At 36.4% G+C, this 144,179-nt stretch overlaps 5 protein-coding genes across 8 annotated transcripts; all 5 read left to right on the top strand.

The window, feature by feature from the left end:
* The first annotated feature begins 26,771 nt into the window (after positions 1 to 26,771).
* Positions 26,772 to 84,720, top strand: LOC132202199 (GATA-binding factor C-like). 3 transcript variants are annotated; one of them, XM_059628967.1, is made up of 6 exons: positions 26,772 to 26,906; positions 27,594 to 28,025; positions 42,456 to 43,013; positions 45,247 to 45,392; positions 64,079 to 64,213; positions 82,949 to 84,720. In XM_059628967.1, exons 2-6 carry the CDS (start codon positions 27,797 to 27,799, stop codon positions 83,372 to 83,374), a joined length of 1,494 nt encoding a protein of 497 aa, XP_059484950.1. In that variant the 5' UTR covers positions 26,772 to 26,906; positions 27,594 to 27,796; the 3' UTR covers positions 83,375 to 84,720. The 3 variants fall into 3 exon arrangements, with proteins under 3 accessions (XP_059484950.1, XP_059484949.1, XP_059484948.1); XM_059628966.1 differs by having other exon boundaries at positions 42,456 to 43,331; positions 64,088 to 64,213; XM_059628965.1 differs by having other exon boundaries at positions 42,456 to 43,331.
* Positions 84,721 to 109,571: 24,851 nt separating this feature from the next.
* On the top strand, positions 109,572 to 122,045 carry LOC132202272 (uncharacterized). 2 transcript variants are annotated; one of them, XM_059629081.1, is made up of 25 exons: positions 109,572 to 109,690; positions 110,696 to 110,723; positions 110,777 to 111,039; positions 111,093 to 111,264; positions 111,317 to 111,441; positions 111,869 to 111,904; positions 111,963 to 111,996; positions 112,159 to 112,223; positions 112,283 to 112,385; positions 112,446 to 112,678; positions 112,740 to 112,805; positions 112,858 to 112,909; positions 112,960 to 113,036; positions 113,084 to 113,180; positions 113,234 to 113,339; positions 113,419 to 113,542; positions 113,602 to 113,668; positions 113,720 to 113,805; positions 113,859 to 113,979; positions 114,032 to 114,138; positions 114,193 to 114,270; positions 114,325 to 114,358; positions 121,304 to 121,401; positions 121,461 to 121,572; positions 121,628 to 122,045. In XM_059629081.1, the coding sequence occupies exons 1-25, from the start codon at positions 109,628 to 109,630 to the stop codon at positions 121,864 to 121,866; spliced, it is 2,586 nt and encodes an 861-aa protein (XP_059485064.1). In that variant the 5' UTR covers positions 109,572 to 109,627; the 3' UTR covers positions 121,867 to 122,045. The 2 variants fall into 2 exon arrangements, with proteins under 2 accessions (XP_059485064.1, XP_059485063.1); XM_059629080.1 differs by lacking the exons at positions 121,304 to 121,401; positions 121,461 to 121,572; positions 121,628 to 122,045 and adding exons at positions 114,413 to 114,510; positions 114,572 to 114,683; positions 114,739 to 115,035.
* On the top strand, positions 116,411 to 119,151 carry LOC132202273 (mucin-2-like). The gene is made up of 8 exons (XM_059629082.1): positions 116,411 to 116,508; positions 117,502 to 117,529; positions 117,583 to 117,845; positions 117,899 to 118,264; positions 118,698 to 118,733; positions 118,792 to 118,825; positions 118,988 to 119,053; positions 119,113 to 119,151. The coding sequence occupies exons 1-8, from the start codon at positions 116,446 to 116,448 to the stop codon at positions 119,133 to 119,135; spliced, it is 879 nt and encodes a 292-aa protein (XP_059485065.1). The 5' UTR covers positions 116,411 to 116,445; the 3' UTR covers positions 119,136 to 119,151.
* A 14,544-nt stretch (positions 122,046 to 136,589) lies between the features above and the next one.
* LOC132202460 (adhesion G-protein coupled receptor G2-like) lies at positions 136,590 to 139,450 on the top strand. Its single transcript, XM_059629389.1, has 3 exons — positions 136,590 to 137,764; positions 137,814 to 138,013; positions 138,163 to 139,450. Exons 1-3 carry the CDS (start codon positions 137,040 to 137,042, stop codon positions 139,269 to 139,271), a joined length of 2,034 nt encoding a protein of 677 aa, XP_059485372.1. The 5' UTR covers positions 136,590 to 137,039; the 3' UTR covers positions 139,272 to 139,450.
* Positions 139,451 to 139,847: 397 nt separating this feature from the next.
* Positions 139,848 to 142,769, top strand: LOC132202449 (adhesion G-protein coupled receptor G4-like). Its single transcript, XM_059629373.1, has 3 exons — positions 139,848 to 140,973; positions 141,030 to 141,229; positions 141,377 to 142,769. Exons 1-3 carry the CDS (start codon positions 139,850 to 139,852, stop codon positions 142,480 to 142,482), a joined length of 2,430 nt encoding a protein of 809 aa, XP_059485356.1. The 5' UTR covers positions 139,848 to 139,849; the 3' UTR covers positions 142,483 to 142,769.
* The last annotated feature ends 1,410 nt before the right edge of the window (positions 142,770 to 144,179 follow it).

Below are 144,179 nucleotides of genomic sequence, written 5' to 3'. Positions count from 1 at the left end.
GTACAGCATTCAACCGACCCTTTTTTGGAGACAATTAAGGCCAAACCCCGCCTGCATGTCTGTGAAATCTCTTCCTTTCCATCGAATTTGGTAAGTTTGATTTGACACTTATACTGGAAGTAAAAGCATACATAGCTATTGTATTTGTGGTTTTGAAAAGATTTTTTTATTTTTTAAATATTAAGCTGATGAATTTTTCAATCTACATAGGACCAAACTGAGATCCTGTTGAAGGCGGTGTTGAGGAAAATGGGGCGAGCGGGTCCAGATGCCAAGGTCCGCTTTACATGTCTTCGACCAACCCTCCCTGCCACTGGAAGCGTCCTCCGGGGTATGCAGGGCTGCAGGCTTCAATAATTATGCACTTGTGGTTTTTTTTTCTCTCACAATTGAGACTTGAAAGTCTCTATTTAACCTGCAATTATTTCTGAAATCAATCAGAATATTAATAAACTTTATGAATTTCAGTGGCAGTCAATGGATCGCAGGAGTCAGAGCTGAATCAAAATTCAGCCCTGGACCAGCGGGACAGTTTTGGAGAAATCCACCAATCTGGCGGGCAAACCTGTCATCATCAGCAAGCAGCCAGAAGGCGGCCCTGGAAAGATTTTCGCCCTGGTCAAGACCAGTCAGCATGTGACCTTCTCTAAGGTAGGATTTTTAAGCAATTTCCATTTTATTACGGTGATCAAGTGAAGGGGTCTTTCCGCTGACGCTCCATACAATTATTGAACTGTGTGGAGATTATTTAAAGAAATATATTATTTTAAAATGGTAATTAAATTCAGCCATTGACCGTTATTGATGAAAACACAAATCAAACAAAGAACGTTAGATATTAGAAAATTACAAAAAAATCTCTCGGTTCAAGCAATTGAAATTAGCTAAAAATCAGTGGTACATAAATTCTGGAAATTTTACTCTTGGTGGAATTGTCGTCCAAAGCTCACACGATTTTCAATTTTCGTGCTCGAAAGTAAAGTGCTCTCGTATATAAAATATCAATACAGAGCGAGCACAACAGCTATAAAGTATCGACCTTAATGCCCACAAGCTGCTAATAATGAGTCATTCTTTTTCTGGTGTGCGTCCCTCTGCGCACACCGTATTGGCCAAAAAGCCTTAAAAGCCTTCGTGGAATTATTGACCGCCGCGTGCTCCGGCCAATATTATTATAGCACGCGGTGATTATTACCCAGCAGCACACTTAAGCGTGTGCTGCCGTTGCATGTCCGGCGGTAATATTGTCTAGTTGCTGTCTCACTCACTATGCTCCTACAAGAAGCTGCCACCGACCGACTAATTCCCTGAAGAAAGTGCCTGCGAGTCTTTTTAATGAAAGGTCCCAGCACTCGACAGCGCCCTGTCATTATTTGTACGCGGGAATTTATTTTTTCGGCGACCTCAGCTGGCGCCCTGAGCGACCTCGGAGGAGGCTTTATGGCTTTTCTCTGATGCGATGGCTCACCTGCCGAGCTGCGCGACCAGCACTTTTATTATATCTCATTATTAGACTCTGAGTGGGGGCGGAGTCAATTCATCACGTGATTGTGCACCGGCAACACGCGGCCGCCTCCCCCGACATTAATGACTTTCTGCTGTTTGTTTTATTCGGAACGATATTATTTTTGTGGCTGGCGAACGTCGAAAATTGGTCTTTCACGGCACCGTGACTTCGGGGAAAATCGAAGCTGTGAACAGACGAGCGTGCAGCGACCCGGCCCTGTATTATATATATATATAAAAAAAAAAAATTAAACAAGTCAATAATTGTCCAACAAAACTTTCTAAAATTCTTTCAGAATTAAGTAATATCCAATTATATAGAGAAAAAAAAGGAAAATCTTTTCCAGTATGACAGATAAAGACTTGTCAAGACCTTTTATTGTGAAATTTTGCGCTTTCTAGTGAAAGTTTGCTGTTGTAAAAGCCGAAAAAGTAAGGCTAAATTATTTTCTTAGATTGTGGTTAATACAAGTTTAAATAATGCATTTCATATTTTTAATTTATTAATTTTTACTTCATATTATGTTTGTATTTCAGAACTGTTAAAAACTATATTTATCTTTTCTTTATTTTTTTTTAATTATAATTTATAAATTATTGCACAATAATAACATTAATTTATATTTCAATATCACACTGTGCTGTTTCCATTTACATTAAGCACAAATATGTGTAAGAAAATTATATAAATAGTATTCGATTACATAAATCATGACACACAATTTTTTAAACGAACATTTTCCAGTCGTCTTATGGCTTTTTATTTAGTTGAAAAATAATAAACTTGCTGAATTTATTTGATTACTATTTACTAATGTTTGAGTATTAATTTGCTAATTTGCGACTGAAACATCTGCTTGTATAATACTGATTGCTCTCTTAGCATCCATTACTTATAGATCACGTAAATTTAAATTATATATTGCATACATATAAAACATTTATATCTGTTTTTAATGTGCACATGCATATTTTTCTTGCTCTATTTTTGACAAAAATAGACAAAAATGTGGTGTCACATAATTTCTAAATTTAATTCTATAAACATAGTTTAGTTGCAAATTTCATCCTTAATGCCAAGGCAGTTGCTCTAGCCAAGTTTTGCGCGTGTAAAACTCGCTTGCAAGCTTTGCCTGCAAACAGCTGCGCTCTAGTTCTTGGCAGCTCGCGTTTATAAAAATTTACTATGCTAGAAAATAAGTAGTATGCATAAAGTAGAGAGTCCATAAATATTTGCATAACGGGTTGTCACTCCGGGCGCATTATTTCCTCCTTTATCTTATCTCAAGTGCCAAAATAATTATCAATTTAGCCCTCTCATTTTATTTCCCGCTTAAGTGCATCAACTACTTAATTTGAATAAATATAGGAGAATAATCGACATTTGGTATTTTATATATAAGCGCTTCTATTATTCAAATTTAGAGAAGGAATGCTCTCTTTTGGAACAGGAAGTTGCCGGTCGGTGTCTTTAGAACACCCGGTTGATATCGACGAGAAACACAAAAGATCGGAGAGTGATATCAGGCCGCGCGTGCTGCCGAATACAAATAATAATAATCGTTTCCCTCTCTTCCTCCTTTTATTTTCGTGATAATTGGTAATAATTTTATTAATTTGCCTGCCGCTTGTTTGCGTTTTTTGATCAAGATTGCCAGCAGGATGAGAGGGCAGAGAGGATATTCAAATAATAAAATAATTGATGCCAATTTCTGCAGCGAGCCGATCGCAGCCGGAGATAGTTTAATTCACTTTTTGTGTCGTCCTCTTTGAAATACACAAGTCGTGCGTGAATACTCGGCGTTATTTTTGGGTTGAAATTTGGCAATCTTTAATAAAATTACGTTACGAAAGTGACTGTTGGCGGTGCACCTGCTGTTGATGACATACGGAAAGCTGATTCAGAGACACGAGAGATTTAGATGCAGATAATTGATTACACAAAATTCTGGAAATAGAAATTTTTGGAGTTGAAGTAGACGTTTCAAAATTTTTATTTAAATTCCAATCAAATCAAAGGCAGAACAGATCTTTTAGATTTAATCTGTGCCTGAATATCACGTTAAAATAAAATATTGTTTATTGTTTTTAATTATTAATGCAAATTAAATTTTTAAATTTCTTGTACGTTTTTTAATAGTATCATAATGAAAACTTTCTGCGATTAAAATACACATCGCAATTTTGAAAACAGAAAGTGTTTTGAATGAAGTTTGAAAAATTCTGGGTATTAAAATTGATAAAGAGATTTTCCACTGAACGCCATAGAAATAAAATTGAAGCCTAAAGAAAAGTGGCGCCAGACAGCACAAATACTTCAGGCAAATCCCATTTTTCCAGCAACTTGTCAAAAATTAGACCCAACAATGCGCGTGGCGTGAAAATAGCCGTGAAAAGGGTCTCAGGTCGTCCGTCTGGCTGCACTCAATTCAACCCTTTCTTTCCTCCCTCTCGCAGACAGACGCGGGATAAACATGTAAGACGCCAGGACATTGTCTGGTGGTCAGTCTTAGCCCCCGTGCATCAATGCACGTCACTCACCCGCGCCTTTTCTGATTTCTGCTTGACAAATGGCCAAACCCCTCAGAGTGCTGCTGCTTTTCCACTGTTTGGCCTCTCGAGCCTGTCAAAGCGAAGGTTTGAACCCTTTTCTGCTGCCACTCTCTTCATGAAATAATGCCGTTAAGCTGCTTGTCGAGGTGCCAATATTTATTATGGAATATAATCGAGAGCACTTTGTGCTGCAGACAAGATTTGTGCTTTTCGTGGAAACGATATCTGTCCCTCTTCTGGGAAGGATTGTTGAGAGAAATGTTTGTGTTTACACAAGACCTGCTCCATTGTACCTGTCAAATTTGCTCAACAACAGTTTTTATTATTTTACAATGAAATGCATTTAACGCTATTCATATTTTTATTCAATGGTAAGAAGCGTGGAAGTTTCTCTTTCAACAAGATTTAAAATTTGGTTACTTTCATTTAAATCAATTTATCACTTTGATGTTATGCAACCCGCACTTCAAATAAAAAAGTAACATTTTCGCGACTCAAACGTATTGCATCGTAGATATTTTTGGTTGCTAGACTTTCATTGATTGATTTGCAGGTCGAACAATCGAAATATCCGCCCCATGTTTGGCCCCGTTGAATAATTAATGGCTGCTTTATTTTCGAAAGCTGAATTCCAAATGAGACCGCGCCTTTAATTTCGGATAAATATTTAACGCGCCGCAAATGCGCGCTGCGTTCACTTTTCGGTTCGTAATATATTTTAACGTAGCACTTTTCTTGGCACTGACACTCAATTCCTCTCTGGCTGTGCCGCGGCGGCGGCGAGCGAGAAAACGCTCTTGACAGACAGACAGGCCGCGCGGTTAGCAAATGGACTCATTGTTCGTGGCTTTTGAAATATTCTGTCCATCACCGAGGTGTCTTTGTGCCGCAGACGTAATCAATAGCTGCTGATTGTAATCTCAACGCAAGTGTCATGGAAAACGGCGGCCGACATTTTTTATGTATTATTAATGAAATGCCTCTGCTTTCGACTTGAGCGTTTCTCATGCCTGCCGTGTTTTCCTTATTGGCGATTTTGAATAGGAAGTGAGGTGAGATTTAGAAAAAAGTCTATTATTCCAGTAATTATGATTGAACTATGCTAATATTATTTATAATAAATGGAAAAATGGCCAGTTCAAATCATTTTGAAATTGAATAAATAGTTACAATTTTTTTTAAAATTTTTGTATTTTTTATCTCTTGTTAATTTAAAAACTGCATGTCTGAATGGGCCTTAAAGCAAAAAGAAACAATTTTTGCATTAAAATGTTATTCACAGCATGCATGAGATTTTTGGTTATTTGGTTGCATACATGCATCAAATGAAAAATCATGCTGTTTTGTGAAGGAGAAGTGCGTCGATAAACTATAATGCACTAAAATGGCATATTTACAAATAAAATAAAATAATTGTACACCTTACTTTATTTTAAAATTTAAAATTTTAGTTTATTTTTTCCCTGAATTATTTGTTTTACAATAAAATTTATTAAATGTTATTTTATTTATATTTTTGATATAATATGATCAAAAACTCAAAGCACACAATACATTTTAAACATAAACAAGAAAAGTAAAAATAGTTTCCTAAAAATATAATGGATTTTTTGGATTTAAATTCAAAGGTAAACTCATATAATAAGAATCATTGATCTACTGATTATTAGGTGGCACGTTAGTCTTTACGAGCAGTTGAGTAAAAATGTTTCTTCTATATTATTAATATTTCGGCCAGAGTATGTAGAGTTCACTGAGATGAGGATATAGCCTGAAAATTTACTTGCTCTGCATATAAAATCACAATAATGCAGCCCAAAACGTTACTTATTATGAAATTTCTATAATTATTCTCAACGCTGTTTATAGAGCACAAAAAGCTGCGTCGCACACATAGAGGGCCAAAAAGCATCGTCAGCGCTATCACCAAAAATCAATCTTATCTGCATGTCAAGCGCACAATTAAATTCGTTCGTTTCAAAGGACCCCTTTTGCTTTACGGACGAGATTTTCAATTGTACAATTCATATGGGCTCTGCACGATTTTTTTTCGATTCTAGCCACCGCCGCTTTTGTGTGATGTCGCCGGGCGAAAAAAAAATATATATTTCTGTGTATTAATGTGCGCGCCTCCCACCCGGACAAACGTGCGCATAATAAAATCGTTTCCATCATTTAGCATTTAATGTGACGGGCGGCCGCGTTTTGTATTTTTCCATCTGTGTGCCATGACTACCGTTTGGCGCGCGGCGAATCGAGTTTGGCCCTTTCATTCGCGCACCGACAAATACAAACCGGAGAAGCAGTTTGAACTATGCGCAGAGGAGATTGATGTAAATTGATAAAAAGAGCTCCATTGTGATGAATTAATTTTTATATAACGAGAAGAGATATGTATCAATTAAATTATTATTAAATAAAATTGATTGCATTCAATAATTTTTGTATTGAAACTTCAGCTGTAGAAAATATTATTAAAAATGCAGAAATCATTATGAATTGTAAATTTCCGTCTTAAAATTATATTAAGGACTCCACGCAGTCTTATCAAGTCTTCACAACAATAGGAGCCAAGTTTTACGATTGTTGGAAGACAATTGGAAATTTAAATCTTAAATTAAAAAAATCTAATATTTTTAATTTATTATATTTTTTTTTGTTTATTTTCTCTCCCTTCAGAGCAAACTTAACATGAACTGTTTATAAAGTCTATATATTACAATGGCAGGCATAAAAATTAATCTATTGATTATGACGGAAAATGATTTTAAAAAGCTCATCATAATGATTTTTGTTGTTGCAACTTTTGCAACAGTTTAATTTGCTTTTATTAACTAACTTAATTAATGTGTGCCTCTATAAAATGTAAAATAAATTATATGGTGATGGAATTGAGCATCCATTTCAATTTCCCAAATCTGTTGATCAAAGATAACGTCTCATTAGCCACGGGTGAGCTTGTTTGTCATTCGCAGATCAAACCTTTTAAAAATAACGATAAAACGTGAGTCTTGGGACTTTCTTGTGCGTTTCTTTTTTTATACGATTCAAATCGAAATAAACGTACGATTATTCGCGAGCAGCTGCCGTGTGGCCTCCCGGGTCGAATCTGAACGCAATTCATTTAAATAAATTTCCTATTTCGCGGCTCGCAAGCATTAGTGCGCGGCGAATCTCTCTCTTTGCTCTTCTTTTCGCCGACGCGCGAGGTGTCAAAAATCGCCGGCTGCGATAAAAATATAATTCGAGCCCATCCATCTTTCACGCGGCTTATCAGAGTGTATCCGATAAAACCAACTTTTTCACGTGTGTGTTCGCCCCACGTAAAATATTTTTATATATCCTTTTTTTTTAAATTTTATTTCGACGGCGGATTTATATCTAATCTGGCATCTCCCATCCGCTGTGTTGTCTTATACACCCGAGAGCAGTTTACCAAATTAACGTTCATTATTAATAAAAATAATAAGCGCAGGCGGAAGTTCATGTCATAATTTCCGAAAGAGCGGCAGAATAAACAACTCCTACGGCTGGAAAACGCAGCGCACCAGCACGAATTTCGGCTCGAAAGACTGGCTATGAATGCTTCTGGGTGACTTTGAGCCTGACTCGGGTTGACATTGCGAGCGTCGTGCATTGCATTGTTTTGCCTCTTTGCACAACCGCACATGCCGCAGGTGAATTCGAGGTCACCCAGGCACAATTTCACATGAATCACTTGAATCAGTTTGGTTATTAACAAAATTTTCACGAACTTTAGGCAGCAGCTGCGGAGCAAATAATATTGTGAAACCAGAAAAAAATTATCCGATTAATTGTGAATTAAATACTCACTACATATATCAAAGTAGTATAATTTTCGCGTCTAAAATTAAACTGAAATAAATTGATCTCTTGTCAATAATGTAAAAGGAACAAAAGTTAAATTAAAAAATTAAAATTTATCCTCGAACTATTATTTTTTTTTTTTAAATGCTTTTTTTGTAGGCTATTTATTATTTTATTTTTTGTTACTTGCTGCTGTACAAATAACGATTGACAATAAAAAACCTATCGAAGAGGAAAAGCAAAGCAAAAAAAAAAAAAAAAAAAAAAATCAAACACTGAATTAATCTTTGGTTGAAAAATTTCTTCAACAAAATGAAATTATCAAATTTATTTTTTCATTTTCACTATTATCGACTATTATTTATCAATGAACTTAAATTTTCAACTTGCGGGCCTGTTTTGTCTGTCCTCAATTATCATAATTCATGAGTTTAACAGACAATTCGTCTCATTTATAAAAATTTTTTTCCAGGCCAGGTCTGCTATTAATTAAAAAAATTTCCCTGAAAAAGCGCCCATTTCTTTCTCTTGAAGTGAGTTTTTATAAATTATATGAAAATATATAGCATTAAAGACCATCAGTAAATTGAATAATTATATTAAATTCATAGTTTAATGTGCTTTTAATTAAAAGAATAATCCATGATTGGATAAATAAAAGGAATTGGGTTGAACTCAACAGTGCTTCAGGTTTAGTTGTTACATCAAAGAAATCAATTATATCATTTTATGTTCAATCAGAATATAGCAACAACAAAAATATTCTAACCGCCATAAATTGATGATGTAAAACTGACGCATGAAATTCAATTTCCAACCATGCCTGCTGTTTCTTATTTTTATTCCAAGCCCGATTCTAGCTGTGTTTGAGAGTACCGAGCAGGTGGTTTTGTACACACGGGTTTTATCTTAAGGTGCCTGGACAAAGTTGATAATTATTTTTCTCGCAGGGCCAATTGAGTTGGTACGACGCATCTCTCTCGTTTAATTCCCTACGCGGACGAGGTGTCTGACATGAAGGCATTTATTTAGTACGTACCGCGCTGCAGAGGGCCCGAGGCGAAAAATGCCATTAGCGGAGGTGAGGCCCAACACTAATTGGTGCGCACGTCATCCTCTGCTCTCCATCGGCGGGTCGGAGGTGCGATCGACCGAGGAAGGTGTGCCTTCAGAACAATTCGTCTGTCATTTCATTATCATAATCCCGCCGCCGAACGATGGTATTTCACTCAACTACAACATTTGATTCGATTCCATCTCGCGGGACTATAATGTTGAATTTCTGACGCAGACTCGCACACAATGAGATAGGAAATCGATTTCAATGGTTGGTTGGAAAAAAATAATTCATCCAATCGGACTGTCTGAGAGGGACAGCGATATTTGGAATTAGGATGATTTTTTACTCTCATTCTTGAGCAATTCTAGGAATTTTCCATTAAATATGGAGAGTTCAGGTTCATCCAGTGATGGGCGATCTCTAATTTTTTTAAGGTTGGAGATTTCTGTCAGAAAAACTGATTCCAGAATCTCCACTTCATTTTCGTTTCTTATTGTGTCTGAACTTGGCAATTATTTGACAGGAACGCCTTTACTTCATGAAAAAAAAATAAGATTCAAGGATTGATTAAATTCTGTAAAGGTTTTTCAAAAACTGCGTTAAGTTGATTTTTAATAGGCCCGAACATTCTCTTATTGTTATTTATTTTTTTCTACCCCTGATTGATGTACACACAGAAAAAAATGTCAATTTTGACTTTATATATATTTAAAAAAATAAAAATGATGTATATCATATGACATAAAACTCAAAGAACCCAAAGGCAGGCTGGGGTACCTAATTTTTTACACACATCTGGAAATCTCGTCCCACTTATATTTTTCTTTTACATTTTATTTGCTTATATTATTTTTTTTCCTGTGATAAAAAAGTTATGATTACTGATGCCTATCTATTTTATTGGAACTATAAAAATTATTAAACATTTAAAATTTAAATTGGCATTATTTGGTTTTTTTTCACTGATGATATATAAAATTTCACTGTTTAAATTTCGATATTTTTTAAATTTTTTTAGAAAACTTGCTTACAGCCACAAATGTTAAGAGGCCGATTCCAATTAAAAACAAAATTAATGCATAACTCGGTTTCACTTCATACGCAGATGCAAATCGTGCATGCAGAGCGACCATTGCTGTTGAAATAGAAGAAGCGTTTTTTTCCACACTTATTCCCATGCATGATGCAGACATGAGCAGGAGGGCACGCACAGCACCAATTCAGTCGCTCGAGTTAACGTTGGGGCTACACGGAGAAGTTTTAATGCTGCGAGTGCGAGCATTACTGCTGCATTACATGTTCTCCTAGCTTTTCACATGCAGCAGCGGTGGCTGTCGCTTAAAACCACACAATCAGATAATATCAAACTAAAGCTCCCAACATTACGTATCTGATCAACTCGCCGCCGCTTTTATACCAAACTATAGACTCGACATAATGCGATGTGTGTTCGCTGCTCTGCTCTTTCTCTCCGCCACAGCACTCTGCATAATAGTGGAGGTACCTCTATATATGCGCGACACGCCAAAGGGAAAAATGAGACAAAAAAGTTTACAACACAAATCCCAGCCGCGGCACGAACAATTCGAGATTTGTTCGTTTATTATCGCGCGCATATAATTTTCACGTCCTCGCCGCGGCAGTTTTTTTTCCGTAAAATGGTGTGTGATTCATGCAGGTGGCAGATGGAGTTGCTTTTTTCGTTAATTTTTTTTTGTCTTTTCAAGGGAAAAAACGGTGTGGTGTAGTTTTGCGTGCTACCGGTGGATTTTGGGAAACATATGTCGACTCAAAGGGATAAATAAATTAGCGAGACCTGCCGCAATAAATTATGAAAAAGGCGACACACACACGATATTTCTGGTAATGCGTTTGACGCGGCCTCTCGTGATTGATAGGGTCTAATTTGAGAGTTACGTCGCAAAAACTGCCGCTCATTAAAAGGGCCAAATACCAGACATCAGTTGGATCCAATCTTTTTGATAAAAATTGCCGGGAAAGTCTGTAGGTTTTTTTCTAAATTATGCATAAATCGAACTTGTTGTGAAATTGCTGTTGAAAAAAAAGGAAAGATCTACTATTCTCCTATGTTTCTTATAAAATTATTGTCAAACTACATTTTCAGGTAAAAATTTATGTTTCAAAAATTTTTTTAATAAATCAAATGCCTTTAAATTTTACAATTAAAAGAAAAAAATCAGTTGATTTTTCCTATCTTCTGTTAATAAGATTCATAATTTTTGCAGGAATTTGTCTTTTGTCATTAGAAATATGTAAATTAAAATGAAAACTGACCGCGGATAATTGTCATTTGAAACGATCATTCTCTACTAACTCTAATAACTTATAATCACATTATATTTCATGATTCACAATAATCCATTAACTGCGAAACTAACTGCAAGTTTGTCTCAATCAAATGTCTTTTAAAGTGTTCACTTTGCTATCATTGCTTTCACGGCTTGGATTAATATTATTATGAGGTAATTATTCGGCATTTTGAAAAAATCTTTGCAATGTAATATCTTGATTGGGCACTAAAAAAGAAAAAAACCTAAATAATCTTAAATATTACATTATACAAAAATTAAAATTTTAATAATTAATATCAATACTAAAATTATAAACTATAATATTTATGAAAAAATTTCAAATCAGCTATTTTTTTATAATTATTGTTTTGCTAGTAATACATGTAGACAAGAGGTATAAATCTTGAGAATATAGGCGCATGCAGGACTGCGATTTTGCTCAGCCGTCCTGAGCGCGAGCGGGCGGGCGCAAGAGGGCTCGAGTCGCACATAGTGGTTATGTCAGCTGCTTCTGAAAAGGCACTTATAAGCGACAATGTACATTATTGAGTATTATTCTGGCGAGTATATATGAACAAAGGCTGACAAGATAAGCAATCTGTATTATTGAACAGCAGCGCAGCAGTTCTGTCTCTATATGTGGTTGGTTTGCTTTGCTGGTTGCAGCGCAGCAGCTTGAGTCTTGTGCCAGATCCCAATCTTGCCGGCGCAGCAGCTCTCGCAGGGAGAGCGAAATTGTTTTGTCCTCTCTCTCGATCCGCGCATTTTTCTCAATCAGCCAGCGCGAAATGCACACAAAATAAAATTTAATACACTGCAATGCTTGGCTCGAGTCTCTGTTTGAGATTTTCTTTTTATGCGTTTCTTGTGTGAATCGCACAAAGATTTATTTATCCGCAGTTTTGACTTGATTCGTGCGGAGAAAAACGATAGATTTACTGATTTTTATTTGATAATCTTCAGCTTGTGGTTTCAGGAAGGTGAAAAACTTACAAGGGAAAAATAGAATGTATAAATAATCGTAGCACAATAGTTGTTATATGTTGTTTGAATTTATTTCTATTTGCGTCGTTTGCAAAAAGTTTATTATTTATTTTCGCTATTAATTACGTTGAAAATCATTCAATTCACTTTCACATTATTTCATTTTTACGGTTCATATGAAACTCATTAAGTTACCATTTCAAGAGCTTAAATTAGCTTGAAATTAATTTTTCTATAATGAAATAAATGAAAATGAATTTTTCAAAATGAATAAAAAAGAATTAATTTGAAAGTTTTAAGAGATTATTAACGACTTTTGCCCTATTTCCAAAGTCAATTTTTTTTTTTAAATAACTTTTTTTATTGTCAATATGTCGGCTTTTTTAAATCTGTATAAGTCGTTAACTTCTTTGAATTGACTTGATGGACGTACATCTTCAGGCATTAAGCCGTGAACTTGATCATTTTGTTGTTTAGCGATTAAGATGTTTGATATACATGCACTTCTTCTGCTCTATTTTTATCTAATATCAAAAATAAACTGTGCTTGCCGTCGGAAAACGCGACCGGCATCAAGGCCTAATACATGCAGCTATCACGATCGAGTCATCTTTGACTTGCTCGACGGAACGAGAGAAAGAGAGATGACATCTTATCAGAACTGGAAGTGCTACAAATTAAGTAATCACACACTTGGCCGGCCGTATATGTATCGCATCTGATGTCTCTTTCTCTCTAATATGTAAAACACACACATAGATATGGCATAAAGGGCGAGTGTGCCGTGCATGTGCTTTGAGAGGCGATTTGTTATCGCCCTATTGAGCTCTCGTACCTGCAAATGTCCTGCGCGCCCGGTGCTGCTGCAAAGCTGCAGCATCAGGCCCTTATCGCGGGTTGCATCGCTGGCAGGGGGTGAGTCGGCCCGGCCCTTATCGGTCGCCATCTTCCCTTTTGCCAAGATGCATCTCGGCTTTTGAATTTGATAGAAAAAAATAAGGTCCTCCTGCGAGAGCAGCTGTTTTTACTTTCTCTGTCAACGGTCACACAAAATAACGCATATAGCACGGCCTCAAATATATTCCCTCTTTTTGTCAGCGGTGGTGTGGATTGCTGTGGTCGCACCACCCAATATTTTGTCACAAAAACTGTCAAACAACTCAATTCCCGCCCATTATTTATTTCGCTTTGTTGCCCTCGAATGAAATATATTTTGGGTAATATAAAATCTTTAGAATTGGCCTTTTTTTTACATTTATTCTTTAGAAAATTCTGCAGTCAAGGGGCTTTTCGTGGTTCTCACGTCAAACATTCCTTGTTGTATTTTGAGAAAAATTATTTATATTATATCTTGGCGTTGACCTGCAAAAAGAAAATTCACCGTGCGTATAGAGAAATTTAATTTGGCAGCGTCCAGTTCTGTATATTTATTTTTAATATGTTATCACGCAGCATCAGAAAAATGCAAAGTGCGTTTCATATTTCGAGCACAGAATATTCAGTGCAAACTTCCTGCCTTTTAAAAGCCGAAACGAGAGAGGTCCATTTTGTGGAGCGCGCATAAATAAAAATAAAAAAGACATAAAAGAATATTTCCCTGACACTATCTAGCCGGCGATTTCATTAACCTGAGAGGTCGTACAAACACACGATGCGGCTTTCTTAATTAATATTTTTGCATACAATTTGAATATTTTAATGCCCCTCCCTCAGAAATGCAAGCCCGGTCCATTATTTTTTTATACATTCTGCTTCGGCCCCTGCTGAATTTAAAACGGCTGTGTCGTGGATTAAAAGTTCTCCCGGTGGCATAACGTTCACTTCGGCTGCCCTTATCTGCTCCGCATCACCAGGCTGCGCCTGAATTCTATTTGTACCTGCAACTCTTTGAGCACGCCGGCCCTGAGGGTTGCATACATTGCAGGCGTTGAGAATGAATCTCATCAAAAGTAGCTTGTGGGCGTTTAAAAAGTCAAATTTTAAAGATTTATTTCCGACCAAAATGAATAATTTTATTGACGCATTGCATTTTAATTTAGTTATTAATTTTTTGTTACGCAGACTCTGGTGCACTCAATTTTTGTTCTGATGTTGTCTCGAAATATCAACAAATTTAATTACAAAAGTAATTAAGACGATGTGAAAAAAAATTTGATATAGTTTAAAAAATTCTCATTATGCTGTAAAAATTATAAAAATGCATTTTGGACACTCTTCCCAAAGACACTTTAAATTATATAATCTCGCTGCAAAATCAAACTACATTTTTTCCAAAACACTCTTAACGAGCCCTCAATTAACGTCCAATTAGCCAAAACAAACCTCATAACCTTTGTATCGAGGAGAGTTGCGGTTTCTGGATTCCCAAGCGACAAATCATCGCGCAGCCCGAAGGTGACGTTTCAACAAGCGCTCCCGTTGCAAAGCGAGAAAAGGCGTTTTAATTTCAGACCTCTGGCACTGATAATCTCTCGGCAGAGTGCATCCGTTTAATTGTTTAATTCGAAAGACGTCATTCTGCTGCAGAAAAGCAAGAGAGAGATGGAAAGAAGAAAGAGGTGACAAAATTACCTGCACAAAAGGCTTTGTGTTCAAACTCCCATAAAATTTCGCCTTTCGCATGCATCTGTCTATCTCTCCTTTTGGCCCACCGACGAAACGAAAAAATGCACTGTAAACCTTTTCCTTCGGATTAGAACGTCGTAAATACAGTTAATGATATCGCCTTTCGCATGGGTAAAATCTAAATCATTTCAGAGATTCCTCAATGAAAATTCAAAACTCTCACGTCGGCACACAATTGGTCACAACATTTTTAACTTTTATTCTGATTTAATTTATATAATATTTTTATTCTTTTCAACTAAGGCCGTTGTTTAGAATTTTAATTGCTGACTCTGAACAAAGTAGGAATAATTAAATACAGCACAAATATTTGAAGCTCGCCGACTAAGGAGGGCAATTGCCCGAAAGCTTGACCAGCGGGCAAAATTATAATCGGCCACGCCGGCTAATGAAATGCACGTGTTCGAGCAGCAGCAGCGCGATGATCTCTTATCGCAATCATGAATATTTATGCAATTTGAACAGCGCCCTGTTAAATTTATGATAAATTTCTCGGTAATAAGGCGACGCTTGGCGTTTAACATGGCCTGTGTGTGTGCAAGAAAGAGTTTCGTGCTCGTGCTATGCTGCATATTTATTTAGGTATACATTTATAAATATATGTGCGCTGCCGGAGAACAATAATTTGAGCCAAATGCGCGCGCCCAGGAATTAAACGCGGAAGATTGAAGAGTGCGATAGGAAAATATTCCTCTGTTATAATAATATGCACACAGAAAATAATATTATATACCCACTTGCGCGCAAGCATTACGTGCGAGAGTGTGTTTGGAGCCTCGTTAAATGACGAACGACCACTTCCGTCTCAAAAAGCCCGTCGCTGAGGAAGGAGGAAAAAACTATAAACAGGTCTCTTGGTTACGTCGGGGGTGCTTTGCGACCTGTAATTTGAATTCGTGGCGCATACTAACTAGTTCCTCTATTATTGAGCCTTTAAATTCGCCTTCACGGCTGCTTAATAAGTGATTTATAGCGCTTGTTATCTACCGTGAGATCTTAATGTACTATAATGAGATGAATTTTTATCCATTTTGATATTATAAAATAGGGAATTTCAAATTAGTTCACATAAAAGTGCGATAATTATTTGGGGTATTTATTAAAAAGTTTTTATAAATTTTAAGATTTCCAAAAAATCTGCGGGCTTTAAAAATTAATTTTTTAGGTCTCAAAGATTAATAATATCAGATTTGACACTTATAACCATTTATGGCCACTTGAGGTTCAAATTTCTAAATTGTTTCTCATTTCTCAAGCCCGTCTTAAATCCATTGTTATACCTGTAAATAGTGTTTTATATATTAGTAAAAAAAGAATAGCTTAACTCTATATCAAATACTTAAAATCTTTCAGGATGTTCACTAAATTACAATATTTGCTATTAGTGCTCTCAAAAACATATTCGCGCGCATCAGATCAAAGGGGTTTTGTATGATCTGAAATATATAAGCTGCAATTTTAAATTGGAAAAAAATCATCTTTTTAGCACATTTTTTCTATACTCAATGACAATTAATACCATATATTTAACCAGCAAGATTTTATGTGGCTAGCAAAATTTGTATCTTTTATAACGTAAACTGTATTTTTTTAATTTGGAGCAACAATCAAACTTTTCGATTTTTACTTAAATGAAATTATTCATACTGTTCTGTTTTTCTGAAAATGAGATTATGAAAGCTGCAATACAAGCATTTGGTTTGCTTGATTGATTTCACCCCTTCCATCTTCCACGGACAGTTTTCTTAGAGCATAATTAACTTTTTATTTTAATTACAAAAATTCCAATTTTAAATTATATATTAAAAACTGGGTGAACCTCATTGCAAAGAAAAAATGAAAAAAATAAAGGACAACTGACCCCAAAAGGTTACCTGCGGTCTGCTGGTACTTTACAAACCTAGGGTTTTGTCTTGTCCAAATTAAAAATAAGTGGGAGGAATTTATAAAAATTACGGAAAGTTTAGTCTAGTAAACAACAAAGTTATCCTGTATTTTTTTTTTTTTTACTTTTTTGCAACGAAGTTCACCCTGTTTAAATTTTTCATCTCATGATTGTTTTTTTTTTACTCAAGAGCAGCATTTTGTAAAATTTTTGCGACCATTTATCAGGATTTTAATTATGTACATATTTTGCTGCTGAAACCGCAGCAGATCAAAGTGTAAATGAAGATTTAGAGCTGAAAAGTGCCACAAACAGAGGGTTTGCTTGCCGAGCGCGCGACCAAATAATCTCTGGGTGTTGATAACATTCACAGAGAGCAACAGCCAGGCTGTTATGCATCTCAACAGCAGCCGAGCAAAAGCAGCTTTCCATTTACATTTTAACCTCTTTTCTTTATTATAATATGATATAATGCCGCGTATACTCGCGCCCGCCGCGTGATATAAAAAGTCATTCAGAAGGAAAATAATCATAAAAAATAACATTTTGTGTATCATCACTGCTGGCTTTTACTGCGCGCGAGGGTTTTTTGCAGCGGCAGGAAAAGATTCCTCCGCCACAGACGGCATTATAATACGCCATCAGCGCGGCGGCAACAGCGAAAAGTCGCCGACTCGACGACTATATCTTGGCATTTTTGTGTTGATAGTGCATAGTGTGCTCCGCTTTTTTTACTCTACAATGAAAATCTTTGTCGCCCTCCTATTGTGCAGCGGCTCTCGAGCAGCGTTTTTCAAAAGATAAGCGACGAAAAATGGCGATAGAGTTGACAAAATCCATATATTACGCCCGCTATATAAAGTGCATCTCGCTATGAGAGGAACGCTAAAATGTGCATTTTTATATTTATGAATAAAGAAGCATCCCGGCCCGGCGCGTGGAGAAAAGAAGATATATTGGTGGTATCGCCTGCCTGCCCCTGGCAAGAATGTTGAGCGGGCAAAATGTATTTATGAGATGATGATATTTTCTTTTTTGACGCAAGACTACTCCCGACGGAGGAGAACATAAAGTTAATAGACATTCTTTAGTGAATTATTGCTTCTTAATCTAAAATTTTTAGTTGTTTACTTTGTTTTATTTAGTTTTTATTTCAGTAATTAATGAATATCCTTTATTATTATATACGATTTAAAAATATTGTTTTATTAAGCTTATTTTTAAATTTTAACACATATTTAGATAGATTAGTTAAATTTAATGCGAATTCATTTAGATTTTTTGATAAAACTTTGTTATTTGTTGCTTGAAAGCTAATATACAATTAAATATATTTTGAGCTCGTACCTTTATAACAACTATAAGTAAAGCATTCTTACCAATACTGATTGTGAGTTGATGAAACCAACCTCTTCATTTTTTAATATTTCATTGCATTTACTACTTTCTTATGCGTCTTCAATAATTCAACATCATGTCATGTGTTCTGATACTTTCTGTACTTCAAACATTACAATTTAAATTAACATGAAATTATGTTTTTTTTTTTACTGTTGTCATAATTATTAGCAAAAGGGCTTCTGATTGACAAAGTCCTGATCAAGTCCTTACAAAAATACAAATAGATTTTTGCGATTGTTGAAAGACAATTGAAAATTTTAATCACCATTGTTGTAAATAATTGATTTGACTATATCAATAAGGAGTCCTTAAGGACTTCTTATTGACAAAGTCAAATCAAGTCTTTACAACAATGATTTGTTATACTTCCAATAATTGTCCACAATAGCTTCTATTGTTGTAAACACTTCATTTGACTATGTCAATAAGGAGTCCTTAATGCTACAGCACAGAAAAAATGTCAGAATTAACAAAGTGAAATTTATTTATTCTTATATATAATCATTTGTTACAATTCAGTTTAACAGTATCAGGGTCGCTTTCACCCCTTTGAACGACCTTGCAGATCTTCCAATCCGAAGTGTATTATTCCAAGAAAAAAAGAGACATTAGAAACTATTATATTCTTTCTCTCTTTCTTTCTTCAGGTGCACACAGGAGCTCATCCCATTGTTGTGCAGGCTGAAAACCGATTCTCGCCCCAATTTACACTAACTTAATACACGTATGTGGGCCGCGCGAGTGGGGCGGTGTTGAATTTTCTGTGCGCATTGTGCTCGACTCAAATAAGTCTCCGATTACCCGCGAGCAAAAGAAATGCCAAAAGAAAGAAAGAGACGCTTTTTGCTGACAACCTGCTGAACGCTGGCGACTTTTAATGCCTTCCTACACCTTCTCTCCTGACATCTCGGAATGCAGTGCTGCCGTGTTTTGGTATTTAGGGGTTGTTTTGTAACTTAATCTCGGACCTGAGCTGGACACCGTCGATCTGTCATTTCTCGGGGGCTGCCACACGGTTGACAGCGCAGAAAAAGTAGCGTGGTTTTTCTACCTGGAAAAATGTTTTCTTTGGGTATTAGCACCGGGTTTATTAAACTCTCAATCATGTACATGTCGAGCTGGGGGCTTCTTTTTACTCTATTTCGGTTGTGTTTTCGCCGTAGTAGTAAAATTCCTTCCTTCCATTGTGGTGGAAAAAGAACCTGTCAGAAATTCGAATATTTTACAAGACCACAAATAGCAGTAAAATAAATCCCCAGCACTCTCCAACAACATAAAAGTACAATTTTTATTCAAAAACAAATTTGATCCACCTCATCAGATTTATTGTTCTTGCGATATAAAAACCAAAGCAGTTATTTTTATGAAAAGGCAATAAATAATTGAACGCAGGGCTAGTCCGTTATTATTTTTTATTGTCCCCTACACCCGAAAGTGTGGGTTTCGGAAAGTATCCAGGAATAATGCGCTAATAAAAACTTCATCCCTCAAAAGGAAGGGGCGGATGCAGGTTGACATTTTATGGCCGGTTGCCCGACGCGGACGGCGCCACGGGAGGGTGAGTGGCCATATATTCATATACGTGAGCACACCCAAAATAAAACGCAAAGAAAAAGAGCAGGGCCAGACGCCAGTCGCCACCGAAACGAATGCACGCCCCAAAACCACCCTAGCTGCTGCAAAAAGAACAAAAAGACGCCTCGACGCCTTTCCCTGTCTGCCGCCGCGACAGAAAAAAAAACGGGACAAAGGGAAAAGAAAAACACGCCGTTCGATCCAAATGTTGTTGTTGCGGTACTGCACATGTGTTTGCTGAATTAGCCCTCATTATGGTATGCGTTGGAAATTGGAGTCTGGAGCCAGGGTTGCGCAGGGAAATCAGGTCGATGTGGGTGTCATTCGACGCCGGCATAGACAAGAATCTGAGCATGTGCCTCACAAAACCATTTGTTACAAATGTTTAGTACACTCGGAATCCTTTCAAAATATTAATGAAGAGGGGTGCTTGATTTTCCCTTTTTAAAATCTCCTGGTTAACCAGACTTTTTTCCTCATCATGGGATGAAGCGCACAAGATTTTTTTTTAAACTTCCAGTTTGAGTAAAAAAAATAATTGATTTTGCAAGTATTTAATTTTTCAATATTTATTTGATTTTGTCTTTTCTTCGTTTCAATTTTTCATTTTTATTTGGGACATTAGTAAATAAACATTATATAATTTGATATACTCTGCTCAGTTCTTTTTTTTTAGAATTTTATTATTGAATTGAATTATTTCCATTTCCAATTAATAACAATATTATTTTTTATCACTTGTAAAAAAATGTAATTCTTGTGGTGAAAAAACAACAAAAGATAAATCACAGCACCGGAGTTAAAATTTTTCTTTTTAATATTTTATATCCAGTTTATGCGAAAATAAAATGAAAATATAAAATACATGCAAAGCTCTTGATGCTTTTGCTCCTCTGCGCGAATAACATTACACGAGCTCGCTCATTTGCCTATCGGGATAAAAATTATTGCCCTTTCATTGCCATCACACGGCGGTGGCGAATGCTCAAAAGTCAACCTGAATTATGAAACATTGCACCCGGCGGGACCATATAACGTTCAGAGAATGGCAATGCAGCACGCGGAGCCCTCAAAACTTCCTCTCTCTTTCTAGATAACGCACCAAAAATTATAATATTACACACATAAAAATTCTTTTTTTTTTAGCTTTTTAAACAAAACTGAAAAGATTTGCAAATTACTAACTTAACATATAAATAATTTTTTTCCTATTAATTACATTGCAATATAATTTTCATTAAAATTAATTTATTCCAAGTTATAATTAAAAAATTGAATTAATTTTATTCATTTAAAGCAATATTTTTTTATAATACTAGTACTCATTAAAACCAATTTTTTATCAAATGAAAACAATCGCAATAGAAATTTATACTATATTATATTACAAATATAACGGAATTGCATATAATTGGCCAAGCTAGTGAAAATATGCCAGATAAATGATCATTGCACTTCCCTTGCTGGTTTTTAGTTATTTTTTTTTTCAATTTACATAAAGTATATCTTACGTTGAAAATTGCACCGAATATATTTTATAACTCCTCAAATTTGTGTAATATTAATGTTCAACTATTTTAAGAATTGAAATTTATTTAACCGGTTTATAAGTGTCAAAATTATAAGAATTAAACCAATTTTATTTCATGCTAATCACAGTCTATTACATGCACTTGGAATGAAATTGCAGGGCTGCTCGAGAAACAAGTTTGTCAAATAATTGAGGTCGCACATCACTTTTGCGTCGCACATGAGTTGTTTTCGGTCCAAGTAGAAAAGGCCTTTTGTGGGCACACATTCCGTGTCCCTGTGTCTTGTGCACGCTCCGTTGGTGCTGCGACGACAGAGCCAGACGTGCATTTTGTGCCTCATCTCTCGTGATGTAATATTAAGTGAAGGAGAAAAACCTCTTGTTGATCCACGCGGCGCCAGTCTGGCCACTTCTTATATATTCTCCGGCCGCGTCGATATTGAAAGTAAAAAGAGCATTTATTGTTATTATGGTCGCCGCGGCTTAAATAAAATAAAACCCCGGCAGCAGCTCAGTGCACTGTGACACCGCACATTTGGAGCATTACACGCGAAGTGCAGCTCTCAAATGATATTGAACACAAGTGTATCTCCACTTCGTCATCTCGTCATCAGATTTACTTGGCTTGTCTCCTTTATTCGCGGTCTTTATTTTCAGTGGCCTCACAACAACAGACGCAAACAAACATTGAAAATAAGAGCTGGGGAATTTTCTCAAGAGCTAAATATATACAGGAGGGTATATAAATGGTAAAGATTTCAAATCTGAAATAGATTAATTCATTAAAAAACTAACAAAATTTTATTTTAAATTATTTCGAGATAAGGAGACATAATTATTAAATTAAATTAAAAAGCAAAGAACATTTTTTGAGTGAATATTTTTATTTTTAATGATTTTGAATATACACATAATTAATTTCTCTTTCAGAAATTCTTCACTATACCTTTCCTTGAGTTGAAACTGTTCGGCAAGGGCTCGCGCAGAAATCGGTGCGAGTCAAACAAAATTAATTAAAAGTCAGAGTCGGCATAAAAGAAGCAAGGAAAAAGTTTCTTCGGCCGGCCTTCTATATTAATGGGAGGAAAGTTAATTAGATTTTTGATAGACGAGCTTGTAGATAAGTTGTGATAAATGTCTTATCTCTTCGTCTGCTCGCTCTGCTGTGATGCGCGCGCCTTTTGCCTTTTCTTCTTTCTCTCTTATTTGCTGCTCTTTTTCTCCCTTTATTCTTTCCCAACAGCGGAATGAAACTTTTATTCGCCGCTTTCTTTTTTAAGTAAGACGACAACCCATTTATTTTTCAATAGTTGCATGGTCGTCTCCTTTTCTTTCCTCCCCGTCCTTATCGCAACACAAAATATTACACCCGAGAAAAACAAAAGAGCGAAGAAACAAAAAGATAATATAAAAAGAAATCTCTTTCCAAACATTTCCAATGTATAAAATACCTTGAAATTGAATTTTTCTCGATAAATTTAAATTCAAAATTTGCTTCGAACAATATATTTTTTTTAAATATCATCTTATGTTCGGTGAAGAGTGGGACACAAAAAGAGCATCGCTGTGGAAAAAGAGATAATTTATTTTTCTGGCTAGTTAGTGAGTGATTTAGCTTATTTGTCGCCTGCCTGGCGAGGGTCCCCAAACCCCCGCCGTGTTCCCACAAAACGTGGTGTGCAGCCGCAAGCTGCGGGCGGCCCCGAACAGCCCCTGCTGCACGTCAGGCCTCTCACCTTGACCAGCTCAACCGTGCTGCAGCGCACAGCTTTTCTCAATTCATTGACGACTCGACCGGCAAATTCGGGGAACAAATAATCATAATTCACAACACAAACATAAAGGGAGGAAGGAAAGGGGATGAATCAACTGCACAAGTATATATACCTGAGGAGAAAACAAGGGTATTCAGGCTTCTCAGGTCTGGGAAGGAAATCTGCTGTTAATAATTTATAAATTTTACTCTCCCGAGGGAAACAACCTGCTGGGCCAGCACTTTGGGAATTAACAAAATCAGGCTGTGTTTTTGATTAATGAAGCTCACTTGCGGTTGGGGTAAACCACTGAAGGAAGTTATTTAATTCATTGAGCAGGGAAATATTTGATTCACAATTTCTCACGGGATTTCAGCGAGGCACAAATTATTTTCGAGGGTTTTATATTAAGAAATTAGTTTTTTGCGAGAAAAATATAAAATTGTATTTTTCAAGACCGATTTGACGTACGCACACTTAACACAAATTTTAACATTAAAATTGTCATTTTCACTTTTATTTTTCACCCTTTAAGTTTGTGAAATATTTGTAATAATCGTCTAGTTTAAATAATCTGTTTAAAGATTAAATAATGCTATTTATGCAACCCGCAGTATAAATTTGATGAGCACATTGCATAGCATTCTAGAAACTAGGGTATGCGGTGAGCAACCCGCTTGACATTTATGCTTCAAAGATTGCATAAAAATAAATTTATTTGTCTCTCATTTACTCTCTCTGAGTGTGGGCGTCCAAAGCGAGTGCACGTTTTTGTAAATCATATCGGAAATTTCATTAGCATCCATATGCGCCTGAACAAAACGCTGTTGGCTGCTGGGACGCCTATTTGAAATTGTTTTTAATTTCCTCTCTATTTTTCCCGCAGCCAACTTCCTGACTGTTTACATGTGTGCTTGCCTCTGTGGTGGGTCGTTATTGAAACTTTTGTCAGTCGAAAGCAACAATTTGTTGACCATAGATAGAAAGGACTATATTGTGTGCATGGTTTCATTTACAATAAGGAGAGATTTTTAAGTAGCGGCGCCAGACGGATTATACGCAGCTTTTGTTGAAATTTGCTGAAGTCACAGTTTGAAGCGGATGTGCATATGGGAATCATTTGTGCAAGCCGCAGCAGCCCTCCGACTTTGGTGTGGTCCTTTTTGTTAAGTATTCGCCTCAACTGCGCTGCTGGCCACAATAAAGCGCGCGTGCACGCACTTTCTCGCCAAATGTTGCTGCCGGACCAGAGGTATATCAAACACTCAAAGCCTTAAATCTTGTTGTATAAGCCGCAACATAAGTGCATACAAAAACCACTAAAGACCGCTTGAAAGAAAACCATGTGCGTGCAAGATGCAGGATGTGAAAATTTGCAGTATCACTTATATAATAGGAAGTTGTCTTTTTTATAAATTTGATTTTACAACGATATTTTTGAGACGTTTTCCTTTATTTGTGAAAAAATGAAGATATTAAAATTACTGTTTTGCAAAATGATATATTGCATGATATATAAAAATTGTAATCTATTTTGACTTATTCAATTATTAATTGACTGGAATAAGATTTAATGTTTCAAAATGTTTTTAAATGTCCATAATTATGATTAATTTTTTTATCAAGAGAAAAACTTCAACATTTTTCATATAGAAAGAATATAAATAACTAATTTTAAAATCTCACATATAAAGAACAAAAAGACATTTCACTCATGTATTGAATAGGTCTCATGTAAACTATTTCAGCATTGATTTAATTTTTAACCCCCTTTATAATATCTATAAAAAATTCTGGATAAACAAATATCGCAGCTTCTTTAGCTCTAGCGTCACGATCTTAATTTAATTTTAAGTGGCTTCTTATACATGTCTCTGATTATTTAAAAATCTTAAAAGTTGCTGGTAAATGAGATCATAATTTGAATAACGCAAGTGAAATTTATTAATTCAATCAAATGGAGCATAATTTTCATTTATTTCGTTTCCCAGTTTTACTGGAGGCACGAATCTGTTTCGCAATTCGCGATGGCATCTCTCGCTGCTCTCAGGTGCGACTCGGAGGAGCAAAGGTGCACCAATGACGCCATTTTGTCCGTATCTGATGGTTGGCTGGAGCTCGCGGTGAGCAAGAGCGGAGACCAGGAGACTCGCGGCGTGTCGGCGGGTCGAGGGCCGCGATCGCGACTCGCGGTGTGCGCAGCCGTCGCGGCTTCCGAGCGAAGGGGAGTCGCGCCGCGCATAGTGGGGCGGCCGGCAAAAGCGGGCGGAATCAGATCAATCTGCACCGCCTTCATCCCTTCGCTTAAAAACACAGCACAAAAACTCCTCTGAACGCTGCGAACATAAAATAATGCGTACTCTCGAGATTATCACCCGCCCGATAAAACCAAAGCTGGCCGCGGCGATGCACCTTTTTAATTGAGAGCTCAATGAGCAGAATGAGAGATTGCATCGCGCTCAGCTGCGCGGGAAAGCGGATTGAGGCAGGCGTTGTTTTCGTGTGCGAGTTTTATATGTTTGATGGTATTTTGATTGGGACGTTTGTTAATTGCCCCATCTGATAAGCTGCAGCTTGTTTATCTCCTTAATTTATCCTCAATTGATAATCGGTGTGAAATTAGAATATGAGATGTGAGTATATGAATTAGGATAATTGCAATGTATTTAATCGGTTTAATAAGGACAGTTTATTTTATAACAAATTCCTGAAATAAATATTTGTATTCTTGCGAGATTTCATTGAATTTTTGAAAAAGTCATTTTACAACTTTTTAGTTTTACGCTTTTGCTTATATCAATTAAAAATTTGACCAACTGAATTTTTATTATTTTTATTATCCAATGAAGTGTTTAAGCGATATTCAGTTCATTATCATTCCATACAAGTTCGTAATTAAATGTCTACATAAAAGAAATTTTAACAATCTATGGTGGCACATCTGCTATTATAAAAATTAAAATTATAATGGAAACCATAATATCGAGTGTATTTTTACGCTAAATCATAAATCATTATAGTATAGATGTTATTAATCAAGTTCTTACTTTAATTGCTAATATGATATAGAATAATCACGGCCAGGGACTCAAACAGAAGGAAATACATCACTGTTCTTTAATAATTGTTTATAATTCCTCATGCTAAAGTGATATAAAATAATTTAATCACTAAATGTTACAATAACTTATGTGATAAGAATTATTCATTTTCCTCTATCTCTAGAGATTATTTACCTACTACCTAAAAAAATAATTTTAAATTGATTGTTAAACAAATTTAATAATAAAGAGAAAATTATTTTATTTGTTAAAAGAAATAAATTAAAAATAAACTATAATTTAATAATCTTGTAATGCGGCTATAATATTTTTTACATTAAATTAATAAAATGCTTAGTTTATTAATATTTTATATAAATAATATCTAGTGATAACAAGAAATTTTAAATTGGTAACTTTTAATCTTTCCCGAGAGATCTTCTATGATGGCGAAAATCTCGGCCGACAAGCCGAAAATCAGGGGCGCGTTAGGCCGATCGTGTATCTTGTATATCAAGGCGCGATAATCGGATCCAATTCCCTCCGGTTGCGCGGTATCCATGTGATCGCGGCGTTGGAGCGCCCGCCCCGCCGCGTTCGTCCGGCCCCCGGGTGCCCCTTCCCCGGCGATAAGCACACCGCGGCGTGCACTCACGCCCTCTGCGCGTTCCCCTCGTCCGCCTGCAGACACTGCTTGTCGAGGACCAGTTCGGATAAAGCTTTTTAGTTGCCTTCCTGCCTCAACCGCAGCGAGTGCAGTGTTTTTGCTTCATCTGTAGCACAGTGTCTGCGTGTTTGCTCGCCGATTTCGCCTGCAGATCCGCGTCCGACAAAATGCACCGAGCCGACTGGTGAGTGTCCGAGAAACCAAAGTGCGTCCCGATCGCAATATCGCACCGTCCGTAACCGCCGAATCGATCGCGCCGATCTCAGATTCCAATCTCAGATACCTATCGGAAATAATTATTACTTTAAATCTTATCTGCATGTGTGGAAGCAGGTGTCAATAATTTATCATTCACTCGGCATCTGATCGATAAAGTGCAAAATACTTTCGAGTACATCCTGTGTGCATAAAAAAGCAAGGGTTATCATTTTTTATTGCTCTTCGCAGACTTTTGGCACTTGTCCAGTTTTACACGACGAGTTTATTAGTTTGTTGTGGGTACTTGTGTACTTCTTCTGCGGAAAACACTCGCACTTGTTCACTGAATGTGTGCAGGCTGCGATAAGTTGTCGCGCGCAGCTGATTGTGTTAGAAAACTTATCTTCATTTATAACATGGTACAAGTGGGGCACTGATTGATAAAGTAATTCGATCTTGATTTGATCAAGTATGCAACCAACTCTTATGTAACAAAAATATTTTCCTTAAAAATAAAAAATTAAATCTGGAGAAAAACTTGCACCTCTCGCGCAGAGAATCCTAAACTTAATATATATTTTTTTTTAAAAAGAGCTTTTGCTTTTCTCTCTTTTATTTATTTTTATGTTTCCATCCAAATATATTCTAACAAAAACAACCCTTTGTGTTGCAGAGAGCTCAACTCAACTCCGCACCGCACTGCCGGCCCTTCCCTCGTCTAATCCGACAACAGGCGAGCCTCAGCAGCACCTCTCCGAAGTACAGTGACAATAATAACAACAACTCTCGACACGTTATGCGACTCTGAGTGGTGCAAACTCGCGCCGAAAGTGCCTGTGCGAACCGAGTTGTTTATTCGAACCGAAAACCGTGAGCATGGATATGTCCACCGTCGACCCGCAGGGTCCGCAAGCCCACGTGCCGCACCGCTGGTACGAAGCCCCTCGCATGTCTTCGGGCATGGAGGGCGCCGGCAACATTATGCCCCCCGAGGAGATGGACGTGTTTTTCCCTTCGTTGGACTCTGGCTCGAATAGGGCCCGTTCCTACTACCAGGCGGCCGCCGCCCAAATGCACTCGCCCTACGGCTCAGCAGCATCCCACGGTGAGTCTGAAAAAATTTCATTTTATTTTTGAAGGAGTAGAAAAAGTTTTGGAAATTGATCAGGAGAATTTAGAATGCGATCGTTTTGTGCTAAGTCGCGGTTTCCCGGATGAGAGATGGGTATCGACCGGTTGAAAAATCTGTTGGGAAATGATCATTGAGTTTGTTAGAATGAGAGCGGATGACGTTGCCCGGTTGGCGGGAAAGTTGAAATCGTGGCATTTGCGGAAAATATGCTTTCCTGTTGGAAAAGAGATGCTTTTTGTTATAACGAAAAAATGAAACAACTGCGGTCATGATGGAATTTTGAAAATTGCAGGAAAGTGGAAAAAAAATTGTCAAAATTTGTGAGGAAGTTAAGAGAAAAGGACTGGAATTAAAATTAAATTGTTTAGAACAAATTCATTTGCTACATAGAAACAAATTTTTAATCTAAAAGTAAATTAAAATTTATTAAAATCCTTTTATTTTCATTCTCATTAAAATAAATATATTCGTTTTAAAGGCAGTGTTAAATATGGAATTTTTAAGTTGGAAAGATGTGGGCGGCCGTTAAATTTATTGCCGAGCAAACCGTGTTGTCAAAATCAATAACGCGTTTAAGCCTCCGCAGAGCGCGAGATTATGAGCCGCACTTATGACCGCAAGCATGCTCACCTTATCGCAGACCTGGACAGTTGGTGAGCACCGTAAAATAATCGAAGGCGAACGAGAGAGTTCCTTTCAATTCTTCCAAAATTCGTGCTGCATTGATTTCCTTTCCCCCAGTGAAATTATTACCACTGATATAGATTTAAATGAAAAATCAAATTTTTATATTGTTAAATAAACTTTTGGGAATAATTAGCCCTTTCTGATGAAGTGTTGCTTAGAATTGGAGCCTTCTTTTGAGCGGTGATTCTTTGAGAAACTCAATCCTTGGGCGGTTATTATAGTACCAGAGCTTCTAGAGCAGCAGCACAAATAAAATCCACCCTTGCTTGTACTCGGGATCGAGAGATGCACTTGATGGGCCACGAGCTCAAAATCACACTTAACGCAAAACAGCATCTCTAGGGTTTCTCGCCGCGCCGATATAATAAACCGAGAGCACTTGTGGAAATATAAATATTTACCCAACTCTTGAAGCCGCTCGGTATAGAGTTAAAATTATGACGGTGGGGAAATACGGTCGTTTTATATTCATTTATTTTTTTCAATATCGTCAAAAGTTTGCTGATTTGCGTCAGATTTTCATTAATTTGAGCCTGCGAATAATTTATTTTCATCAGGAAATGATTTACAATGGTTTTTCGCAAATAAAATCCTCGTGTTCGGCGAATTCATAAATTATTCGCCTCTCCGCTCATCATATGTATGTGGAATTCTAATTAAATTATTAATGTGCGTTTTGCGAACGTGGGCCGCGGCTGATCACATGTTGAAAATATGAATGACGGCTCATTTGAATATACCGCGCGCACAACGACCGATGGAACTGCAGATTCATACCACTGTCAATAAAAATATGAAAAGTTTTTTTATTCCATGTACGAGAATTTTTTGTTCCTTGTGCGGCAACTTTTATGAATTTACAATGCTAAATTTGCTTCAAAGCTGCAATTAAACGACGAGCAGAGCATAAAACAAAGTGCGGCCGTTTTAATTGCTGAACAGTGTAATTATTAATTTGCAATATTATCTCTCCGTGGTTTACAACAATTGTGAAAATCTGCAGAGTGATGATGAAACGGACTCGCTGGTAACACTTTTATAAACAAGCAAAGTACACCAGAGAATCGTTTAATTACTTTAGTGACTCGGAGCGAGTGCATTTAATTATTGAAATTATAATATAAAGCTTTGCTCGGCGCAGGAAATAAAATTGCTGCATAAGAGGCCTTGGGAGAAATGCATGGATAATTTTTTCGCATTCGAGTGCGTTGCTCATATACAATACAAAGTGCAATGTGCTGCTATTATTTCCTTTGGTTATAAAAGTTATAAAAATAAAATTTATAGGTCACTTTAGCTGAAGTTGCATGGAAATTTTATTTCGAAATAGGGGTAATAAATAAATTAATTTTGCGGTTTGCTTTTTACTCTGGAGATAAAAGAATTTACCAGAGCAGGCTAGATAAAGTCTGCCTGATATAAATTCGGTTGTGCGTGCGCCCTATCTATCTCCCGTCGTCTATATAATATGCCCGGCACTGTATGAATATAAACGCCAACTGTTGTTTCAAATAGCATTGTACAAAAAACGGAAAAATTGTTTTACAATCCGGTGGCACTCTGTTGATACAGCATCGACTTTGTGTGGATTAAAATTTATTGCTCACACGATTTGTGTTATTAAACTTTCAAACTACAGGAAATCGACACAGATGTTGCAAGCGGATTTGTTTTGATGTAGAAATTATTAAGTTTATTTAGCTGCAAAGTGTTTTTATTGATTGTGTCAAAAGGCAATTATTGACTAAAAAGATAAAAAAATGTATCAATTTAGTTTAAAGTTAAAGAATATACACAAATTAGCATAGAATTTAATTTTTAAATAATTTTAAAAAATTTATTTTGTATCATTATTTTTTATTATATTTCTGTTTTAATTTTTATAATTTAGTTTATTTGATTATAGATTGAAATTGAGATTCAAATATTTATCTTTTGACATTAAAAATTGTAACAAAGCTATTTTTATGCTCAAGCAAAGTCATAAACATCGTTAAATCTTGCCAAAGTGATCTGCATTGTTTTTTGGTGGCGTGCCTGGTTAATTTTTTTTAATTCAACTTAATTTTATAACAATAATACATTGGTAATGAATATAATGAATATATATGAATTAGTGTATATTTATTTTAGCAGAGAATGTTGCATTCACAAACATATTATGACCCAATCTAAATGATAACAATGAAATAGATTTCAGTTTTTGTATGAAGCCTGGGCTCATGTTGAAATGCATATTATGGTGTATGATTTGTCTGCTGCTGTATAGGTCTGACCTGCATAAATCACAAGCTAATCGTGCGTGCATATTACGTTTAAATCTCTCCAAAATCACATCTCTCGTCTAGCAGTACGTACATGACTCCGATTCAACCCTTGGGGGCCACACATTATTATACATTTATAATTCAAATGCGGCGGCGGCGGCGGCGGCCGACCGCAAAGTGATCCATCAGCGGCACATTATTATCATTTTGTGGTTTCGGGCATTTTCCGAGCCATCAGCTGACGAATGTGCACGAATTTTCAACTCGCGGCGAATGTAACCCTTTCCTGGCCGCGTTTCGGTTTTTGTTCTGCTCTGGCGGCCGCGGGAGGAAATAATAAAAAACTTAAAATGATTTAATTTGAAAAACAATGGAACAATAAAATCACCATTTGCCCGCCGAATGCGCGGTCGAGGCTCGCTCGCATTTCAATATACACATTCGTGCTCGGACGGGAACGAAAAAAAGGAAACAGGCGCGTATATTACCCAATCAAAGTTTTATTGCTCAACTTTATATATTTGCTGGTGCGGCCATTTGAATTACAAAGAGAACCTTTTCGAAACGAAAATAAATAAAATTACAACGGTCAGTGCTCTGAAAAAATTTGACTTAAAATAAAATTTATGTGACAAATCAATTATTTCACAAGCTTGTTTTTGAGAACTTTTTCAAAGTCTCACGATATTATATTTATGAGACCGTCAACCAAATCGTCCGTCATCTCTTGGTCCGTAAATAATTGACAATCATAAATCTGACATTACAATGCAACACACGCTTTTTACATGCGCATCGATTGCCTCCATTTCCATATGTTATTGATCTCATTTCGTGTTTCGCAACAATAAAAAGAGAGAAAAAGTAACACAGCCGAGGGTAAAAAGCTCTTTGTCCGCCGCGGCGAATACAAATTTCCGCGTCCGATTTTTCTCTCCCGCCGCTTTTATTTTGTTCCGAATGATTTAAAGCGAGCCGGCGAAGGATTTTTCGCGGTTGGCTGCGCCGCGGCACATCCTCGGCCGCCATGGTGTTTAAAATAAATTACGCAGACACCTAGAGCTGCTTTTCCGCGAGACGAGAGCGCCGAGCAGTGCTTGGCTGCGCAGCTTTGTATTCCGTAGCACGGCGGGGCCGCCACCGCGCGCGCCAGAGTATTCTTCCACGCCTGGCGTGAATATTGATCAATATCATGTTGTGCTCTCTCTCTCCAGCAGCCAGACTGCTCTCTGTAATATGACTTCCATTTTATCTGATTCTGCGCCCTTGTCCCTCACCCTTAATGCTTCTCTGGAACACCCCTTTACTGCACATGCCTACCTTAGGGTGCAGCCACGGCTGAAAATCGTGGCCGCTTTTTGCCAAAACCTCCCAACTCGTGATTTTGCAGCTTCAAATTGAATTGCTGCAAATTTTCAAGATTCTCCAAAACTCTTCTTCCAATAACAGATAGAATATAATTATTTTAATTTTCTTCGCAATGACTAAGAAAGAATATCATTTGAATGTGATGCGATAGTTACAGTGACGACTTCTTAAAATTTATATATATTTTATTTGGTCATTCGTGTTTGCTAACATTTTTTTTTTCTTAAACAGAATAATAAAAATGCAATTAAAACATATTTTAAAATATCTTTATAAATCCTCATAATAAAAAATAATTAAATATTAAAAATAGAAATGGCTTGTCTGATAAAATGATTTTTATTTTTATTGAGTAATTTTTTTTATTTTATTCAAGTTATTCTTGAGAATTCCCCGCTTGTAAAGGTGTACGTAATGTATGCTGTCCCGCCGCACACGTGAAATACTCTCCCGCCGTATATACTAACGCATTTGGACGTGCGTGCATGAATTAAAACGGAAATACTCGCGTGATCAAGGAACATTTTTTAGAGCAAAGGCTTTGACTCACTCGCTCACCTCTCGAAATAAAATAATAACATTGCTTGCAGCTCTGCGCGGCCCCCCTTATAATATTATGCATTATAGGACCGAATAGGTGCTTTGCCCCTTTGCACTTTCATTTGAATTTCACCCACGCTCACATTCATGAGTTTGGAAAATGCTGGTGATTCGTTTGACCCCAATAATTACATTTTTTTTCTTCAAATATCTGCGTTTAATTATCAGATATTGGTTATTATTGATAACCAGTTCCAGTTCGAATAACTTTTTGATATTATAAGGGTATGGAGGACATGACTTTTTAATATCAGTTTCAACCTGCTCGAGTGGCTTTGCGCGTCTCTTGGCGGAGCCAAACAAGAGTGACAATAATCAGCAACACAAACACTTATTTCTGATAATGAGAGCTGCAAAAAAAAAACCAAGTCTGCCTGCGATAAGCGCCTCATGAGAAATTATTAAATAAGTGAGAGTGAGACAAATTGTTGAGTGTTCTCGAGGCGATAAGCAAATTAACGCGGGGCAAAGAGCGATATCAATGCAGTGGAACATGTCAACTTAAAAACTTTCAAGATAATTCTCTTGTTTCGAGCTCACCGGCTTTTAGCACGGTCGTAAAATTATATATCCCGTTTTGCTGTCGAAAAAGCAAACAAAGCATGCAGAAAAACGTCTTCCGCAATTAAATTATGTAGCAGTGTGCCGTGTCGAAATTTAATTAAGCAAATTTTTTGGCACAATATATATCAGCCAGAGCAATCTGCTGATCGAAATCGTCGCCGTGAAAACGCTCTCTGCCGGGGAAAATAATTATTTAATGAATTCATAGCTTAATTAACAGGACATGATGGCAGGATGTTTCTGAATGGAGCGAAAGAGCAGCTTGTTGGAAACTTTTATTTATACAAAAAGACATACACAGAGTGTTCCTATTGCGACGTCGATGCTGTCTCGAAGATGTTTTCTAGATTATACACCACCATCAGCGCCTGCTCCTTGATTTTTTCTTCTCTTTTTTTTCGACACAAATAATATGCACGAGCACGAAGTCCCATATAGAAAGAAGATAAAAGCACAACCAAATCAACCTGCCATTCCTTTTCTCAGCATCAATATTTTTTTTCGCAGATCTAGTAGTTTGAAAAGTTAAATAATTAATTATTTATTTTAAATTTATTAATTTGTTCATTTTTGAAGGAGAACTGAAAATTTATTTTTAATATATCAAAATTCATTCACGCGCAATCGAGCAATATTTGCTGATCGGAAACACGCGGCTTGGCTCGTTAGATTCAATTTGATCGTGATATCACGTAGTGATAAAGCAAATGATTCAACATATGGCCAGGAAATAATATCGTGTGGAATACTGTGCTGGCGAAGAAGCGCCTGGCCGTGGAGAAGAGCAGAAAACTAATATGGGAAGAAGCGGCCACATTTGAGCAGAGCTTGCTTGCTTGCTCGCTTACTCGAGAGAGATACAATCTCGCACGATGCAGATTATTATAATATCATATCTCGCCGGTTTTAACTGATTTTGGCACTGGCTGCAGCTCGCCATATTCTAGCAGCAGGCGCTCTGCATTTATACTCTGAGCAAAGTACCCAACTGCTGAAGTTTGCTGAGCCTCTCGGCGAAAATTGAGAGCTGCTGGGCGAAATCTCCGATCTAACTTTCCCAGCCCGCACCAGATGTAACCAAATGGATTAAGTTATTTTAAATTTGACCCAAATTTTCTATATATCTGAATGGATTGAAAATAATCTTGATATTAATTTATTAAATTGATTTTTATCAAATAATTTCAAAAGCAATATTTGCTCCTCTTTTTTTAAACAAAATCTGCAAGTCTCATCCGAAACAAAAGTGAGCGTGATAAACCAATTTTTTGTACCAACTGGCTGAGAGGCTAACGAGCAGCCAGCCAGAGATTATCAGCTAGGAATCTTTCATTCCGAGCTCGGCCATGCTTTTGCTTAGCTTTCGTCGGTGTGTGTGTTTTGAAAAGAAGCTTTGCCGTCGTCGTCTCTCTTGCTCGTAATGAAGAGACGACGATGATGAATTTATGCAGTGCACCTGCGCCGCAAAAGTGAAGTGGAAAAGACGACGCGGAGAGCGAGCGTGCCTTCGTATTGGTTTATTATGCGTTACCATGACGACGAGAAACGGTCCATCAAGCCAGATCCTCACCAGATTGGATGGTGTGATAAGGGAACGCGGCGCGAGAGAGGAGTTAAAACCGGCGGTGCGAATGCATGCGGATAAATGTGTTTGTTTCGTATGAAACTTGGGGGATGCTGCCGGGTATTGTGCATTTCACAGAGAGGGACGCGCTGGGGCTGGTCCGCACATCATTTCAATTAGTTGTCGCTGCTTGCACCCGAATACCAGTTTGGAATTAGTAATCAGACCAGTTTTTGCTCCGGGTTTGAGCTGGAAAATAGTGATTTTGAATTTTAGATGAGAATACAAACGGATCAATGCTGCATGCAAAAGTGCATTTTTATTTAAACAGGTTTTCTGAGAAAACCCATGAACAGAAGTAAATAAAAAATGGAATATATTATAATTTATTTAAAAAAAAAAAAATAATAATTAAATAATTTATTAACAAAAGAGTTAAAAATAAGAAAAATGTTTTCTTTTTCTTTAGTAATTGTTATTTAATTTTCATATTAATATCAAACCTGATACTAATTCAAGCAATTCTGTAAATATTAATTAATTTAAATCTCGCATTCAGAAATTTGTGCATTTATTTTTGCTGTAGTTCCCCTTGAAATGTGCTTTGGGAAGTTATGCAACGTGCTAAGCACTCCGGTCATCCCGGCTGCTGGACACACTTTTCCGGGTTTGACAAATATTTCCATCTCATTTCGAATAAACAAAATCCGTTTTCCTCTTTTCCGGAATTAAATATTTATTATTTACATGATATTAAATCCGAGTGAGTGCATCGGAGGCGCCATATTGGAAATCAACTCTGTGCCTCGACTCGCCGCTCGATGCTGACAAAAACACGCGGAGCTGCTGGCTCGTTGCTCCTTACAAATGTAAATTACCTCTAGTTGTCTGCCTGCTGCCAGGCTGCTCTCTGTGTATATGCACGAACAAAAAACCTGCAAAGGGAATGCAAACTGTACTCCATGTTGGTCGCGCGGCACACCAATTGGACAATGCACAACAGATCCACCTTTCAGCAGCCAATCCACGCCGAACGCATGCATTTTTCAGCAGCACGAACCCTCTCGTCTTTTGAAAATGCACAAAAAAAAATACTCACTCGACTCACAGTGGCAGAAGCCGGCGGCTGCTTTAAACGCGCAGGGGTCCCTTTCTCTAGTGCCACTTCACCCTTAGGGTTGTTGTGTGCTGCATGTTTAATGCACAGACACGCCGCTCTCTCGCGCGTGCACCTCTGCTTTTCCGGCAAATTTCACTGCTCTCGCAGCAAACGCTGAATCCCAAATATCTGCTCCTAAAATTGTAGAGAACATGCTACAAAATAGTTTACATTTTATTTAAAAAGCAAAATTACAAACTATTAATTTTAAAATTAATTTTATCCATAAATTTTAATTATTTGTTTTTATATTTTTACCTATTAAAAATAAATTTGAATATTAAGTTTATTTTAAAAAATTTGGTTTGCTTCTATTCAAATAAAACAATATTAATAAGTATAAACCGAAATTGAATGAGAAAATTATTTCCCGCTCAAAATATTTATATAAATTGCAGCAGATTCAATTTAATTATATAACTTTTGTAAAATTAATTTTAATGTGCCAATTGTTGTTATTTTTTCCGGTTAAACTAATTTTGAAAGGACTTTTATTTCAATTTAATAATATTGATCAAGAGGGCAATATTCAATGAAACACGTACTATTCGTGCAGGTTATTGAGGCTCTTCTAATTTTATTATTCATGGTTCCAAATGTGATGTAGTCATCAGCTTTGCCACAAAGAGCCATCAAGTGTTAGAAAAATCACCGATTTGGCCGCGACGTGCCCTAATGATGATTGTGCCGGCCGCAAAGAGTTGATTACCGAGCCATATGCATCTGCGCATGCTGGGGTGAAAGCTTCGGTCGAGGGGGTGCACATGAGGCCGCCGCGAGCCAATATTTAGCCGCCGCTAATGTGCAATATTCGCACAAAGGGTTGCTCGTTGGTTGATTGCATTCACTCGCGAGAGCGCGATAAGCGGGTCGGTCGCCGCTGCTCTCTTTGCGCCGCCGGATTAATCATAATCGATATCAAACAAACTGCTGCCGGCTGAGAGCATCAAGCAGGAAATTATATCGCAGCATTGTTCGCCCGAGTAGTGCAGCAAGCGAGTGGAAAATAATTCAATCCGAGCACATTCGATGTGATTAAATTTGGCAACGTACCCATGCCGCCGATTATGCATCGGTATAAAATAACAATAACTCAGTACGGTGCGAAATGTGAGCTTGAATTGCTACTTTTACTTTCTAGACACCCGCCGTTCGGAATTAATTAAAGGATTAAGCAATTGGCTAATTATACGTGCCCGTTGGAATTCTAAATTTATTAATATAATGCATCTAATCGATTTCTATATTTTATAGAAGTGCGATTGAAATTTTTTTTTTTTAGCCAAATAATAATAATTGATTTTTTTCAGTTCAAATTTTATTTAAAAACTTCTTGGAAATCATAAATTGTGATTAATTGAAAAAGTTGAATTTGATTTCATAAATCTCAAGATCTGCACTTAACAAGCTTATAATGGTTCAAGTAACGACCGTTTACGACTGGTATATCTGAGATCTGCGTTAGAATGGGTGTCGATAAAATATCCTTCGATTCACACCAGCAGCGTTTTGCATTTTTACACACTCTCATTTGAGCTCCGTAATCACGCGGAATAATAAACTGCATCCTCTCCTATTTTTTTCCGCATTCGGAAAAATTATACCACGCACAACCAACCTGGAGCGTTCAATCGTTAGAATTATTATATTGCCGCAGAGAGAGAGCAGCGTATTATTTTTGATTGCACTCGTATCTGCTGCTCCTCCCTGCTAATGTTAATGCGCTCGCTCCAAGGATTTTATTGAGCCGGCGCTCGGCTGCGATTGGCTCTCGACGGACGCACGCAACTCATTTCAGCGTAAAAAAGCAGCACAGACTTCTTCTCTTTCATATTATATATTTTCATACTCGTTGCCTGCACTTCTGAGAAAATCTCGTTTGCGCCAAGGAAAGAGGAGTCTTGCCGGATTAAAAATTAATTGCGAACATGAAGCGACTGTGTGTTCGTATTAAGTGGTTTCGTGTTTGTGCGTCTTTCTTGTATCTGAAATTTTTCTCTCACACTCACAAATACAAAACGCATGAGACAAAACAATTTTGCGGTTGTAAACTTTTGCAGCGACGCCTCTCAAATTAATCAGCGAAATTAAGTGCTCGGACAAAAGACGTGTTCGTGCTCTCGAAAAATCGGCATGAAATTTCGTACATTTTCCACGCTCGCTTCTCTCTTTTCATGTTGGAGCGGCTGGGGTGTGCAGTGTCAATTGGATTTTACGCCCTCCGTCACGTTTTTTTAATGATTGGCATCTGTATTGAGGATCGCGCGATCCACTCTCGGATATTTAGCTGACAAAGCGGAGCTGCAAGTGTATATTATTTTTGTGCTTAAAGAGAAAGAGAGAGAAGCCTCTTCTCGTTCGTCGAGTGCAAAAATCATTCCACTCGGCGGCCCCGGCTGCTGCAGAATTCCTATATGAAAGCAAGAGGCTCGGGGTTTATGCTAACTCTGCAAATGCTATTCTCTTCCTACAAGGCTTTTGATTCGCCGAGCCGCTCAAAATCCGCTCTTGAAAAAAAGGTCAGGCGTCAAGAGAAGAAGCCCAGCAGCAACCCTCCTCCTCTGGAAAAACTTCAAAAAGTTCAGCAAGATTGACGCCTGTCAAAAATTTTAATTTGTTATTTATTTTTTGAAGAGAACAAAAATAATTATTTATATATATTTAGTTGAAAAGTTTCTTATTTGATTCAAATAAATTTTTATGCTATAATTATTTAATTCCAAAATGTTCAAACTATTCTTCTATTCTATACTATTGATTAAATACTTTGTTTTTTTAATTTTTTTGTATTTTTATGCACCAAAATGAATCTATAATTTAAATTATTTATATATTTCACATAATATTTTCCTTGTTTTCATTTTTGGAAATTTTTCTATGCGCATTATTTCCAAGCCGGATTTTCACATAACGTGCAAAATTTATGCGCTGTGTAATTTGACCTCTGGAGCAGGGAGACGTGCGGGCAAATATGGGATGCGAGAGAGACGCGCATCTCTCATCAGCCTGTTATTTACTCTCACCATGAAATCTCTTACTTTTCGTATAATAATAATACCCGGCCGGCCGGCATAATAATAATATTACACCGGCGCGCAGTCAACATCAACAATTTGATTTTATTCAGCTGCGGCCGTGGAAATAATACCAGAGAGGAAAACTTCGCGTGCTCGATACCAATTTTTCGAAAATCGCTGGAAAAGTTATTTATAAAAAAGACACGACAGAGAGAGCAGAGCAATAAATCTCACAGGTTGGTGCAATTTATCGGGAACATATTTTAATATATATCCGCCTGCCAGTGGCTTTGGAGGAAAATTCGCCGCCGCTCTAATAACGGTGGCTTGAGGAAGGACAACAGCAGCCGGCCCGAAACAGCATAGTTCACCACTGGGGTATATAATTTGAGGCAAAAGCGGCAGACAGCCAGCCTGCGCTCGGGCATTATTTCGTAATGTATGCACGTGTATTATAAAAATGCCAAACTGAAAATATTATATAGCACGACGCGGCGCACAACATAAACGATCGTGGAGAAATGATATTGTGTGTGTGTAAATTTTTTATACTGCCCAAAGGTGTGTTCAGTCAAGCAAAACTTTATAAAAGTAGCAAACCGGTCCATTTTCTGCACAGACACACTCTCGGTCAGCATCCTTCCATAGCTCCTCTCTTTCCGCTCGCTGTAGGTCTCTGCGGCCAGAGAAGAGAGACAAGTGACGGCAGACTTTTTGTCCCGTTCCGTGTGCATCACCCTTCAGAAGCGGCATTTTTGCTTTAAGTGACGTCTAAATGTTTTAAAATGCAAATTTTATGTAGCCGAGTTAATTTGATTTTCTATAACTTTATTTTTATTTTATGATATTTGAACAATATTATAAATTATAAATATAATTTTTTAAATATAATTATATAAACACTTGTTCTTTTTCCCTTACAATAAAATTTTTCATTTCTCTGCTTTCTTGCCAATAGAAGATTAATAAATTAAGTTTCAACAGGTTCATAGACCATGATTGTAATATCACTAATTGCAAAGTGAATCCAGATGTTTCTGTAGGTTTCCCTGTCATATTTGAATTAAAAACGATTGTAATCAATTATTCGGGTTTTATCAAGACTGTTTCATGTTTGCCTATAAAGTAATAAAAAAATGCCTTTTTTAATTTTAATTTCGTGGTCTTATATTACATGAGCGTTTCTTGACTCATTACAACATCATGCAAAAGTCAAACAAAATCCCAAGTTTTTTATGCATTCCATCTTTTTCCTATAATGCTGTACGACCCCAACACACTCTTATACGTCAAGTTGTATAAAATGTTTCATTCCGCCTTGATAGGCGCAATAAGTAATTCTAATTGCAAGCGCTCGCGGCAGAATCGCTTGTATTTTAGACTTTTATCATCCGGCGCTGCAGCATCTGTGGCGAGATTCCCGCGCCGTCCGCCACATTATGAACAGACAAGATGTTTATTTTATTGCCCGTGCGCTTTAATAAATACACATTCACACACAGGCAGGCAGGCCAATCTAATCTCGGCGATAAATCTGCATTTGCATAATTTTATTTCCTGCCTGCCGATGATGATATTCAATCCGGCGAGAGCAGCAACAGCAGAGCTCCTTACCAATTCAGATTACGTGTGTATATGTGGCCTTTAACAGCAGAGAGACGATTTTAATCGCGGCCGTCTTAAATTTCACACCTTTCGACGAGAAAAAGCAAATTGCGATTTTCTCGGCGATCGGACTCTCTCGTGGTAATCGAGGGTGGTGCAAACGCAAATGATAGAGGCACGCGCTCTCTTCTTTTATATATATATGTATAGAGGAGTGTAAGCGGGGTCATAGTTTGCGTGACTACGAAGAAAAACTATACTCGGCAGCAGCCCGAGGCCCGCGCGCGCGATGAGGAAAAGAGAAAAACGCATCCAGCGCATGCAGAGCTGCTCCGAATGAATAAAACTCGCGGTTAATAACAAGGCGCCAGCAGCAGGCAAATCGATTCACTGAAAGTGAATTTATTTGTAAAAAGAACGACCGGGACTGTCTTGTCGGAATTTAAATTAACACGTCCTGGCTGTTTCGATCTCACTCTCGCTCTGCTCTCATGTGTGTGTATAAAAGAAGTCATAATGTCATTAAATTGTTTTTACTCGAAAAAGGCATTACCAGTTGTGATGCGGAGAGAGTGATGAAGTAGTTGAGCCATTGTTGCTCGCGCTGTTAAGTAATGCTCGAATTGCGCCGCAAGTATTTGTAATAAAATGCACGGCCGAAAAGGACAAAAAATAGTGCCTGGCTCTGCTTATGGGAGTGTTGAACAATGAGGCGGCTCTCAGGTGTATATAAATGTGTGCGGTGACAAGAATTCACCCTGACAGGATATCAGAGGAGGCAATGTCATCTTTTTCTGCTCTACTGTGCTTTTTTAATGATCACAAGAACCAAGGGTCCGCTCCGTTGTAACCGAAAAAGGTTTTAACAGCATTCCTTTGTGTGTTTTGTTTCTAATCCTGCGCACAAAGAAACGCTCGAATCATCGCTCTAATACGAAAAGTGGCTTCAGTCTTCAGTTTCAAAAAATCACTCCGATGGAGCCCAATCGGTTCTTAGTTGATGCACAGAGCAGTATGGTTTGCTTTCACTATAAGGCCATTATATGGAAATTATTTTTACAACCCGAGACCTTATTCTTCTTCTTCTCTGCTCGGATCATACCGACTTTTATTCTTTTTTATTTCCTCCGCGACGGCCAAGCAGCAATAAATATATAACATTGTGACGTCACTTTTACAACAGCTGTTATTTTTTTATTGTGTCTACACTGATTGCATAATAAATAGGCGCTGCACGGCCGCGGCTCTTCGATATTAAAAGTTTGCATCTGCACTGGAAATGTGTCTTGGTGTACGTGTAGACGATTTTAATGGGGCTCTCGCACACTGGAAAGGTGCTGCTGACTCGCCTCTTCCCGCCGAGGAAAGAGCCGCAGTCGATAATTAAAACGGAGGGGAATTCCTTTCGCAGTAAAACAACCCCTCCTTAGTTAGCCTCTCGTTTAAAATATCATACGTGGGCTTTGGGAAACTAATTAGGCAGTGTAAAAATGTGGATGAATTCAAGCATAAATTTTTATTTTTTATTTATTTTACTTCAAAACTAACGAGTTTCTTTGGTTTTGTCCACAGCAGCGAGAATGTCGAGTAGCCAGGTGTGCCGGCCGCACTTCCACACGCCCCTGCATCCGTGGATGTCGGACACAAGCAAGCCGATGGTGCCGCACCCCTCTCACGGTTCTGCGTGGTGCTCCCCCTTCGGCGCGTCGGCCAAAAACCCAGCGTCAACCCCCCACCCCTCGCCGCCAAACAACAACAACAACAACCAGTCGCAGCCGTCGCTGCCTCCCCCACTCCCGCCTCATTCGGCCGCGTCAGGGGGAGTCCACTCGAGTCCCCACCACCACCTGTTTTCCTTCCCGCCGACGCCGCCCAAGGACGCAACGCCCGACTCGGTGACGCCGCGCAGCTCGGCCGCCGAGGTGGCGGCCGCGGCCGTTGAGTCGTACCAGCAGGCGGTCAACAATGTAGTGGCCGCGGCGGCCATGCAGGCGGCCTCTGCCTCCTCAGCGTCGTCAACAAGCTCGACGTCGTCCTCGACGCCGGCCAACAACATGGAGTGCGTCGACATCAAGCCCTCGGCCATGATCACCAGTCTGGGCAACTGCTCGAGCGGAAAACCGCGCGAAGGTAGCGACGCCCGCTTTTCGGCGGCCACCGCCAACACCACCAACACCGCCCCCAGCTCGTCTAGTTCAACGTCCTCCTCGCCCCCGCATCACCCCCACGCCCACTACCCGCCGTCGTCTCACCACCAGAACATGCACTATCCCTACCACCACGGCGCTAGTCCCTCGGGCGAAATGAGCCCAGGCTCGGGCTACGGGTTCCACCACCCCTCCGCCCACCACCACCATCACCACGCGGCTGCCGCGGCCGCGGCAGTGTTCGGGACCAACAAGTCCCTGCACCCTGCCAAGCCGAGGACAAAGTCCAGGTCCAGCGCCGGTAAGCCTGACAAACTGCGTTTCAAACGCTGACCATTACTAAAAATTGACTAACAGCACCTTTCTGCCCCTGACTTACTAATCGTTTGATTGGTTGGACAGAAAACTCAATTGGTTTCTGACAAAACTGCACTGTTTGGGACTGGTGTGTGCGAATCACAGCTGTTACTAACTTTCCGAGCAATTCGCAGATTCTGATTCATTGAAGGTGACAAATTTTTACAAATATTTACTTCAATTTTTTTGAATTAATAAAACAATCATTTTGAATAGCCCTAAATTTTTTACCTTGAATTATACCAAAATTAGGGCTGTTTGTTTTTTTGTTTTTTAATTACAAAAAGTAAATATTTTAAAAAAAAAATCAATTTAATAAATATTTGCCGATTTAAATCTTCTTCCTCAGTTGATGACAAAATTAATTAATTCTGCAATAAAAATTACGCAAAAATTATTAAGCAATGAATCAGATTCTGCCACTTTTGATATCTATACTATTAATTAATGTTAAAACCATTACTCCTGATCTCCTTTTCTGGACTAATGCACTGCCTTCTCGTCAATCTCCGCGCGTCTGCGGCTTTGTATACCGCGTACGTACATCACATTTTATATCTGTGTGTGTATAAGTGTGTGCGTTTCATTTTCACCGCTGGACGATTAATAACGCGCGCTTAACCTCGCTCAGTCGGTCGCCGCGCGCGGCAGTTTTGATGGAGTGAAAGATAATCAATTTCGATACGATCAAACATAAATAATTTCGTGATTGACATCTGATTAATGACACTGTGCTCGGCCGCACGGTGGAGTTTTTACAACCGCTTTAAAAAAAAAATGAGAGAGACCCAGTAGCCTATTCATGTGGGAATCTTCCTGTCGATGAATGCGCCCGCACTATATGCAAGAGATGCAACGCGATCCTTTGAGAAGGCGCCGGGCGCGGCATATTCGGCCAAGACAAAAGAGCCGTGTGTTCCCAGAGCAAATTGTGCTTACAGGCGCCGCGCTCATATTATATATTTATCCTCGTAAACTCCTTCCGCTTGCTCAAAAGGGTCGACGGCTGCATTTCTTCTTCTTCTTCCTGATGCGCCGTCGTGTCGCCCGTTTTCTTTTTCTGCGAGAGACGAACAAATTATCAAGATGATCTGGCGCGATGCGGCCAATTAATTTTGTAAAACTGCGCGGTGTGTGGCATGTGCCGACCTTACCACATTAAAGAGACCGGGCGCGAATCTAATTACTATTTAGAAATCAACTCACTCCGCGAGTCAATTAATTCGATTCGAACCCCTGTGTGAAAAACCCCTAATCTGAAACGAGTCAGCTGCTCGCAACGACGTATGGATGTTTACGCGGGGGGCGGCGGCGTGTGTTTGATGAAACGTTTTTCAAGCGGGGGTGTGGAAAACCGCAAGGGTGAACTGCTGCCTTTAAATAATCAAAAGCCCTCTCTCGTGCAGACCCAAAGTGGATTGTTTTCGTCTGTTAACAAGTCGAGGTTATAAATTAATAGGATGGTTTGTTTTATTGTTTGTAAATAACTAAAAGAGGGGTTCAAATCACATTTCGGTGCAGCGGGCAGGTTAGAAAAACGCATTAAAAAAAATTACTTAGGTGGCTGGACTGCAAAATTTCCTCCTTTCTTGCTGTTTCTCTGTTTCTCACAGAGAATGCTGGTGGTGAGACACGAATTTCCTAAATACTCAAAATAATGCACTCTTTTACACACTGTAGATTTATCACTACATAAATCACCCTCTATCCGCATGCTGCTTTTCATTCATTCATTTTTCATATTTCCAAAAACATGCTTGCTGGATTTTTTTTTATTTTTCGCCTTTTTCCTAACCCTGAATTAATTTGTTTCGAAAAAGAAGATTTTATTAATGATTTGTGTCTCATTTTTCCCGCAGAGGGGCGAGAATGTGTCAATTGTGGCGCAACCTCGACACCCCTGTGGCGCAGGGACGGCACCGGACACTACCTTTGCAACGCATGTGGCCTCTACTACAAAATGAACGGCCAGAATCGACCACTCATCAAACCCAAACGAAGACTTGTAAGTATCACTAAAGTTTCTTGCCTTTTTAAACGCGGTGCTACTATTACTAAGCCCAACACACATCTCGTTAGTCCGAGGAGAAAAAATAATTCATTGACAGAGATGGGACGGAATCGAGTGGAATTCGAACCACGCCAATTAATTCTCGAAGCCAACCGGAGATATAAAATCCGATCCTTTTCTTAGAACAAGTTAAAAAAGATATTTTCCTAAGTCTATACCTGGCTGCTGTTGCTGGCCATTAACAATGAAAACACACACAGAGAGACAAAATCCTGCACGTGAGAATAAAATGTCAACATTTATTATTCGAGAGAGGGTGGGATGGAAGGAAAAATAATCAAGCCGCTCGGGTTATCATAAATAACAACGTACCTGATGAGGACAAAATGTTGTACAACACAAACTTTGGTGATAAATTTTTTATCTTCCAGCGTTAACTAGGAGGTTGTATACAGAAATTTATTGAGGACCATTAAAACTCTATGTGTTTCTGGCTTAAAAATAATTCTGTCCACACTATTAGACACAGGAATTTCCACCGAATCTGCTGTAAAACACGACCGGGCCATTTATAAATTTAAAAAGAAGTCGGAGGAGATTTTGGCGCTAATTAAATTGCTAGCCAATGATGGATGAATTGCGACTGCATGTTAATTAAGCCAACGGAAAGAACAACATCCTCTCGCTCGAACCAGCACTTTTCCTTCAGGGGGTCGCGTATTTTTTTTCTCAGCACGCGGGTTTATATTTTATTAATGTATAGCAGGGGGTTTGTGTCTTCCTTCAGCACTGCTTGGTGGACACGAACAAACAACAACAAACACCGGCCTATCATTTAATTATATTCATTTTTGTATTAGCCTCGACAAGACAACCAACCGAGCGCTCTCTGTGGGCAGGTGTTTCTTTTTGTCTTTACACCTGTACGAAATTTAAGACCCAGCAGCGCTCGCTCACCTCTCCGAAGAAATAATATTTTTTCCTTTCTCCCATTAAATCATAATTTCATGCTAATGATACACTTTGGTGATTTTTTTTAAAATTACTTTTAAAATCAAACGGAAGTGCCAGTCTTGTGAAATTATTTCAAGGGCAAAACTCGTGACGGCTGTTTGAGAAATATATAAAAAAAAAATCGAAAGGAAAAGAAAGGTGCAGTCTCGGGCGCGGTGTGTCACCTGATATTTTCAAACCCTCCGACTGACTTTTAGTCTTTCGGACAAGTCGAATCAAAACGTTAAAGTGTCGACCCTAGAGAGCGAAATAAATTAACGAGCTGCAAGGAACAGACCGCGTGCATTTTCGTTATATAGGAAAACTTTTATGTACACGTTTGTGAACGAGGGAGGCCGAGGGGCGGAAGATTACTGCGGGTTATTTATTGCCGAAGACTATAACATGCAGCAAAATACAGTAGAGGCAGCCAACCCTCTCCATAATCAACTTTAGAGGGAAAACATGAATCCAACACAAATTTTATTTTAATGAAATACTTCTTAAATATAATTATGTGCTCTAAATTTTAATCATCATATAAAATTTTTTTAAATAAAATTTATTTTGCAAGTAAAATTCAAATTGTACTATTTAAATATTAAATACATTAAAAATATAATAATATATTTTTCTTGTCATCCCGTGGTTAATTTATTGCATATTTTGCCTAATGTCTATTCTTAAATTATTATATTTTGTAAAGAAGCACACATGTCATTTTACAGGTGAATTCAATTTTGAAACTCTGACATCCTCCATAGCCCTTTTTTTGTATATTCAATTTACACAGAAATAATATATTAATACTATGATTAATTATTTGATAAAGATGTTAAAAAAAAAATCATTTATATCAAGTCACTCTATTATTTATTTTCAATTTAAAAAATATTTTACACTCAATGATAAAACTTTTAGCAATAAGGCACACTCGTTTTCCAACACCCCCAAGTGGTTTACGTTTAGGAATGGACGAGTTTTCGATTCTGGGAGGGAGTGGGCTGCCGCGCATCTTGAAGCCGCGCTGCTCCCGTTGCGCTCGTAGCAGTTTGTTGTTGTTTAATATAAATTGGTGTGCCAAATTCATATCATTATGTACGGCGCAGTCGGGGCAATATATTATTCGCAGCAGCGCCCGGAGGCTGTTTGGGCCGCGAAGGGTAGCAGGGGACCATCATAATTCACCCACTCCGCGGTTTGCCAACTTTTGGCGAGAGCGAGAGCCGCACCATCCAGCACTGCTTTTATTATTATTAAGTGCGCGCGCTCTGTGCTCCGGCTGGCTTTTTAGCGAAATGCAAAATTACAGCACCCGTCCCTCCCGCCAGCCACACCACTTGCAGCGGCCAATTCAGATTATGGTCTCGTCGCGCTATTATTATTGTGTGTGCTGCTGCTGCTGGACAATTATTTTGATTTATGCGCTGGAAAATAATGCAATAACCGCCAGTAGCAGTAAATAATAATGTTACACGTCGCTTTGCATCCTGTGGGCTGCTCTCGTGCTGGTCACATGCACAAAAACTCACTCTGATGCCTGCGTCCGAGAAAACCTCTCCCTGCCCCAGACACGTCCGACGCCGTGATTGATCGAGTTGGCCGAGAGGATGAGCAGGTTGAATTTCGGTATTTGGGTTTCGGGGAGAGAGATAAGATCTACAATAATTGCGGATCATATCAAAGGTCAACATACTTAAAAATATATTTTTATTTTAAATCTTTTCAATTGATATTCAAAGCAGATGCTTTGAAATAATTGCCACATAGAAAATTTATATATACCACGCAATGCAATCGTCGCCTTTGCCAATTTTCGCGGCCGCACAAATCCGCTTTGGCTCGCAAATTTCTTGCCTGCTGCGCTGATCCTCTGTGTCCGCGCTCGGAGGCGCAACAAAAAGGGGAGTGGCCGGCACGGGCCTTGGTAGTCATGACAACACCACGGCTGCACTCGTACATACACTCAAACCACCCTCATGACGCTTGCGTGCTGCCAAAGATTTTCCGACACATTTTCCACGACATGGGGTGCATGTTTGCAGCAACCGAGCGAGCCCGCGCCAACTGACAAGGGCACATTCAATTTGGCAAGGCTTTGTGCGAGCGAGGAGAACGAGAGGGAGCAAAAACGTCACCCTCCAAAGAAATGCGAAAAGCCCGAGAAATTGTTTTTCTTTTTTGCAAAAAATAAAATAAATTGAAGTTAAAATTGTCTCGATTGAAAGTAAATTCTGTTTATTGATTTAATGTACACGTAAAAAATTATGCGTAAAAACAAGAAATTTTTTATTATTGTTTATTTTATTCCAACTGAGTGTGTAGGCAACCGGCGTGACACGATTTTTTAATCATAAAAATAACTTTTAAAACTTGCAGGCTTTTGGAAAATGCTGAGCAAAACCTCCAAATACGCGTGTAAACTTTCTCCTAATTCTAATTTATTTGCTTTGTTTGCGACGCTCCAAACAAATAGTTTTATTGTTGCAAAAGGGTCGAAAACGAATTCAATTTGCATAGCGCGGCGGGCGCCACAGATCGATGCGAGCGAAAGTGCGAGTTATTTTGTTACGCGTTTGTGTCGCCTCACGCGAGCGGCAAAAGTATAAATGTAACAGCTCTTTTTGCTAGCAGGCTTGGAATTGCTCTCTTTCTTCGACGGCCCAACAAATTTGCTGCCTGGTGAGCTGCTGCGATCTCGCGCGCCGCGAACTCGCCTTTATTATTATTACTCTGTGCGGAGGAAACAGCGGTTTCGATCAATTTATTGCAAATCCATTTTAGCACACGGCCGCACCCTGAAATAAAATAATGTTTATACCTGGTGGAGAGCAGGAGGCAGCACTCTTGTCTGCCACTTTATATTTATAATCACTTGTTAATTAATGAAGCATCTCGCGGTGATCATTACATTTCGTAACGGTTCACTTATAATTAGTTCGACAAGCCTCCGCTAGTAATTTTTTTTTGAAAAATATTTAATATAAAAATAAATATCTCCGGCAGTAAAAAAAAATCTTATTAATATCTCATTTGGCATTTCTTTAAATCGATTTGCATTTATGCTTCAACGTTTTTTTCTTGTGGATTAAGAAAACATTATTGGCAGGTGACATGAATAAGCTGAGCATTTTTGCTCCGAATGTAAGGACAGCTTATCAATATTTTAGACTTGCTGTGCAAATAACGTGCAGGCTGATTACTTTTCAGTGCTCCAAGGTTGATTTATTTATTTATTGGCAGGTGGAGAAAATAATGTGAGAGAATTAATTCCCCTCAACTACTATGTTTCAATATAATGAATATGGCAATAATAATCATAATAATAACGAACGAACTGGTTTCATATATGAGAGCCAATGTGTTTTACGTTAATTGGACGGCACGCATTTTGCATATTAGAAAGGTTCCGAGGCGGCGGTTTATTATGCCTGCAGAAAATATAAATCCGCTTAATGGATTGCCCATTAATTGGTTGACGACTTGGGGGTACATTGATTGGTTTTCAACTAAAAATTCAACTTTAATTGCACCTCTCATTAATTTAACGACCTCTCCGCACTCTGCCGGACAAATTAGAGTCGTCAACCTTACACGGAATCACAATTAAATTTATATTTTTCTAAAAAAATAATAAAAAAAAAACCTTTTAAATTATTAATACTTCAGGTTAAAAAAAAACTTCATTTTCAAAACAATATTAACCAAGCTTATTATTACGAGGTGAAAATAAAATCATAAGTCGCAATTGGCTTGGAGAGAATTTCCGTGAAAAAGCGCGCGTGCAGCAGCGAACGGGTTATATTCGCGCGCGGTCGGCGTTAAAGGTGAATGTTGTAGGTGGATATTGACCCAATTCGGCCGCTCATAACAGCGCGCCACATGCGGTGTGTTGAAATCCAGCTGACCATACAGCAAGCCGACGTGTATAGGATAATAGAGGCAGCAGCTCAATATGCTAATTAGAGGCTGGAAGAGCTACTTTTCAATCAATGCGAGCAGAGCGAACACACGTATGTATATTAATATATACGTGCGCGCAGAGAAACGCGAGACATGCAATCAAATCAGAGCGGGAATTAAAAGTGAAATAATAATGAATAAATTTGCGGGCAAAACAAGCCGGGTTGAGGCTCCTTATCTGAATATTCATCTCGACACCCGGGCCCAATTTATCATTCGGCTCTGATCATATTGTTGTTTCGGTTGTAATATAGAGGCGTCTAATTTGGCTAATGGATTGAGCGTATGGCCGATTAATTTGCACGTTCAGAGATTTAAACGCGGCTCTATAAATAATCACACCAGCAAAAATACATACGTGCGAGTCCTCTGTTGATATTAACGAGACTTTTGCTAAAAAAAAAAAAACAGCCTGATTAATTTTGACAGTAATTTAGCATTGGTTTGTAAATTTTAATCTCAAAGCAACAACATAAGAAAATTTTAATTCATTTGGAGAACTGAATTCTTGTCTTAGGGAAATTTTATAAAATTATCTTTTTATCCAATATGGCCTAACAAAAATGATAAAATTTCTTCAAATCATGTTGGCAAAACAAAATTAATAGGGTAGCTCAACATTAAAAATGTACACTGATCTGATGGGAAACTTTTAAGTAATATATTTTCAATTTAGATACCATGAGCAAGTTTTGGGTTTTTATAATAGCTGACTGATAAAATTATTTTAAATATTTAACTCACAAGCAATTAACGTGTATTTGATTCCATTGCTTTTTTAGATGAAGTTTGAAAGTCACTTTCGCATCCCCTTTGAATTTTTGACCAAAGTTCATCTGCACACCTTTGATATTTTCCTGCACAACAGGAAAATTGAATTTAAGCATTTTTGACATTCCCTCACACGGCGAAAGTCATGCAGCGAGAAGGCAAATGTCAAGTCTTCGGCAAACATTTTTTCTTCTTCCTCTGGTGAGCTTTTGCTCTTTCTTTTGTCTGATTAAGTCCCTTACAAATAAGACGTATGGGCCCGTGTGTGCGCAGTGTTATTATTATTTACAGCACCAACGAGGCTGACCCTGTGACCCGCAACGTTCCATCTCTCGAAATAACACACAATGGGTTTGCTCTTCTCTCTGGTAAACAAACACGACGTATTGAATTGTTCGGTGCGCGCGGCGCGGATGATTTCATTTATTACCAACAGCGCCTCAATTTTCACATGTGCTTTTTCGGAGGAGAGAGAGCAAGCAGGGGTAATCATGACTGTTTAATGACTGGTATCAGCGCCCAAGAGCACAGAATGTGGCACTTAATGATCGCAGCGCCACATCTCATTACTGTTATTGGCATCAGCTGTGCCCTGAGAGATGCTGGGAATTTGACGGCTATTATTTTTACAATTTTGCCTGCGTGTCCGAAACTTGATGAAAGGGTGAAAGTGTGGTGATTAAACGTGACGTACCTCACAAAATCAGATATATTACACAGAAATTTGATATTTTTATGGGGCAACCTCAAAATTCTTATATAAGAATACGAAAACGCCGCTTCTCTATTTCCTAATTTAATTGATAGCGCTAAGTTAAATTTTAATTTGAAAAAAAGTAAGTAAAAGAATTTAAGTAAAAAATTGTAAATATAAAAATGATAAAAATGACTTTACTTTCTTCCCATTTTTGTTTATTTTTTTATATAATATATTTTTTTTTGTCAATTTTTGTCATTCACCCACAGCTAAAATTGTTGAGCGGATATTTTTTTTTGCAATTTTGAATTACTTAACAAAACACCGAGGAATATAAAACATTGCTTGCCATTTTAATTTTAAATTTATGCCACTACAATATTTTTTCTTCTGTATTTTATTCCTTATAATTCTTGAACAAGACCCCGTTTCCTCAATTTATATCTATATAATGTGATCAAAAAACAATTGATTCGTTCCGATAATTATATTTTCTCCATTTCTTGGCAACCCACAAATTGGCTGATTGAGTTACCGTACGGCTTTCTTTTTATCACCGAGTGGTGATCAGAAATTTGGTAGCACGACTCTTGATTAGTGATAACAATATAATGAAAGCCACATTCACAATGCAGCAACGCACAATCAAGGCCATTGTTGATATCTCCCTCCCTTCTCTCTTTCTCCACACAACCGATTTTTGCTGTCCTTCCACACACAAAAGAAATCTACCTTTCCTCGTGATTTTCCGGCGTGCGGGCCAAAAAACGGCGAAAAAATAGCTGATCGATCAGCAGCGAAGTTAATGAACGTATACGTCAGCAGGCAGATTTATCCGGCGATTGCACTTGTAAACAAATACTCCATCATTATTTGTAATTACGCCCGTCACAGGTGCATTTTGCCGCTCTCTCTGATTTTCACGATCGATAAGGCGTCCCGAATTGTCAATTTGTTAGTTTTTGCGCTGCCGAGTTAGAGTGCGACGAGGATGTATACATAAAAATTGAGCTGGCGCACATAACTGTACCCACAATGAAAATCTGCAGACTGGTCCTGCTAACAGCTGACTTGGGCGTGGTGTTCTCGTTTCTTGATTAGTAAAACTCCAAATTTATTGTTATTGCTTTTCTTCGATTTTGAGAATGAAGTGATTGAACTCAATTTTAAATGAATATTTTTGGTTTATATTAAATGAAAATTTATTCATTTGAACTACAAAAAACTACATACAAAATTGAGGATTTTTCACAATAAATAATTAATGTTTTAAATGCATGGAAAGTGAGAAAGTTGAATCGACATAAAAGAATATTAAAAAAATATTTTTTTTAAGCTCTCAAATAAAAAATCGCTGATAGTTATTAAAAAAAAAAAAAAAGATTTCAGGCTATAAAATGTCGATTAAACAAGCCTGTGCACGCATTTAATTTGCATCTCCTCGTCAGCACAGATAACACGACCTGATAACATCTTAATAAACAAGATTTCTCACTCGATTAAAATCGCTTAAAAAATAAATTTTGAAATGATTATTGCCGCGTTGAGCTCCCTCGACACACTCGCCGCAGCTTCAAATACGTCCCGCGAGCATCTCGTTAATAAAAAATAATATTTAACAGCTTAACTACACACACGGGCAGAAGGTAGGCTATTTTATAAGCCTGCTTGTTGATGCTGCAGCACAGCGCGCACCATTATAACCTGTCTTTTTAATTACCAACTACCAACATTAATAATATTTTTATTTTCCGCGCCGGCCGAAGACTCTCCTTTTATATCTCTCTCGCCGGCCGTAATATGTGCATGCTTTTGAGTGTGTCGTGGCCATCAGCGGATTTGTTGTTATACTTTCAATAGCCCTTTTATTTTATATATACCAAGACCAGTTTCTTCACTTGTTTGTTACGGCGAGAAAGAAACAACCTGGCTCCGTCGCTCCAAACTATACAGCGATTGGTTTTTGACAGCATTTTATGATTTCCACTGAAAATGTTTGATTCAAAGAGAGCTCAAAAGTAAAAGGTGCGCAAAAGGGTCTCTAGGCGATGATGAAACCGAACTTTGTATTCTATCGCGTCGTAACTCAAACTGCCGTTTGAAAATAATAATAATAATAATGCAAAGCTTTTATTTTCTACATACCCTCTGCGGTATATAATATGATAAATAATTTATTTGTGGTGGGCGTTGTGTGTGTATTGCTCTTAAATAGGAACTGTAACAGAGTGTATTGTAATTCACCGCGCGCCTCTATATGTACCAGCGTGCAGCGGCAACAACATTCATATATTTGCATAATGACATGTGTACAGTAGTGTGTTCTCTAAATCATATTTATTAGCGTGATGCATTCGCAATAATACAGCTGAGAGAGAGAGAGAGAGAAGAACACAAAGCGCAGAACAATGAATGATATAATGCACGTGGATATTACGGCTAAATAAATAAATAGGATGCACAACCCGCGGCCGTCGCAATTGATGACGGAGATTCTCGGAAGAAACGACGCTCATATTGTCGTCACTCTTTTAAAATAACGAGAGCGCCTATAGCTGTTCTCCCGAGAAATCGAATGAGAAGTGGTGACTAGAGCGGCGCTTGCTTAATTGGATTTATGGGCACCAAACAGACCTTTTGAATTATAACGTAAATTTCATGGACCAGTTCACATAGGCCATAAATTGGCGTTTGGAGAAAATTAGAACCAGTGCTAAATTGAAAGTTTGGCTATTTTATATAAATTTTCCTGCTTCCTGCGTGGCCTATTGAAATCAGGAAACAGCCAGGGGCCATTTTATTAAAATATGGTTTTGACGTTTAAAATTTTATTAATCTCCTCTTTGGAATTGAAAACAAAATAACCATTTCAAAAAAGCTAAGGTTAGTTGCAAAATAAGTTTATGTCATAATTATTTATTACATTAAATATAAATTAATAAAGATTTATTATTTTTTTTAAATCCATTTAAATTATTTATTGTAAACTTTGTTTTTTTCAATATATGCCTAATTTGTTTATTAAATTTATTTAAAATCTATAAAACTTCTAAATAATAAAATATTTTCCAAATAATTTTGTGTATAAATAATATGTGACCTCCATGAAATTTTAAATTTATTGCAACCTAACTTCCAGCTTTTCAGAGGTTTTTCGATGCTGCTCGTGGAGAATTGTTCAATATTGGATATAAATAATTAACAAGTTTAATTGAAAAGAAAAATCTATCGATTGTTCTTCAACTCTTGAGATACTTTACGAAAAGAAAACTTCAATTTATTAATGTGTTATGATATATGATTATTTGAGAGTAAAAAACAAAATAATTATGTTTCAAAAAAGCTAGGATTAGTTTCATTTTAGTTTAACGGTGTACAAAAATGAAATTCCTCGTCCAAATACAAATATCAAAAATATTATTGAAAACTACCTAAATTTGAGAGCAGATAACGCGTAATTTTCACAAATTTGTAATAAATATTTATTAAAAAAAAATTTATATACATTTAACTCCATTCAAATTCTGACGAATCAATTAATTCAAACCCTGCGATTTAACTTTTAACGGTACCTTCTTCTCCCTCTTTCCGTCCCACCCTGGTCACCCTCAGCGACAACACATTGCCTCTTATTACAAGGAAAGGGGAAGCGAGGGAACGTTTAAGGTTGAGATTCGTATAAAGACGGCGCAGCTATAAATTTAATATGTAAATGTCTGCCTGGAAGGTGTTGTAAAAAAGCTGAGCCCCTCTTCTTCTTCTTTTTGTTTTTAATGAGATTTCCCGCACATTTTTACCTTAACACGTCCTCTCTCATCCCCGTCCCAATTCGAGACAAAAGTTATTGTGCTCATCGCGCGGGTTGACATTGTTTTTAAGCATTTCGTTTCCTCTCTGGTGCGCCTGTGAAAAAACGCCGAGGAAAATATTTTCGTGTAAGATCATAAAAATGTTATGGGAGCAGCGTACACACCGAGAGACTCTCTTGCGCGGAGAGATGTTTTATGGCTCGAGGAATAAATCGTCGAAGAGAGCAGAAAGCGGAGAAAATAATTCCCCACTTGATACGAGTTGCGGCAGGGCTGGCTTTCTTGCATATAAAAGGGCTATTTTATGTCCGATTCGATGAGGAATACACTAAATTATGGCTTTAGGTGCGCGCATTGTCTCTCTCTCGTCTCTATTTATTGCCCCCGAAAATGATGCAATAAAAATCAAGGAGAGCTCGGGCCGCGGTGCAATTAAATCGAATATCGTAAATATTCAATTCAATTCAAAGTCCGTCTTTATTGCATGGAGGGCCTAATTAGTGCGTGCAGGTGCTGCTTTTTCGCGCGCCTCTTTTCATTAACCTCTGACTGCAGAAGGGCACCTCTTCTCGCGTGGTGCATTAAATTATTGTTGCTGGCGCAGTGGCAGCACGAGTTACACATTCATTATTTATTGCTGCGCAGCGTCGAGCAATTGATCAAGTATGAGAGAACCCAGCTGGGAGAAATAAATGCCCAGATACTAACGGTGAACGCGTTTTTGAGCAGCGAAAATTTAATTTTTGTATTGCACTTCCTTGTTAAAAGTTTTTATTTTATTAATTTTAAATTTTATACATAACATTTGTTTTAATCATAATTTTATTTTCATTTTATTTGTTATATTTATTGCATTTAAACTATTATTATTGTTTTACCTACTTAATTTGGAAACATAGTTATACATTGTTATTTGGTTTTCATATTTAATAAAAAAATTAAAACACACTTTTTTATATTTAAATTCATGTTCGCGATTTACGCATGGTAAAATTAGAAGACTGACATATTTAGGCTGCTCTCGATATCCTGTAGAGTATTATCCTCTCTAAAGATTAATTTGATATTTTAATGAATACCCGGAAAAAGAAAATAAATATGATGAAAAGTGCAAATGAACACAATGATAAGAAATCACTTAGGGATACGTTTTTTTCTACTATTAAAGAGGTAAAAATTAAATAATTGCATTTCTTGTTGGATAAATCATGCCGTAATGAAACAAATCACCCAACATTTATCACCAGTGATTGAAGTCTCAATGACACATCCCAGTCGGCGTCTTGATTGTCCGCTGATCGCAATTAAGCCTGGCAGAGAGGATCTCTCGCTTCACTTATTGAGGCAAAATATAATCCGCAGCACCGATAATCGTCATTTTTAATCTTTTTACGCCTAATAAGCTTATAAAGCATCAACTAATTGCTCGCGCTGGCTGGCTGCGGCTCGGCATTCAAACGCAGTCGATTGCGGCAAATACAATTATGCTCGGGTCGCATGTTCGTAAATAAGGCTTTGCTCAATCGATCACTGTCACTAAAAAGCGGCACAGTTCCTTCTGCACGTCAAGTCTGTGAGCACGACACTGCACAACAGACAGAGAACATTTTTAATTTTCACGTGTGTGTGCTGGAAAATTTTCAAAATGCTGCCAACATCCGGTGCACGGCTTCAATATAATAATTGAAATTCCTCCGGTGCGACCGTGTTGGGTTTTGACCAGCGCAATGCGTAAATTATTGCATGCGGAGCGGCGGCCGCGCACTTGCAGGTTTTTGCTCTCAGCAGCCGTGTATGGGTGTTAATAAATTAATTTTAATTGAGACCCACCCTGCGTTACGTCATATTTCATACTCTCTCTCGGGCTTCTGATAAACCAACCAAGAAAAGAGAGAGACGCAAATATTTAGCGCCAAGAAATTGAGGCAAAATTAAGTTGAAAATTATTGCTTCATTAAAATTTTCTATTATTTCAAAACAATTCATGAAGTATTTCAATTTTCTGACTAATCTGGATTATTTTTTACGCACAAACTAAATTTGTAAATGGAGACAAATTAGTATTGAACAATTTAAAAATGTAAAAATACAAGAGACTAATCCACGTCCAGATTTTTCAGAGCACGCCTCTCTATTTCTCAAAGTCTGCAAGTCCCACCCTGACGTTTTTATTTTCACGTTGCACGAGCTGAAAACGCCGGACATAAATATAAGTCTCATTGCTCTCGGTCAACATTAAATACGTCCAGACCGTATAATATTATTTTGTATAATTTTTTTTCGTTTCATTTTATTTATACGGCGGTGCTACCGTTTGTGTACGAATGCGCGCAGGACAGCGTGTTGGATTTAATTCTACACAAGCTCGACCGCGCACCACAGGGGTTCTAACTCAAGACCGTGTTGTGAATTATTCAATATAATGGGATTATCGCCCTGAATTACTGCTGTGCCGCAGAGCACTTTTCGGAGAGAAGATCGAGCAGCCCAGTCAGCTACGTGTCGGATTCTGGAGCACAGAGGAAATTTGATATTGCGCTTTGCAAAAATATAAAATGAAAAAATTGTTGGAATTTTAATTAAATTATAATAATTATAAATTGAAAGCTAACACTTGAGGTGAATTTCATGAGAAAATTTAAACCATGAGGATCTCTCATTGCAAGGAGAATAAAAATTAAATTTAATAATTATTAAATATAAACTGAAAATATTAATTCAGCATATTTTCGTAATTCAAAAGGGCCTTGCATAATTTTTTCAAAGTAACAAAATGTTTTTCATGCTTTTTGAACTTTGAATCTAATGGCCTCAAACAATAAAATATTGATGGGAAATGTAAGTGGGCCACTCAATGTGTAACACGTTGCAGCAGTAAAAATACAGCAGCCACTCCCTATGCTATATAATAATATCTATGGTGCTCTCTGAATATAGCAAATGGAAATTGCTGCTGCCAAAGTGTGACGGGCAAAAAGGACCAGTTTTAAATTTTCACGCAGCGGTAGCTCCGCGAGCAAAAGCTGCTCTCGTGCAGCAGATTATTACATATTTCATATTACGGAGCCGAACACAAACGCCCGGTCGCTAATGCGCACATTAAATTGTCAATTTTCATGCGGGCGTCCCACAAATATCAGCGTTTTATGTCAAAGGTTAGTGGGGAAAAAATTATGACTAACAGCTTCTGCGGTGCTAATGTCTCAATGCCCGGCAGATTTTATGCGCACCTCTTTTATTTTAACGACCCTTACCTGCTCACAATATTTATAAGCGGCGGCGACCACTTTATTATAATTAATGATTTACAACTCTCATTACGCTCTTGGTCAAAATATTGATTTTAGCGGCCCATTAATGAAGATGTTGTATTTTAAAAAATATAAAAGCTGAATTTTCAAGGAGCATCATAATTCTAACTCTTTTCGCATCATTTTTAAATATATAATTCGTATATTAAAATATTATCGAGAGGGAGAGGCGATTTTTTGATGCCTTTTTATGTTGTATGCGGCTGAAGGAAAAAAACCTGCTTTGCCTTGTGCGCTCTCTCGTAATCCTTTATTATTCCCCGCGTCTTTCTTTTTCTCATCCGTCGGTCCGGAGTGATGCCCGCGAGACATAATTCGGTTTTATAAGAGGCTTTTTCGACCAAACGTCTCTCCACGGACCTTACCGATATCGCGTGCAGAGTGATTTTATGCGCATAAAAGCAGTTTCACCCGCGGCTGCTGCCGAATGAAGAATTCAAAAAATGTTACAAGAATCTCAACATCTGCCCCATGCGAGTTTACAACGCACTGATTTGAATAAATTATTAATCGGAAATCGATTATACGAGTCCGAAAACCGTGGAATTTCTTTTTCGGGGTTAACGCCTTTTTTGTATGACACCAAAAAACGAAAAGAAATCCAATTAAAATTATTTTGACTGTTTGGAGGAAGAAAAGTGACGCGTCGGCCACACCTCCCGATGACAAATAACACGCTGCTTATGAATAAAATATGAAGGTGAAATTATTTATTTATTTTTAATTCAAAGAGAGCTACCGCACTTGAAATTAGATTTCGACAATGGCAGTAGAGAGGTGGAGGCGGAGGAAAATGAAATTAAAGCAAGACGAGAGTTCGAGATGAACACCGTCGTCTTTGGGAAAAGGGCAGAAAACTATACGAGTGCACAAAGTCGGTTTTGAACGAGACATTAAAGGGTGTATACAAAAGATAACCTTTTATAATAACAAGGAGTGATGTTTCGCTGATAAGAATCGAGTTATGGAGAAAAGCAACGGCAGCAGTTTGTCGTCTCTTTCTTCTTCCTCTCGCTTTTCCGTCCGCCCACAGAATGAGAGCTCTATACACACACACTTTTAATACTATGGCGGCTGTGAATGAGTGTTTACTCACTTGTCTGTCAACCTCATCTCGCACCAACTCAAACACCATTTCCCCAATGATTATTCAAATTATTTATGAGCTGCGCTTCTAGGCTAATTGCGCCACCGGTGTTACTTCAAGTGGGTGACGCAGCAAACGCGAACAATTATTATAAATTATATCTATAAAGCAAAAATCTTATTTTCTTATAATTATTAAATATAATAATAATCTAAAATTTTCTTGAGCATTCAAACGATTGGAGACAATTAAAAATAAAATATAAATAGTTGATATTCTCTATAATTTATTTTTCTATATAATTATGTAAGCAATGTCAATATGAATATCATAGCTGAAAAATTGCACCATGGATAGAAATTTATTTTTCGTAATACACATTTCAATACTCAGTCTTACGTCTTTATATATTATTATTTATTATTTAATACTTTTAATAAAAATAATTTACTAAAAAAATTTATGTCTAAAAATTAAAATGAAACAATGTTAAATAATATAAATTATTACCATGACAAAATAGTTTTTATATATTTTCTAGGTGTATTAAATTAACAATTTATATAACAATGGTTTATAATCAAATTTTATTATAAATTTTATCATAGATTATTCTAAGCTCAAATTCCAAACAATTCCACTCGGCAAATTATTTCCCAGCAAAAAAGATTTTATTTTTTAAATCTCTGCCTTGATTTGTAACTTTCTCAAGTGAGTGAACGCACGCAACCAGCACAGAAACACAAAACCCGGCGTGGAATTTTCGCCACCAATAAAATTTGTCACCGGCATAAATGTGACTCACAATAAAATCCGCCAGTTTATTCCTCTCGTGCATAATGGCGTGTGCTCGCTGCGGTGCTTAAAGCACGAAATCTGGCGGCTTCTTGGGCCCATTGTGTACAATGTCAGGCACTTCTGCGCGTTTCTGGTGACACGTGCAGATCGCAACCCGAGATTAAAACATCCGAAAAGAACTCGGCAAAAATCCGAGAAATTCGCCACTTGGGGAAAAGTTAGACGCTTCGAGCTGCGGCCCATACCAAATTCCGAAACGCATCATCTTTTTGAGGTGATGTCACAACACGCCGGGCATAATAGAAAAGAAAGGAGGCACTGTTTGAATCTAATTGATCGTAATTAAGTGAACCGAAATGCGGTCGGGCTGCTGTGGAGAGAGAGATGAGTTAATTACGAACGCAATGACTAAGGAGTCTTCTTACAAATGATCTCGCTCGTTCACTCTCCGGCCGGGCCATTAATAAAAGGAGGGGCCGCGATCAAGACACTCTATCCGCTCCTGAATTATATATAAATGTTATTTATTAATTTCGCCTCCAGAAGCAAAAATACGTTATTAATAAATTTCCCTTGTGTGTGCTGGCGTGCCGCTCGCCTTTCTGTGACCCCCGGCTCTGTCCGCTTGTAAAGAAAAAAAATTAAAATGCAGCTAATTACCTTCAGTTAACAAAACACTCATCTATCGGATCCACCGAAAGAAAATAAAAATAAATTGTTTGGATTTTTTATATTCAAAGTTGTTTAATTTTTTCTGAAATTTATGTTCGGCGCAGTCTGATGATGTGCAAACATGGCTGGAAATTTATCGCGGCTGAAATCCGCGTGTGTCAGTTTTATTGAGTCCTCTTAATTTCGGATAGCAACAGAGACGAAATAATAAAAAAAGAGATGGAGCCGGGATAAGGATTGAGAATCGTAGATTTCCGAGGCAGATAAGTCTCGACGCGGGTTATTTTAAGGTGAAAACGTGCCATCTCCGAAAACAAACAGAGAGACCTTCTTCTTCTTCTCTGCCTTTTTTCTGCTCCCGTGATTTACAAGATGGAAAATATAATAATAATGTATCATGCAGCGGCGGAGAAAATAATATCACGTTGGTGAACGTGAAGAGCGTATTTGATACCGCGCGCGCATTCGCGCACGCAGCCATGGAGCGAGCGGTAAATAATATTTACACAAAATCTTATATGCGGCTCGTTTGTTTGAAGTAGTGTGTGTCCCTCGCCGCTCATACACAGAGAGATTTAAACTCGACAATTTATGTACACGATAAAATGCGTCCGTAACGCGAAAATCCTAGCTACAGGCTGCGAACATGTGTGTGTGTGTCTCTGTTGAAGGAGCTTTTTCTCAAAACTCCGCGGCCGCGATGAATTTATTATGTCGCGCCACGCGGTATAAATTTTGCACACATTTTAAAAACTTATATACCAACAACCTTGGAATTTTTCATCATATTCATAAATCCGGGCGCAACACAAACAAAAACGTGCAAGGGTATATATAAAGTTGCACACATCAAACATGATTTTCCAATATTTGGTTTTCTGTAGAAAAAAAATTATCAAATATTCTAAACTGTATAAATAACATAAACTCTTTTTTTTTATTATACGTTATTAAATATTTTTAAATTAAAATTAACAATGTTTTAATTTTTTTTTATAAATGAATATAAATTATTTTTAATATAATTTTTATTTTCTTTTTTAAATATAAATAATATGTTTATTAAATCTATTTGAAATCTATAAACACTTTTAATATAAAATATTTTCTTAATTATTTTGCGTATAAATTTTGTCTGAACTTCATCAGGCTCTATATACATAGATAACTCTGACTTGCTTATGCTTAAACTTGATTTCGACGTTATAGTCACAGAGAATTGTTCAATTATGAATATTGGAAACTTACAAAAAATTAATTCCACAATAATCCATCATTTATTCTTCAACTATTGTTTCTTTCAGAAAAGTACACTTCACTTTTTTTATGTTTTATGATATATGATTATTTGAGAGTAAAAAAATCCATGTTGGATATTTACATGAGATTCAAACATCAATAAATAATTGTTTCAACTTCCTATTACTCAACATCTACGCGCATATTATTTTTGAATCAGGCGTCCACATCTGCTGCCCATTTTCTACGCCACCAAGTATGAAATAGGAGATTTCAATACGCGATAAAACGCAAGAGATAAGCATCATGGCCGCCTGTGTGTGCTTTCGGCGGCACTCTCCGATGACGAGCACAAAACTCGGCGGCACACGGCGGCCGCCTATTACTAATTCACCAACTAATTTGCCCCCGCGTGCTACTCTTCAGTACAAAACTGTCAAACGGCTCTGATGAGCAATTCAAACATATGGACGAGGCGCTTGTACTAATTTTTTATTTCATTTTTCGCCACAATTCATTTAGTAGGATAAAAAAAAATATTGATTATCAGCCGAGATAGGGGCGTGCGATAAGAAGACGACCCTTGGCGAACAAACTTGGCTGGCTGGCTCGTCGTTCGCTCGCTCGCTCGCCCGGGGCGGCTGGCAAGGGGTGGGACGGGGTGCGCGCGGAGGGGTTAGCTTATGGCAGTGCCATTGTGTTGGTAATTGGATCGTGATAGCAGTTACTGATAACACAGCCAGTCGAGTTTGACAGCTGATTTCATTGTGCGCCGCAGCAGCCCCTTGCCTACCTATTGAATATACTAGCCCGCAGAGCGTTGTAAAGAAATTCCGCTCCGCCGACCGAAGAGCAGAGAAAGAGCTTTCCCTCGGCCGCCGCCATTACGGAGCATGATTCGGAATAAACACTGCGATATCTTGTCTCTATCTCAAACACAACAAAACAAACTCTCCTCATTTCGGATTTTTCCATTTTTCACCGCGGCGAGAATATAATTGCGGCGCACACACGCGCGCGCCTCTTTTAAATTGAGCTGTCACTCGGATGCACTTCTTTTTTGCTGCAAAAAACGCCACTTTCGCGAATAAGAAAAAAAACAGTACATTCCACTTTAACGAGCACGGCGAGAGTTATTTATTGCCCGCTGCTTTTCACCAGCAGCGAAACTCGTTTCCGAGGAAAATTTAATTTGCCGCCGCCATAAGTCTGTGTTTTTAATGAGCGGGGAGAATAATAAATTGTTTGAGGAGTATTTAAAGTAGCACCGCGATTTGCGAAATTCTCTTTGTTGACATTTGTGAGCTATAAGATGACTGACTGGTCTTCTGTCCGTGTGGTGCTTGCAGAGTGCTGCCAGGCGGGCTGGCACCTCGTGTGCCAATTGCAAAACCACCATGACCACCCTTTGGAGGCGCAACCAGAATGGAGAGCCTGTCTGCAACGCTTGTGGACTCTACTACAAACTTCACAATGTAAGTACAAAGTTTTTTCTAAAATTTCAACTATTCCCACACAAAAAAAGAAAAATCCGATCAAATTTGAATTGAAAAAATTTATTTAAGATATAGTTGTTGTATCATGATTGTTATTTGTATCTTAAATATGTTTACTGTTTTAAATTTAAAGTGTAGCAATAATATCGGAGGAAATTTTCGGCTGATGAAGCTCTTAGATAATTCATCATCTTCATTTTTTACATTAAATCAGTTAAAATTTGAAAATTTCATTTTATAAGACACAGTATTTTTCTTGTTATTTTCCACAAAATCTTTCAACGTTTATATGCAACCGTCACGTCTTCCGTGCAGCACAAACGCATCGGTTGCCTACCTCCCAGGTTATTCAGTAGCTTCTTTTAATTCTTTTTTATTTCATTTTTCCCGTCACTAAATTGTCCTCATGACATCTCGCTTTCATTTCTCTCTCTCCCCTGTTACATTTAGTTCTCTCCCGATTTTCCCTCCGTCGGCGATTTTCGCTTTCGGCGACTTTTGCCCGTTTGTTTTCGAGGGCTGGTTGCACAGGGCGCGCCATATATCTCGGCCCCATCACTTGGCCGCTATCAGCTCGGAAATCTTGCTGAGGAAACAAAAGTTTCCCGACGCGCGCGAGAGAGAGCCAACCCTGCGCTCTAAAAACCACAAGTGTAAATTTTCCCATGATGTCAGTGGGCGCATTTTTCTCTTCCTTTATTTAACAGCCTCTCCAGCAGCAGCAGCAGCAGTGGTGCGGCTCGATTATGTTAAAACTACGTGCCAAATAGCCCCGAGGAAAAGCGTTCCCAACAGCCGGATTATTATTGCAATAATAAAATTCGCTCCTCCGCACCATCCCCTTGCTTTTACCTTTTTCCGCCGGCGAGAGACGAAAAAAAAAGAAAAGCAAAAGGCATCGGAAAAGAAGTAACTTTTCCACAGAGTGAGGGGGCTAAATGAGCAAAAAGCGGCAGTGTTATAGGAGCTGAGAAAACGGAAGGCGAGCAATTTCCTATCCTTCTCAAGAAAGCTGTTCTAATAAGTTGGGGAGAAAGAGAGAGGGTGGCGTGCCGCCGCTTGGATTTAATGATTCTCCGCCGCCGTTGATGGCGTAATAGCAATTTTCCACGCAGAATCTAACAGCCGCACGTTTAAAACCGAAAAGTTCCTCTAACTTTTAACGTGGAGTAGCCCCTTTTTTTCCTTCTTCCGAGGGGGTTAAGTGTGTATAAAGAAAGTCGCGGACCGTAGCTTTTAATTTACAGCGAACAAAACGACCTGCCGAATATTAACAGCCCATATAAATTTCCGTGCGTATGTAACGGAACATTTAACTCTGATAAAAGAGCTCGAGTGCTCCTCTCTGCAGTATTTATTAAAATGCAACGCAAACATTCCTGAATAGGGACGTTGGGGGTGTCTCCGTGCTCCTGAGCAGCCCCCTGCGTGCGACAATAAAGCTGTTTTTGTTGCCAAATAATAGCGAAGAAAGGAAAACCAAACAGTGTAATTTCGAGTTGAAAGAGCTCCCGCAGTTTCACTAAAAGTGTCCCTCTCTCTCTGCCTCAATTGGGGACCGGCCGGGATATATAATAGAGAGTATCCTTTTTGCGCGCTCTCCGCTGCGATCAAATGCGTGGAAAAAACGAAGGTAATAATGATACACAGTTGCGTGTGCATTGTGCCGCGGAGCAAAGGTGAAGCCCACATGTATTGTGTGCCACGAGAAATATCACTTACTTAAGAGGCGGATGAAATGCTGCTGCGGCATTTTTCCCATTTTTTATATGAGCCGCGTATAGAATGTCACCGTGCTCGCTTTTCCGTATAAGAGAGGTTATTTATGGGGATGAAATTTATGGGATGCGCCAAGGGAGAGAAGTTTGAATTTATAAACAAAATTCAAGCTCAGGCTATTGCAAGAGGTAAAAAAGCAGTCATGTGAAGAATGAAAATTCAATTGAAATTTAATTTTAAATATAATCTATTGGAGTGAAAACAGTATTTTAAAATCATAAAGATTAATTTTTAATAGTGTTTCTGTTGATCAAAAAAGTGAAACACTAACTATTATTAACCTAATAAAATAGAATAATATTTTAATTGATGAAATAATGTTATATAATTTAAACTTTACCTAAATATTCAGAGACATTTATTATTATTAATTAAACAATTTGACGTTAATAATTAAAAAAATAGTAGTTTTTATTCCTAATTATGCAGAGTAAAGAGGAAAAATTATTACAGACGTCACAAATAAATTCCACTCACATTAGTCGGCCTCTCCATTTCTCACAGAGTTGTGGCGAAATTAATCAGCCCCTTCTTTAGAAGCCGCTCGCGCAGCCGTCGCGAACAGAGCTTCCTTTCAGCAGCACCAGGCCCAATTAATTAATTAATGGACACAGAATTTCTGCGTGTGGTCCAACTTGCGAACATGAATTAATATAAATTTTTTCTCCGCTTTTCGGGCGGCATCAGAGAGAGAGTGTGCGTGCATGTGGCTGCTTAATTTCAGCTGTCTGCACGTTTCATTTGGACTTTGATATCGCGTCATCACTCGAGTTATGCCTCATTTGTTAGCGGCTCGTCTGGCTAAGCTCCTAATTGCTCTCTCGCTCCACGAGCTCTCCCTTCAGATCTCTAGAATCTAGCGAGCGAGCGACCAAATTATTTCATTATCACTCTCGCATCTGGCTGCACAAAGTGTGTAATGGAGCTGGTTTATTTTGAGCAGCGACTTTAACCGTTTCGCTGATTACCATCGGCCGCCGCGTGATTTTCGTCCTCTTGGCTGTTTTCGACGCCGCACGGGGGCTGCAAAGGTTCGCGCCGACAATTTGTCCCGGTTGTTCATGGTCCCGGGCGCGCGGCACCGGTAATGTTCTCGCGGTCGGCGGTCTGCGACGGTGCCGACGGTCATTATTTGCAATTCTCTCAAACAGAGCACCCCGTTTTGTCACGACGCAGCTGGCCGACGTGAAATTCTTCAAATGGTTTCAACAAAATCATGCATAAATAAAATCAGGATTGCGATCTAGAAAGTCGGCTCTGAAATAATCATGGGTTCCTTTTATGTTGATCTTCCATCAGCAACCAAATTGAATGCAATTGTTAAAAAGAGGAAAAATAATAGAATAAAAGAAAATGGATAAAAATATACTTCAAAATCTTTATTTATATTAATTATCCATTTGAATTATGACAACATCTTACATCAAATTTGATTGAAGAAGTTGGCACTCAAGAAGATGATCACGGAAATGAAGAGATCGGGATTTTACTCGTGAAAATTTGGTTTTATTCACATTCAAAACGACTCTACCAGTTTCGGTCACGGTCTCCAACCCTATATATTTCATGAGCAAGAAAAAATTCAAAATATCAGCGCAGTATTGAAAAAAAAAACATTTTAAGAAGAAAAAATTCAAAATCTAAAAAACCAACAAATTTGAAAACAATTTAACTAATTGTTTTAAATGTTTTTCCAATTTTGCTTTTTTTCCTTTGTTCATGAAATAGGGTCAAAGACTGTGGCCGAAACTGGTATCGTTAGTCTTTGAATAAAAATAATTTTTAGCTCGATCTCTTCATTTCCATCTCGCATCAAAGTAATTAATTTTTTACATCAAAATAAAATAAATTAAAAAGCTAAACAAAATTAATTCCTCATTCTTAAAAAAAATTATCATTGCTGTAAATTTGGAGCAATTTGAAGCTAATGAACTTTATGGGTTTAGCCTTTTATAGCTGTCGGGAGTTCTCATTAGAGTGCTGCGTTTGAAACAAGTGCAATTGCACCCGCGGTCATAAAGCAAAGGGCGCAATTAAACGCAATACTCTTGAATTTTATACTGCGGGGCTGATAAGCATCAAGTCTGCAGCTCGGTGTCGGTTGCACAAGACGATACACAATAAATAATACAGCTAGTTTCTGTTCGCGCGCGCAGTCCCACGCCATTAAGGGTGACTTTGCAAACTAAGTAGAGAGAGCGACTGCCGTAATTACAGTAATTTGCGTTTGGTCGGGCTGGTTGCCTATGAAGCCGGGCGCGGGCAATTATATTCAGCGCGAGCACTCTCGCGCCAACACATGCAAATTTCTCATAATTGTGCACGACGGCGGCGGATTGTGTTATTTCATTTATACGCAGGCAATTAGCGCGCTGTGCTTGCTGACGGATCTTCTATATAATTATATACAGAGGAGTTTGTATGTTTGCAAGTATCCGGTGACGATAGCGGGTCATTAGAGTCGAAGAGCAGGCGGGGATTCGTATTCGTATGTTTTCTTTCTGGAGGAATTTCATTTCATTGTTGTGAATCCGATACAAATGTATTTGTCGTGTAAAGGAAGCGGCACAAAGTGCAAAAACACAGAAACCAACAACAACATAGTCGCAGAGAGACGGCGACAACAAAGCTGATTCTTCTCTTCCTCCCTCTCTTGTGATATCAACGATACATCAGAAAACTGTTTTTATCCCCGAATGCACACAAAGCGCTAAGAAAAGCATCCCCCAGCACATAATGAACGACGGGTCACCAAAGTTTAATGATCTGAAACAAGAGCAGGAGACACGGGCCTGGATTTTATTTCTGCTTTTCATGCGTTTTTCCACACACAAAAATTGCACCAGGGCCATCTTTATCTTACAGGCCAGAACAAAAAGAAAATGCATAACAATAAATTAACAAATAAAATATCTTATGAAAATTCATGTTTAAATCGTTTTCCTCTGTAAAAAAAAAAAAACTAAAATATGTTGTCCTCGTAAGAATTTTTTTTTTATTATTAAAATAAATTCTGTATGCAAATTTACAAAGTACAGTTTTTTGGCGAACCCATTAATTTTCCGTGTCCGCGTCTCATTCAGAAAGAAAGTCCCGCGCTCGCCGTGTTCACATTCAATAATATTTCGTGCTGCATAACACCGATGGCAAGCAACTCTCCGGCAAGGAGGATTTATCGGATTTCCAGCAGCAACACGCCGCAATAACACGGCGCGATTTCGTTCGCCGCCGATAAATCACCGCGCGCTCAAATTTCAATGGCCGCGGCGCTCGCTCGCGCGCCCCGTGAATAAAAGCGTCGCTTTCATATTTTATTACACTGTTTAATATGATGTATTTAATGAAATAAGAAAAGGCTGCATCACGGATTCGATCGGGCAAAGTGTTTTTCAATAAAATCAAAAGAAATAAATATAATATACAAAACTGGCTCGCGCACCGCTGCCTGCGCACGTGAATTCTCTCGGCGCGCACACATACATTTGCGTTTTGAAAGGCATAAATTTAACCTTGACGTCGCCATGTATACCAACACTACTCACGCTGCATTATTATGATCATTGAAGATGCCGCTGTTTTATTATGCGACACATCATCCCACAAGTTAGCAGGCAATCCAAGCGAAGCGAAGGGTCAACGTGTGCGCTCGGCACATATGTACATGTGCATAGAGACTTAAAATTTATATAATGATTATAAATTTATTTTGTTTTTAAATAGTTTATCTTAATTTTTTTAAATTTCGGAATAAATCGTATACATATATATACATTTTTTTTAAAAAGCAGTCATTAAATATTGTATTTTTTATATATTAATAATTATCGTAATTCGTATCATTTTTCTTTAATTTACAATTTCTTTAAATGCATATAAATAATATCTGCGTGTCTATTTAATTGAATTACCAAGTATCAGATAAAACTTCCAACTGCCTCCTCAAATAGTAGTTCATTTTCCTCAATGCGTTCATTTGCATTGTAAAAATAAAGAATTAAACGACAGATATTATATAATAATATAAAGGAAATTTAAAAGTAATGATAATAAGAAGTAAGAAACTAAAATTTATAATAATAAAATTAATTGTGAACACAGAGTTACCCTATGTTTAAGTTCCTAAAAAAATACTCTCCATTTCCCATTCACAAAGTAATATCAAGTAATGTATTCGAAATAATCATATTTCAATATGCACTTGCCAGTATAAAAAATTATTCCTGATTTTTATTCAGATGAAAGCAAAGCGCTCGTATGTGAGTCATACAATTTGCATCACATACAGTAGTCGCGTTATTATGGTGGAATTTGCGTCAAACGTGCAGCGGACCCAAAGCGAAATGCCCTCTTTTCAATTAAATGTGACGGGGTGTGGTGCCGCTGTTGGGCTGCGGCGGACGAGCCTGAAATCTCTCCGAACTGCTTCTGCTGGCGGTGCGCGCGCGGTAATTGCTTTTTTCGGTCACCCTTTTCTCCGGCGCAGAGGAGTCACAGTTAATTTAAATGTCAATCATTTTTCACAGCTGACTACTGGAATTAAATTTTCTCGAAAGCAGTCAGCCCATAATGCAGAGCTCTTGTGTGAGTCGGTTGAAGCGCGGAGGCCTTATTATATTAACAAAAAAAAAACTTGTTTAAATATTTAAATTGCGCTGCGCGCAGAGAGGAAGCTGCCGTTTTTCTGAGAGGAGGAAGAGGCAAATTGGAAACGCGGGAGGCAATTTTGGGTGGAATTAGTCGTCAGGCTTTTCGAAATTGACTATACGGCGTGTGAGAAAATTGGAAATTATATACGTGCTGATGGAAGAGTGAATTTTGAAGTAATGGTATATAAAAAAAAAGAAAGTCAGCATTGAGCTAGGAAAAAAGGAGTATATTTTGATGAATGGCTCTCACGCAGAGAGCGTTTTCGGCCAAAATTAATTAATAATAATAACCGCGAAAAGTGTTTCTTGGTGTCAAAAGGAAAAAAATAATGCGAAAACAAAAAGCAGCAGATACAAATTGCGGTTGTAAATCAAATTTTTTTATTCTATTTTCGGCGCGGCGTGACGCTCAGCGACGCAAAACCGAAACAACACATTAGCCGCGACTTGCAATAATGGAACCCTTTAAGAAGAGTAATTACTGCGGCGAGCGTTTAGTTTGGGGTCATTAAGCGCCAAATATTATTAACTCTCTCTTTTCTGCGGCTTGAACAAATATGCAGATGGATATATTATTTTCCCCCAGCAGCTTCAGAGAGGGAGGGTTGCAGGATGGATGGGCAATAAACAATGAAAAATGACACCTCCTAATGATCACATGTGCACAATCTATCACCAGCAGGGGAATGCGTGCCTTTTTATTTTGTTCGGAGCCGCCACCGGGAAAATCAGATCCATCTTGGCGCTCTCGCGGGACAACGCGCGGCGGTGATGAATATTATCACCCTGATTAATCTGCCGGCCGGATCTGATATTAATATCCTCGGCGCGCAAGAGAGACACTGCCACGGCAAACAGTGTCAACAATATCATGTATAAGACCATTTAAATGATCCGCCACTTGTCCTCCGAGCTGGGGATTTGAATAATTTGATTCTTTGTTGTTCTTATCGCGGCAGCCATTGAAACTGGAATGCACAAAGAAAGGACTAAAAAATATTTGAGCAAAGGTGAACCACAAGCTTAGTTTGTGTATTGAAAAAAAAATATTTATCAATCAGCAAACAATTTTTAATTCATTCAAGTTTTGGACTTACAAATTAAAAGAAAAATGTCAAAGAATTTCAAAAGGAAATAAAAATTAAATTTATTTATTTCTAACTTGCAAAATCTGCTTGGAATGATAATCATACCGTTGTTAAAAAAAATAAACAGTTTCATTTACCTTCAAATTTGGCCTGTTTTCCAATTTTCATTATTCAAATTGTTTCTTTTCTTATCTAATTAAAAAAAAATCACACCGAACATTGAATTTTTGTGATGATTTTCTGCTCACGTGCGTCCCTGACCGGGTGGCTGCCACCAATCTTTTTTCCTGCCAGAAGCAACTACTTTTTCTCTCTCTTTGAGACAAATCCCTCTCATCTCAAGAATGGTCATTTGCTATATCTTTCCTCTCTCGAGCGCAACGCAGATAAGTCGCGATAGCGAACTTATATATCTGAGAGAAAAGCAGCCCCCCGTGCAAGAGCTGCTCTCTGGTGATGTATGGCACTTTGTTTTGAGTTGTTTTTAGAAACATCATTGAAATAAGATCAAAATCTGGTGTGTTATTTTCTTGGTTCGCGGCCAGACGTTGCTGCTGCTCTCTCTTCCTTATCAGTTTTGGCAGTAAATTTATTTATTTCTTTGCGCTGAAAAATAAATTTATATACCACGCCGAGAAAGAGCTGAAGAGAGAGAGAGAAAAAAAAAGGAAAAGAGAAACAACTCGCAACTGTGTGCCAATCTGGTGCCACGCGGAGTGCATGAAACACCACCCCACTTTTGTTTTTTTTTTTTTACTTTTCTTTTTTATTCATAACGTGCGCCCGATCGAAATTAATAGATAGCCTCAGCTCGTAAATCTGCCGCATTTCACTTAAAATTATTTGACCGTTGAGTGGAAAAAAATGCTGAAATAAGAAGAGAAATTCCGTTGCACACTTCTCTGGCTGAGAAAATTTTTTTGCTGCCCGCCTGGTGAATTTTATTGCTTTTTTATTTGTGCACACCGCGAAAAGAATGGCTCACGGAGCAGAGAGAGAAAAAAGGCGCATATCTTGTTACAATAGTGATAAATCGCGACCCGAGGAATGTAGCGGCGCGCACCATTATGCGAAATTCGCGGAGGGAAAAATGCTTAATTGCGGCCGAATAAAACGCAGAGATGACGCCGCGCGACGAACAATGACCATTGGTGTTTCAATAAAATGTGTTTATTCAAATGAGACACGGCAAATACACTCACTATCTGCGAACAAGTAAAAGTACGCCTGCTGCTGCCGTTCGACGGTCTGCGGTACCGAGCTCGAAACTATTTAACCTCCGGAGACCTTTTGCTTATAAAACGGCCGGTGTATATTCTCGGAATGTGCATCCTACACGTGATTTCGTCCGGCATTGTTTTACGCCGGTCACCACTTCTTCTCCCCGCGCGTACACATGACCGTGCCAATTTAATTTATTTGCTGCCCAATTTTGGCGTGGGCCTGCAAAATTGCTGCCTCTGTGATCAGGAAATAAATTTTCTTCCAAACTGTTAAAAATGCGTAAAATCGTTCTTCTCAAATTTAAATTATTAATTCTTATATTTAATAATGCAATTATTTATTAAAAAAATTATTATTTTGAAATTTTTCAGACCTGCACAAATTGTCATAATGTCAAAATTACCACAAAAATTTGTATTAATCAGCTGGATTTTATAGAATTTTACTGATTTCATCCCAAAAGCAATCAATTTGATACTTTCCTTATTGTGCAGGATCCCCTATTAAAATAGCTGCGTCCGCCCTAAATAAATAAAGCCTCTTCTTCTTTTCCAATTTCCAAGAAATCCGACGGTCTCACGTATATACTGGTCCGTCCTCAAGCTTGGGCATATTACGGTGAAAATTTAGTGATGTGCCACCGAGAAGAGGCCCCTCTCGTCTCGGAATTTAATGTGTGACCATGTCCCTTGGCCAGGCAGCAAAAAACATTTAAATTTCCTCCACTAAATCACGCCAAATGTAACAAATGTCGTAACACGAATTTTGTTTAAACGACTACAACTTTTCAATTCCTTCTTCTTCTCTGCCTGCCTGTGAGTGAGTGTGTGTGTGAGTGGTCGACACAGCCGGTCTCGGTCGACCAGCAGCATTTTTATATCGAAAGCTTGCAGGCAGGCAGGCTAAATCCGCTGCTCCTTATTGCTATTATTTCTCTAATAACACGAGGGCTGGGCATTTTGACAGGATAAACTGCTGCTCCTCTGCTCTCTGCGCTCGAGAGAGATCTCGAGCGAGGAATCGCGACCACGAGTGTTCGAAATAATGAGCCCCGGCCGTTTGCGCCGCGTATAATGGTGCCCACCTTTAGAATGTTAACATGACGTAAATAGTGTGAGTTTTGTATTTTTTATAAACACACATACGTCCAGAAATAAAGAATTAATATATATCGACTCGCCACTGCCGCTTCGGTCGAGCAAACGGACACCCAACTATAAAATCACAAGACACACGATTCAATCGATAGCAATGGGTTGAGATAGTTATGAATGTTTAGAAATTTAAAATTTAGCAAAGAAATTGTTGTTTTCTCTATTTCCATCCGCAACACATTTGACAATTATTGATTGAATTGTCATCAGAAATTTTATCATTAACAAGTAATTAGTAGATTCTGAATTGAATGTCTATGAATATTCATAATTAATTTATATATATTATTGGTAATCATCAGCACTTTTTGAACCTCTGAAATTTTATTTTCATTTATAATTAATTTAAATTAATGAACTGCGACTTACATATATTTTATCAAATGGTTGAGAATTAATTTTATGTTGATGATTGATAACATTTTTCTTGCTTTCACTTGACACTCTAAAGTAAAATAACAATTTAATAATTATATAAAGTGTTAAACTTTTAAAAATATTTTAAATACTGAATTGCAGTCGTAAATTATATTATAGATTATAATAAAAACAAAATAATAGTAAAATAAAATTTATTGTAAACCAAAAAAAAACCAATGTGTCCTGCTATACTTGTTTAGTAAGCAGAAGCGCTAATGACGATTATTCAAATGATTCCAAGGGGCCTGCTGCGATTTACAATTATAATGAGTTTTTACACCGTGCTCCGGTTTTGACGACGCCATGCACAACTCTTCCTCTCTCTTTATTTATTTTATATATCAAAGAGAGAGAAAGAGCAGGGCTGCTATTTTATTTATTTACAACACGGAGAAACAACAAACAACAACAAAACGACTTCTTCTCGATTCTCTCCCTTATTAATGAACTCGGCCGACAGCATTTTTATTTAGTCTAATTGGCCTCTCGGCGTGCAGAGAGACGTATAATGAGACGAAATGCGCTGAAAATCGACCAAGAACAGATTGAATCTCCCACGTCGTCGGGCTCAGCCAACGAGAGCGCCGTCCGTGTGTGGATTATATAAAATGTTAACACGGCCATAAAAATAATAATTAAGTTAAACGCTCGTCGTCTCTCTCGCTCGTCCCAACGCGGGGCTGATTGAAAGGCTTTGTATAATTTATTGAATTAATAACTTTTCCCGGCACAGGGGCGGATCTCCTATCTTTTGCTCTCTTTCATAAACATATAGCCATCAATAATAATAACACGTTAGGTAATAATTCATTTGGCCAGAAAAAGAAGAAGAAGTGGTTCTCTTTTATTGTGTGAGAGAGCGGCGGGAAAAAATCTACCTGCCGCTCGATCTTTTGTTAAATATTAAAACATGTATGGTAAAAAGATGAGGGGTTTTTCTTCTTCCATGCCTTTGTGCGCCCATCACAACAAATAAAAATATTTTCACAGAAAATATATAGGCCCCGCGTGCTGTGCGGTTTTCCAGCAGCAATCTTTAGCTGGTTCCCTCCTCGAGATGCTCCTCTTTTGTGTAAATATAGAAATATTTTGATACACAATAATGAAGAGAGGAATAATATCAGAAAAGTAGCAGCAGCTTTTGTTGTCGGTTCGACTGCTGCGGCTTGCCCGCTTGACTTTTCTATTTTTGAAGTTTAATCGGGTGAGAAAATTCAATTTGGGTTTGTTCAAACAGAAAATTTGACTTGGCTGCTGACAAGGAAAAGGGGCCTAAATCCAGATTCTTCACAACCTTTGATGCGGCGTTCCTTATTTGCTCTTACTTATTCCATCTTTTAATTAATGAAAAAAATTTAAAAATGCTCATTTCCATATTTCTTCTTTGCGTTATATAATTTTTATTTCCCCAAATTATTTGATTTCTAACAAATATATCACTAAAAAATTAGTATTTTTTTAAATAGATTTGCAGCAAAATGGAAACCTTTTTGTGCTGAATAAGTTGCGGCGTTTGTTGTTCGCAGGAGAGGTGATGAATTTGTACGCATTGTAAACAAATTGCCCGAAATCTTTCGAGCCAGAGCATTGTAAAAAAGGATTTAAAAGGCGAGCCATTAGGGCCGAGCGAGAGGCCATAAAAGTTTAATAAATTCAGCATGCTTTGTAAGGTGCCCATATAATGTGTGCGCCTTCTCGGCCAAAACAACCCACACAAGGAAAACGCGCGTGGAGTGCAGACTTTTGTGCGCTCTCAACGTATTGATGCCTTCCAGTCAAATTAAATCACAGAGAGCTTACAATAACAGAATTACGGCCGCGCGCAGCCGTTTTATTGCCGCATTCAGACCATTGTAAAGTTTATATTGTGCCCCGGAATTTTCCCCACAGATGGGAGAGCTGCATAGCGTGATTTTGACACCTTTTCAAAAAAGACCGTTCTTTTTTCCAATGAATAAATTTCTTCAGCCTTCAAATATTTGTGGGTTGATTGATTAAATTAATAATCTATGAAACAATCGAAAGGCAGTTTTTAATAAAAAAAATTCCAACACATTTGAAATGAATTAAATTAATTATTTAATATAATTATGATGAACAATTATTAACCTTTTGACTTATTACATTTTTTAGTTTACAATTCATTGTCGCTGCAAAAAAATATATAAAAATAATCACTTTTGCTCTCTGTGGGTGCCAGGAAGCTGCCTTGAAATGCCTGAGCGAAATTCGGGGCTATTGCGCCCGATTGGTATTCCGTTGGCGCGACCGCCAATATTACAATATAAACTGGTAAACAACTATAAAATAAATATTCAACGTGCAGCCCCTTAGCCGTCGTTTTCCTTTCACACCTTTGAACGCGAGCCAAGAGCGTGTATATCAGAAAAGCGCCGCGAGCCATTTTTCGGGTTTTCGGGGCATCGATTTGCCTCGAGGTGCTTTTCCGCGGTCACGGAACGTTCTCAAGTCTCGGTGTTTGCCGCGGACAGAAGCCCTTTTGGCGAGAGAGAGAAAGAGGCGTTTGCGAGTGTGTCGCGTTTGATATGCTGCTTTTTGTGAGAGCTGCTGAGGAGGCGGCCGGCGCGCACCTACAATATTAAAAAGTTCGCTTGGCTGCCGATATCAAAGGCGCCGAAAATAATCTTGCGTCACAGAAAATCTGTCACTGCGAGTTGCGTGCACCAGAGGCATTTTTTCCTCCCGACGCCGGCTGTGAACTGAATTTGTAAATGGAAAAAGCAAGGGAGATGGGTATTATATTGCACACGGGGCATTGTGTCGTTCTCTCTGTCTTGACGGCGCATGTTCGGAGGAAAAATTCTTTTCAATAAAATCGGGTTGCCTGCGTCACTTTTTATTACGGCTAAATTTGATCGAGCACGAAAATATCAATCGCTCTCTCAGGCATTCTTAATCCTTAAATAAGCACACCGAGAGTTGAGAGTGAGAAGCCTGAATCAACTTTTTATATCCTTTCGTGATGCATATAAGAATTAAGTAAAGTGAGATCAAAAAGTTCCATCAAGGGTCACGAGGGTGGTATTAAATTCTAAAATAAAACACATTTAAAATATAATTAAATGGAAATAATAAGCAAAGTGTATGTTAAATTCTTTGCAAGTCAAAGCCGTGTTTTTATCTTTGGAGATTATCTTAAAAATATTTCTTCAAACTACAAGCAAGTGTGTGAAAATTAATTGAATAGTTTGGGTGCGCAAATGAGCTCCGCGGGGTCAACATATTTTTGGCTCGTCAGTGAAATGGCCTTTTCACGAGGCGCGGAGATTTTATTTGCAATGGTTTTTACGAGCTCGTAATTTGCCCATTCAGTTATCAATCATTTCGTGCTTTTTCAACTCGCAAATAAATCTCTTTTTCCGGCCTGTGTGGCGCGCGAACGCCTTTTTCTCAGCATCCTTCTTTCCAATAATATTAATATTCTCCTCAAAGAGATCTTAAAAAAAACCACCGTGCACGTTCCCTCGGTAAGGTCATTAATTATGAGCCTTAAGTACATGACCGCGCTCGCTCAAACACTAAATTTAAAGGGTAGAGACGAACAAGTAACACACACAACTGCTTTACTTATTTAACAATTTGTCTCGCTAAGAGCTCGTGAAAGAGCCTATTGAAGCACCAATTTGGCCTCTATTGTTGGCTCTGGAAATCACAAGCGCGCGGTGACTTGACAGAAACTCGCTGGCAATCCGCTTCTCCACGCTGATTTGTTGGCATCAGTGAGTTAATTCCTTCCAATACTTCCAAATCAATAAAAAAATTCATTATGAATTTTAATTTCCAAAAAAAGATACACAGAAATTTGCTCATTAGCCGGTGGTCAAAGTGTAATTTCTCACTGCCATTGTTATCCAGCAGCTCAAATTAATGCGAGTCCCTCGCATTGATAAGCATCTCTCATAGCTCACTAAATACATAAACACATGTATTTTATCGCCGCTCAATGAAACGCACACAAAATCTGATAACGCGTTTTGTGTATTACACCATATATATTTCAGTGTTTGGCGTATTATATAAAAAAAAATAATAAATAAATATAAAATCAACGCTATGTGGTTCGTCTCTGGCATTAACTCTTTCGTTTATTAACTCGGGGATTTTTATTAGCATCGCATTATTTTCCTGATGCATAATTCAATATTAAAAACGCGCACATACATCCCATTTTTCTCCTCTCTCTTAATAATTCGATATTGGTGCGGTGCATTATTGTTTTTCCCGGCCGCGGCGTCTGATGGAATGCCAGATATGGAAGTTAAACTACCAGAGCCGCAGGCTGAATTAATTAGAATGAGTAAAAGAGCCTCGTGAGTTTTCTTTGGAGAAGGAAAGAGCGGCGGCGGCGGCGTATTTTGCATATGAAAAGAACTGTCTGCAATCATAACACACACTTGACCGATTCTCGCCTCCCTCACGCTTCTCGCTCGCAAACCGTGCAAAGCGCCACAGAGCAAATCACGGAGACATCTAACGAAAAGTGGCTCAACTTCGCAACGGGGCAAACCCATGACAAGCGCCGGAAAATTCAACTAACGAATTTCCCGAATTATTTTTCGTTTGTTTTATTTAACGATGAATTTATATAGGAAATTTTCTACAGTAATTCCGTCAAACGTTAATTAGGCTTGGGAATTCGAAGGTTTGTCGTCGTAAAATCTCATCGACGGGTCCTGCTTGCTTGCTCATTTGGTTAATTTATTATCAGGGGCCGCTGAAACGAATCCGAAAAATGCGAGGCATGTTTTTGTTTATTAAGGTGGTCCAGAAGGTCGAACACGGCCCGGCTATTTGGTACAACACGCCGTTCACACACATGCTCTCGCCGGACGAGCTGCTTCTTTCTCTCTCTGGCTCATGTCAAAATGTCAAAACGCGTGTTCTTTATATCGGTGTTGTGCCGAGCATGCTGAGGCTGCATTCCGACCAAAATTACCGCCCCGTGGCCGAATTATTTATTACTTGCTCCGAATCGAAATTTGTTCAATCCGTCTGTTGACGCAGCAGGAGAATTTTATTGCACACATTTCGATCATACAATTTTTTTTCATCTTCGGCTCGTCACGATGATGAGGCGCTCCTCATTTTAAAACACACACGTGCATGATTGGCAGAAGTTTTTCTCCAAACGCTTTTATTATATTATTTATTCAATTCTTGACCTTTGATTTTTGAACATAGTGCACCGACACACTCGGGGAGATATAGAATGAGGAAAAGAGAAAATGGTAATTTTGATGGACGCGTTGGTGATGAAATTCTCATTGACGCGCCGAATGAAAAATGATTACTCTCTGTAGGGAGGAAATCAACACCACGTATATAAGAATAATTTCATTTAATTTGAAAATAATCTATTTTTGTATTTTGACGATAATAAAACGACGCAATTTAACATCTGCTCTTCCGTGAGGTAAAAATAGCAACAAATAAGACGTCGTCCACTTTTCGACTCATTTTCCTCATAATTTGTGAAAATCGCCGCAGGCTCGTGCGGTGATATACACAAAAATCAGCTAATAGAATTATGAATGGGCCTCGCGTGCTGAGCGTTCGCCAATGTTTCTCTCTTTCAAAATCCCATACGAATTCATAAAAAGTCGCCGCGCGCATACATAGAGTTATTATTACGATTTATGTGCTCGTGGTCGGCGCATAAATATATAAATATAGGCGAAGGTGCATCACGCCACCTCAGTCACCTGCTAGGAAGGCGAGCGCGTGCCTAAAACACAACAAAGTAGGCGAATTGCGTGCAGGTGATGTCGGCTGGCCCATTATCGAGTCTCCAACACCCGGCCCGAAACCTCAAAAAACCGACAACGAGCTGAGCTGAGTGAGAGGCACCCGAGAATACCAACCACATCAACAACTTCGCCGGCCGCAAATTATCTACCGAAAATTATTATTCCTTAAAAAGAGATTAAGTTTCCTCTTACTACTTCAATTAAAAAAATTTTTTTCATTAACATGGTTTTAAGTCATAAGTCATAAGTTTACATAAATTTAACTATTATTCTCATTAATAATCATATAAAAATTTACTTAAAACTTTAATTTTAATTTTTATTTAAATTTATTTTATTTTTTAAGATTTCCAAATTTACTTAAAACTTAATAATTTTTATTTACATTGTAGAAAATTTATAACTTTTGAAATATTTTAACTTCAAATAATTAGAATTTATTAGATTAATTATAAAAAATAAATATTATTGTTGTGCTTCGTTCATTTTCAATTCAAATGAAACAAGTAAGACTTGCATATTTCTCCTTTATTCCTCCCTTTTTTCTCCTTTATGTCCATTCGCTATTTAATATGTGTGTTCTTTACATTCTCCACTGCATGAGCTTATAATTTTCCAATCAACTAGCTTTCGTTTATTGCTCGACAAAAGTATCGGGCATCTGAAAAGACGCACACGCGGGCCAACCAGTAGTTATATTTCAATAGCATAATAAATTACCTTCACTCTGGGAAGATGAAAACATCTAAATTATAGCCGCGCGCAGCACTTTGGACGGCGGCGCGTTTCGGCTGATAGAATTTGCACGTCATGTGTAAATAAAGGGATGCTCTCGCATCGTTATTATTTCATTTGGAAAAATGATTTAGCGGCGAGTCATAATTCAAAAAGAAGAAGCGTGTATTATATATTTCCACGCCTGTAATTAGAGAGAACGAAATTTTTGATATGCGCGCCGATTACATTAGTACTTTGTCTCAGCTCGTTGGCAAATTTTAAAAGTGACTGGGATTAAAATAAGAAGCAGACCGGCCGGTGCTACCGAACAGAAGCACCACGGCGAAATATCAGAGGCCCCGAAAAAAGACAGGAGCAGCCCTGTTTGTGCTCTCTGATGGAGAGAGAGCGAGAGCTGGGCTGAGGAACGTACGTTATTTTTCTCTCTGCCCAAGACAAGATCTCATCAGATAAAAGTGTCTGTAGTTGATGTCTTTCAAGGTTCTAACCCTTTAGCGTGTGCTCTAAAAAGACGCGACAGCAAAAGTAAACCAACTTATACTTTTTTTATATACTTAAACACGCGCGCAGAGAGAGGTTTATTAATAAAGAGGAAAAAATAAATATATTTAATCCAGCCGCTTTTCGCAGCGGGTTGCATAAAGAAAGATTCTATAAATTCTCTCGCTCGAAATTGATTTGGGTGCGATGGAATTTCTTTTAGCGACCCGCCGGCCCTCCGCAGGTCACGGCATCACTCATCGCAGACGAAAAAAGCACCGAAAAGGTCAATAATTTTTCAATCACCTCTCCTCACGCGGCACATATCCGCTCAAATTTTATTATTGTTGAGTGGTTGTATAATTAATGGATACACGTCCACGCATGTACGCGGCGTCAATGCGGCCCCAGCGATGTGCTAATGGTCGATGCTTTTAAGTTGTTGCTGCTTTGTTGGATGATGTCGGGGTCGCAGGTCACACATGTGCAATGCCTAATAGATTTGTGCCCTCAGCCGCCCCAGAATGGAGAAAAAAAAACAAAGCTAGGTTGCCTATGTGTGTGATGAGTGTGAAGTGCGGCGTCAATCGGGTCCATTAAAGCGTCATAAGGACCCGGTCCCATTTTTCACTCTGCGGCGGCCGCAGACTCCCCGCCGACAAACCAATTTCACTGTTTGAATTGATTTGGCTTAAACATATGCCAATGGAAATTAATTTCAGGCTCGCGCACACACACACTGAACAAACGAACGCTTTGTTAGAAACGAGTTGTGCCAAATTCATGCCACGTTCAGCAAGTCGTAAAAATAAATCGCAATATATAAAAAATTGATTGTAAATTAACATAAGAAATCTATTACTCTCTAATATTACTAGAATTGCATGATAATTGTTTAAACAAATGGCTCTAGATACCAGTTTCGGTCACGGTTTGCCTTTTTCATGTGCAAGAAAAATACATAAATCAGCAAAATTTAAATAATAAAAAAAAAATACATTTTAATTTAAATTTTAAAATCTTATAACTAACAAATTCAAGTATCAACCCATTTTCTTAGTTTTAAGATTTTAATTTTTATTTTAAAAGTATTTTTTTTTTTCAATTTTGCTGATGTTTTTTTATTGTGCTCATGAAATAGGGTTGCCGACCATCGCCGAAACTGGTAGAGCCGTTTTGCTTTGGAATAAAAACAATATTCTTAACGAGGAAAAGCCCAATCTATTTATTTCCATGATCATCTCCTTGAGTGTCAATTTCTTCAAACAAAACTATTACAAGATAATACGGATGATACAATTTGCAAATTTTTTGAGACAATTTTTTGTTTTCATTCTTAAATTACTTCATTTTTTTCAACCCCTGATTTTATATGAAGAACTTTGTTTAATTTTGGTCAATTTTCTTTTGTTCCCAGGTGAATCGGCCGTTGACAATGAAGAAGGAGGGCATCCAGACGCGGAACCGCAAGTTGAGTTCCAAGTCGAAGAAGAAGAAGGGCAACGGCATGGGCGGCCCCGGCGTCATGGGGCCCGGCCTCGGACTGCCGGACATGATGAAGCCCCTGGACAAGTCGGGCTTCCCCGGCTTCGGCGGCGCCGGCAACCACCTGGGGCCCTCCATGTCGCACTACATGTACAACACCAACATGCACGCGGGGTCGATGCACCACGCGGGGTCGTTCGCGCCCCCTCCCCACCACGCGTCCATGCACATGTCCGGCATGGGCGGACTCGGCCTGGCCACGTCGTCGCCGCTGTCCCTGGGCTCCAGCGGACTCGGCCTCGCCTCGTCCAACGGCATGGTCAGCCTTCCCTACTCAGGACACTCGGTCTTTTCATAAAGCCAGCAAACGACGGTGCTGCCACCACACACGGGAACAAGTACAAATAATTCTGCGGCGGACTCGAGCCTCTTTTGCGGAGGCGGTTGGTGGGATTGTGCCGAGTGTCCGGGACTAAGCCAGCCGCCATCTTGTCCTTTCTACTGACACTCAAAAGTTGTACATTTCCAGATTTGAGATTGTTGAATCAAAGTTTGGAACTTTGTGCACCGAAGAAGGACAAGGTGGTTGACACCGTTTTGTTGTGATCCCCTCTCTCATCTCTCAGTTGTAAAATGTGTATAAAATGCTCTTGAAAAATGCGTGTGCAGGTTAAATTCGAGTGCTGTATAATTTATTGCCGGCGTCTTTAAATCACGTGTGAAGTGTAAATAAACGAGACGAGTATTAATGTAGAAAATTTAAAAACCTCTGTATCGCGCGCCAGCACTTTTATCAGAAAGAAAGCTCTGCAAATGAAAGTATTTAACGTGTGTGCGAGATGGACAATGCGTTTTTAAGAAAAAATAAAACCTTATGAAAATCAGCAGGCTACCACTATGTACTCGAAAAAATTCATATGTGTAATAATTATGTATCTAAAAGTAGAGAACGAAGAAAGTAAGAAAGAACGAGCGTTGTAAAAATTGGGAAAATACACAAAAATATGCAAATAATTCATTAAATAAAACTCTAAGGCAAATCGGCTCTCTTACAAAGAAGCCTTGTTCTATTTACGATATTGAAGCGAAACTGAATGTGTAATTAATTGAGCAGAAAAAAAGAGAGAAAATTAACTTATGGATAAGTAAGAGAGATTATGTATCGTGTATTTAAAGAGAGAACGAAGTGAATTCGATTTACTTAGTGATTTTTCCTTTGTCACAACAACAAGAACCATCATCTTCTGCAACCCACACAACACAATTCTTATAAAATGCCTACCTAATTATTAAAATATTATAATTCCTCTCTCTCAATAAGAAGAGTAACAATTCTGCTGCGATCAGTACACCAAATGAATATTTAATTTGTTTGTTATAAATAATTAAGCATCGCCACAATGAATGAGATGGACGTTTTTGTTTCCTACTTATAATCTAAATAATGCATAAAAGATGAGAGCAGATTGTATTTATAAAAGAGAAAAATTAAGAAATCGCATCTCCTCACACTTATGGATATATTCAAATGTTGTGTACAATTAAGACAAACAAAACTGCGTTTATTGTCGCCTCTGGATGATCTTTTGTATTCTGTGTACACAAACTCACACACAACACACACACTCTTAATAACGACGAATTATTATTGTGACAGAGGAGAGAGAAATAATTAAATGATGATGAGTATTAAAAAATCAATGATTGATAAAAAAAAAGACGAGTCTCATTTCTTTTTTATCCACTTTCCATATACAAAAAAAATTTCATTTGAAGTTCATGTTTTCACTTGCTGAATTTAATGATATGAGAAGCACAATGGGCTGGGAATCCAACACCAGTGGTCGGCGGAGAACACGATAGAATCTTGTCCGAGCGGGCGAGAGCGAGAATCCGCTGCGCGCCGAGCAGATCATCTGTTATTCCGTCAGCCCCGACTGACGGCCTATCAATCATAATAAATTCAAAAACACTGAGCCGCCTTCTTTGCTCGTTCTCAATAACTGCACTCGGTACACCAACCCCAACCGAGCCGACGCGACCGGCCTTTTTGAGATCGCGGTGCCGACCAGACGCTGACTGCGGAGATTTTCGGGTCCAACGATGAGGAGGTTCTGTGAGCAGAACTGAATTTTTGAGCTTGGCTTTGAATTTGGGTTAATAATTTTTTTAGTTATTGTGGGAATTTTATGAAGAAAACAAAGTGTCGCCGAATAATTCTTTCATGCATACCATAGGAATATACATTGCTAGCATGAAAAAATTATGAAAAAAACCCCAATATTTTCTGATTTCAATTGAAGAGTCGCAAAGTGCAGGAATACCGTTATATATGTTCTACAGAAATATTTGTTTAAATACTTGATTAATATTGGCATTATAATCTTTTCTTTTGGAGATAAAACAATAATTAAATATAGTTGTGCATATTAAATACATCCATGAGTTGAAAGATGCATAAGAAGAATTTGTTCAACTTTGGGTACACAATTATTATTTGATAATAGATATAGTATGGATATGATAAGATCATAAATGGTCAAGGTTAAAAAAATATACATATATATATTTGATAATGCAAAACCGGGCAATCTCTGTCCAAATACATATCATCCGTTAATATTCAAATATCACAAATTTTTTCAGCTACAAGAGAGAGAAATGATCACATCAAAAATTTACAAAAACAAGGCTGACTAATGCGAATTTTTGTAACTCAGGATTATTTGTAAACTTTTGGAAATTTTGTTGAGTGGTGGTGCCGTTTAGTCCACAGCGATTCCTTTTTTTCAACAATGGGATGTATAAATAGGAAAAGTACAAAATTAAAAATCAAAAAATTCAAGCAGCTTTTGAAACATTGCTTCCAATACTTTAAATCATACGGAATCAGACATGCTTCAATTAATTTCAAATTTCAAATGGACATAAGGAGATGGAACTGATGCAAACTAATATATCATCTGTTTCCTATCACTTATAAGTATTTATATCACACTTGAAACTTTTTGAAATCCATTTTCACGCAGAACTTAATATTCCTTTTTTTTAAAATTAAATTAAATCAACTTTCAGCATTACTGCAGAAGAAACAATTGGTTTAATTGCTCATCATCACGAGTGCACCGGCCAGCAGCAATTAATGCAAAATCACACCCATTGGCAGTCCACCTCAATCCAGTATAGTGCATGTTGGTGTTTCTTGTTACAGAAGAGTGCGCGTGAATTGCGTGCTGCAATATGCTGATGTGTCCGTCCGGCATTTCTGTTGTGAGTGCGTTTGTACAAACAAGGCTGACGTGTATATGTGGAGTACGCACGCATTTATATGCACATGATGTGAAATGAAAAAATCACTCCGCCGTGGTCACTCTCCAGGTGATTCCGCGTGCACCGCCAAAGGTCGTTTACCCTTTAAACACTCACACAACGGTGGCTTGCAGAGAATAAAAAAATAATACACACGCCAAATGAGTTGAATTAGTGCTGCGCTGGTAACGCACTGCGAATAATGCGTATTCAGAAATATAATATACTCGGAGAGCTCATTATAATCCCATTTGAAAATTAATAGAGCCGCTGCAGATTAGAGAAGGAAAATCTTGAAGAGGGCCTCGTATAAAAAATAAAATTAGTGCAGTCCTAAGCAAGCTTCGAATTTTAATCATTAAGAATAATTTATTTATTTAGAAGAAAAATGTGAAATTTAAGAAGAGAGGCGCAAAAATTTCTGTGGAATATTTTTACAGAAATTTTTAAATTGTTAATAAATTAAAAAATTTACATGTACTTCAGATGATGCTCAATATAAAATATGAAAACAATTACTTAATTTTATAATTTACTTGGAGTATTTAAAATTAATTTGGAAAATTTAGAAATTCGGATTTTTAAAAAGATATTTAAAAAATATTTTTATTATTTTCAAAAAGAAATTTAATAACATTTGGTATTTGAAATGCTTTTCTTCATTTTAATTTGATTTTTGGTCATCTTTACGTCTCTCTTTCCTTTCCAAAATGAGGTGGGCCAGAGAGGCAAGACGCATCAAATCATTAGTGCGTCGGTGCATAATTTGGCCATGCACTCAATCTCGTGATGCGTTTTCCACTCTCAACTATATATGTATGTATTTCCTTCTCTCTCTCCTTCCGGGAACAATGGCGTGGCCGAAATTAGCCGCGAATCTAGTTTGAATCTGTCCGAAATTAGCCGCAGGTGATTTTCTTCCTCCTGCACGAAAGAGCATTATTTCGAGCGCAACCCACCGGCCAGTCTTTTCAATTTACTAAGCGCTGGCAATAACATGTCACGGCGAAATGACTGATTGAAGTCTAACATTGTAACAAAAAAAAAGAGCCTCAGCTCTTCTCTCGCCATTATCCATCACGATCAAGAAGAAAACGCTCGTTTAAATATTATAATATACACGTGGTGGTCCCAATTCATTAATTAAATCTTCATCATCTCGTATCGGAGATGTTGAAAAGTGGCCCTTAATAGAATATGAGCGTTGGTGCTCTCTCTTGTGTGCCATTCGATGCCTGTGCGTGTTTGTGCTAAGAGCACTCATTTTTTTTTCTCAAACGGCACCACGCGAGAGAAGCCTCTAAATTGATTTTATTATTATTCAATTACCATTTCCGAGGCGAGCAGACACCACGCACGAAATAAATCATCACGCCGCGCAATTTTGTATTCATTTTTCATCTACAGTGACTATAGCGTCCATGTTGACCATGTTGACTTAAGAAAAAAAATACAAATCTGGGTTTAAAAACGGAACAAAATACTAAATCACGATTGAAATAATTTTTTATTTTTTATTCTTATAAAAAAAATATTTTGACGTTATTGAAATAAATATTGCGCTTCGTTGTTGCAATTAAGAGACACACAAATTATTGCAAAATAAATATTTTAAGTTTATTTTCCCTGCCCAGAGTTCATTTTATAAAATTATTTCAAAATATATTATTATTTTTATCATTCAAAACAATAAAAAATTAGGAAGGATAAAAAATTCAGATAGACTGGATTAAGAGTACTGAAATGTTTTTCTCTCTTTTTTATTTTCAGCTTTCTTTGTAATCATCGCGTTGACCAAAATAAGGATATGCCAGCAAAAAATTTAGATTTTTTTATAAAGTTGAAACCAAAATAAATAATTAATCAAATAAAAAATCAAACTGGGTGATGCCTTATCTGCACCACTTATATAGGGCACTGTAGACAAGACTTTGTCTTGGCCTGACCCTAAAAATTAAAAATAAAATATCCATGAAAAAGACTAATATTCGATTATTAGCATAAATTGGAATAATTGGATCTCAGGAAGGTGATTGCAAAATTATCCTCCAAAATAATGAAATATTTTATCACATTTCACCTCTTCAAATCTCCACATCTCACCTAACATTCAAGTCTCTGCAATTATTTGAACCACTAAATACGTTTTCCATTGTATAAAATTTCACGTTTGCAATTTGAAATTAATGTTTATAATAATAAAAATAATAAACAATCTCTTCCGTTTACCGACAGTGCGCAATAAAAAATGTAGCGCAAGCAATTTCACGATAAATTAGCCGTGGTGAAAAACTTACAGTGAGTGTTGTGCAAATAATCGAAACCGTGCGGTGCACATTGAGTTATAAATGATAATTGCGAGCGAGGCGAAATTTCACGGTCAAGACATTAATAATGTTATGTGAATAGCATCAGCGGCCCGTGCGCGGTTTCGCTCACTTTAAAAACAACAACATGCTCTTGAAAATTAGCAGCGTAAAATTTTGAGTGAGCACTCGCGTTTTTATGAAGGCCCTTATCAAATTTATTAATCGGCAGCCGTACATATAAATATACACGTCGGTTGGTTTTCCGCCTTAAATGCGTTTTCTCGTCTTGATGGGCCGAAATATGTGTTTAAATGCTTTGCCCGCTGCTTACTCGGCCGAGCGGTGCAATTAAAATAATACACATCTCTCGCCGTAATATACGAAAGCAGCCCGCGCGTTTAATGAGTTATTTATTTTTTGCCTCGCGCGCCTATCACACTGGTTCATCAAAACTTTAACGAGAGGTCACAAATGAAGAAAGCATGATGCACATTTTCCTCTTTGTTCTCCGCAGACGTCCATACAATATTTAGGACGTCTGAGCCAAAATTAATTAGACTGCGGAATTATAATTTTTATCTCAATCGGCTCTCGGCTTGGTCCGGATTGCTTTTTGATTTAATCACCGGTAATTGAGGGGTGGGTTAAAATGTTAATGTTAAATTATTTAGCTCGGCGTGGTTGGAGTAATTAATATTTGGAGCAAAAAATAAACAGATTGCTTAATTTTGATTGAGTTACAAATAAGGAACATGAACAGTGGAATTTGAGCAACCTGAAGAATTTAATGATTAAAAATGTCTAGCTCTTTCTTTTTTTTTTAAATCATATTTCTATCCTTAAGGATAAAATACGAAAGAAATTTTATTTCAAATGAAAACAAATATTTTGTCACATTATACATAGTGTAATATAGAAAAAAACCTGACACATATCTACTCAGAATAGCATTTAAAACTAGAATTTAAAGTAGAGTTAAGTAAAATAAAAAAATTTAAAAAAATGCAATTTTATGTGACGCTGGGCATTTATGAATAATATATATTTTTTTAACATTTACCACCCTTTAAAATTCTTTTACCTTAAATTTGAAGGTTGAAAATAAAAATTCATCATAATTAGATTGAGGATTTACAAACTTTGTCAAGCATCTTTAAGCCTGGGATACTTTGAAAGTAAATCGATCAATTCAAACACATTCCAGGGACTTTGAGAGTGTCGCTGCTTTTCCCCTGCGCGCAGCTGATTATTCCAGTCGACTAATCATTGATTTGTTGTCTCGTCACTTATTCAGCTCGAGCGCCGCCAAAGTGGATTCTCTCTGCATTCGAAAGTGTCGCTGTCCATGGCGTCCACTCCCCAGCTCTCTTGTAATTGGGGATCAGCGGAAATATTCTCCTCGGAAAAACAGCTCTCGATTTATACGTACAAACTCTTGAGAGTGCATTTCGGCCGAAAGCAGGAAGGATTTAGACCCTGCTCGCATAAAAGCATTCAATCTGCCGTGCGATGACCCAAGCTGCTTGGACGAGTGCGTTTCCTTGCTGCAAACGCACACACTCGACCGTCAAATCGTCCCTTTTTATTATACAGACAGGGCGAGCGAGGGGTCAATGCGGCAACCCAGATTTGCACCAAATCGCATCAAACGCGCCACTTCAGAAACATCTGCACAACGCAAGCAAAGTATGTCACAGTTTAAAATTATTTTCTAGTTTTCAATAAATAAAAAAATACCATAAAAAAGATTGAACATTGATTATAACAATTACGTCAAATATCAATATCGGTCATACAACGCCAGTTAAGTATTTTCTATATAGATCACTTTCCCTCTTAGACTTCCGCAAAAAATATCGATATCCAATATCGATACCGAAAAACACGATATATATCGATATTTTTCGGCCAAACCGATATTTTGGCCGATATTTTTTAAAAAACCGATTTTTTTTTTAATTTTTTTAATATCGTTCATAAAATAAATTTCCCATGTCAGGAACCAAAAAAAAAATTTTTTTTAGCGATTTCTTAATCACGGAAGACCATTTGGATCAATTCTAGCTACCATTCCATACCAATTTTAACCTACACCCCCTTGAACCCAGCTGACCCACCCTTTAGGCCAAGTCCGAACTATATAAATAATTATACATCTTCGACTTAGAGTATTTGGATCGGTCTACTGATACTTTTACTACTACTACACTACTTACTTAACACATACCAACTACCCAGTATTTTACTATTTACTACACCCGTTGTAAGTAGAGTAGCATAATGCATCGTTTAAATTTTGAATTGTTTGAGACGAATATATTATATTTATTATTTAATACTACCAATAAGGTGGCTGAAATGGATGAAATTAACAATATTTATTTATTGCTTCAATTAATTTTTATTTAAATAAATCCAAAACAATTTGAAATTAATTTTTCTTTTAAATATTATCTTATCATTTTCTGTGTAAAAAATAATTAAGTTCGGCTGCATGCTAAAAAGTTATTCAAATTACTGATAATATATATGCTACCAATACAGCATTTTAGTAAAATTTTCAATCAATTAAAGTGGCACAATCAGTTTTTATATTATTGCTTCAATTCCTCTTAAATTTGAATTACACTTTGTTGACAAAAAGCCTTATGTGAACAAGAGGTCTCCTGTCTTTGCGCGCATTGGTCAAAAGGCGGCCGTTCGTAAAAATTTTGTTTGAGAAAAACAGTCCCGCTACTAGCAAGAATTTTGCTAAAACGTCAGAGATATAAAAATATTCCCCACCCCTCATCCGCCGTAGTGAGCCTTATTTATAGAAAATAAATAAATCACTTCTTTAATACGTTGCCTCAAAATTTAAAGTCCATAATACCTCATTCAGAAAACCTTAAAATGAATTTGAAAAAATTTTTCGTACACATGGCTGGCAATGGACACATTTAATTGCTAATTATGTTTATTATTGTACTTCAAGGGAAACTCTGGCTATACACGAAATTAATCTATTTCATCATCTAAATATTCCAAAAATTATTGAATGAAAAAATAAATTGAGAGGAAAAAATACATAAATTGTGAAAAATCAATATGCTTATATTTAAAAATTTCTTTAAAAATCCAAAATTTTAAATCTAAATTTGATTAACTTCAAAAATTAAGCAAATTTTATCATCATTAAAAAAAAGCACTTAACTCGCTTATTTTGTCTCTCGACTTCTCGAGACTTTCTACTACCCTGATGAAAGAATAAAATTAATATTATTTGACTAATTTATTTATTTTTTGATGAATTTCATTGAATTTTTATTATAAAAAAATTAAATAATTTAAAATTTCAATTTCCAAATGCTTCATCAATAATTGTTCTATTATATTATATTATGCGGAGTACAAAATGAGGCAGCATACTATTGAATTGAGTATTCATTTCCGATAAAAATATTTGTTAATCTTAATTAATAACATACATAGGTGCGTTCAACAATTTTGCGCTCGCGCTCGCGATCACTGGCAACAGTGCGCTCGCGCTCAAATTTTTGAAAAGTCTTGCGCTCACGCTTTGCGCTCAAAAATATTATAACCCAAAGAAAAAGTGCGACTTTCTAGACAATTTTTTAATATAAAAAAATCCATCGGCAATTGGAAATGATAAATTTGAACATTTGAAGTTAAATTACCAAAATTGGGATCAGTTTTGAAGTTTTTGGTATAACAAAACTGTTTTCCGTTACAATTTTTGATCAACTTCGGGAATTTTTGCTTTTAGTTTGAGCGCAAAATGAGCGCAATTGAGCGCTGCGCTCAGCGACCAATGCGCTCGCGCTCACGATTTTGAAAATCGTGCGATCGCGCTCTGCCCATGTATGATTATAATAAATAAATATAGTACGGACATTAATTGGAGCTATCAATAATTTGATTTCAATGATATGATAATAATTTTAAACAAATTGGGAATTTTTTTATTAAAATCTAAATAAATTTACTATTTAGAATATATGTTTGAAGGATATAAATAAAAAATATAAAATGGAAAATAAAAGCCAATAAAAGTGTGAAAATTGGGGTAATTTGTTTTTATATGCCCAGTCAAAAAGACTTCTCGCAAAAAAATTCCCTCTCCACTCTAGGCTTTTTTATCCATGCACAAAAGGTCAATTACTACTACCAAAAGGACTACCAACCCGGCAATAACTCTCGGGCCCAGGCCGCACAGCAAGAATTAACTCTTAAAATATAATAAAGTGATAATTGATTAGGGACGTGTATTTTATGTAAAAAAAAAAAAAAAATAGGATTTCAACTTCAATCCTAAGGCCGCATCAATTTTTAATTTGCTATTTTTTTTTAATCAACCTAAAATTAAATATATAATTTGAAACAATAAAACCTCGTTAAAGCGAAAGCGAAATAGACTTAGGAGGCATTATTCAGAGTTACAGAAAAATCTCTCTGTTGATTTTACTTTTATTGACAATATAGTTTATTTATAAGAAATAAAATATTCTATTTTTAATCATATTTTTTGCATTCATAAAATTTCAAAATAATCATTTTAACTTAAATTTATCATACAATCATTTAATTTACTTCGTCCAATTTCATCGTACGTAGCATAAGGCAGAAAATAAAAAGTTTATATTTTCAATGCATGCCCAATTATTTGACTAGGGTCTAACTAAAAAAAAAAAAATGATTTTCACTAAGTGATATGCAACTGACACTTTTTTAACTGTCTTATGTGTGCTAAGTGCTAATGCTAACCCACTGAACGCTGCAAATTATCAGAAATTGTTTAGCATAGCACTTAAAAAAGTGGCTTGTTTTAAAGCTCTTGGATCAAAAGGCTTGAATCCAAGTTGAGAGGTTTCTTGGCGAAAAGGCTTTATGACTGAACAGAAGGCTTTTTTATCAAGCAAGCAACGTTCATTTATTTATATTTAAAATTAAGAAATTAATGAAAATTTGATTTTACCAATTTTAAATTAGAATATGGCATTATTGACAATATATTGTCAGTTGAAACATCTTTATAACTTTGAAATATATATACAGCCCAATTTGTAATTCTTTTTATTACATTATTAGATTTTTTGAAAAAAAAATTGAATAAAAAAATTTTAAATTAAATTTAATCAATTTTAAAGAAATTATCGAAGCATAAATAAATACAAAATTATTATTTATTATTTAATAATCTATTTCCGCCGTAAATGCCCCTTGCCAGCCACCATAAACACTAATAATATCATAATAATAATAATATTTATATTAATAATATTAATAAAAAAATAATAATACAATTATAATTAATAATATTAGTTTAATAATAATATTACTATTATTATTAATAATAATAATAATAATTAAAACTTCGATATTTAAAGTAATTTCGACTGATAGATGCGATATCGTCAGCACTTCTTCACACATCAGGTAGTAAATAGTCCGTGGTAGCTTAAATATCAGAATTCGAACAGTGATAAATATTTTTTGGCATCCATCTACAAATCTCAGACAGACTATTTAAATTATTTCTAACAATTTTTTTTTTTGCAAATATTCCTTCACCCCTTAAACCCAGGTCCATACTACAGGCTTCAGGCAATTAAAAAAATAATAATAATATAAAAATAAATAAATTAGCTACCATCTAAATTGATCTAAATATCTCTGACAGATCATTTGGATCATTTCTAGACACATTTCTGACATTTTTTTTAAATATACCACCCCCCAAAACCACCGTAAACCAAGAAAAAGGTGTTTTTAAGCACTTTTTAAAAATCACGATATTTTTGGCGATATTTGATATCGATACCGAAAAACCGGTGAAATATCCGATATATATCGATATTCGGCCACGATTTTTATATCGATATATATCGATTTTCAAAAACATTTGCGGAACTCTATTCCCTCTCACAATATAATTACATAATAGATTGAACGCAAAATTAAAACTGAAAAGGTAGACGCACTCTAAAATACAATGAATGGCCAATGGGCTATTATTTATTAATAATTCAAATATCTTGCAACTCTCCACTTTTATAAAACAAACCTCAAAAAAAACTTGAAATCATTGTTGCAATAATTAATTAGCTGCAATATAAACGCCCAACTAAGTTTTACAAATAGCGTTAAATAAAAATTAAGGTAAAAGTAATAAAAATAACTTAAAACTAATAAATATATTAAAAAATGAAAGTTACAATGTTTATCGATTAAATGAAAATTGTTATAAAAAAAAGTTTACTACTTCTTTATATTTGTCTCTAATAGAGACTCTTTACATATCATTGCTATCATTAATTTAATTATTATAAATCCCCAAAATTTATTAAACTCGGTATTTTTTTACACAAAAAAAGTTTTAAGTGAATTAAAAACTGTCCTGTTTGATCCTGGTACAAAATAATCTAGGAAAATTATTAATTAGATACGTTAGATTAAATTTAAAGTATGGTGTCTCGAGACAGCAATTTTGTGAAAAGGGATAAGGGCAGCTTTTTCAGTACTTGTGCCGCGGTTAAAAACTGCTCTGCGCAGTGATCCTTCTTGGCCATAAATCGAGCGCCTCCACTTTGTCCGGCGCTGGCAGCAGCAAAAATGAATCAAATAAAGCAGTGAGGCTTGAAAATACGCGCAGATAAAAGTTTGTAAGCCATTTAAAATAAGATTGAAAGAGGCAAAGCCAGTGGCTGCTCTCGGCGGCGAGAAAGAGAGGAAAGCTTTTTCCTGCATTACACATCAAGCCGCCGCCGCCGCCGCTATTTGCTGGACATATCAAAACTTGACCAAGTGGAAAATCTCTATTTGATGAGGAGGATTTCTGCTTTTGAAAAGTTACTCCGGCTCTCTCGCTTGTGTGTTAGTGAAAGAGATGCGGTAATATTTCAGGCAAACAGCTCACGCACGTTTTGTGTCCGCCGGGAAAAATATATATAATGGGCCAGAAGCGAATCAATCTGGGAGGCAAATAATTGGCAAAACAGATCAACGCCGCAAAGCTCTCACTTCCCTCTGCTTTTTCAGAGCAGGAGTGCTGCCGAAAAACCATAACAAAGAGCAGATTGCTGGGGACACTGCAAATTCATTCGGATTGAATTAGAATGGAAAATAATAAATAATACACGAATCAAGCTTTTAAAAGATCATGTTCAATTTTGAACTAACATTTAAGGTCTTTCATAGTAAAAGAGGTTTGTTTTAATGTATCAGAAGAATTGAGATAATTTTTTTATTAGATTATTTCAAGTCAATTAAATAATAATGAGTAGTTTGTATTCAATAAAGATAAGTCTAACCCAACCTTTAAAATTGACTGTAGAGTCTGACAAATGATAACTTTCATGCAATATTGTTGATTAAATATTAAATATTCTTGAAAAATGTCACACATTAAAAAAAATTTAATTTTTCAACTGCTTATGATTTACAAAATGTCTCAAACTTAAAAATTAATTAAATAATATATACATATAATTTGATATTTAAAATTAAAAATTTCAATATATGAATGAAAAATTAAAAATTGGTAAAGTAATAACTTTAAATAATATTATTTTGTTTACTAACACAATATTTTGTTAACTAGTTTAAAAATTGATCACTTTGATTTTGATAATTTGTTTATATAAACTTTCAAGCTAAATAATAAATAATAATACTGAAAAAATTTTACATTCGCTGGAACAAATTGGTTATATCACGGCGAAAAGATCAGATATAATATGAAAGTATGAATTTTTTCATGTTTCTTGGACTCATGAAAATCAGAAGCACCTGTAAAAATTTGGATTCAAAGCAAAAAGAATAAATTTTTGGAGATCAAAATTATTCGGGAAAAGAAATTTTCTGATAGCAATGATACCCTCTTTGTTATTTTTTTTTTCGTGTTTCTTAGACTCATGAAAATCAGAAGCATCTGTTAAAATTTGATACAAACCAATAAGAATTTTTTTAGGTATAATTAATTATTTTACAGTCAAATGGTCACCCTGACCTTATTTATTCTTCTTGCAAACGATGTGAAATGATTGACTTTAATTTTTTTTCTCATTGCCACAAGTCAAGTGGGATATATTTCATCAGCACGAATTTTCCTCCATTCTCGATTGTACGTTGTTATAATTCAGGATCCAGGTGTGCGCACATTTCGTTTTCCTCTCTACACACGACAAAAGAGCTGCAGGGTTGTTGGCCCTGTTTTCTGTCGACGCAACCTGCTGTAGTGATATAAAGTGGAGACGGGGCCAATTTTCCCTCTCTCGGATTTAACAATTTAACACCGAGCGCACGACGCGAGTCCGCATCATGCTCAGGTCGGCTTAACCGAGCGCGCACATTATATTATATTCGGATGTGATGTAAAAGTCACACAGGCGAAGAATAAAGAACGAACCAACGAGCCAGTCACTCACTTTTTCCAGCACACAAAGCTGCGTGTGGTCTTATATAACACACTAATCCGGGCCAACAATGGGTCGATATAAGCATAAGAGGATTGGGGCCGCGCCACAATATCAAAAAAGCATCATTGCTCTCGAACATATTTTGACAAAATAAAAAATAAATCCAGCAACGAGAGAGAGAGAGAGGGCGTCGGAGGAGAAAAAACTAATTTCCGAACATAAAAGAGTGTTGAAAAGGGAATTTGGGTGGAAAAAAGCTGGCGGATAAATCACGCACTGCACAACAATGAAGTCACTCGGTCGGCAGCTGATTCCGAAAATTGGATGCCCGGTTGATAGATAGGCATCTGAGAAATAATATTTGGAGTGTTATTAGGGCAAATATGGTGATGATAGCAATCGAAATGCCGCCGCCGTCATAAATCTTGGCTCGTATATTCAAATCGCTACCTGCGTGCTCGTCCTCGCTGCAGTCGTTGTATAATTACACCTCAATTTTCCACCCTTGCTTGTAATGATCGGAACCGCCAATTACGTGGGTGGGTGCCCACCGCCCGCGGCTTTGATCCGAGCCCCGACCGACGCATAGTTCACGCTTAGGACCCCTCGGGGGCTCCAAGAAGTGCGCCCTCGGTCAAAACCAGCCGCGCTTTCCGATCTATAATTATAAAGTGAATATAAAAAGGCATTGTTGTTCATCGACCAAATCTGTAATAAATTTACATTTTTTATATAGAGAGACGTAAAAGAGCCGGCCGATTTCCAGAGAGTAAAATACGCCCCCGAGGCTCGCGTGTTTGCTGCATAAAAACACCAGAGATGGGGAAAAAATTAAAACACTCGCGCGGTGACTGCCTCAGTCGATCAGGCTAGCTTAAGTTCATAATGTTCATGTGTCTAAGATAATGGGGCAAAATTCCTGTCAAGAAAAGCCTCTTAATGAAAACTTGGAGAACAGAAAAAAAATCAAAATGGTACGTTAAGTAAGAATTTATTTTATTTGAAGCACTTCATTAAGAAAAGGAATTATATTTTCAAATTTGACATTGAGAGTCGATTTCATTTGTAAATTTTCACCGGAATTTGCTTTAATTAAAAATAAAAATTGCAAAAACTGGCCCTGAAGTACTTTTAAACTAGGATTATTTCAATCTTTCTTAAGGGGGTGAAATTTATAAAATTAAATAATTGATCATTTAAAAAAAATCAATTTTTTTCTTCGTAACAGAAGAACTTAGTTTAATTTTTTTATTAAATATTGTTTAAACATACATTTATAAATATGTAATATTAAATAATTACAATTTTTGCAATAAGATTTTTTTTAATAAAATTTTTTATTATTGTAACTTTAATTTATTTTGGAATTTCAATTTTTTTTAAAATGTTTTCAATCATATATGTACTTGTTTAAACAATTAATAAAATATACCATTAAACATTTAATATAAACTAATTAATTAAATCTTGGAAGCTAATTCTGCTTACCCAAAGTATTATTAGCAATTAACCTCATTTTGCAAGCTTAATATGCCATTTAATTTTGCTTCCTACCATTAATTTTGTAATCAAACATTTAGATAAATGAAATTGAATATTGAATTATTAGAATTATGTAGCTGATGTTACCATGAATGAAGAATAAATAAATACATGTAATAAGTTTTGTATACTGTGTACTGTGTTTAATAAATTTTTCTATTGCATAAAAATATAAATAACAACTTTTAGTGAATTTCAACAAATTAATCATTGAAAAAGTTCCATTTTCTATTTGAAAACATATTTTCAGAGAATCTGCCAATCACGATTTCAAGGGAAAAGTAAAATTAATTAATCAAACCTTTGTGACACAAAATCCATTCCCGGCGGTCCTAGACCGGATGTCATGTGAAGGTTTCCAGGGAAAAAGGGCAGAGTGGGTTGACCCCGGGCAGAGTGTCCGAAATAATCTTCTCTTTGAGCAGAGCAAGGTGTGAGAGAAAAGGAGGCGCGCTCCGTTAATTTTTTTTTTATTATGTAAGTGTACACGCGGTAATAATAATAAATAGTAATAATCCGGGCCGCAATACTAATAGTCATGGGGCCACCATCAATCTTATTGACTCTCGACTTGCCAAAGACCCCTACTGGCTGCCGGCCGCGCGGTCGTTATAAAACCAATCATGAGTCGCAATTTCGGGAAAAGTAATTATTTTTATTAAATCCGGCGCGCTGCTCACTCTCTCTATATCATAACCCACAATTTGTACACAATGAAGATTTGTATAATTTCGCGAATTGAATTTATGATAAGATGACGTGAGAGAAATCGCCAGGACCGACCAGGAGATTAGTGTCAGAAAGGGGAAAATTGCGAATGGTTAATTTCGCTAATTAAGCTGGGCAGGTGCGCGAGGAACAATAAATAATATAAGTGCATTGTCAGCAGCAGAATAATATTCCGACGAGTGTGCGGATCGAGTGTCCCAACTCGTGAGAATCGCCTTGTCCTGCTTACAGACACTTTTTAGCATGTGTATATTTTCAATTGGTGCGCGCTCGGCCGACCTTGCTACTCTTATTATTGGCCCAACGGGTGTTCCTTTGTGTTAATTTAAACAATCGGCCGACGAGCTGCTGGCTCATTTCAACTTGAATTGTCACTTTGTGCGAACGCAATCAGCGGCCAATTTTTCATTACGGATAACATAATATAATATGAGCGCAGAGTAGGATTTCGTTTCTCTCACATTGTCAGTCACCTTTGTTCGCAGATAAGTTACGATTATCTAGATCTAAAAAATTATGTTGTTAGTTCTAAATCATTTTGTAGTGGTTAATAGCTTTACCTTCTCTGAATTTCTTTTATTTGAAATCGTAAAAACAAAAATTCTGGCCCTGAAAGTGTCAAATTGAATATTTTTTAATTGAATGGCAAAGTTTCTTAATCTGTTAAATATATTTATCAAAAAATAATATATTAATGCATCCCAACGATAATATTGAACCAACTCAAATAAATAAAAACACTTCTTGCTCAGACTCCATTAATTCAAGTTGAAAAAGTTATAATGATTCTTTTTTTTAAACACATTTCCAAACTCTTTCCAATTCATATGTATGGAAAAATAAAACAGAGAATGAAATATACAAAATATAAAATGATGTAAAAACACTGAAAACCATTTCAGGGAAAATAATTTAAAGCAATGGTGGATCATGTTTACTTTGCAATATCAAACGATAAACTGAATTGTGTATTAATTAATTGAAATTCCCGACGGGACACACAATTTTAAGGTAACACCCCATATAATGTGTGTAATTATTGAGATTTGCAAGTTAAAGTATAATTATGTTTTGCTCAATTTAAATTGCTATTTGTTGTAAAAATTTATTTTTATAGTTAATATTTAATAAATAAAAGTATAATTATAAAATTTCCTAAAGCTTTTTTTCATACATAGCATTTTTTCATACTTTAAATTTATTTTTATATTATTTACAAATACAATGATTATTTTGTAATTGCAGTAAGATTTTTGGTTGAAAAAACCACTTTCATCATCATCAATCTTTAATTATACATATAATTAAATTAAGTTATCTACAATTATATATATTTTTAATGTACATTGATTATTACCAATCATAGAAATAAAATCTCAATGAACGGCATAGCCAATAATGTCTCATGCATTTAATTTAAATTTAGAATTTTCAATTAATCAGTAGAAAGATTTATTATTACTTAACTATCTGTTCAAAAACTAAAATTACACTACAACAAAGAATGGAATTCATGCAGTATCAACACAAGAAACAAAGGCAGAAAGATACAAATATTCTCAATTGAATGAAACTTGAAACAAGAGACTTAATTGCAAGATCACATTTTGCACGACGTTTTACAACGATACAACCAATTATGTATAAATTTTTTATGCAATAAATACGAACAAAAATTAAAAATGCACAAAACACAATTATATTTAATTACAAAAAAATCAATATATGATTTCGATATAGTGATTGTTGTTGTTGCAACATAATCTTCTATGACTAATAAATAAGATCGAAAATGGACCGTGGACCAGCAATAAAAAATTACCGCATCCCACACTTATTATTTAACATAAATATTCCACGACCGCCACGTTCCTTTGCCTGTGTGGTCGAAAAAGGGTTGGATGGCTGAGGTTGGCAGGAACAAACGGCCGCTGCCAAATTGGTTTATTCTGCGGCTCGAGTAAATAAATCGAGGAAAGTTTGCATATTTTATTTGCCAGCCGTATAGAGTGCGAGGTGGGTACGGCAGCAAAAAGTGAGTGTGCGCCGTGCCAGGTGATGGTGTGTGGCGGAGCTTCCTAGCCGGTAGTGTTTTTCAAGAACAATAGCCGGCCGAGAGGCGAGGCGCACAAAATTTTCATCCTTGCGACGGCCTAATGATAACCTTAGCCGACAGATTTATGGCGACTTTATGTAAAGTCGATTCGCTGCTTATTTTTCGCTTCGGCCTCTCTTTTCACTCGCCGCGGCTAAATGTGTAATGACGTACGCCGAGGAAGTAATTTGTTGTGTGTGTGTGTGCTTAATGCATATACACAAGAATGGACGCTTTTCTGTTCTCTCTGCCGTTTGCTCATTACATTATTCCTTTCCAGGCCTTTTGCTGCAATCTGCGCTCTGCCTCTTGTGTTGCGGACACACCGCGCGTTTGATTCATTACGGCTTTGTAATTGCACACTCGAGAGTACAATAAAGTGCTTTTAAAAGTCGCAAAACAAATAATGAGCATATTTATCACGGTGAAATCTTTTTTTCAATAAAACATTGAATAGAGGAGCTAATTGTTTAGGCGAGTGAATAATGTGATTCGTTTGAAATCTAAATCGATAAACAATAGCGTTTTACATCGATCACAATTTGTTAAAAAAAAAATTAAACTAGCAAAATATAAATATAACAAAATCAAAAGGATGTTGTTTAATCCAAATATTCATAATATTTGACAAATGGTTGATAATTTTTTTGCAAATTCGGATAAATTAATCATTTGTGTGCAATTTTTAATTATTATCTAATATTGTTTGTTTCGTGTAGACCTATGATTTAATTTAACGGATTTAATCAGATTTAATAGTTTAATGAGATATGATGAGCAAATATTGGAGCAATAGAGTGATAAATATTCAATTGTCTAGTTTCCCATCCCTATCAAATGAACGCAATACGCAATTTGTAAGCTTTTTATTTCTCCTGGAACAACTTAATAAACTGTTTTAAAATCCAGATTAAGCAAGGAATTATTGTAATAATTAATTAAATCCTTAGGAAGTTAAATTCAGTATAAAGTAAAAGGGAGTGTGTTGAAAAGTTGGAGGTAAATGATCCTTTTCAATAAAATCCCTTTCGTCTCGCTCACTTTTGAAAGGAGGTTCTCCTCTCTCTCTTGCACTGTACATACGCCTATATGTACCGTCAAATTCAGCCGAAACCTCTAATGAGCAAGGTGTGGGACCTGCTCGGCAGAGGATACGCCAAGCTGCCCTTTTCATTTCGGCTGAATTAAGGGGGATCAGCGGTCTCATTCATCAGTGTCTAATCAACCCGGCCAGACCCAGACCAAAGGGTCAAACACATCACTCTGCATTAAAGGCAAAGGCCCTCTTTTTACTCGCGCCGATTTTTTTTCGTGGCTAAATTTAAGTGACAAAAACTCCTCCTAAAATGGGGAAAAATTTAATCTTTAACAATATTAATAACGTAGCGTTTAAATAATTTTTAGAGGAGCTTAAATTGTTTGTACTTCATTATTAAATTGTATAAAATATAATTTATTTTTCATCCTCAATTTTTCTTATTCATATCAACAAATCATCACGTATTTACATTTTGTATGATTAATTTTTATAAAAGTAAATGCGTAATAAAACTATCTTGGTATATAAAATCTCAAAGCGCAGTTCTAATAAAGTAGTCATAGCAGGAGTATCAATTTTGGAGAGACAAATAGATTTTGTTCAGATACCTTTATTTGCAGTGAAGCTTGAGAGTTACAATGACCAAGCAATCAGCTGCTTGTATTTATAAAAAATAATATTTGTACTAAAATTTGTACACAATTTAAATGTACAAAATTTTATTTATTTAATTTTATTACAAAAAAGTTTTTAAATCGTAATTTTTTAAATCTTTTTAATAAACTTTCTTAAATAATATATTTATTTTAGAGCAAACTTTTTTTAAATTAAAATGGAAAATATTTGAATAAGAATTTTTTTCCAGCTACATTTTGTAATAATTTTATTGTGTGCCGCAGAGAGACCAGCTGTGGAATTGGAATTAAATAAAAATCGTGTGGCATTCACCTGAAGCGATCTCGGCCCAAGTGACAATCGTATTATTTACTGACCCGATAATTACAGAGTGCGAGGAATTTATATAATAAATTTATAGAGAGGACTGCTCTCGCTGGCGGTGATCAATGCGGCTCGAAATGCTTCACATTCATTTAAATGTAGGTAAAAGGCAGGAGGTGCCAAAGCATATTAAAAACACCTTTCCGAGGTGTCAGCCATTGCACTTTTTATATCACTCGCATACATAATTCGTGTCCCTCTATACCCCTTTAATTATACAGTACCTCGAATACGCGGCCTAACCTCCAGGGGCAAAATCGACGTGTGTATTTATTAATCGCCGTGCATCTCCCCGCCAGTGAAACCCACCTAATAAATTATTTCTTGTGTTATATTTATAAATTCCTTTTATAATGCTTTTTTATAAGGTATGAAAGGAATGTTGAAAAAAAAATTTAATAATAAAGACTAAAAGATTATCATCTTTTCAAAATTGGCAAACAAGTATACTTGTATTTTCTTTTCTATAATCAAAAGTGTTTAAAAATAAATTATTTGAAGAAGAAAGAATCAAATTTTGTTAATGTTTTCCTATTTTCAGACACGTCATTAAAACAAACAAAACTTTTGAGTCAATTGGCAAAAATTCATGTTAGATATTTTAATTGAACATAATATAAAAATTTTGGGTACTATTATCCTAGCTTTAAAAAGTCATAAAATCATCAGCACAACGAATAAATCCCAGCGACATGAACGACGACAAGTATAACGATTCCCGGTAACAAAAACCAGAACAGGCGTCTCTCTAATTTTTTATCCAGCAGACAGACGCGTTTTAATTAGACCAATCAGACAGGAGGAATTCTTTCTCTCTCCTGTAAGGAGGCGTGTAAATTTATTGTTGTGACTTTAATCTCCACGCTTCGACATCTTGCAATCAAGATAAAAGTAAATAAAAAAAGAGCAGCTCAGGTTGTATATAAACGCTGGATCTCGCCCTGGCTCTAGTTTTCATGGAACCATCGCTCGCACACTCTTGCCTTATATACATTTATATTGCTTGGCAAGCCACGAAAAACAACATTCCGTCCATGTGGCCACATAAATTAACCCGAAAGTTGTTCTCATTCACTCTTTTTCCGAAAATTCACTGATATGGTTACACGGATTGAAAACGAATCTCAAATAAAGGAATAAATTTGTAGTGAGAAAAGCGTTGGTGTCTCTCCCCCTTTCAAACTGGAGAACCACTAGATCCAGAAATGGAGTTATAAAAAAAAATTATCAACAAAAAAGATTCATTTTCATTTTGCCAAAATAATCTGTATTTTTTTATAAATAGTGATATTATAAGTAGCCACTTTAAATATCAAGTTAAATCGTTTAATATGTCTAAATTTATTTATTCAGACTTGCTACCTTTCATTGCGCTTCTGATCACCTTTTGGCGCCAAAGCTAATATTTTTTCCTCCAGGTAAAATTTCAAACTCGAGATGCGCGTCACGTCACAGACTCGATGGCTGCGCTCTTGTCAAAAAGACGGAGATAAAAAGCGACGTGTGAGTGCCGAGAGGGCCGCGGGTGCTGCTGATTTGCATTGGTGGCGGAAGTGTCGGTTGCAGCCAACAGGTCCGGCCAACTCAACATGCCTTCACTATTAGTCTGTTCCGTTTCTTGTCTGCCGCGACCCTTTTTTTAGAAGACGACGACATTCCTCGGCGTCAACAAACTTAATAAATACTGAGGGAATTAGAAATTAAGAATTCAACCGTGGAAATATTTGAGTTAAAGGGGAGCCGAATAATGCTGCCTTCCATCAACGGAAGCTTCAGTTTGCACAAACAAGATGGGAGAAATGTAAAAGTTTGAATCAAAATATTGTTTAAAAAAAAAATGTCCAAAGAACTTTATTACTGTTAATTTTTCTTTTTGTTTTGTATTTTGTTATTGTAAAAATTTGTATGTAAAATTATCATCTTTTCTCTCAATTATATTAACTTGTATAATTTTGAATGTATAAATGATGTATCCCGTTATGGGCAGCAATTGCCTTTGTGATAGATCAATAAACACAATTTGCAACTAAATATGAAATTTTGAAATATATGTAACGATATTTATTTCTTATTATTTTATAGCAGAAAAAATTAGAAACTTTTGAATGATATTCTCGCGGCTAGTTTTCATTTTAAATCAATGTTGACTGCAGATTTATAAATTCACAAAGTTTTCTGACCCAACAAAGTAGCCGGAGGTCCGTGCGGCACCACGACGGCGCCATTCAAAATTATACAGAAAAACATTGTTATTGGAAATACGCGTTTGGAATCCCTAATTAGACTGAAAATGGAATCGCATCACTCAGCGTCTCTGTTTTGTTCCTCAACATAGTTCCCATGCATCATCAGCAAATGAAGTAATTAGACGGCGTTCAGAATGGATAATGAGGCGCGCTCAAATGGCAAAAAGTTGTCCACCGCAATTTGTGGAAAGCCAGCGGCCAGTTTCGCCTTCGATAATAAAACAATAACAGGCCGCACCACTCTTTTTCCAGCATCATGCCGGACACGGACAAAATTTGGAATAAGTGGCCATTTAAATTCAACTCCTGTCTTTGGTTTGTTATGGGGCTTAGCACATAATAAAACTCCGTAAAAGGAATTTCAACTTCTGTGTGGCATCGTTTCTCAAAAAGATATGGAATACAATATTCCTTCTCTTATGTAAAAGTGACCAAAATTCAAAATTTTGTGTTTGATTCCTATGATATTTTTTTTATAGTTTTCATGGTTAATTTGCACAAGAAGAGGCAGCTATCGTGCTGTAAGAAATTGGCTTGAGAAGATCGTTTTGCAATTTAGTCATAATTTTCCCATATAAATGACGCACAATATTTATAGTATATATAAAAATTAATATTAAATTTCATTTTAAAACCTGTAAAGAAGATTTAAATGATTTTTTTATTGAGTTAAAATTGCAATAAAAAAAATGGAATGTGAAATAGAAAATTCATTAAACGTGTGATTTTTAAAAGATATTTAGGAACATTCAAAAGTAAAAAAAAACCTAATATGTTATTATTTTGGCGTTTTATTTATCCGCAAAGGCGCGGTCCATCCAAGGAGCGAAATCACATCTCGTTTTCACACCCATCGATTGCCGGGGTGCATCCGTCTATATCTCGAAAGGCACAGATTCATTTGACCCCTGCACTGACTAGTGAGCCGATCGAATGACCCCCTGGTGTTTGCCGTGCTTTATGAGGCGTATCGCGCATCGTTTGTAGCCCCTCGCCTTGCACCATCCAAGAGAGAGTCATGGTCGGTCACACTTTGTGCCGCTAATAGTATACACGTTCCCTCTCGCTTTTTGTTCTGATCTCGTTGCGCACGCCATCAATCAAGTTGCTCGGATCTATCAAGTGTGCAAAAATGCGATCAAGTGAGGATTTTCTTGCGATCTGCGATATGTCGACTCCGGCATGATTGTCTTTCAAGATTAACATTTTTAGGGTCAGCGTTTTGTTCGCCTGTGTCTTTTATTGGTCTTTTTATTAAAGTTGAGCTCAACGTTATTGGAAATATCAACTTTATTCCATATTTTGTTGTCCGAGTGACATATATGAATTGGCTATGAAAATTTAAAGGAACAGGATTAAAAGTCTGAAGATAAGATGTTGGTTAAAATGTGGGACTGTTTTATGCAAATTTTTGAGAATCTTTTATTATGTAATTCAATATGGGCAAACAAATTAAAATTTGATTTAACCATTTTTTTAAATTTTAAAAATTAATTTGTTTTTTCATTCAATATTTTTATATTAATTATTGATTTATTTCTTACTTCTTTCCAAATTAAAAGCCAAGCCGAAAAAAATTTTACTGTGGATCTTTATATTCTAATTTCTAATTTAATATGAACATAATTCATTTAATTTGATTAACATTGTTTATCATCAAAATGTTCTTTATCAAAGAATATCTCAAAATTAATTGCCTTTGCAAAATGAAGGAGAATTTAAGTTGATTTACCAGTTTGGTTTTCACTTTTCAGATGCTGCGATAAATAAGAAATTATCTCTTTTTTTCTCAGACTGAAATTTGTATTCAGCTGTGGAAGAACGCGAGAGCAGCCGGAACGTGCATTCCGTCGAACGAGTGATGCCTGTATTCATTCCCCGCAGCTTGACAAGAAATCAAACTTAATTGAAATTTTCGAGCGCACCGGACGTAAGCCAGAGAGTATCAGAGAGAAACAATAAAGTATAACTGGAAAGAAATTACGATCGGCGCGCAGGCAAAACACGTAAACTTCGCATAAATCTATCGCCCGTCTCGCGGCGGCGGCGGCACAAAATGAAATAACCATTACGCGCGCGGCCATACATGAAAAACAATTTAATTAATTAGCATCACAATAAAATAGTGGCCGGCTCAGGTGTTATTCCTTTTTGTCCGCTCGGTTTAATATTGTTGCTGCCGCGTGGAAAGAAAAGGAACACACAATGGCGCACTGGCTTTTTATGATCGCACCTGGATTTGCAGCCGTGTGTACGCTTTTCGGCGCTCAATTTCGATCGCACACACGCAGATAATCCTTAATTGGGAAGCGTTCCCAGGAAATATGGTGATCAGGTGCGTGCGAAGACTGAGGCTTGTTCTCTTGCATTTGAATTTTATTTGCTCGACTTACTTTCACTTAAATGCCAGCTAGTAAAATTTAGTTGCAAATAATGTTAAATGATAAAATTTAAAACCAATTAAATTCATTCAATAAAATATTCGTTTTGTAATATTTTTTTATTTTACAATACAACTAACAAAGAATTGCAAATCGCAAGTTTACTCCTACTTTCATTGTCAAAAATTATAATTTACTGATCATTTAAATTAAATAATAAATTTATCAAGTTTATTATTGTTAACAATGGACGTGATGGTGAAGTATGTACTACACTGGATCAATATAAATAATTTATTATTTATTATTTTCTGTATTCCGTGCGCAAAAAGGATAAGAAATGATATATATTTTTACCTTATATAATTGTCTTTTAATGGAGTACAAAACTTTATGTAGAATTTGTAGAAAGAACCTTGGACTCACGTTGATGTCAAATCCAAGGTTTGACCACAAATTATTCTAAATGATGTGCGCAAAAAGCGTGAAGTAAGGAAAATAAAATCAATTAATATTAATTTAACCAAGAAAAATAATGTATACATGTGTAATATGAAAATTTTAATTTGGCAATAACATATTATTTGTTTTTTAAATTTAGCGCATTAAAAGTATTTTAGCTTAAAGTTTTCACTGTCAGTATAGCAGAGAAGTTTATATATCTTAATATTATTCTGCAGAAGCAGGTGAATTCAACCCGCGAAGGTGTACTTCCGCGGCCTAACGAAAATTTCAGAGCCATGCATTTTTTTCCTCCGCAGCCGGGCAATATTCTCTCTCCTCGCACATGTGTGCATTTTTAGATTGTTATGCTATGGACTGCTCAGGGGTACACCTGCCTGCTTTTTCTTAAACGTTTGGGTGTTTCATATCCTTTAACTCCTTTATTTCCTTGATCTCCAACGTTGGTAAATGTTTGCAAAACAGGTAGTAGGTTTCGATGTCAGTTTTTTTTCTCGACTTTATGCAAATTCTTAGTGAAAAATGTTAGCCCATGAGGGTATTTTGGTAATTTACTGCGGATGTTTGCACAGCTCGTTAATGTATGCAATTAATTAAAAACAAAATATAACAAAAGGGTAAAGCGTTTGTGCAATTTCCAAGACAGGTGAATTTTAGTCAGTTTTTGGTTTAGTTTCAAAAACGTTTTAACTATAGCTTGAAATTTTTCAGGGTTAATTTCAATTCAAATTATTTGCGCTAAAATAATTAATATTTTTTTATAAATATCTCAATATAAATCTTAATCAAAAGCAAGTTTTCCCCACTTAAAGATCAATTATTGATTCTCACCTGCATCACGGGTTTCCCCAAAATTTTCTGTTAATTTTGAACAATACGAATTTTGGCAAGAAATTTTCATTCGCTCTAAACTTCCCAAATGATTACTCATGTTTCACAGCTGTCAGTGTGGCCAAAATCAGAATACGAATGAAACGGAAATAATGTTTCCTGAAAAAGAGAGGCTTTGATTGTTGGCAAGCCCATCACGATCAGTGTAGTCGTGGAACTAAATGTTTTGCAAACTACAATCGGTCTAATGAAATGAACTATTATTTTTATTTAATAATAGTGCTTCAAGCCTCCAAATTATTTGACATCACCCAAGTAAGTTGTTGTGAATTATGATGAAATTGCACGAAATTTCCAAATTTACCTCACTGATTGGGAAAGGCGAGATCAGAGAGAGTGTTTTCATCTTGCATTAAAAGGAACATATAAATTTCCAAGAAAAGGTCTCATGGTTCAAGCTAAAATTTTCTGATCCCTGATCGGGCACAATCCTACGTAAAACGTAATGTGATGTAAAAAAATCGTAAATGATTAAAAAAAGGACTTCATCTAAAAATATCATTCCATGTTATGCAGACTAATAACTATCAAGAAAATAATAAATTATTAATTAACATTAGCTTGCTCAAAATTCCTGTATCATTATGATAAGAAGGTACAATACGAAAATTTATCTTATCTATTTTTATTCTATTTTAACAAGTTTTATTTATTTATTTATTTTTTTTTTTTGATATTTTTGCAATTTCAAATCATTTTTTAGATCATCACCAGCAAATGCATCAACCATAAATTAAATAAAAAAAAAAAAAAAAAAAAATTTCACCCTAAGAGGAAATTAAATAATAATTACAAAACGAAACTAAAAAATTTGTGCATCAAGTGAAATTAGTTTAAAAAGAGCGTTTTGTTAATGAACCTAAAATTTTAAACAAAACATGTTATTTGAATAAAATATAATAAATAATATTAACAATGTCTCCCTGAATTTCCCAACGTTTACATCTATTCCCACTTTTCAGTCGTCATTTGGACGAAAACTGTAAAAATGGCTGGAAACAGGATGTAAAGTTTCGCACCAATTGAAAGCTTTGATACCAAGGACACTACCAGTTTATAACGAATTGTAGAGCATTGCAAATTTGATTTTTCAATTCATCTTGATTATTCCAATAATTATATTAAATATAAACGTACTGGTTTCCTGCATCGTTTTACATGGGTTTGGCCTCATTTATGTTTTTATTGTTTTTTTTTTTAATTAACCACAACTGAAAGTTATATTTTGCATGATTAACTAAATCATCATATCTATTTAAGGCTCAAAAACGTGATGGTCGAGGAAAAGGTTTGTTTGTGATTTAGAAAAATTATAAACTTAAATTTAAATATTGTCGTCAGCCAAGTACAATCGCAATGCGGCCAGGCAAAAAATTGTTCGTTGCTGTGGTGCACTGTCGTGCACTCAATTCAACGCCATTTATAAAGCAACAACTGCAATAATTAATGGTTCCGCCACTTCCGCATCGACAGTGACGTCGAGAGTGACAAATGATCAAGCTACAGATGCCAAAACCCTAACTGATGAAACGCAATTTTCCCAAATCAGCGATGCACCTGTTCAACAAGAGGAAACAACGACAACAATTATCAATGATTTAAACGCAAGGAAAAGTTAATTATTAATGAGTGAAAAACGATTAATTTTAATTTTTAGTCAGCTCCATCTCCGAGTGAACCAAATTTACCTGTCGTTCCAGACTCCACTACAGAAACTACTTTACCGACCCAGAACGAAATTCCAGATCCGATAACTACAATGCAAGCAGTTGAAACTAGCTCATCAACATTTACGCAACTTGAAAGCACTGCAAATCCTAATTTGAATAGTTTGCAACCAAGTAGTTTGGCTCCAGCTACCTCTCAAAAAAAATGTTCCAGTTCCGTCCTCAACGCCAAATTTACTGACAACAACAGCAAAAATAGCTGCCCCAACAACTACAACTACTGAGATGACGACGATCCTTTTCATAAAACCAACTACAGCAACGACGAAAGCGCCAGAGGTATAATTAATTCAAATTATGGTGGATTTCACTTATATTATGAAAACATTATTGATTTGAATGAACCTCAACCTCATTAAAAATTTTAAAAAGGAGGGGCAGTTCAACATTTTGAACAAAATTTGCGTCATGGTCTTAACATTACATTATTAATCGATATTATTAAAATATAAATGGTTTAATTAACTACAGTATTGAGTTATTTTCAAAACATGGTCTTTTGATCTGAAACGTGTAGAGCAAGATGTTGTTTTTTGTAAAACGATAAACCGCTCCTAAAACCCATCAAAAGTAAAAGCCTATTTTCAATTCAATTCACCATGAATTATATCCTTCCATCGTGGAATCCCACCACAATATTTTCATATACTTTACAGGAAATATTTATATTGTGCAAATTATAAATAAAAAATCTTCTCTTGAATAGGTTTATCCGAAATGCCCAACATTATGTAAACGTGATGTAAGCTTAAAAATTTTAGATTTTTTACGGTGAAAACTTAAATTTGAACTAATTGAAGGCATCACTATTTGATCTTGACAAGTCACTAAGAGGTTCGTACCACTTTAAAACAGCAATAAAGACATAATATTTTATAATATATTTGCGAATTCCAATTTGTAAATATCTATTTTATGAATTCTTCCTTCCCATAGTTTTATTTTTTCATTCAATTGAGAGGATGAAGCTAATTTTGTATATGACCGGTTTAAAAGATCCATCTGACCACGGCTTTTGGAGAACTGCGTGTGGAAGTCTTTTTGTTTTTGGAAAAACTCTGGTGCGTAGAGATTTTATCTTCAACAAAGGCTAAAATAAATTTAAACAAAATTTTAAAAGGCAAATTGGCAGCAGAACTTTGACAAATGCTGCAGTCTAGGAATGGTGCCAATTTTCTTCGAGACACAGGCTAAATTTACGTGCTTCAATGATATGATAGACGGTATGGAATAAACTAAAAAAAATTGAGTCAATCAAAACCATATTAATTAAAATGACGCAGGATTCAAATGGCCATACAATACTCGGTATTGGACATCAGGTTTGCGCGGGAGCCCTTCCACATTTGCGTTTTGCCAAACCAAAGCAAGCGTATTATCGTCCTATTGGGAGTCCGGGCAACCCAACAATGTTAACAAGTCAGAAAATTGTGCTCAGCTTATAATAAAGCCAGGAAACGACACAGCCCAGTTGGCCGATAAGAACTGTGGAGAAATCAGTGCTTTTGCCTGCATGGTGATGAAAAGAAAAATATCATTCCTAATTAAAATATTTTGTATAATTATTTCTCGTGCAGGGGCCGACAACACCAAAGCCTGCCTGCACAGCGCCGCAATGTCCAAATATCACCTGCGCCCCTAACGTTTGAAATTATCTCTTTTCTCTTCTTAACAACTAATAATTGCAAATTTCAGAACACCGTTTTTGCGACCAAAGACGGACCTGTGGTCATCAAATACTTAAAAGGTAAAATCAAATTGAAGTAGAAAATGTGCTTTGATAAAGATAAAAAATAGACCCTACAAAGCATGGGCAGTGGTTTTCAACGGATGGAAGATATTATGTTTTCAGTTACCCAAGTGACACTCGCACGGTAACTTGGTTGTTGAAGAATAAAATTTTAATTTTTCCATTTCATAGTACGAACAATCAATGATGGCATGCTGCTCCATCGGCTTGAAGCTCATCAGTGTGCACCAAGATTTCACTTTTGATCTGCTAAAAAATGCTTTTAAAAGTTTTTGGAGTGATTTATATGGTTATAAAAAATTAAAAATAATTGTAAAATAGATGGAAAAATATTACCAGCACAGTTTTGGACATCTGGTACTGACTTAGGCTGCGAGGGTAACTTTGGGTATTGCTCATCAAATAGACTTCTTAGAAAGGAGGCAAGGTTTGTTTAATTCAATTCATTTTATCTTACGCAATAATATTTTAATGAAAGCTGGAATATAACAGAAAATGTTTTTTAGATGGGTCCTCGGACAACCAGATGATGTAAACAAAACCCAAAATTGCTTGACAATCTACGTCAATATGACAGAGTCTCGACTGAGTGATGAGAATTGCAACCTAAAAAGGCGCTACATCTGTGAAGTAAAATTTATTACAGCGAATAAGTATTTGAACTGTTACAAAATAATACAATATAATAGGGAAAGTCCCCGAGGACAGTCGAAACGATTCAGAAAGAGTGCGCTGACCTATACACATTGACAGCTGGTTAAAAGATTAAATTTTGAAATTTTTACACTATAAAAATAAATACTATAGAGCAAATATCAAGGCTTCTTAACGACACCGCGAAAAATCTCAAGGAAAAATGTTTTTTGAAATGTTTTGGAGAGGAAACGGGATTTGTATTGTTCTTCTTTTTTTAAACTGGTTCTGTATTAATTCGTTGTAAATTCAGATGAAGGATGGAAAGTTGGTGCAGGAAAAAATACTCGCCGAGTTTCAATCGTTGTCAAAAGGCGACCTAGACAAGCTTACCGAATCATACAGCACCTTCGACTTTTGCACCAATGTGACAAGTGACCGAAAATTTGATAAATATTTTTGTTCCTTTCTCAATCATTTCATCAGAGGGAATGGATGATTGTGACAGAGCTTCAGCCCTGATGAAATGCGGACAAGACAATTCGCCAGAACTCATGTCAAGCCTGGTTGTTAACCTTGAAAATACAATTAAGGTGATCAGAAAGGCTATAATATTGTATGGGTTGCTTCAACTATTATTTTCAAAGGGTGGCACCGTTAATGAGGCTGTGGTAATGTCACCTAACCAGTCATCCGCATGTCCTAGTCACACATGTGTTCAGGATGTAAAAAAAAACTTAAATTGCTTTTTTTTAATTTTTTATAATTTTGATATTAAGGCGGATTTGAAAGCCACTTTTGATAGAACGCCAGGTATGAATAATCCAAAATTTTAGTTCTTTTAAGAACCTTCAATTTGCAATTTAGCAAATTCATCATTTAAGTCTATTTACGGTACTGGAAAAGTAGCCGAGACATGTGGCAAAAGGTTTCTGGGCTTGAATATGCCAGCCTTGATGGGAATTGTAATTATGCTCAAAATTACTTTCTACTATATCCTGTCTTAATTAAAATTACTCGAATAAGAATGCATCAAGGTTTCCTGAAGCTTTTGCAATTTGCTGCAAATTTGGGCTCAGACTCTTAATTCTTGATACTACTGCAAAGCAAACATGTTTGAAGGCTCAAACTGGTCTCAGTAAGTTCAATCGTTTCAATCTATGTATGTCAAGAAACGTGTAACTTTTTTCCAGTGGATTTTCCATCGGGTGCAACAGGCTACTTAATTGCTGCTTTCTACATTGACCCAAGTGTAAACAAAACGGCAATAATGTGTCCATCAGGACAGCTGGTGATGAACCAAACGGAAATAGCTGACTTAGCTGCTGGCTCACAAGGATTCTTTCCAACTATTAGAACAGATATGACTAAACGTATTTTTATGATCGAACGATATGCTGCCTCAAACAAATTGCTTTGTGAAAGCAATTGAAATTTTAAGCCAGGCATGCGGTCACATTTTTAATATTGTGATTATGAAATTAATATATAAAAATGATTTGATTAATTACGAAGGTAGTTTTTCTGTGTTTTAAAAAGTTGAAAACACCTTACAAGAAGTCTTAAAATATTTTTGATATAAGTTCTTATCCCACTTGTGAAAATTGCGATTTAGTGTCAATAACAGTTATTATTTTCATATTGAAGTGAAAAACAGAATTTGTCTTTCTGAAAATATGCAGACACGCTCCCGCTTATTTTAGCACTCTGCTCGCTTTGTACAAAAGTATCTTCAAATTTAAAATATATATATTATGTAAAGGATTAGTAAGATTAGTTAATCCAAAATAACAAAGATTACTGCAGTTTTTATCACGGTCTGCGACCCAAATGATTTCACGAGGAAGAAAAATATGAAATTAAAAAATCACTCTGACCAAAACTTTGATAGAGCCTGGGGTAGGGCCGTTTCATTTTTACTATAAAAAATTGATTTCATCAAGGACAAGGCCCGTTTATCACTCCATAAACTTTCGCTCCAATTTCTTAACTCAGTTATACCTTATACCAGATATAAAATATAAATACATTTATTTATTTTTGCTATGATGAATAATTTAAAAACGAAAACTTCAATTGATCTGGTCCTCTTTGGGAGCGGGGTTCCCTGGGTTTTTTCTTTCAAATGATTCACTTAATTTAAAATGTGCCACTTAACATTATGAGATTAAGAGTTTTTAAAGTATCCGGATTATATGTCAAAAAATTTGTCGAATTGATTTATTAGTTGTCAATTTCTGCTTCGAAAACCATGAACAGTGTCCGTTTTAAATTGTTGCTAATGTTGTTCCAGTGATTAGCAACAAAAAATTGCTTGACTTGGGAATAAATAGGAACTTTAAAAACATCTTACATTATCTTGCTAATATGAGACGTGATATACGAACACTACGAGACAAATCAATCAGAGCAGGGATGAAATCTATAAGGGCCAAGGTAACAGGAGTAAAAATCAACACACCGCTCAATCGGACGTCGATTACCATCTAATAAATGTCAAAATCGGCGCCGATAAATATTATAAATTCCCAGCAAAACGGCGTGTGGTGGTGGAAAACGAGAGGTTAATATTTTTGTATTAATATCTCAGTAAAAATTTTAATCAAAAGCAAGTTTTCTCCACTTAAAGATCAATTATTGATTCTCACCTGCATCACAGGTTTCCCCAAAATTTTCTGTTAATTTTGAACAATATGAATTTTGGCAAGAAATTTTCATTCGCTCTAAACTTCCCAAATGATTACTCATGTTTCACAGCTGTCAGAGTGGCCAAAATCAGAATACGAATGAAACGGAAATAATGTTTCCTGAAAAATAGAGGCTTTGATTGTTGGCAAGCCCATCACGATCAGTGTAGTCGTGGAACTAAATGTTTTGCAAGCTTCAATCTGTCTAATGAAATGAACTATTATTTTTATTTAATCATAGTGCTTCAAGCCTCCAAATTATATGACATCACCCAAGTAAGTTGTTGTGATGTATGTTGAAATTGTACGAAAATTCCAAATTTACCTCACTGATTGGGAAAGGTGAGATCAGAGAGAGTGTTTTCATCTTGCATTAAAACGGACTTATATAAATTTCCAAGAAAAAAAGATCAAATGGTTCAAGCTAAAATTTTCTGATCCCTGATCGGGCACAATCCTACGTAAAACGTAATGTGATGTAAAAAAATCGTAAATGATTAAAAAAAGGACTTCATCTAAAAATATCATTCCATGTTATGCAGACTAATAACTATCAAGAAAATAATAAATTATTAATTAACTTTAGCTTGCTCAAAATTCCTGTATCATTATGATAAGAAGGTACAATACGAGAATTTAAATTTGTCTGATCTATTTTTATTCTATTTAAACATGTTTTATTTTTTTGGATATTTTTGTAGTTTCAAATCATGTTTATTGATCATCACCAGCAAATGCATCAACCATAAATAAAATTAAAAAAAAAATTAAAATTTCAACCAAAGAAGAAATTGAATACTATTTACAGAACGAAACTAAAAAAATTTGTGCATCAAGTGAAATTAGTTTAAAAAGAGCGTTTTTTTAATGAACCTGAAATTTTAAACAAAACAAATTATTTGAATAAAATAAAAAAATAATAATAACAATGTCTCCCTGAATTTCCCAACGTATACATCTATTCCCACTTTTCAGTCGTCATTTGGACGAAAACTGTAAAAATGGCTGGAAACAGGATGTAAAGTTTCGCACCAATTGAAAGCTTTGAAACCAAGGACACTACCAGTTTATAACAAATTGTAGGGCATTGCAAATTTGATTTTTCAATTCATCTTGATTATTCCAATAATTATATTAAATATAAACGTACTGGTTTCCGGCACCGTTTTGCAAGGATTTGGCCTCATTTAAGTTTTTATTCTTTTTTTAATTAACCACAACTAAAAGTTATATTTTGCTTGATTAACTAAATTATCATATCTATTTAAGGCTCAAAAACGTGATGGTCGAGGAAAAGGTTTGTTTGTGATTTAGAAAAATTAAAAACTTTAATTTAAATTTTGTCATCAGCCAAGTACAATCGCAATGCGGCCAGGCAAAAAATTGTTCGTTGCTGTGGTGCACAGTCGTGCACTCAATTCAACGCCATTTATAAAGCAACGACTTCAATAATTAATGGTTCCGCCGCTTCCGCCTCGTCAGTGACGTTGAGAGTGACAAATGATCAAGCTACAGATGCCAAAACCCTAACTGATGAAACGCAATTTTCCCAAATCAGCGATGCACCTGTTCAACAAGAGGAAACAACGACAACAATTATCAATGATTTAAACGCAAGGAAAAGTTAATTTTTAATGAGTGAAAAACGATTAATTTTAATTTTTAGTCAGCTCCATCTCCGAGTGAACCAAATTTACCTGTCGTTCCAGACTCCACTACAGAAACTACTTTACCAACCCAGAACGAAATTCCTGCCTCGTCCATGATTCCAGATCCGATAATTACTATGCAAGCAGTTGAAACTAGCTCATCAACATTTACGCAACTTGAAAGCACTGCAAATCCTAATCTGAATATTTTGCAACCAAGTAGTTTAGCTCCAGCTACCTCTCAAAAAAATGTTCCAATTCCGTCCTCAACGCCAAATGTACTAACAACAACAGCAAAAATAGCTGCCCCAACAACTACAACTACCGAGATGACAACAATCCTTTTCATAAAACCAACTACAGCAACGACGAATGCGCCTGAGGTATTATAATTCTAATTATGGTGGATTTCACTTTTATTATGAATACTATACATTATTGATTTGAATGAACCTCAACCTCAATAAAAATTTTAAAAAGGAAGGGCAGTTCAATATTTTGAACAAAATTTCCGTCATGGTCTTAACATTACATTATTAATCGATATTATTTAAATATAAATGGTTTAATTAACTACAGTATTGAGTTATTTTCAAAACATGGTCTTTTGATCTGAAACGTGTAGAGCAAGATGTTGTTTTTTGTAAAACGATAAACCGCTCCTAACACCCATCAAGTAAAAGCCGATTTTCAATTCATTTCACCATCCATGAATTATATCCCTCGATCGTGAAATGCCACCACAATATTTTCATATACTTTACAGGAAATATTTATATTGTGCAAATTATAAATAAAAAATCTTCTCTTGAATAGGTTTATCCGAAATGCCCAACATTATGTAAACGTGATGTAAGCTTAAAAATTTTAGATTTTTTACGGTGAAAACTTAAATTTGAACTAATTGAAGGCATCACTGTTTGATCTTGACAAGTCACTAAGAGGTTCGTACCACTTTAAAACAGCAATAAAGACATAATATTTTATAATATATTTGCGAATTCCAATTTGTAAATATCTATTTTATGAATTCTTCCTTTCCATAGTTTTATTTTTTCATTTAATTGAGAGGGTGAAGCTAATTTTGTATTTGACCGGTTTAAAAGATCCATCTGACCACGGCTTTTTGGAGAACTGCGTGTGGAAGTCTTTTTGTTTTTGGAAAATCTCTGGTGCGTAGAGATTTTATCTTCAATAAAGGATAAAATAAATTTAAACAAAATTTTAAAAGGCAAATTGGCAGCAGAACTTTGATAAATGCTGCAGTCTAGGAATGGTGCCAATTTTCTTCGAGACACAGGCTAAATTTACGTGCTTCAATGATATGATAGACGGTATGGAATAAACTAAAAAAATTTGCGTTAATCCAATAATTTAATTATTTCCCGTTTCGAGTGGTTTCTTTGGGTTTTATATTCTCAAAAACTTTTTAATTAAAATAACGCAGGATTTAATTGGCCATACAATACTCGGTATTGGACATCAGGTTTGCGCGGGAGCCCTTCCTCATTTGCATTTTGCCAATCCAAAGCAAGCGTATTATCGTCCTATTGGGAGTCCGGGCAACCCAACAATGTTAACAAGTCGGAAAATTGTGCTCAGCTTATAATAAAGCCAGGAAACGACACAGCCCAGTTGGCCGATAAGTACTGTGGAGAAATCAGTGCTTTTGCCTGCATGGTGATGAAAAGAAAAATATCATCCCTAATTAAAATATGTATATAATTGTTTCTTTTGTGCAGGGGCCGACAACACCAAAGCCTGCCTGCACTGCGCCCCAATGCCCAATTATCACCTGCGCTCCTAACGTTTGAAACAATCTCTATCTTCTCTTTTCTTAACAACTAATTATTGAAATTTGCAGAACACTTTTTTTGCGACCAAAGACGGCGCTGTGGTCATCAAATACTTAAAAGGTAAAATCAAATTGAAGTAGAAAATGTTCTTTAATAAAGATATAAAAAAATACTTAATAGACCCTACAAAGCACGGGCAGTGGTTTTCAACGGATGGAAGATATTATGTTTTCAGTTACCCAAGTGACACTCGCACGGTAACTTGGTTGTTGAAGAATAAAATTTTTATTTTTCCATTTCATAGTACGAACAATCAATGATGGCATGCTGCTCCATCGGCTTGAAACTCATCAGTGTGCACCAAGATTTCACTTTTGATCTGCTAAAAAATGCTTTTAAAAGTTTTTGTAGTGATTTATATGGTTATAAAAAATTAAAAATAATTGTAAAATAGATGGAAAAATATTACCAGCACAGTTTTGGACGTCTGGTACTGACTTAGGCTGCGAGGGTAACTTTGGGTATTGCTCATCAAATAGACTTCTTAGAAAGGAGGCAAGGTTTGTTTAATTCAATTCATTTTATCTTAGGCAATAATATTTTAATTAAAGCTGGAATATAAAACAAAATGTTATTTAGATGGGTCCTCGGACAACCAGATGATGTAAACAAAACTCAAAATTGCTTGACAATCTACGTCAATATGACAGAGTCTCGACTGAGTGATGAGAATTGCAACCTAAAAAGGCGCTACATCTGTGAAGTAAAATTTATTACAGCGAATAAGTATTTGAACTGTGACAAAATAATACAATATAAAAGGGAAAGTCCCCGAGGACAGTCGAAACGATTCAAAAAGAGTGTGCTGACCTATACACATTGACAGCTGGTTAATAAATGAAAATTTTTAATTTTTAAACTTTAAAAAATTTCTAGAGCAAATATCAAGGCTTCTTAACGACACCGCGAAAAATCTCAAGGAAAAATGTTTTTTGAAATGTTTTGGAGAGGAAACGGGATTTGTACTGTTCTTTTTTTTTCTATTTGGTCTATATTAATTTGCAGTAAATTTCAGATGAAGGATGGAAAGTTAGTGCAGGAAAAAATACTCGCCGAGTTTCAATCGTTGTCAAAAGGCGACCTAGACAAGCTTACCGAATCATACAGCACCTTCGACTTCTGCACCAATGTGACAAGTGAAAATTTGATAAATATTTTTGTTCCTTTCTCACTCATTTCAACAGAGGGAATGGATGATTGCGACAGAGCTTCAGCCCTGATGAAATGCGGACAAGACAATTCGCCAGAACTCATGTCAAGCCTGGTTGTTAACCTCGAAAATACAATTAAGGTGATAAGAAATGCTATAATGTTGTATTAGTTGCTTCAACTATTCTTTTCAAAGGGTGGCACCGTTAATGAGGCTGTGGTAATGTCACCTAACCAGTCATCCGCATGTCCTAGTCACACATGTGTTCAGGATGTAAAAAAAATACTTAAATTGCTTTTTTTCAATTTTTTATAATTTTGCTGTTAAGGCGGATTTGAAAGCAACTTTTGATAGAGCACCAGGTATGAATATTCCAAAATTTTAGTTCTTTCAAGAACCTTCTATTTGCAATTTAGCAAATTCATCATTTAAGTCGATTTACGGTACTGGAAAAGTAGCCGAAGCATGTGGCAAAAGGTTCCTGGGCTTGAATATGCCAGCCTTGATGGGAATTGTAATTATGCTCAAAATTACTCTCCGCTATCCTGTATTAATTAAAATTACTCGAATAAGAATGCATCAAGGTTTCCTGAAGCTTTTGCAATTTGCTGCAAATTTGGCCTCAGACTCTTAATTCTTGATACTACTGCAAAGCAAACATGTTTGAAGGCTCAAACTGGTCTTAGTAAGTTCAATCGTTTAAATCTATGCATGTCAAGAAACGCGTAACTTTTTTCCAGTGGATTTTCCAGCGGGTGTAGGAGGCTACATAATTGCTGCTTTCTACATTGATCCAAGTGTAAACAAAACGGCAATAACGTGTCCATCAGGACAGCTGGTAATGAACCAAAAGGAAATACCTGACGTATCTGCTGGCACACAAGGATTCTTTCCGACTATTAGAACAGATATAGCTACAGGTAATTTTGTGATCGATCGATATGCTGCCTCAAACAAATTGCTTTGTGAAAGCAATTGAAATTTTTAGTCAGGCATGAGGTCACGTTTTTGATATTGTGACGATGAAATGAAAATATAAATGATTTGATTAAGAAGTAATTTTTTTACTTTTGAAAAAGTTAAAATCATCTCGGTATATTATTGATATAAGTTTGTCTTCTTATACCACTTGTCTATATCAATTATTATTTTTTTTTATTGCAGTGAAAAATTGTAGATATGCTTTTTGCACTTTCTCAAATTTTAAAACAATATTTAATTTAAAGGATATATAATAAAATGATAAAAAAAAAAAAAACAATTTTTGAGAATCATTGATGGAAAAGTATCAGTTTTATATTGTTGCTTGCTGTTCTAGTTATTGACAACAACAAAATTGTTTGACTTGGAAATAAATGTAAATTTTAAAAGCAATTTATATTATTTTGCTTAATATAAGTCGTGATATACAAACACTACAAGACAAATCAATCAGAGCATTCAGAGCAGGGAAGAAATCTATAAGGGCCGAGGTATCAGGAGTAAAAATCAACACACCGCTCAATCGGACGTCGATTACCATCTAATAAATGTCAAAAACGGCGCCGATAAATATTATAATTTCCCAGCAAAACGGCGTGTGGTGGTGGAAAACGAGAGGTTTCGTTTTTATCGAGCATCTTCATCACCGCGCGGCACGGCACGTTCTTGTCGTTATTCATAAGAGCTAATACCACCATATTTATAACTGTCAATTATCAGCGTGCCCATATTATTCAGCGCATCATGTAATAATTTTCGAGCGCGCGGCTCTCTTTTCCCATTCTCACCTTTTAACAGATTCCCATCAAGTTAAATAAAACGCACGGCGAGATCAGCGGGTTAAAGAGGTCCTAACTATAACCAGTTATTAGGGCCGATCTATCATCTCCGAACCATCTCTCTCTTTATAGCAAGTGGGAGGTACTCGCGCCGCACCACCATTATAAATGTATTTTATTCTTTCTCTTTCTTTTTTTAATATATATAAATATTAAGTCAAACACCCATAAGGTGCTCTCGCTAAAATCTCTTCGGAGACTTTGATGGTCGCAGAGCTTTTGGCGAGCTTTGCGAAAGGGAATTTTGTTATTTTCCTCTTAGTATATTTTCCTCCTTAAAGAGAAGTGATTTAATTTGAAAAATTATAGCCTTCGGATCAGTCGATTACAAAAATCTAATCAATGAGAAGGAGAGTGCGTGTTGTGTGGCTCTTTATACCTCTTTGGCTGTAATCGCCAGTTTTAATTACTTCACCGCTGATTGGAATTTTCTCAAGCATGCATGGAAATTTTCGTCGGATGAGAAAATTCTTATTCGCCGATTACAGGCATAAAAACTATTGCCAGACGCATGCTTTTTCTAATCAGGTGTTGACAGGCCAGATAGAAATCTTGACATAATGAGCAACTAATGAGTTGTGTGCTTGCAATTAGCCTCATGGCAGTTTTTTTCAGGTGAGAGAGTATCTTGAGAAACACCTGAATGTTTTGATTATTTATTAAGTTGTAAAAATTTATGGTTCTAAGACTTTCTATTGAAAAATAAAATAAAAAATTCATTATCTGAAAAAAGTTTTACATTTTTGATTGTCCCTATCAATAAAAATTGTGTGTGAATGGGTTCAAGAAAATAAGTACCCAAGGCACTCAAAATTCCAACCTTGCTAAAATTTCAAATTAAATAGTTCCTCTCTGAAATAATTGATTTTTATATTGTGTGGAATGGGTTTGATGCAATTGGATTTGCCTGGCAATCAAGTTTTTTTTGTAGCCGCATAGAAATTTAATATGGAGCAGGTGATTTTGCATTAAATTTATTCGCCACTCTCCCCACAGAGAACTACTGACTGGCTAAAAGAAAAACATGACAGAACGGATCGTCTGTTGTGCACATTCATTAAATTAAAAAGGCAGCGAGCTCCTGCAGAGGTTTTCGCCGCTTCGAATCAAAATGTGGCCGCGCGCGAGAGTGCAGCTGCTCATTATTTTTAATATTCTCTCCTTGGAACCCACGGCGGAGGCGCCTGCTGCAGAAATATGAAAGAAAGACACGCGTTTGTTTTTTTGACTAGGGCAGTGTGCCTGTCTACGTTGGTGCTTCTGGCGTTTGTCCCTTCTTATGATCACGAAGTTTGCAACAACAATAAAAACTGTTATTTATAGCCGAGGTAACAAAAAGTTATGCTTTCAATTTGTACAATGGACCTCCTGCTTCTATTGAAGATTAAATGTGTTTGGATTTTAAGTAACTTTCTATAAAGCGATTTTTAGAAGAAAAGTTATTACTAATTATATTAACAATTTAAATTTTTATTGCAGTCATTAAAATTTTACTTTAATTTTTTTAAATTGTTTTAAATTTAATATTTATTAATGTTTATGTATGCATTATATAATTTAACATATGATTTGAATCAGAGTTTTTGATAAATAAATTAGCATTGCTACATACTATTTATAAAAATTAAGTTTTTATTTATTTATACATATTTTGGCACAATACTAGTTTGCTTCATGTTAATCAATTAGAAATAACAATTTTCTTGAATGCAGTAATGAATAAATTTAATAATAATAATAATAAAATAATCAATTAATTAGTAATTATTAATTCTAATTAACATTTTAACATCCATTGATGAATCGAAGCTTTTAACCCTTTTTAGGTTTTATAAAACGTCACTTAATCCGGTGAACTTGTACATTTTCGTTTCATCAACCCATATATCCGCGCGAGATAGCCTTTCAAAAAATTCGAACACAAGTTTTTGTGTAATTTTCCGATAGATGTTCAGATCGATTAAGTGCACATTTGAATACATTAAAGCAGCCTGCTCGAATGAGATCCCGAAAGTAGATGCAACAATGGTCCGCCCGGTTTGAAAGAGATAATGCGAGATGACGCGAGGGCATTAAAAGAGAGCGCGCGCCGTGCACACATAATATCATAAAAAGGTAAATTCGGGCCTCTAGGTATGGCGAAGTATAAGCTTGTTAGGCTATCTCAACACTTCATCACTTTTATATAATGTTGCTTTAATTTTTATTGGAAACATTTTTATGTGCAGGCCGGACCGAAATATTATTTCCACGCAGCCAAACGAGCCGACGTCGGAAAATTTAATATCGCCCCTCATTTTAATGCACGGAGAGAAACACATTATATTCAAAAGAAGTGTTTCTTTCTGCTCGCGGACGGACCGAATTTTTCGTTTGCTGTGGGAGGAGTTGCGGCAAATAATTTTTGTTTCATTCCAGGCAGATATTAATCGTTGGTACGTGAACACATTTGAGCCCAGAGGAGAATTCAGCCTTGCTCTGCAGAGTGCAAAGCTTGGCGCGTAAATGGTAGGTACGAAACGCAGACGCCGCTTGTACATGCATATTTATAAAGAAAAATGACCGACTGGCCCACGCGGGGTTTAATATTTTCACATTACTTTGCTATTGAGAACTTATTGTTTTCCAGACATATAGGTTTCACTTTCAAAAACTTTCTAAAGTGAGTGATTGTCTGGAGATTTTACAAATTTGTTTCCACTGTTCCCCTGGGGAAAGGGTTTCAATAGAAATGCTAAGCATAACATAAAAAATATCCATAAAAGTGCTTAATTTTTGGAACTGAAATTAATATCAGAAGCAGATAAATCATTTAAATTGAATAAATTTAATAGAAAACTGGTTTAAAAATCTAAAATTATTTTTTCTAATCAAGATTCCTCCTCAAAACTACTTGTTTCCTTCTTCTCTAATTCAAATTTTTGCGATTTATCTTTGATTCAAATTGATTCAGTAAACTACCCTCAGATTTTCATTGTTACACGTTGCATAATAATTAAATAAATTCATACAAGCCATACATATAAATAAATTAAAATCTTCATAAGTTCTCCGATCTTTGTATATCCCAGGGGACAATTATAAAAAACAAAGGGACTTTGATTCTGCTGCTGCAAAACCGTTTAAGGCTTGCAAATGAAAAGAAATTGAATCTTGAGAAAAGCGAAAAAAAGGGGGAACAGCAGCGCAGAGGGCGATTATATAAATTTCATTATACACACAGCACAGCACACATAGGTTAAAAAGTCTCGGTGCTCGCGCCTATCTGGACAGGGTATCTAAGCAAGGGAGCAGCACGGCCGTTGATCACCGCGCGACCAATACAGGAGCCTCAAGGTGGAGCGCGCAGAGACCCTGGCCGTTTACCTGTTCGCCAATGTATTTATGTTGGCTCTCGTGTGTCTCTCTACAAGTGTTATCTCTTTCCGCGAGAGTGACGCATGGCTACTGCACCCTGCCTCAAAGAAAGAAACCAAAGAGAGCCAATCGCCCCTCGCGGCCGATGCTGGCTGGTCCACAGGTGTGGTTGCCTTTCGCGCCAATCGCCGTATTCTCAGGTGCTTACTTCGTCATTGATCCATTTAACATGCAAAATTTTATTTATCTAAACAAGAAATTTTTGTAATAGTTTGATAAGCAATAATTTTTAATCAAATTGGAACAATTTTTTTCATTCTTATTGCTTAATTCATCTATTGAAATAAAGATTCCTTGTCTATAATACCTGATCCGTATTATTAATGATCATGATTTAATTTTAAAATTGATGATGATGACTTGAGTATTAGTTTTGATTTGTCCAAACCCTCATAAATTCCCAGTTAAGAATTTAATTCACTTAGACTAGTTCTTAATATTCAATAAGAATTAAAATCAACCATAACTTTTGACTAGATTGTAATACAATCCTTATTTTAATATATTATAAAAATAGAAAAATTATATTTATATACATACAACATTAGTTCTAATTTGTATTTTAAAATAGTTTAATTTTTTAATTCAATAAGTATTTTTAAATATAATTTTTTATTTTAAACTATCATTTAGTTGACATTGCATCATTGGCCTTGCTATTTGTGTCCTACAGAAGAGTTGAAAAATAATTTCATCAAAAATAATATAGTAAAGTCAACACAAAGAGCAATTGTTAATTGATGATTGAGAACAAAACTAGTTTTCTTTTGTAGTACGTTATTTTTCTTTGTTTAATGATATTAGAATGGAATGGATAATATTAATTAATATGAGAATAATGTGGATAATAAGATAAGTTACTCACAATAAATTATTGGCAAAACTTACAATCTCTCTGTCACAATTAATTGGAAATCAATATTGTTTCCATTTCTAAAATTAAGCGTTTTGCCAGTCAAGCTGCTCTGGAAATAATTAATTAAGCTTCACCATTCAATCGTCGGTCACGGGCTAACTATAAATTGGGTGCTGGGCAGTAATAATAGAGTCCGTGTCGGGCGGCTATGAAAAGCCGAGTGTTTTGATCCGGCGCGACTGAGACGAGCTCTTGTTTTGTGGCACACACGAAGAAATGATGATGATAATAACCATTTAACAAGTTGTTACATGGTAGAATTTATACACACATTATAATAAATCAAACGCTCGTATAAGATGATTACAAAAAAAAACCAAACGCGCGCGAGAAAGAGCAGAGCTTTTTGGCCAGTCATGTTTTTATCATTAACTCCACCCTATAGTTTTTCATCTTGTAATAATCTCCGGCTGCTATTATTATTATTGTATTAAATCCGAAAGAGCACCACCATGAGTTCCCATAACAGCTCTCGATGGAAAATATTTATTACTTGCTACATCATCGGGTGATTAGTCCGCCACAAATCGTATATGCATGATGAATGTATAAAAAATATAAATAAATTCACATGCTGCCCCCCTGGGTGATAATATTATTATCATATTAATTACTTTGTCGCCTCGTAATGAGCGTTCGAACTTCCTCAATGGCCGGCACTAATTTATCGACAAATATTATCTTCTCTCTCACGAGAGATAAAAACAGCACGGTCAACTGCGCTCTTCTCTCGTTATTGAATGATCAACAGAGTAGGAGAGACTCTTTTTTTCTTTCTCGTTCCAGTGCAAACATCTTGTTACTGCCTCATTATCAGGCCGTGCAATCGCGCCCAAAATTTTCGCCTGCCGTTTTATTTTTTAATTTAATTTAGCGCGTCTCGTCGTGCTTTTTTTTCCTCCTTATCCCTCGGCCTGCTCGTCTGCAGGATGCGAGATTTATGTGCCCTGTCACGTCGGGTGGAGTGTCCCTTTCTGCCGCGGTGTGGGCAATATTACATTTTAGTCCGACTCAAATTTACGCCTCTCGCATACTCGCTCTTTTTATGCTGAAAAACAATGCTCGCGTTGACACTGCGTTTTATTTATTCGCAGACCCTCTATTCGAGAATTTGTTCGTTGGAAATAAGTCTCTGGAATTTTTGCCTAACACACGCACAGTGAGACTTTGTACAGGGACATAAATTTCTCCGCAGCCTTAACAACCTGATGTCTAATTTAGTTGCGGGAGTTTGCAAATATTTTCGCAGATCTTTGAAATGGAATTCCTTTAAAATTACTGCTGGACTTGTCTTTTGTCGCAAATCTTTGCCAATGAAAAGATCAAATTTTATAACATAAATAAAAATCTTTAGACCTGCAGAGGGAGACAAGTAATATTTAGACCTTCTTATGGGGTGTTTTAATACTTTTAATTAATATAAAATCAGAATATAACATTTGATTTAATTTTCCACTGAAAATTAAAAATAAAAATTAAAAGAGAGTCACAAAACTACAGCTTCAATTGTATCAAGCTTTTTCGTCCGTCAATATATATTTGTAAAAAAATTGCAATGTTTTTCATTATATTATTATTGGTAATATAAATTAATATCTATTGCGGTTTATAATTTTTATTTCGCTTAAAAAATGACGATATTATAAAAGCTCTTATACTCGAAAATCCGCTGCCTAGGGTTTTTTTTAAGTACGTTCATTAATTTACAACAAATTTAAAGCACTAAAAATTCATTCCTAATTGATTTTTTGAAAGAATCAATTTTTGTTTGTCTCTCTATTTTAATAAAGCAATTTGTAGGCTTAACAACGTTTAGCAACAAATAAATTTTCATAATTGATCAGTTTTATTCCATTTCAGTCAAAGCACATTATGCACACTTCCTGCCACAAAACCACCTATTAATTTAAAAGAAAAAATTTTATTGTTAAACGGTCAAATGTTTTTACAGTAATAAAAGCCAAAAGTAGCGACCGTTGGCTAAAAATAACCACTTGAGAATATAAGCGTAAAAAATATTTACTCGAGTATAAAATAATGCATTATTTTTAAGCGAGTTGTGCAAAGAGTAGCAAAGACCTTGCATTTTCAGGGCCACCGTTCCGAACGCGTAAGCAGCCACTGAAGGCGTGTGTTTGAAAAACGTGCCACGGAAGTGTGATGATTTTTCTCCAATTTTCGTCCGCGGCCACTTCCTTTATTTCTCGATGGAAAATTTTTTTCTTCACATAAAATAACCTGCCATTACTCAAAGGCATCATTGTTATGGTTTAAAACTTTAAGGTTGCGGCATTTTGGAAACTGATTTTCAAGCCCGGCACATAAAATTTGAATTAATTTCCAATTCATTTTACTTTACTTGCATGAAAGTGCCGCAATCGCCGGGTATAAATTACTCGGCTTATCCAATCGATGCGCTTATCTGGGCAAAATCGGCCAGAGTAAATTTCCGTCCCGATTAATATTCTAATTTATAAGTATAAAAATAACGTGATGGTCGTGCTGCTGTGTCGCGCGAGAGGCCTAAGTTTAGAAAAATGAGTTTTTCAAACCACACGAGAACAGGATTTTCCTAAGTCACCGCAGAGTACATTTTTATTCAAGTGAGTAAATTTAAAATGCACCAGCAAAGAAGTGATACGACAATGGATATAAGAAAAGCAGCCTCGGTAAAATTCTGCGTCACGCGAGAAAGACATTATTCTGCGCCAAGGAAGACTTTTGCTTTTGGTTCTGCTGACAAAATAAATGGAAGTGGTCGCTGCTCCTGCTGGACACATAGAGAACCAGAAAAATATTATAAATCCATGTCCATAATTATTATTTAATTTTCTAGAATTTATGTTTGCGCACATATGATTGTTAATTTTTACCAAGACCACAACCCGCGAATAGCAATATTAATTAAATATTTCCGCTTCAATTAAACCACATTTTGTTATCTTTAAATTTCCATATTATCAGAATAGAGCAATCAAATTAATTTTTTTACACTTGTCAGGCCAAGGCAGAGTCTTGTCGGCCAGTGTCTTTTATTATGGTGTAGTGCACACCATCCAATTATTTTCCTTTTTTTTAACTTTTGAGGTAAATTTATTTCAAATTGCTTGAAAAGGTAATGACAACATAGCTCATAATGCTGCATAGACGATGTATTCACACAAAATGCATTAATTGTCGTATAAAGAACAGTCATATTTACGCCAAGTTCCAAATGAAAAGGTCAATACTCAATTTTGGAAAACGACCATCACACTACTTATTGGCTGTTTTTGTCAATAGAAATCATCTCGCATGCCTCCAGCTGGTGACAGCAACAACAGTTCTTTTTATTTTTATTTTGTTGAAAATGAGCAATTGTATAACTCATTTGTGTTTCGAATTGATTTGAAAATTGGTTATGAAAAAGGATTATTTTATTTTTAGTCTTTGAGATTTCAGACACATATTTGTTCGCTTCGTTCATATAGATCGCCAACAAAAATAAACAAGGTTTGTTTGAATAAAAAAAAAAATTATCATGGGACAAATTTCGTGCAGTTTCGGCAGAAGAAATAAATCATGGCGCTTTTTTACAATGGGACAATAGGATATCGAGGCAAAGGGCCATAATTCCTCAGCACCGCGGTGCAGCAATAGCGCGCGTGACATAATTTATTGGAACAAACACGAATCGAGCGAGGAGCCCCTCCACCGCAGTACATAGCGCATGAATAAATGTACCGAGAGCGAAGTTAACCCTTATCCAGCTACTTAAAAGTAGACTCGCACTCACCTGGCCGATGCAGTTTGGTCAGCACACGTACACCATACGACAGAATGACATGAAATTATATTGCTTATCAGGCCTTCCAATCGCAGATCCGGAGGTGCGATTGCGGCCGAAGGAAACACGCAAGCGGCGGCCACATGCCTTGCAGAATAGGACCAGCCGAGCGAGAAATATACGCGCTATTCAGTTCGCCTTTGAGAAGAGTAATTATCGCGACGACCTGCCCCCGCTCGCTGACCACTCTAATGAAACTGTTTTTCACCCTCGCCAACGTGCTACCCGCAAATTAAAAGCAGTTTCTCCGGAAAAAAAAATATAGTAAAAGTTTAATTTGTGCCATGTGTGACGTTGGCAGTTTCCATTTTTTACCAAAATTTTGCCTTCTCGCCTTTTACAACGGTTTTATACAAAAGCGTAAACAAATGTAGAAAAAAAATTATGATTACGTGCCAATTATTGTATTTTGACGTCAAAATAATGCTCCAAAGTTGTAAGAAAAAAAGGATTTTTCCAAAATAATTTCACAACGTATTGTTCGACTGTTGAAACCACTACGTAGTTCATTTTTCACTGATTTTGCAGAACGTTTTGAATTTTCAAAATCTAAAACTACAACCAACTATACAAGAGACTTCTTGCAAGCACCTCCCGTGTCCGGATAACACACAAATTAATTAAAATATAAAGCTTACGCGCCAGCGGCTCGTTAACAATACCGCGTGAGATAATTAGCATAATGCGCAATTTAACGAAACCCGTTTTCGCCAGAAATCCAATGAGAGTGGCAATATAATAATATTGCACTTCCTTTAATTATATTCGCCATGTGAACTTGTTCTCTCCGTGTGTGTGTTTTTGCTGCGCGTCGAAAAGACAACAATTTGGCCACGCATCCGGTGCTTTCGTCGGCGGATTGGCCGATGCAGCCATGTGTGAAATTTCAGCTCGGCTGAATAAGTGCGGTAGGCTTGTAAATAATTAGTCTTTTCGGAACAATGAGAACGAACCAATGGCCGCCGTCACTTCGAGAGCAGTCAAGGCAATTTTCATCTCCGCATGCAAATTTCGGTTCTCTCCAACTAATGTGTGTGGCTCCGAAGAATTAAGCAGGGCCCACTAAACACAGCAGAACAATTAGTTTGGGAGTGCATTTAAATTAGATCATTCCATGGCTCACAGTAAATGTATACGAGTTGAAAATGGTGATTTGTACGCAAGTGAGATGGCTTATCTCAGTGGCAGATTAATTTACAGTTTCCTCAATAATGCAATTAAATTATTGACTCTGTAAGTGAGTTTAAAAGTTTGTATCTGGTTAAACTTGAGTTTGGTCAACTAATTTCATTTTAAAAATGATTCATTTAGGAATTATTTATAGTGGCTGCTTTTTTATAATTTTCAAATTAGTTTTTATTTTTATTTTAAAAAAAAAATATTATTAAAATAAATACCAACTCCCATTTTACACATTCAAAATTATCAATTAAACCTTTTTCAACATAAATGGATAGCTTTCGTGTGAGGTTTAAATTGTTTGTAATTAAAAATATCGTGTCTTCACTCAAGTGCAGTCCACAGTCCCGTTCACAGACATTATATTATTGAGAAACGAAATTCCAACGTAGCACCTGCCTGCTTTTGCGTGGCTCACAGCAGAATGCGTGGCGTCATTATTAATGAGACACCGAAATTACAGCCCGCCTCCCAAAACACATATTAACCATATCTCTCTCTCGCGGATACATGTAAATGAATATGAGCGAGGCGCAAACGCTTGAAACGCTGGACCGACACTTTATCAAAAAGAAGCGCGCGGCTCAGGGCCCGCTAATTACAGGACTCGCCGTCAATAGTGCAGGAAAACCAGCCACGGGCATTTCACTTCGCGCCGCTTCCAGTGCAAACAACAAATTATAACTTCACGTCTCAGGCCACCTTTTGTTTTCCACCAACACAATCTGCTTTCTTATAATTTACTCTTATAGAAAAATTTAAGTCGTAAATTCAAAGTGGAATTGGCCGCTGATAAGACAATTTTCTCGCACACAAACTCGTAAAATGCAATTTTCGAATTTCTGCCCGAGGGTCGAAAGTCTCCATATTTTTCGCGGTCAGCATCAGATATAAGAATTTTCAAATTTTACTCCACACCGAGTTGAAATTATTTTCTCGGAATTTGTTGTTGGCTTTTTGATTGGTATCACATTCGTGTAGTGCCACATCGGCTACAAATTCTTTTTAATTTATTTATTAGCTTTCCTCAAAGGTAAATATGTTTCGGTATGTTTCGGTGCTCACGAATTCAAACATTATTTTTTGTTCCACCTACAATTAACACACCGGCTGGTTTTGTATATGTATAATGTGTACTCGCTTTGCTTTTTGATATCAGGTCGAAATCTAAACGAGCTTATCACCGCTTTAGCGCTGCAGTCAGAAACATTATTTTTCACCACGCGCTGGAAATATAAATATTTAATCTGGAAGTGTGATCGCACGCCCAGAGAAAGAAATAAACATGGAAATATTAAAGTGTGCAACCCGATACGGATTTAGGAAAGGCATTTCTTCCGTGGCTTACTTTTCTCTGCCACGGCTCGCGTGTTAGGTGTAAAAACTATTATTGACATGAATATTTATCAAATCTCGCGGCTGATTTATCTCGGGCCGTTTTGTAAACGTGTAATTCCGAAAGTTTCCGATATGATTTATATTTGAACGCGTGCATTTCGGCCGCGTGATTCGAGAGAGACGAGACCGCGGCCATATTTTGTGTGTGTTTTTGATCAATGCGGAGGTATTTATTACTTATCTCGGCCATTAGATCTTAATCCAGACGTTAATGCCTTGTTATGCGCGGCTATTGATGGCCCTGTATCCTCTCAGCCTCCACTTCTTCACTCTTGATCCTTTCTTACACTTCCTTGATTACTTTTAAACGCACAAGTGAAGCATTGAGCTAAAAAAAAAAATAGAGGAATTCGAAACTTCCAAGAGGAATTTTATATGGAGACTGTTAATTAAAGCTGATTGATTGAGAAAACGATTTTTAATTAAGAAGGAGCAAAACGTTCAAGTTTCCTTTTATAATTAAACGTCAATTAAAGATAGAAAAGTTCCCGGGATGGTTTAGAACTATAAATAAATAAATATCTGCAGGTTGAGACTTCCGTGACCTTATTTTCTTGAAAATAAAAATAATAAAAAAAAAAATAAAAAAGGCGTGGCTAAATCAGCTAAAATTATTCTGAGAGAACACCTTCAGAAATTATTAAAACCAAAAACTAATTAAAAGTGAAACCAAATTTGGAAATTTTAAATACTTCTGCAGACTTTGATTGCATAGCATTTTAAAATTTTCAGTAATTTTCGTTTCCTCTTAAAACATGAAATTTAATTGAAACCAGTTTCAACAGCTTTTATTTAATCTTTGTAAATAAAACCATGTTATTAAATCATGCACACATCCTGATTTTATTAGGCCCCTCTGTCTTGAAGGTAATAATTCGTCTGCGAAACAAATTTGTTACCGCAATGAGTGTTGCTTTGTTTTGACCAGTTTCGTCACATGTGCGACAACAATGGCCACGGCGGCCTTAATTTATGCCCTACGCGCCGCGGCCACATGCAGTTTTATGCATATTTATTACGACTTAATTCCGCCTGCCGAGCCAGAGGGAGAGAGACACACGGCCGTTTTATATAATATTAAGTTTTTACACACACGGCGGCGGCACAGCCAGCAATGCCAGCATCCGCCCATATTAAATTCGACGACCCAGCTGTAAAATAGTTAAGGACTTGTTTTGGCGTCAAATTAATTCCGACGGCCAACATGCTGTATAAATGTGAGTTTCTTTCACTCACTTGTGTTTGCTTCTCTTTTATTGCTCCTCGCCGGTCCGAGCTGCTGGTGATGCCATTTGGCTCTTAATTTAATTAAATGGTTGTATAACCCTGCCTAAATATCAGCACGGATCGTCTTAATATTTCGTTGTGACTTTTAGTATTCTTGAATCCGGTTCTCTCTCATCATCTCACACGGACAATAAACTGTAATAGAATAATATTATAACATAAATAAATGTTTTTATAAAAAGTTATTTAAAATGCTCGTTAATTTTGCAATTCACACTCAATTAAAAAAGGTGAAGTTAAAAAAATATATATAATATAATAAATTAAACTACAAATTTGTATTTATTAATTTAAAAGCATAATCTTAAAAAAAAATCCTCATTAAATTTTATATTTCCTTCTATTAATTTTATATCACACAATTATAATTCAGTAAAAGTATTGAGTTAATAATGTGTCATTTTTCTAACTTTGATAAATTTACAAAATTTAAAATAAAAAAAAATCAGTTTTTTATATTTTACACTTAATTTTTTTAGGTAATACAATTTTTTTCCTTCTTTTTACCAAATTAAAACAAGAATCAATTAATTGTGCATGAACGCACAAGAGTCTTTAGTGTCAGTGACACTGATACTAGATCTCTTAACGTGTAAACAGTAGGCACGAAGGAAAAATAATTTTACAAACTCACTGTATTATTGTCGGCGGGAAAAAATGCAGAGGACTAATTGAATGCGCGTGAATTGGAAGAAAAAGCAGCAAACAAGAATTATGTATTTCTCAGTTTCTCACTTCTCGGCGCGCAACTTGTTGAAAAGCCGACACGTTAATATTTCATAGGGAAAATTATTCGCCAGATAGGGAGGGCGCTCGAACTGCTGCTCACTGGTCCTATAAATAATTCGGCCGCAAAGCAGCACACCGAGGAAAAATAATAATAATAAACGGCGGCACGGCGCGCCGTGTATATAAATATATTCAAAACTATTGTGCCTTTTCGACTTGAGCGATCGCAATCTCTCTCGCGGTTTCACGCACGCATCTTTCTCTTGTGGGAAAAAAACAAAAGACGAGACACCCGAGCGGTGTGTTTATCTTGTTAAAATGACACCCGAATACACGACGCGAAAAAATTGGCAAAATTTAGCCGCCCATTGTTACTCGGCTGCGCACAGACACACACACAATGGATGCTAAATATTAAAATGGAGGTCTCATCTCTCATTTATTATTTCATTTTTGGCATTCCTAGCTTCTGCTGCCAGGCGACTAACGAGCAAAATAAATTTTCGCAGGAACTCGGTGGCGCGAGCGCATTTTTCATTATCCATTTGCATTTTATCTCGGGTGCCGCGCGCGAATTTAATGAGACAGCCCGGCATAAATCGCGATGATGGATCTCAGGAGATATACCTCGCGGAATGTGCCAAAGTGCCACCAGATTCGTAATTTTTAACAGTTCTCAAAACGAGGAAGACAAGATTGCCATCGGCCCCTAGCACATTGCCTTTGTCCCTCTTTTTTTGGCTCTGCCGGCGATTGTCATTCAATCCAAATAAGTTTTTTTTTATAAGGTTTGAAATTTTTAATTGATTTTTATAATCTAACGTCAATTACAATAATGATTATTAATTTCTTGAATTTTTTATTTTATAAAAAAAATTTTTTTTTAATTTATTTTTTAGGGTCTTATCGGCCTGTGCCCTTATGAGCTTGCAGAAGGCAAGCTCTTACATTTTTTTAATTGGGAAATTTTTTATTGTAATTTATTGCCATCAATTTTATTCCTCATCATTTATAGTAGAGTTTCCGTCCGCATATGATAGCGGTTTTCGCTCCATTCCGGTCAGTCAATTTAAATTTTCTTCCACCACTTGTACTGTGGTCTCAGTTTTCTTACAACCATGCGTCTGTACGTGATCTTTGGAATTCTGCTCCTCTGCTGCGACATTTATTGTAATACAAGTAGGTCTACTTCAACCACAATACAACCTGCGTTAAGGTTACTGAAGTTGGAAAATATAAACGGGACAATTTTACTTGAAGCCATCCACTCTAGATATATAACAGTGTCCGATAATGACTTCCAGTGCTACATCGTCGAATGCATAAATCGTTCAAACAGCCTAGAAGTTCAGAAAAATCGCCTAGGTGACTGCATTGTGACTGGTGGTGAAAAACTGTGCAAGTACAAGATTGAAACTCTAGGTTTGAATGGGATTTATTCATGTATAGGAAGCATCTATGGATACTCCAAATCCAGCAACGAAATCATTTACACGCAGCCGAATAATTTCATAACTCTCATTGCTCAATTTAAAACTGCGCAAAAATTAGAAGATCTTCAAAAACAAGTTTGCGATGATATGATTGTTCGCCAAGTTGCAGAGAACAAGAATACTTTTCTTTTCACTTCCAACGAGACTGACGTACCCTGTAATCATCATCCGGCCAAAGTAAAATACTTAGGGGAAAAATTACAATCACATGCCTTTATCATTTGGAGAAATGTTTGCTGTTTGCCTAACGCAAAATATGATCCCAATATAAATTTGCCGCCTTTCCTACAAGAAAACCCTCAAATATTTAAAAATAACTCAGGAGAGCTTAAGATTAATTGCAGTGGCGATTACTTAAACTACATCAAAGAAAAGAAAAATGTGCTCAAATCATTTCTAGCACAATCTGATGATAAAGAAAATAACTTATATCTGATCGAATCAGCTGAAAAGGAAGAAAAAATAGAGAAATTCAATGAAATTTTACCGACATTTAAAAACCAGTCTGCTCTTCCTGAAATAGTGAGCAATTTCACTGAATATGTATCCAGTGACGGAACTTTTTATCAAGAGGCCAAGAAGAAAAACAAAAAGAACCAATTGCTTAAAAACTTTGACTCATTTCTCGCTAACCTTACGCTGGACGAGCCAAAAGTAGAAGAGATAAGTCAAAAACTAGCAGTGAGAGTTGAGAACCTCAGTTTGACTAAAACGATTGGCCTGCGTCTCATAGACAAGAGAGATCGTGATGAATTTAAAAGCCTGAGTGCAAACGACTCAGCCGATGACTTTGCTGTTCAAGCTGATTTAATGTATAAATGAATTTTTTTTTTACAGTTTTCTCAATTAAATCTATTTCAGAGCTGGTATTGAACTGCCTAGAATTTTAGTGGACGCGGGAGAAAGGCTGGCAGTGTCAGTCATCAAAGACTCAAAAAGCCTTTTCAGTGCAGCCTATGCAACGAGTGCCGTCATAAGTGTTACTTTGGATGGAGGCCACCGTAGAAATTTATCTGAACCCATCATTTTGCTATTTCCCAAAAAATTAAACAATAATTCAGGTATTCTTTAAAAATTACTTTTCATTAAAAGGCAAACATTTTTTTAAATACTTCAACGCTGCTTATAATTATGTATTACATTAATTGGCCTTTATAATTATAATTTTATTAATTCACTTTTCTAACATTTTTTTTTTTGTATATTTCAGCTGCCTGTGTTTATTGGGACTTTACTATGGATATGGAAGAAGGAAATTGGTCAACAGAAGGATGCACCTTGAACAAAACTATCACACTGGAAGACACTTTGATTGACGAATGTCATTGTTGGCACTTGACTCACTTCGCCCTCATTTTCTGGGATTCCAAATCGACCGCTCAATTTAAGAACACGTTTCTTGATCAAGTCAGTAGCGTCGGTTGCATAACCTCTTTAGTTTGTCTTGCGGGTGTATTTTTAGCAGCAATTATTTCACCAAAGTGGAGAAAAGGCGCCGGCCAAAAACTTTTACTCCAAATGGCTTTGAGCCTGGCATTGCTTTTGTCACTTTTCCTAGTAACGGCAAACGTTGATTTAAATAAATGGGGCTGTTTTTTCGCCGGATTTTTCATGCACTATGCAATTTTGGCGCACGTTTTTTGGATGCTAATTGCCGCCTACTTACAGTACATTCGGCTGGTCAAAGTGATCGCCCAAAGAAAACCGAATTTGATCTTGAAATCCGCTGTGGTCGGTTGGATATTTCCTATTATTCCCGGCATGGTTGTTCTATTAAGCCAAAAATTTGATTTTTATTCTGAAATTCCACTTTGTCTTCCGACCGGCTTGGCCTTTTATCTATCCATTCTCCTTCCAGTAACTCTTATCCAATTGATCAATTTAGCCGTTTTTGCTCTGATAACATTCAACATATGCCGCGTAAGCAGTTTTAGAGGCAGAAAGCACGATGCCAATCGGTTCCAATTTCGCAGATTTATCCAATTGGTCTTTTTGTTCACATTGCTTGGTCTCAATTGGATATTTGCAATATTCCAAGTGGCATTTCCCGACGCCAGATTTGCTTTCGGACTTTTATTTACGATTTTCGGCACTTTTCAAGGCATGGTGTACTTTTGTTTTTTTGTCCTAATGCACAAAGACTTTCCTAGTGCTTGGCGAAGATTCGTCGCACTTTTACGTAACATGAGCGAAACGTCTGAAGAAAAAAGCTTGCGCCACAGTGAAAACACTTTGATGACCACTATTAGCAGAATTTTCACTTCATCTAATCAAACATATAATGGTGGGGAAAATTTAGAGAAAGATACAACTTTTTGATATTTTGATTTTTCTTTTAGGATATGTTTATATAACCCACTTGTTTTTTCCTTTATTTATATTTGATTGTAAAAATAAAAATATCCACTTATTTAAATTAATTATGTAATTTAGGTTTTTTTAATTTTAAAGTGTTTTAAATAGCTATTAAAAATGAATTTTAAAAATTACAAAATAAATATTTGCACATTTTAAATTTGATTCTTATTAGAGTTACATGAAACCTTTATGTTATGATAAGGAATTGTTTGTTTATCTCTTTATTTTGCAGTATAATATATAAGGTGATGCAGAGATACATCACATCAGTAATGCTGGTTAATCAACACCATTTTATAAGAGGTTTTTCTTTATTAAAATTTTTATAATCCACTATACTGCTCTCAATATTGTCTCAATTAGTTGCTCGTTATACCATTAAATGAATTAATTAAATTTACATTTTCCTGTAAAAATTCAACGTACATTGAACTGTTTCTTTCCTTCCTCAAATGATTGCGGTTTTCGCTCAATTCCGGCCAGTTCGTTAAAATTTGCTTCCACCGCTCTTGAATTGTGGTCTCAGTTTACGTACAACCATGCGGCTGTACGTGATCCTTGGAATTGTGTTCCTTTTTTACTCTTTAAGTTCGTCAAGTGAGTCAAAATCATCCACGATAAAGTCATTGAAGTTGGAAAATGAAAACGGGACAGTTGTACTTCAAGTCGTCGTCGCTAAAAGGATTCAGCTTCAAGATAGTTTATTTGAGTGCAACATCGTTGAATGTGTGAATCGATCAAACAGCATGCATGTTCAAAATAATCTTTTAGGCGGCTGCATTGTGACTGGTGATGAAAAAATGTGCAAGTACAAGATTGAAACTTTAAATGTGAATGGGATTTATTCATGCGTAGGAAATGTCTTCGGGTACACCAAAGCAAGCAATGAGCTCATTTACACGCTGCCGAATAACTTTGTAACTCTTGTTGTTCAATTTGAAACTTTGCAAAAGTTGGAAGATCTTCAGAAGCTAGTTTGCGGCGTTATGACTGTTAAGCTAGTAGAAGGCACCGACAATATTTTTCATTTCTCCACAAACGAAATTGGTCCACCCTGTACTCATCATCCCGTAAAAGCAGAGTACTTAAGGGCAAAAATAAAATACCCTGCCAACATCACTTGGAGCAATGTTTGCTGTTTGCCTGATGCCAAGTATGATACTAGCTTAAATTTGCCGCCTTTGGAAGAAGATTGCAACAATGATCACTTTAATGGCGTGAACGACAACGGGACCGTCCACAAATCAAATCAAGGACAAACCGATAATGCACTAAAAGAGGATCTAATTAAATCCGCTGAAAAGGTGGAAAGAATAGAAAAATTCAACGAAATTTTGCTGACATCTAAAAATCAGTCTGTTCTTCCGGAAGTAGTGAACAATTTTGCCGAATTTGTGTCCAGTGACGGAACTTTTTATCAAGAAGCTAAAAAGAAAAACAAAACTAACCAATTGCTTTCAAACTTTGACTTTTATCTGGCAAGCATTACGCTAGACGAGCCGAAAGTAGAGGAGATAAGTCAAAAAGTAGCAGTGAGAGTTGAGAACCTCAGTTTGACTAAAACGATTGGCCTGCGTCTCATAGACAAGAGAGATCGTGATGAATTTAAAAGCCTGAGTGCAAACGACTCAGCCGATGACTTTGCTGTTCAATCTGATTTAATGTATAAATGAATTTTTTTTTTATATTTTACAGTTTTCTCAATTAAATCTATTTCAGAGCTGGTATTGAACTGCCTAGAATTTTAGTGGACGCGGGAGAAAGGCTGGCAGTGTCGGTCATCAAAGACTCAAAAAGCCTTTTCAGTGCAGCCTATGCAACAAGCGCCGTCATAAGTGTTACCTTAGATGGAGGCCACCGTAGAAATTTATCTGAACCCATCATTTTGCTGTTTCCCAAAAAGTCAAATAATAATTCAGGTATTCTTTAGAGATTGTTGTATTTAAAAAAAGGAAAACATATTTTTATATACTTGAACAATGTTTCAATTATATATTATATTTAAATTCTTTATTAAAATTATTTTATTAATTTACTTTTCTAACAATTTTTTTTTTAAATTTCAGCTGCATGTGGATTTTGGGACTTTGCAATGGCCAAAGGGAAAGGAAATTGGTCATCAGAGGGATGCACCTTGAACAAAACTATCGCACTGGAAGACACTTTGATTGACGAATGTCACTGTTGGCACTTGACTCATTTCGCCCTAATATTTTGGGATTCCAAATCGACCGCTCAATTTAAGAGCACGTTTCTTGATCACGTCAGTAGCGTCGGTTGCATAACTTCTTTAATTAGTCTTGCGGGTGTATTTTTGGCGGCAATTATTTCGCCCAAGTGGAGAAAAGGCGCCGGCCAAAAACTTTTACTCCAAATGGCTTTGAGCCTAGCATTGCTTTTGTCACTTTTCCTAGTAACGGCAAATGTTGATTTAAATAAATGGGGCTGTTTTTTCACCGGATTTTTCATGCACTATGCAATTTTGGCGCACGTTTTTTGGATGCTAATAGCCGCCTACTTACAGTACATTCGGCTGGTCAAAGTGATTGCCCGCAGAAAACCGAATTTGATCTTGAAATCCGCTGTGGTCGGTTGGATATTTCCTATTATTCCCGGCATGGTTGTTCTATTAAGTCAAAAGTTTGATTTTTATTCAGAAATTCCACTTTGTCTTCCAACCGGCTTGGCCTTTTATCTATCCATTCTCCTTCCAGTAACTCTAATCCAATTGATCAATTTAGCCGTTTTTGCTCTGATAACATTCAACATATGCCGCGTAAGCAGTTTTAGTGGCAGAAAGCACGATGCAAATCGGTTCCAATTCCGCAGATTTATCCAATTGGTCTTTTTGTTCACATTGCTTGGTCTCAATTGGATATTCGCAATATTCCAAGTGGCATTTCCCGACGCCAGATTTGCTTTCGGACTTTTATTTACGATTTTCGGCACTTTTCAAGGCATGGTGTACTTTTGTTTCTTTGTCCTAATGCACAAAGACTTTCCTAGCGCTTGGCAAAGATTCGTCGCGCTTTTGCGTAATATGAGCAAAATGTCTGAAGAAAAGAACTTGCGCCAGAGTGAAAACAGTTTGATGACCACTTTTAGCAGAATTATTTCTTCCAATCGATCCGAAAGTAGCGCGGTTAATTTTCATAGTGAAAACAAAAATTAAGTTCTTCCATAAATGTTTTTAAATGTTTTTTGTTATTTCCTCTCATGAAAAAATTTAAAAAAAAAACTTTGAAAATTGTAAGCTCTCTAATATGAAATAAGAAAATTACAGAAATATTACTAAATTTAAAAAAAATACATACCTAAATACCTATACCTCAATTACATTATTTCACATTATGCTTTAGCAGTTGTTATCCTTGCTTAAAAATAGTGTTTTGTTTTGAAATGTTGTAAAAACTGTTTCTGACAATGGACAATAAATATGGTCAGATTATAAAATGTGAATTGTACGTGTACTTAATTTAAAACGTAAATAAAAGAAATTGTAATTAATCTCATTTTGATTTACGTTTTGCTAAATATAATTTTGTCGTATTAAAATTTTAAGACATCTTCTTTAATGGTTATGGCTATAAAAATGCAGTATTAATGTAATTTCTTTATTTTTTATAAGCTAAATTTTTTAATTCAGTGCAAATTAATAATAATAATAAATAAAATATCATAACTTGCCCTTCTCTTTGGCAGTTCTATTTATTTAGCTTGCTTGAAATACAAACTTCCCAATCCTCTAGACAAAGCCAGAAATTAGGCCGCAGGTGTTTGTTGGTAGCGTTTTTTTTTTTTTTTTTTATTCCAAAGACACTCGCCCGAGCAGATCTCGCGAAAGGTGCAATTTGGCTTCTTTTAATCTCCACGCGACGACAAAAAACATTTTCCTCATACGTTAGCGCCGAGCACGAGCCAAATCTCTCGTCATAATTTCACTTTCGCTCTCTGCCTAATAAGAGGGAATATTTTTATGGAAATGAGTTTTTGCGGTCCCGCGTAATGAGAGAGCCGAGAAAATGATAATTACATGGTCTCGTCTTGCTGACAATGCTTGTACGTGTGTGCTCCTCTAATTTATGCAGTTTCAATCATAAAACGTATACTTTTATTACCTCTCGCCCGTTCTTTTTCTTTCTACAGAGACTATAAAAGTCGACGCGCAGGTCTTAATTGTGAGATATCTTCTTGTTCCTGTTACAGCGTCCGTGCATTTATTGAAGTCGGCGCCTGTTATTATTAAACGTTTTTGCATCATAAAGGAAGTTCAATAATTTTTAATTCAAGCTTCATTTAATTCAATATCTCTCTATTTTTTTAATGGAAAGAAAAAATGTAATACTTTTCCTTTAAAAAAAAGATATTCAAAGATTTTGATGAAATTTAACAAAATAATTAAGAAAGCAAAATAATAAAAAAAAAAAAAAAAAAAAATTGACGAAAAACAGCATATTTTCGAAATATAATGAAATAATTTTCTACCAAAAACTTTTTTAATTTTGAAGCAAACAAAACGTTACTTATTTTTGTGCCTGAATTTATAAATACTTTCCATTTGGTTGCATATTTCTGAAAGTTTGATTAGGATTATTGTTTGTTCCACTTTTAATCACCAGGACCAGAGAAATCCTCCGGATTTTTTAGCTTTGGCGTAGCGGCCAGGTGCTTTTAACAAAATAAATATTACGGCCCGCGGGTGAATTTTGCTCTTGAAATACTTTCCACAATCGGAAATTATTGATCTATGGGTTTTTATATACGTTTTGATTATAGGTTGCGCGTCTCAGTGTGTGCTTTATCGATTATCTCGCCCCGAGAGAGTCGAGAGCACACATTGCGTCTCGTTTTGCCTTAAAAATCGCGTCC

This window comes from Neocloeon triangulifer, unplaced genomic scaffold (assembly GCF_031216515.1).
Source record: "Neocloeon triangulifer isolate White Clay Creek 2 clone unplaced genomic scaffold, ASM3121651v1 ptg000015l, whole genome shotgun sequence".
Lineage (NCBI taxonomy): Eukaryota > Metazoa > Arthropoda > Insecta > Ephemeroptera > Baetidae > Neocloeon > Neocloeon triangulifer.
This window is presented reverse-complemented; position numbering and strand designations above follow the sequence as displayed.

Coding starts and splice junctions, on each gene's coding strand:
- LOC132202273 (XM_059629082.1), top strand. CDS start 116,446: ATGAACTATTATTTTTATTTAATCATAGTGCTTCAAGCCTCCAAATTA. Junction 118,265..118,697: donor CAACGACGAATGCGCCTGAG/GTATTATAATTC, acceptor TCTCTTGAATAG/GTTTATCCGAAATGCCCAAC. Junction 118,734..118,791: donor CAACATTATGTAAACGTGAT/GTAAGCTTAAAA, acceptor AACTAATTGAAG/GCATCACTGTTTGATCTTGA.
- LOC132202272 (XM_059629081.1), top strand. CDS start 109,628: ATGAACTATTATTTTTATTTAATAATAGTGCTTCAAGCCTCCAAATTA. Junction 112,386..112,445: donor CTTCAATGATATGATAGACG/GTATGGAATAAA, acceptor AAAATGACGCAG/GATTCAAATGGCCATACAAT. Junction 112,910..112,959: donor GGTCATCAAATACTTAAAAG/GTAAAATCAAAT, acceptor GATAAAAAATAG/ACCCTACAAAGCATGGGCAG.
- LOC132202460 (XM_059629389.1), top strand. CDS start 137,040: ATGATTGTTCGCCAAGTTGCAGAGAACAAGAATACTTTTCTTTTCACT. Junction 137,765..137,813: donor GCTGTTCAAGCTGATTTAAT/GTATAAATGAAT, acceptor AATCTATTTCAG/AGCTGGTATTGAACTGCCTA. Junction 138,014..138,162: donor AAAATTAAACAATAATTCAG/GTATTCTTTAAA, acceptor TGTATATTTCAG/CTGCCTGTGTTTATTGGGAC.
- LOC132202199 (XM_059628965.1), top strand. CDS start 27,797: ATGGATATGTCCACCGTCGACCCGCAGGGTCCGCAAGCCCACGTGCCG. Junction 45,393..64,078: donor TCAAACCCAAACGAAGACTT/GTAAGTATCACT, acceptor CTGTCCGTGTGG/TGCTTGCAGAGTGCTGCCAG. Junction 64,214..82,948: donor TCTACTACAAACTTCACAAT/GTAAGTACAAAG, acceptor TTTTGTTCCCAG/GTGAATCGGCCGTTGACAAT.
- LOC132202449 (XM_059629373.1), top strand. CDS start 139,850: ATGCGGCTGTACGTGATCCTTGGAATTGTGTTCCTTTTTTACTCTTTA. Junction 140,974..141,029: donor GCTGTTCAATCTGATTTAAT/GTATAAATGAAT, acceptor AATCTATTTCAG/AGCTGGTATTGAACTGCCTA. Junction 141,230..141,376: donor AAAGTCAAATAATAATTCAG/GTATTCTTTAGA, acceptor TTTAAATTTCAG/CTGCATGTGGATTTTGGGAC.